Source organism: Dipodomys merriami, unplaced genomic scaffold, assembly GCF_024711535.1.
Source record: "Dipodomys merriami isolate MVZ:Mamm:240054 unplaced genomic scaffold, mDipMer1.0.p SCAF_1, whole genome shotgun sequence".
Taxonomy (NCBI): Eukaryota; Metazoa; Chordata; class Mammalia; order Rodentia; family Heteromyidae; genus Dipodomys; species Dipodomys merriami.
The window spans coordinates 39,643,594-39,787,772 of record NW_027202270.1 but is presented as its reverse complement, the minus strand read 5'-3'; the positions used below and the strand labels follow the sequence as shown (position 1 = coordinate 39,787,772).

The window sequence follows — 144,179 nt, the reverse complement described above, 5'->3', positions numbered from 1 at the left end:
AGATGTCATGCTATTTTGCATATTAACTAACATATATTCCTGAATAATTTAAATCATCTCTGGTTTATTTATAATGGTCAATACAATAATGCTATGTACAGAGTTGTAGTATTGTATTGTTTAAAGTCTGTACATGGTCAGTACACGCACAGTATTTTTAAAAATCTTAATATTTTCTATTTTCCACTGCTTGAGTGAATGCAGACCTGGAGAATACTATGGGTCAACTCTTCTTACAAGTCAGTTCCTCTATCAGACAACCATATGCAAATGGCTCCTCAAAGACCATGAGTTCTAGATCCATTCCTGGGCTGAGTTTTCTCTGAGGATATCAGTGAATCATGGTCATTCTATCTCCATACAATCTCTTGGAAATGAACTAGGGCAGAGGGGCATATAACATAAACTAACTTTCATAGCTTTTTTAATTTTACAGCTAAAATCTCCTTTATGAACCTTTTTCAATGATAATTGGGTGAGTTTGATGTAGGAAAGAACATTCAGAAAGTGAAAATGAAGTTTGAGGAAAATGTCAAAAAAATTTATAGTAAACACAGTACAGAAGCTCAATATGTCTACAGTCTAATGAAAAATCAGATTCATTCCTCTGCTGCCAGATGTCATTTTGTTGGGTCTCTTCACCAGACATAATATGGGAACTACATTAACCACAATTTGGAATGCCCTATTCTTCCAGAACTGTCATTATTTTTTGCTACTTACTCTCCTTGACCAGACTACATTAGGTGCTACTGATACCAGCCCAACCTCCCCCAAAGCCTAGTGCAGGCCTGAGTCTGATGCAGTTTAATTCATATTCCACTCAACATACTCATTTTATTTCCAGTGGAAATTGCTCATTTAATTGCACTGTAAGTTTTATGGGGTACGCCCCAGGCTGCATTCTTTATGCGAGGCGTTTCAGTATTTATGAGAGAGCTATACCCAAAACTTCAAACATAAAGTAAAACCAGCAAAATATGCTCTTCTCCGGTTCCATAAATACTTTCACCAGTTTCTCTTATTTTTACAATGAAATTAAATGAGTGTATTAAACCTATAGCATAGACTATTGCTTGGAATCTCCTGAATGGCCTTTGTCCTTTATATTCATATCTGATACAGCTCCTCTTTCCAGTTACCACAGACTGCAAAGCAGCAAGCACTGCATTCTCTATGGCCCAAGTCCCATGCAATAATGACTTTCCAAACTGTGCATAGTCTATAGAATTTTTAGCTGTGAGACTAACCTGTAAAATGTTTTCATGGGTTTTGTTTCATTTTATTTTTTTTATCAAATGATGCTTGCTTGTAGGCTCTACCTACACCTGGTAAATGAACACAGAACTAACACATGTGCTGCAGAATATGGCTGCTTAAAAAAAATAAATATGTCAGCATACTACTGAGGATATTTTCCTGTGTTTGGGGACAGGGACAGACACACAAATTTTACCTATAGCAAATCAAAATGCATTCCTGAACTTCTCAAACATCAATAGGGCTCCACTTGATCTTGTTAAAGTTATTACTAATTTTATATGTCACTACAGGTCTACTGCATAAACTACATGAAAGCCTGTTTTCAGGGAAATTCAAAAATTAGGCAAATGGCTCCCCACCTCCTAGTACTGCGGTTTGAACTCAGGAGCTCAGACTTGCTAGACAGGTGCTCTACACTTCAACCACAATCAGCCCTTTCCGCCTTAGTTGCTTTTTAGACTAGGGTCTCACATTTATGTCTAGTATCCCAGCCAGCCTGAACCAATATTCTGCTATTTATGCTTTTTGTACAGCTGGGGTAACAGGCACAAACCTCCAAGCTTAGTTTACTGGTTGATGGAGGGAGTTTTGAATTTTTGCCCAGGCTGGTCTTGAGCCACAGTCCTCTGGATCTCAGCTTCCTCAACTATGATTACAGATGTAAGTCCCACATCCAGCCTCCCAAATGATTCTTGATAAAGGCCATAAATGGCTTTTTAAGCAATTTCAGTAGAGACCTACAAACAGAAGCCTTGATGTGGGGAAGGAAGACTTCGAAAAGGTGTGTAGGGAAAGAATAAAGACAATAAATATAAAACCTGAGCACTAGTGGCTTGCATCCATTTTCCTAACTAGTCACAAGGCAGAAATCGAGGATTGTGGCTTGAGACCATCTTAGGCAGAAAAATCCTCAAGATTCCATCTTCAAAATAAACAGCAAAAAGCTAGGCTGAAAGAGGTATAGTTCAAATGGTACCCTGCCTGCTGAGTAAGCAAGCCCAGCAAGCATAAATAAGGCCTGACTTCAAACCCTAGATGGCAGGGACTGTCATTTTTTTTTTTTTTTTTTTTTTTTTGTCGGTCGTGGGGCTTGAACTCTGAGCCTGAGCGCTGTCCCTGCGCTCCTCGGCTCAGGCGAGAGCTCTACCACTTGAGCCACAGCGCCACTTTTTATTGGAGATAAGAGTCTCACAGATTTTCCTGCCCGTGCTGGCTTTGAACCTCTATCCTCAGATCTCAGCCTCCTGAGTAGCTAGGATTACAGGACTGAGCCACTGGTGCCCGGAGACTGTCATCTATTGTCATCTAGATGCCTGGCTCTTTGATTTCCTGCCAGGAGTAGACCTCTCCTGCTAACCAACATTGGATATGCCATATGACTTTAGTTGGATTAAGTCCAGATAATTAATTTCTCACTTGAAAGTGGGAGTGGGAGGGACATAAGGATAAGGCAGTCTGTGGTGGTAGAAAATTCAACTCCTTTGTCAGCTACCATGTGCTAATTAATTAGCTTTGTGCTCACCTGTTCAAGCAGCAGGAAGCAGGCAGATAAACTGGTGCTTCTTAAAGAAGGTTTCCAGATGCCAGCTCCTTCCAGTTGGTTGCCTTTGGCCAGATTTCAGGGCTGCACGTGGTGGCTACACCCAGAACTACAAAGGAGAACAAATGAAGACTAGGTGAGGCTCGACTAAATTTGTGGGCTATTACATCACCTAAGGCCAGAGACAGTGATACATGCTTGTAATCTCAGAATATAATAGACTAAAGCAGGAGGATTATGAGTTTTGTCCAGCTGAGGACATGTAGCAAAACTCCGTCCCATAATAAAACTAACTACATAAACAAAACTAGAAATACAAATACAAAGCAGTTATCTCCTTCTATAACAGAGGAAATGGGATGACTTCCCTTCCTTCTTTTTTTTTTTTTTTTTTTTTGTCAGTTGTGGGACTTGAACTCTGGGCCTGGGCACTGTCCCTCAGCTCTTCAGCTCAAGGCGAGTGCTCTACCACTTGAGCTACAGCGCCACTTCCGGTTTTCTGGTGGTTTATTGGAGCTAGGAGTCTCACGGTCTCTCCTGCCCGGGCTGGCTTTGAACCGGGATCCTCAGATCTCAGCCTCCTGAGTAGCTAGGATTACAGGCGTGAGCCACCAGCGCCCGGCTTTTCCTTCTTTTTTTTCCCCCCTGACCGTGGTGGGGCTTGAACTCTGGGCCTGGGCGTTGTCCCTCAGCTCTTCAGCTCAAGGTGAGCACTCTACAACTTGAGCTACAGAGCCACTTCCAGTTTTCTCGTGGTTTATTGGAGATAAGAGTCTCACAGACTTTCCTGCCCAGGCTGGCTTTAACCTTGATCCTCAGATCTCAGTCTCCTGAGTAACTAGGATTACAGGCATTAGCCACCAGTGCCCGGCTCTTTCTTTTTGTTTTATGATACTGGGGTTTGATCTTGGGGCCTCTGGCTTACTAGACTGGCACTCTACTACTGAGCCATGCCTCCATTCCTGTTTTTCACTGGTTATGTTTTTATTGTTATTATAAAGGTGATGTACAGAAGGGTTACCATTTCATAAATCAGGTAATGAGTACATTTCTTTTTAAACAATGTCACCTCTTCCCTTGCTCTCCCCCAGTTTTTCCCTTCCATTCCCCACCTACAAGTTGTACAGTTCATTTCCAACATAGTTTCTATTGAGTACTACTACTGCATTTGTTCATCCTTTGTCCCTCCATTTCTATGCTTCCCTTACCCGCCCCCCCCACAAGACAGATAATCAACAAGACAAAAAAAAACTCTTGTTTCCATTTCCTGGAGTTAATTTCAATAAATATTATTTTATAGTTTGTGTTCCTCCCTTAATTCACTGGTTACTCTTGATACAGGGTTTTGCATGGCCCCAGGGACATGCCTGGACATCAATTATCTTATTTTAGGCTTCCTGGCATTGCTGGGATGACACGTGCCACCGTGTCCAGCTTTCCTCCAGTGAGATAGAGAACACTTCTGTCCTGGCTAGCCTGGAACAGCTATTGCTGTTCAATCTCAACCTCCCACAGGGCTTAGAATGACAGGTCTATACCACTGCACCAGCTATGAGCTGAGAAGGGGGGCTCATGAACCTTTTTTCCCAGGCTGATCTCAAACAACATCCTTCCATTCTCAGGACCCCAAGTAACTAGGATTACAAGTGTGAGCTACAGAATACCTAGGCTATTCCCCACTTTTTAAATAAAAGCACAGATGCAGATAAAATAACACTGATCGGGGCTGGGGAGGTGGCTCAGTGGTAGAGCACTTGCCTTGCATGCATGAGGCCCTGGGTTCAATTCCCCAGCACCACATAAGCAAAAAGAAAAAAGCCGGAAGTGGTGCTGTGGCTCAAGTGGTAGAGCGCTAACCTTGAGCTAAAAGAGCTGAGGGACAGCACCCAGGCCCAGAGTTCAGGCCCCACGACCGGACCCCAAAAAAATAAAAAAAATAAAATAATACTGATCAATTTGGATGGTAAGAGACTGAAGCCACATTAATCAATTTTGTTATGGGGGAAAGGCTGTTTTTCTTACTAGGTATCTCGGGTGGTAATGTTACCAAACCAAGGACTGTTTTATCCACCATGCAGTAGGCAAATCATTGAAAAGATATTTTTTTGTCTTTTACAAAAGACAAATAGTGGTTTCAACTGATTTAAGCTACCTCCAAGTTCCTAAAATACACCTTAGACAATGATTGTTGTCATGACTCATGCACCAAGGGTGTTATCTATAACGGAGCTAATGAGACAATGTTATTTAGCTATATAATTTCTAAACTAGGTAATAATAGCAGAAGTAGCAGAAGAAATTACCTTACTCAGGATTTCCCTTGGTTTTAGTAAGAGACTGTGAGACAGCAGACCCCTGTACAATCTTAACCAAAGATTTGAAAAGGCACTCTGCATGCACTCTATGTACTTGCTTATCTGGATACTGTTAAAAAAAAAAAAGAAGTAAACCTCAAAAAATCTAATTTCAAAAAATCTAATTTATATTATCTGCTGTGACAATACAACAGGCCCAGAAATATATTTATGTAAGGTGAAAAAGATGACATCACTAGGAATTACACTCGTATGAGTTTGGCTGTGCATTCATTGTTTCTTTCTTTTCTTTCCTTTTTTATTTATTTAATTTTTTTTTTTGGTGGGTAATGAGGCTTGAATCCTGGACTTGCACACTGTCCCTGAGCTCTTCAGCTCAAGGCTAGTGCTCTACCACTTTGAGCCACAGAGCCACTTCCGGTTTTCTGGTGGGTAATTGGAGATAGGAGTCTCATGGTCATTGTTTCTTTTGAAGACCAGAATCAAAGAAAAATAGATCAGTAAATAGTCACTTATAGCATTGGGAGCTGTTCTTCCTGGGCCTAAGCTGAAGTGAGCAGCAGGAATGAATATGGCCATCTGTAAACGGCAGGCCACATTGATTATTCCAAGGACACAGTTAACAAGATGTGGAGAAATTGGTTATAAAATGGTATTTTCCTGCAGAAAGAGTCCTAGTGTTTGCAGTATAGTCAGTCAGTTCAAAGCAAAATGAAGACCCTTTTTTTGTTTGTTTCACTTTCCCCTTTAAGTTCATTCTTTTTGCTTGGTTTGGGTTTTTTGTAAGACAGTTGTCTCTGGTTACAATCCTGTCTCAGCCTCACCAGGTCTGGGATTATAGGCATGTATTAGGCTTCTAAATTCATTCTGCACTGGGCTTTTAAGTTCCTTCTTGGTCTTTATCTCTTATATAGACACTTTTAGTGGTTAAAAATGTTTTTTGGGCTGGAAATATGGCTTAATGAGTGCTTGCCTAGTATGCATGAAGCCCTGGATTCTATTCCTCAGTACCACACGAACAGAAAAGGCCGGTAGTGGCTCTGTGGCTCAAGTGGTAGAGTGCTAGCCTTGAGCAAAAGAAGCTCAGAGACAGTGCCCAGGCCCTGAGTTCAAGCCCTAGGAATGGCAAAAAAAAAAAAAAAGTTTCTTAAAAAATGGTATTGATCAAGATGCATTGTACTCATAAACTTACACTGAATTGCAGCCCCTTTGTACAACTAAAGATAATGAAAACATATTTTTTAAATATTGTAAAAGAAGGAGGTAAGGGGTGACATTATCCAATAAAAAAAATGTACTCTTTACCTGACTTATATAACTATATCCCCTCTGCACATATAATAACAATAAAAAATTGTGAATGTTTCTAAGCATCTTAGGTGAACACTCTACCTATACTAGGGAAGGAATGGTGTCTGATTGACAGGAGGAAGGTCATTTTTTGGTAGCAAATGAACAGAGGATCTGGGGTAGGCAGTGACCCAGAATTGTTCTATCCTTTCACTCTCTTCTTTGACCTCTGCTTTTCTTTCTTCCTTTCTTTATATAAACAGCAGGAAAATCTCTGTCCCTTGCAGTGGTTCAAGCCTGCCCAAACAGGTCTGTCAAACTGGTGGGGCAAGCTTTGTTTGAGGGGCTCCTGGCAATGGACTCAAACAGGGCTTGCTACTGAAATTTAGACATATAGAGACAAGCTGAGCAAATTAGTCAGGGGTGGAATTGGTTAAGACATGGAAAAGCCTCAAAAATATCTCAGAGAGGGAGCGACAGCCTTAATCCTATTAAATGGGGATTGATTTCTTTTTTCTTGCAATTATTCTACTTTTCTAGTCTTAAGAAATTGGGACATAGAATCCATGTACTTAATGGAATCATCATTGTTAGAGTTTAAATAAGATTTGGGTATCAGGTAAAAAACAACAACAAACAAAACAAACAAACAAACAAAAAAGAAGCCTGCAGCATACATTTGAACACATTAGACAAAGATGCCTCGCAGGGAAGCTGCGAGAGACTGGCAGGTATATTCAGTTCAAAACCAACAGCCCATGCTGGGAACTAGCAGCTCATGCCTGTAATCCTAGATGCTGAGGTTACTCAAATCTACAAGTTGTGTATCAAAGCTAGCAGGGCAGGAAAAGTCCACGAGACATTTATCTCCAGAAGTGGACCATTTAGCTCAAATGGTAGAGCGCCAGCCTTGAGCAAAAGAAACTAAATAAGAGATAGTACAGAATTCAAGCTACAGTGCTGGCACCAAAAATAAAAACAAAAGCAGATATCCACTTCTGGACATTGCCAGGCTGGCCTCAATATTGAACTCCTTCTACCTCAGCTTCCCAAATGCAGGAATTACTGACACATACTATTGTGTCTTCACCAAGTACAAACTCGGTGATCATACATAATTATTTGAGTATGTATGATGAAAAAACCCACAAATTTAAATATGTGTGAGCTAGAACTGGTGGCTCCAGCCTGTAATCAATCCTAGCTACTCAGGAGGCAAAGATCTGAGAATCACAACTCTAAGCCAGTCCAGGCAAGAAAGTTTGTGATACTCTTATCTCCAATAAACCACAAAAAGAGCCAAAGTGAAGCTCAAGGGGTAGAGCACTATCCTTGAGCACAAAAGCACAAAAGCCCCAGAGGCAGCTAAATAAATAAATAAATAAATGTGTGTATTTAAACTTGAGTATTCCCAATCACTATCAATTCTTGATTCACTCATATACCAAAACTTTACATTGAATGTTACTACATTAACCCCAAACATATATATATATATTTTGGGGGGGGTCCTGTCGTGGGGCCTGAACTCTGGGCCTGGGTGCTGTCCTTCAGCTCTTCAGCTCAAGGCTAGCGCTCTACCACTTGAGCCACAGCGCCACTTCCGGATTTTTCTTTTTTGCTTATGTGGTACTGAGGAATCGAACCCAGGGCCTTAATCATGCAAGGCAAGCACTCTACCACTGAGCCACCTTCCCAGCCCCCGAACATATTTTAAAATAAAGAAACTTAAGACACTACAAGTAAAATAAATTAGTTGCTGTCGCTAAGCAAATAAGTAGCAAAAATTCATTTCTAGATCCCTGTGATATATAATTCTTGTTCCCTTCATGGCTCTACATGGAAGTACAGAAGTCTTGGAGCCAGGGGCTGGGAAGGTGGCTCAGTGGTAGAGTGCTTGCCTTGCATGCATGAGGCCCTGGGTTCGATTCCTCAGTACCACATACACAGAAAAAGCTGGAAGTGGGTGCTATGGCTCAAGTGGTAAAGTGCTAGCCTTGAGCTGAAGAGCTCAGAACAGTGCCCAGGCCCAGAGTTCAAGCTCCATGACCAGCAAAAAAAAAAAAAAAAAAAAAAGGAAGTCTTGGAGCCAAACAGAAGTCAGCTCTTTAAACCATTATTACAATATTTTTATAGTTTAAATATATAAATTTTCACAGAAATGTCTACATTTATTGGGCAGAGAGTGAATTTGGGAGCAGGGGGATATTGTAGTCAAAGCCTGTTCATTCTGAAGAAGAGGCTTTAGTTTAATGACAAAAATGTTTGCCTTACCAGTGAATTACACCTATAATCCTAGCTGCTCAGAAGGCTGAGATCTGAGTATCACAGTTCAAGGTCAGCCCAGGCAAGAAATTCTATTAGACTCTTATTTCCTACTAGCAGAAAAAAGCCAAAAGTGAAGCTGTAATTCAAGCAGTAGAGCCTTGAGCAGGAAAAAGCTAAGAGATAATGTCCAGGCCCCTGGTCAAGCTCCAGGACCAACACACAAATAAATTCCTTTAAAAACTTCCTTTTTAATTTGTTTGCTTGCTTGCTTTTTCTATGAAGGATTGAATGTAGGCCTGGACATGCTCTACAACTGAACTATGCTCCTGGCCTCAAAATAGTTCCTTTTTTGAGGAGGTTTAAAGGTAAAAGCCTTCTTGGGCAGCCTTTGAGCATGACAGAGAACTTCAGCTAGTAAAACCACTGGTCCTGGATTTCCCTGCCCATGATTATAGTCTGATCTAATTGACCTGGATTGCAGCCTGGACATGAGGACATTTAAAATATCTACTTCTACTGTATAGTTAAGGCTGAAAATCATTCATGTTAGAAACGTAAGTTGTGATTGGCTCTCGGCTATTTAAAACACAATTGCTGATAATGATATATCCATCTACATAATTTATATGTCAATTAAGGAAAATGTTTTAAATAAAAATTGCTGAGATGCTTGTGGCTGCACAAGCCAGCCTTCAGAATCCCTGGCCACCCTTGGTTAAGCTACTGGACCACACTCAGCTAACCTCACTAGAGGGCACTCTGTCAGCCATCTCTTCCATACCAGCTGAAGCAACAGCTCACATTTGGAGAACTGCACCTTTCTCTTGCCTTGCAGAGACAAGTTTGAACCACTTGGGTAGAGAGTCCTTCTAGCAGGGTACCAAACATGCTCCTGCACTCTAGTATGGAAAGGAGTTATGATCTACTTGGATGACAGAGAAAATAACTTTCTTTTTTTTTTGGGGGGGGGGTCCGGTCAAGGGGCCTGAACTCTGGGTCTGGGTGCTGTCCCTCAGCTCTTCAGCTCAAGGCTAGCGCTCTACCACTTGAGCCACAGCGCCACTTCCAGCTTTTCTTTTTGCTTATGTGGTGCTGAGGAATCAAACCCAGGGCCTCAGGCATGCAAGACAAGCGCTCTACCACTGAGCCACCTTCCCAGCCCAAAAATAACTTTCTTATGACTTGAATTCCAAGGTTTGTTTCCTTCAACCATACCCTTCAACCATACCCTTACCTGTACACTTTTGGTTCCTATTCTAAAATGTTCAGCATGTTTTTGTCAGTGAAGACTAACACCTTTTGTAGTCACACAACTTGAGAAAATTTTGTATAAGTAATGTCCTCATATTTACTCATCAAAAGCACTGGCCTGGCTAGGAATGTGGCTAAGTGGTAGAGTGTTTGCCTAGCATGCATGAAGTCCTAGGTTCCATTCCTCATTACCACATAAACAGAAAAAGCCAGAAGTAGTGCTGTAACTCAAGTGGTAGAGGTAGAGTGCTAACCTTGAGCAAAAGAAGCTCAAGGACAGTGCCCAGGCCCTGAGTTCAAGCTCCAGTGCTGGCCAAAAAAACAAAAACAACAACAACAAAAAAACACTGTTCTCATGACATTTTTCTATATGCCAGTTTTATTACTGTTGCATTTATTAATATGTGGAAAAGGAAATTGGTATCTAGGATACATGAACAAAAAGAAGGGACTTGAGGCATATACATATATATATATAAAGCAAAGAAGTCAACAGATCATATAATATAATAAATATTTATAGCATTCATCAATTTCAAAGGCTTGCAGTTATCTGACCTGTGCTGCTTGGTTAATGATTCATGGTCATTGTAATTATCTCAGGGTAATAAAAGATATTTTTAAAGGACATTAGTATATTACCATGATCTGCTTCTTAGAAAAGAATTTCCAGTTATAGCTCAAAATAGAGCATCAGGGCTGGGAAGGTTGCTCAGTGGTAGAGCGCTTGCCTTGCATGCCTGAGGCCCTGGGTTCGATTCCTCAGCACCACATAAACAAAAAGAAAAAAGCCAGAAGTGGTGCTGTGGCTCAAGTGGTAGAGTGCTAGCCTTGAGCTGAAGAGCTGAGGGACAGTGCCCAGGCCCAGAGTTCAGGCCCCATGACTGGACCTCAAAAAAAAAAATCAAAATAGAGCATCAAAGAATACTATACCTCCAATACAATTTTACTGTACAATTTAGGAAACATAAATAGTGAGATCACAAAGTCCACAAAACACAGTCCAAGTCTATGCTATTCACTAGACTATGTCTAACATTTTAAAACACTAGTAACTAGCTGGGTGCTGGTGGCTCATGCCTGTAATCCTAGCTATTTAGGAGGCTGTGATCTGAAGATTTGAAGCCTGTCTGTGCAGGAAAGTCTATGAGACTCTTATCTCCACCTAATCACCCAGAAAGGGAGCTGTAGCTCAAAATGATAGACCACTAACCTGGAGCAAAAAAACTCACAGACAGTGCTCAGGCCCTGAATTCAAGCCCCAGGACTGACAATGAATGAATGAATGAATGAATGAATGAATGAATGAATGAATGAATGAACAAATAAACTACTGACTAAGACTTGGGAAATAATAGTAAATGTATGCTTAGTAATAAAAGGCAAGAAGGAGAGAGATAATATCATAGAAAGTGAAGGAAAGAGCATTACACAAATTCTACTATCAAGCCTTTTCAGGGTGTGGCAAAAGTTATTACACTTTTTATGAGTAAGATGCTTGATAGAAACTAATGTACCTTCCACCCTTTATTCCAGTGATGGGGACTAGCTCAAGGCTTTGTGCAATATAGGCAAGAGCTACTCCTCTCACTCCAAACTCAAATATTTTCAAATAATGATTATTAAGACTAGAGATGTAGGCTGGGAAGATGGCTCAGTGGTAGAGTGCTTGCCTTGAATACATGAGGCCCTGGGTTCCATTCCCCAGCACCAGAAAAAGCAGGAAGTGCTTTTTCCCTTAGAATAGATCATCCTGAGCAAGAGAGAGGCATGGCCAAGTAAAGGTCACCTGCCAGAATAGGTATCCCCATGGAAAAGCATAGAGAAAGCCCATGGTATTCTGTAGGAACCAGTCATGGGACAAGCCATTTATGCTCAGGTATTTCAATGATCCACTAAAGCTATTTTTATGGCTTTATTACAGAATGAAAAACAAACTGTTGGGGCTGGGAAGGTGGCTCAGTGGTAGCATGCTTGCCTTGCATGCATGAGGCCCTGGGTTCGATTCCTCAGCACCACATAAGCAAAAAGAAAAAGCCGGAAGTAGTGCTGTGGCTCAAGTGGTAGAGCGCTAGCCTTGAGCTGAAGAGCTGAGGGACAGCGCCCAGGCCCAGAGTTCAGGCCCCACGACCGGACCCCAAAAAAAAAAAAACTGTTACAGAAACCCCTTGAAAACTGTTTGGACTTGGTCTTTACCTCTATTCCTTAAGCCTGATTTGTCAGGCAGGATATTTATAATGTGGGTGAGGCTATTGCTAGCTGGAAGAGATTGAATGCAGTCAGGATGGAAGGTGAATCATGTCAGGAGAACAGACAAAAAAAGGGAACAAATACAACTAACAAAAATATGGGTGGAGAAAGCCAAGATAACGAGAAAGTAGATATGGCATGAGTTGCTTCACTCAGGCACCTCCAAAGGAAAGCTAGATAAACTAATGCAGTCTTGCTAGTATTGGGGAAGAAACTTAAGCCCAAACAACAGTTGGAACTTTTTCTCTCTGTTCCCTCTATAAAGAAAAAAAGAATTCCCAAACTAACATTTTGCTTGCAGATAGATTCCCTCACTCCAAAAGGAAGGATAACAAGAGGTCGCACATGGAACTCACTACATACTGGTCCTCCAAGAGTAAGATGAGCATTGCTCTAGTAGATCTGGGTTCTGAGTGTTCACTGATCCACGGCAACCCAGAATGCTTTCTAGGACCCTGGGTAGTTATTGAAGGTGGGCATAAAACTATCAAAGTAAAAACAAGAATTGGAAAGTGCCCTCCCCCTTCTTTAGTCCTAATCTGTCTGGTCCTTAAATTATAGTGGTGTGTCTTCCATTAGGAAAGCCATTACAGGCCTCTCTAGGGGAATTCAACCCAAAGCATACGTAGTAAATGTGATATTGACAGAGAAGCAGTATTGGACCCTGTCAGCCTTCCTACCTCTAGACAGGTATAAACACTAGGCAAGCTGAGGGAAGATATGCTGAGATTGGAGAGACAATAAAAGAATTAGACTACTTCAGTAGTCTAATTTCTTGTCTGTGAAAAACACTGACTAGAACTTGAAGAATGGGTACAGACTCCACAGCACCAGTTTGTCTTCCCTCAAGAAAGCATGCAGTGGACATTCGCCACTGATATTATCCAGCTTCATTAAAGCAATGATAACCCTAATTGCTGAGGATTACATATTCTTACAGGACACAGTAAAATGACTTCACACTAACCTATGCACAAGGGGGTGGGTTGTTATTATCACTGGTCTAATTGCCCTCTATCCCTTTTTCAAATAAAAGTTTTTATTCCAGCTGTGGCCACTGCTTACAAATAGCCTCACAGCATGCTACCTAAACAATGCTAAAGCTTTTCAGGCATAGTCATATGCAGAAGGGCTAACACATGAGACTGTAAGAACTGGCTAGGAGGAAGAAATTTATGGATATGACTGAAGCCATCTTGAGTCATAATCACTGTGATTGCCCCTGAGTAGCCATGCTTGGTTTTCCAGTGTAATTCCCCATTAAACTATTAATAACAGTCCATTGCAGTGGTATGATATAAATCTTTGACTGGATCCAGTGCCAAACTTTTTGATAATAGCTTGAAATAAAGCATGTACATCCTTGTGTCACTTCGTTTTCTTATAACACTTTGTGCTTATAACCACTTTGCATATTTTCGTCTTTTCTAAGGGCAATATTGGGGATAAAACCTAGGATCTTGTGTATTCTAGAGACAAGTATTCTACCACTAATCTACACCTCAGCACATGTCCTGATCACGTCATAAATTCCTGTCTTTGGGCTCAAATCATGGGGATCTATTTGTTTTTTTAATTTTGTTTTGCTTTGTTTTTACTGCTAGGGATCAAACCCAGGACTTTGCACTTGCCTGGCAAGTGTTCTACCACCGACATAAATCCCCAGCAGATCTATTTGATCTTGCTGCCACCCAGGACCACCTTTTTCCACAGTAAATCCCCAATAAGCTGAGCTGTATAATCCTAGGTCTGCCTATTCCCTCCAGTCTCCCAACCTTTAGGGATGTTCTAGAACAGGGACCTTTGAAGCTACAGAAAGGCTTGAAAATATAATACTATGCTTGTTTTTTTGTTTGTTTGTTTGTTTTTTTGTCGGTCATGGGGCTTGAACTCTGGGCCTGGGCGCTGTCCCTCAGCTCTTCAGCTCAAGGCAAGCGCTCTACCACTTGAGCTACAGCGCCACTTCCGGTTTTCTGGTGGTTTATTGGAGATAGGAGTCTCACGGTCTCTCCTGCCCGGGCTGGCTTTGAACCGCGATCCTCAGATCTCAGCCTCATGAGTAGCTAGGATTACAGGCGTGAGCCACCAACGCCCGGCTAATACTATGCTTGTTAAAGTGAAGTAAGGAAGCTGAGCCTGAATACTTTCTTACAACCATCCTGGTGGCTAGGCAGGAGATGGGGGCTGTCCACCCAGCTCCAAGTCCTAGAGGTGAGACAATACATCTTTTGAAGTGCCAATGCCTGGCTCAATGGGGTGAACTAAGAGGCCTCCGCTTTAGAGAAACGCAGATGTCACAGCCTTAGGAAAGCTTTGCATATAGGGAATGCTCTGATTCGGCATTGACTAATTCCCTAAATGTCTTGAATCAACAGCCTCTGAATAGCCTCTAAACTTATACTATAAGGAAGATTAAGGCCCATCTTCCCTAGCTGGAAAACTTCTGCTGGTACTTGGGTATGTCTATTTAAGGTCTGGCATCTTGTCTACATGGAGGGAGAGGGTGATCCCCCCCAGGTGATCGGCATATAGGCATAACTGGATCCCTGGAGACAGGGGTGGGCACTTGGCTGATAGGTTACTGAACCTGTTAGTCCAGTGCCTGAGACTGGGAGTGTCTTGTGACCCAGCCCCCTGGCCTGGCCCTATTTAGGCATGGAAGGTTTGGCACTTGGATGCCAAACCACCTGTGTCTTCCTGATTGTGTCCTGTGTCCTGTCTCTGGGCTTGTCTCCCATCATCATGGCATCCCAATGCAGAGCTGAATTGGTTTGTTGGTATTATTTTTGTTCTTTCTTTCCTCTCTGGCCTGTTTCCTAGTTATGTTAAGTGTGCTTGTGGGCTGCAGGCTTTTGTAACAACTGTTGTGTAATCAAGACTCCAAAATTCCATCTTTCAAAGTGTGGCTTCTCTGATAATGTACCTTACAACCAAAGTATGCAAAATCAAGTATTGATAATACAAAAAGCCATCTTGTCTAAAATCCCAGTATATGTAACTTTGTTAGACTAGGGCAATAATACAGGCTCCTATTAAGCCAAGAATATGCTTTCTAGGATATTAATACATTTAATACTTCACTAAAATAGCCATTCTTCCTTCTTATGAAATACAATAGGAATAAAACAAGAAAAAGAAATGTTAGGAAGTGGCACTGTGGCTCAAGCAGTAGAGCGTTTGCCTTGAGCTGAAGAGTGCAGGGATAGCACCCAAGCCCAGAGTTCAAGCCCCACGACCAACAACAACAACAACAAAAGAAATGTTACTGAAGAAGTGAGTGGTTTTCAAGGCAAAGAAAGATGAGGTCTCCTAATAACGTATCTCAGAATCTGAGGTCTGCAGAGAGAAAGCCTTGGGAAGAGATTTGCTTCAAACTATGTCTGACCCACCGTTTTGGATATACTGTCCATGGTGGGGTGGGGTGGGGGTGGGGGAGGAATGGTAAACACAGAGAAAAGTTGCAGAAAATATAATGTTACAAAATTATCTATTTGTCAGATATTAGGCCTCTGTAGATTACCACAACTGATGACCCTGGAAGAGATTAAACATTGTATTATTGCTTTAGGATACTAACTAGTCTTGCATCTATTCATAAGTTCATCTTAGCATTCCTGGTTCTGTGTGTATTTATCAATACAATACTGATGCTTACTGATAAAATATATTCTTCAAATCTTTTTTGAATTAGTCTTGTTACAGATTCACATCCTGAGTTAGGGAAACCTTTGACACATGCGAATTTTATAAAGCATTTCATATTTACATGGAAATGTCCTTTTTCTTTTTAAAAATTATAACCCCAGGGGCTGGGAAGGTGGCTCAGTGGTAGAGCACTTGCCTTGCATGCTCGAGACCCTGGGTTCGATTCCTCAGCACCACATAAGAAAAAAGCCAGAAGTGGTGCTGTAGCTCAAGTGGTAGAGTGCTAGCCTCGAGCTGAAGAGCTGAGGGACAGCGCCCCAGGCCCCACAACCGGACCCAAAAAAAAAAGGAAAAAAATTATAACCCCACAGATGTTTCTAAAAACATTTTTATTCATCTATAAAGTTCAAAAATAAATTTTGGTTTTTCACTTTCAAAATGATACCCATTTTGTAATTAATCTAATTTCCTAATTTTTTTTTTCGGTCCTGGGGCTTGAACTCTGGGCCTAGGCACTGTCCCTCAGCTCTTCAGCTGAAGGTGAGTGCTCTACCACTTGAGCCATAGTGACCCTTAGAGTTTTTTTGGTGGTTTATTGGAGATAAGAGTCTCACAGACTTTTCCTGCCCAAGCTGCCTTGAACCTGGATCCTCAGATCTCAGCCTCCTGAGTGGCTAGGATTACAGCGTGAGCCACCAACACCCGGCAATAATTTCCTAAATTTAAATAAGAAAAAGTGCCAATCAGAAACTTAACAGAGGGGTTTGAAAAGAAGAAATTACAAATTGCTTTAAGATCAGATTTTTGATTAAAAAAGACAAGGGAATATAAAGAGAATTAAAAAAGGACCATTGTTTGTGGTCTATGGTTTTAATACCAAACCTGGGTAAAGATCAACAAGGCAATTAGTTAAATAGATGATTGGTGAGTATTTAAGGGGGAAAAATGATTGTTCATTGGCCCAGAATCATGATTGCAGTGAGAATTACTGTGGAGCCAAATCAGTATACCCACTCAGAATAGAAACCAAGTAAGTGTGCAAGTATTCATGAGTATGTGTGTATTGGTCTTGAAGCTTGAAATGAGGGTCTGGGCATTGTCACTGAGCTTTTTGCTCAAGACCAGAAATATACTTCTGGAGCTACAGCTCCATTTCTGCTTTTTGGTAGTTAATTAAAGATAAAATACTCACAGACTTTCCTGTCCCAGCTCGCTTCAAACCCTGTTTCTCAGATCTCAGCCTCCTGAGTAGCTTGGATTACACACCTGAGTCACTGGTGCCTGGTTCCAATACACTTTTGTTTGATCCATACTTGTATGTAGATACTTGTGATCCACATAGATGCTTTTTTACTCTTCAGATCATTTACATTTCTTCCTAAATAGTTTATTTTTAGTAATCTCACAATTCTGGATCCTTAAAAGAAATTATTTGTCATCCAGAGCAAATGGCTCAAATCTATAACCTCTACCACATGAGTCATGTCCTTAGGCCTTCTTTGTTCTAATTATTTTTCAGATAGGGTCCATTGTTCCTTTGGCCAAGGCCAGACTCAGGCCTCAATCTTCCTACTTATGATCTCCCAAGTAGCAGAAATGACAGGCAGCAACCACTGTGTGTCCAGCCTAAATTCTTTAGTTTTCCTTCCAGACTAACAAAAATATATATATATAAATATATATATATGACATATATAACATGTATATATAAATATATGTTAAATAAGGACATGAAATATATTTTGCAATTGTTTAATTCATTCATCTCCAAGATATTCTGTAAATTGTCATATGTTTTCTTTCTGACGCAAATAATTTTATGATATAATTCAACTTAATAAATATCTATTAATTCTTAGTGAGCAATAAGTCACCTTCCCATCAGAAATGGTTATTTTTATTAATACAATTTGGAGCAGAGCTAGTTGCTGGTGGCTCATGCCTATAATCCTAGCTACCCAGGAGGCTGAGAGCTGAAGGTCCTGGTTTAAATTCAGCCCTAGCAGGAAAGTCCATGAGACTTTTATCTCCAATTAATCCCCAGAAAACCAGAAGTAGGACTGTAGCTCAAAGTGATAGAGTACTAGCCTTGAGCAAAAGAACTCAGGGACAGCACCCAGGCCCTGAGTTACCACAACTGGAAAAAAAGAATGGAAAGAAAAATTTAGAGCAGGGCCTGGTAGTACATGCCTCTAATCCCAGCAGTTCGGAAGTAGTAGAAGAAGGAGGATTCAAGCTTAATGCTAGGGTGGGCTACAAAATAAGACCTTGTCACCAAAATTAAAATAAACAAAGGAGATGGTAGGGGAAAAATAAAAGAGGGTGTAACAATGCTTGATAGGAAATGAATTCATTACCTTGCTCATGTAACTGTAACCCCTCTGTACAGTATCTTTACAGTAAAAATATATATTAAGAAAAAAAAAAAAACAAAGAAATGAAAATTTAAGCCGGGCGCCGGTGGCTCACGCCTGTAATCCTAGCTACTCAGGAGGCTGAGATCTGAGGATCGAGGTTCAAAGCCAGCCCGGGCAGGAGAGACCGTGAGACTCCTATCTCCAATAAACCACTAGAAAACCGGAAGTGGCGCTGTAGCTCAAGTGGTAGAGCGCTCGCCTTGAGCTAAAGAGCTAAGGGACAGCGCCCAGGCCCAGAGTTCAAGCCCCATGACCCACAAAAAAAAAAAAAAAAAAAAAAAGAAAAGAAATGAAAATTTAGAGGGCCCTTTGAGAAATTAAAGAGCCAGATTTGAAGTATTTATACAAACTTGGTTTATTACTATTCTTAATGCTTTAAGAAAAATTGTCAAATTATGAATCTTTTTATATCATAGTTTTTCTATCATAAATTCTATAAGTGAGATGTAGGGGATCTATAATAAGCATCTGGATGATGACAAGAAGAATTCAGGGGCATACTCCACACTTGGGATATAGAGGAAGAAGGATATCAAGAGTTCAAAGTCAACTTGGGCTACATCGTGAAACTGACTCAAAACACAACAAAAGAAGAAGGAGAAGAAAGGAAAAGTAATAAGAAAGAATGAGAAGTAATGCACAGGTATACTACATGGAAAAGCTGCCAGGAAGCCAACAGTCAATTCTGTATTGCATCATCCAGAGACTTTGGCAATCATTTGTGAAACTAGAGAGCATGCACTTTGGTGTAGTGTTCCATCCAAGTCCCAAGGTGAAAAGCCAGGAATTCCAAACACATGACTAGTACAACACTTGCCAAGTAGAGCTAACATCTTGCAACTGTAGTCAGAAAATATGCTGATGGTTAAGTCAGAACAGCCTGCCCTGGAGCAGGGAGATTTGAGGGAGTGTTCATCTTAAGCTTTCTCTACTGTGTGCTTGCCTATCAAAAGGTTCAGAGGACAGGAAGAACTTCTCTGAATTCTTCCTCAGAATACTCAAAGGTACCACAAACAAATAGGGCTCTCTTCCCCAACTTCACTTTGTCTGCACATATCAAGTTTTCAGATCACTTAAATGTAATTTTACTTTAAGATAAACAAGGATCCCTTCTAGCTAGGAAGCAGTGGGAGCCAGCCTCTCTATGTTCTGTGAAAGACATGTTATATAAATAAGCTATAACAAATAAAAATTTATTCTATGGCAATTGGATACATTTATCAGAAGATCCCCAAGGAGCATCCCCAAGGAAGTAAGCGATTGACAAATTGTTCCTTACAAAAACTGCAGGAGAGGAAAACTCACTTTGGTTTTGCTTTTCAATGACAACTTTCCATTGTAGGACCAGCCCCTTAGGGAATGGAATGATTCTACTCTAAATCCATTCAGGGTAATAAGGCGCTATTTCAGGACATGGAGTATGAATAGGAAGGGAGGCCATCTTCTCTTTCAATCTCCTGTTTCTATTCACACTGGAGGACCTCTCAGGTATTTTTGTAGATAATCTAATCCATCCATTTAAGGGGTACACACAGAGGAGTAAAGTACTGTAGGGAGGACAGAACAAAAGGATACATCAGGCTCTGATGTGTGCTCTAGAGTACTGGATCAAGAAATGCAGAGCTTCTAGAAAGCTAGAGCACCATCTGGAAGAAAATTATGAAATTGCCTATCTTGCCTTGTGGTTACTCTTTTCCAAGAATTTCTAGCGGTGTCCTTGTACTGCTTATTGTCTGCACATGACACATTGGCATTTGAGGTAAATGGCTATATACATTGCTTATTAGGGGTGAAAGGCTATTTGTTGCATAGCATTTTTGTCTTGTCATTCTACTATGTAATCTAGCCAAGGAATTTATCACTAATATTCAATAGTTTACAGAGCATTTCTTTTTTCTTTTCTTTCTTTTTTTTTTTTTTTTTTTTTTTTTTGCTTTTTTTTGTGTGTGCTTGTAATGGGACTTGAACTCAGGGCCAAGGCACTATTCATGAGCTTCTTTTGCTCAAAGCTAGCACTCTACCACTTGAGCCATAGCTCCATTTCCAGTTTTTTTTGGTAGAGATAAGAGTCCCACAAACTTTCCTGCCCAGGCTGACTTCAAACTGTGATCCTCAGACCTCAAAGATCAAATAGCTAGGATTATAGGCATGAGCCACTGGAGCCCTCTCTCAGAGAATATTTTAAACACTGAAAAACCAAAGCTTATGGGGAAAAGATGTTAGGAGTTATGTGATGAAAGATTACTAGGTAAAAATTATAGCTTCATTTTAAATTGCTTATTGAAAAATACCTGCTTTGTTTTCTTGTACAGAAGCAGGTAGAAAGGATGTGAGCATTTAGCCAATCTTCCAATCCAATTTCTCAGGGAGAGCCCTTGGAAATAATTCATTCCTCTGACATAAGTTTTATATGTTATTTTGATCACCATTTGTGCCATTTTGTCTTCAATCTGAGAGATCTATTATCTCCTTTTAAGAAAGTAGCTCATGGTTTAATTTATACTCCTCAGCTCACACATCTAGTTACTTGAGCAAAATACAGTTACCCTCTAAATTTCATATTAATTTGGAAAAGAGAAAGAAGTCTTTGCTGAAAGCCAGTTCTGAGCTGTAAGAAAAAATTACCTGGGACTGAAAGAAATGATTGGGGAAATATGTGGAGCAATAATAATTGAAAGCCTTGTTCAAAGACATCCAAGAAAAAGCAGCTCCAGTATAGATGTCCAACATTACCCTGCATCTCAAACAATAGAGTCCCATATGGAGAATTTCACTGACAACAGAAGAATTTAGTACTATACCTATTCACTCATTCATTCATTCATTTATCTTTCCGGACAAGGTTTTGTTATGTCACCCAGGCTGACTGGGAACTCATGCTCCCCATCTCTGGAATTACAGGTATGCACTGCCATGCTCAGTATCCTAATTTTCTTTTGTGGTATTTTAGTCAAAGTGACCTTTATTTGAGAAAACTGAAGTTTCTACTGAATAGCCATTGTCTTCCTCCTACACAGAGGCCAGAGATGACTAAGCCACTGCTAGTACAACTGTTCATTGAGGCAGAGTCAAGAAGAAGGGCCAAGCAAGTTGCTTATAGGGTAAGATATTTATATTATACTCTGTTTCTGGCCCGACCTCACATGCTCCTCTAGTCTTTCATTAGATAGACAATGATTATAAGCAAATTGCTTAATTTCTCTGATTCACAGTGACCTGATGTCTTGGATAGAGATGATTAACCCACCTACCATCAGTAAAAGGATTAATTAAAACAATACACATAACATTTGTTTGTTTTTTGTTGTTGTTTTTTGGCTTTTGGTGGGGTTTTTTTGGTCAGTCTGAGGTCTGAACTCTGGGCCTGGGTGCTGTCTCTCAGCTCTTCAGCTCAAGGCTAACGCTCTACCATTTGAGCCACAGCGCCACTTCCTATTTTTTCTGCTAATGTGGTGCTGAGGAATCAAACCCAGGGCCTCATGCATGCAAGGCAAGCACTCTACCACTGAGCCACCTTCCCAGCCCCACACATAACATTTTTGACAACTAGTATGTTCTTAATCTAAGTTTCCACATAACCTCCTATCTTTTAAATATAGTTGGAAATGGGAAGTTTCATTCATTGTACCTACTTTATTAGCTTTGCTGCCTAGACACTCAGGCTCACAACACAGGAAACAATCAGAATTTGAGCTGCACTGCTCTTCCAGAAGAGTTCTTAAATCCAGCAAAAAAAAGTTCTCAAAGGAATGAGCAAAAGAGTTTGTTAAGCTAAGCATGGTGACAAACATGGTGACTTATGCCTGTTATACCAGTATATGGGAAGCTAAAACACTAGGATTAAGAGTTTGAGGCCAACCTGGACTCTGTCTCACAAAACAAACAGAACACAGGATTAAAAAAAAAAAAATCAGGTCTGGGGACATGAGAACCATGCTAGGCAGATTCAGACCTAGTAAATTTGAGAACCAGTTCATATCCCAATCTCTCTCTCTCTCTCTCTCTCTCTCTCTCTCTCTCTCTCTCTCTCTCTCTCTCTCTCTCACACACCTCTCTCTCACACACACACACACACACACACACACACACACACACACACACACACACACACGAGGGAGGTAGGTAAATGGATAGATTATTTTTTAATGTTTTGCTATTTAGTACTTTTAATTTTTGCTTATTTTTTAGAAACAATCCTTGGTATTACACACATTAAGGGATACATAATGACACCCAGGTCTCAGTGTAACACATACTTAAAAGGTGCATTTGATGAAAAGCATTGATTCCTTACTTGACCCTGGAAACTGACTGACTGAAAGCAAAACATCCCAACTTCCATTTTGTTCTCTTTCTTTCTCCCCTTCTCTCCCACTCTCTATCTCATTGAACAGTTCTGTTCAATAATTCTTTCATGAGGAAAACTTTCCCCAAGAAAGGAACAGCAAAGTCTCCCAGAGCAGACTAGCTGCCAGGCAGCAGTGAATCTCTTATTATAACAAGACCTTGCCTGATCCATCCTGAGATGCTCAGCAACCAGACCACCTGAGATTACAACCTCTGACCACTGGTGCCTACGTGGGGCCAACACTGTTCAATAATTACACATCCCTTCTCTTCCTACCTCCTAATTCTCCCTCTACTTAAACCTAAAACACATGTCAGATCAGGAAAGATTGGCTAAAATGCTCCCTGGAGTTGGGATTGTGACTTTAAATTATGGTTTCATTAGCTCATACTATAATATATATATATATATATTATATATATATATACATCATATATACACACATACATACATATACATATGCACACATACATACATATATATATACCTATGAGTATATGTATATATATATACATGTATGTGTGTATATATATATATATATATATATGTATATAATCTTTACTAGAATGTGATGCTCTTGGAACCTAAAAATAAAATAGCCTGGTTTCTGTCAAAGCCATCACTAAAATACAAACAAAACTGAAGTGTTGTCACAGAACTTTAAATGCTATTAGAACATATATTCCTAGAAAATAAGATGGTACCTATTCGAGAGCACTGTAAATATTTAATAAATATTTAATCAATCTTTTGTTATAAAAGAGCATAAAGCACAAAACAAAAATTTAATATAAAAATTAAAATATTGCTGGGCACTGGTGGCTCACATCTGTAATCCTAGCTACTCAGGAGGCTAAGATCTGAGGATGGCAGTTCAAAGCCAGCCTGGGCAGAAAACTCCGTGAGAATCTTATCTCCAATTAACCGTCACTAAACCAGAAGTGGTGCTGTGGCTCAAGCAGTAGTGCGCTTGCCTTGAGCTGAAGAGCACAGGGACAGTGCCCAAGTCCAGAGTTCAAGCCCCATGACTGACCCCCCCAAAAAAAACTAAAACTAAAATATCAATATCAATAACATGTTTAATGTCTATGTATATTTGCTACTCTATTAATGATAGTTGTAGAAGAATCATCTAAAAGTTGGTTTGTTTGCTAATATGAAAACCATAAATGTAGCCATTTTCTTATTTTGTATCATGGACATTATGATTCAGGGAATACAAATTAAAATGAAAATCTACCTTGCTAACATTCAGGTAATTTTTATTGTTTGTTTTTGTTTGTTTGTTTAGGGTTTTTTGGTTGGTCGTGGGGCCTGAGCTCTGGGCCTAGGTGCTGTCCCTCAGTTCTTCAGCTCAAGGCTAGCACTCTACCACTTGAATCACAGCACCACTTCCTATTTTTTCTGCTAATGTGGTGCTCATGCATGCAAGACAAGCACTTTACCACTGAGCCACCTTCCCAGGCCCACATTCAGGTAATTTTTATGGTACAAACAAACGCAAATCATTAACAAAGATGAGGCCTCAGTGTATTTCCTTATGAAACAGTGCTTTATTTTATGTAGTCCAAGGCTTTTCTTATTACTTTTGCCACCTTAGTACCATGTGGTAATAAGAACTGGAAGAATAAGCCAGGCTTCTGGGTCTTATGCCTATTATTCTAGCCACTCAGGAGGCTGAGATCTGAGGATCAAAGTTTGAAGATAGCCTAGCGGACATATCCCAGAGATTCTTATCTCCAATTAGCTAGTACAAAGCTGGAAGTAGAGCTATGTTTCAAGTGGTAGAGCACCAGTCTAGAGCAAAAAAGTGAAGGGCAATGTGAGGCCCTAAGTGACAAGAAGCCTAGCCTGGCTGACATCAGGCCTAGAAACCTGAAATAAGCCATGACTCCTTCTCCTTCAGGGAACATTCTCCTGGTAAGCAAAACCAGACACTGTTGTAACCAATTTAGCTATTAAGGAGCCTGAACAAGCTTGGCCATTCACTAGCTTCTGTAATCACACTTGCTTCCTGAGCTATTTCCTACATTCCCCTCCCTACCTAAACTTGCTTACAAATACTCTGTCCAAACCTCTAGTTGGCACTCAGACTTTAAAATGGGACTCCTAGGGCTGGGAAAGTAGCTCAGTGGTAGGGCGCTTGCCTTGCATGCCTGAGGCCCTGGGTTCGATTCCCCAGCACCACATAAGCAAAAAGAAAAAAAAAAGGAAGTGGCGCTGTGGCTCAAGTGGTAGAGCGCTAGCCTTGAGCTGAAGAGCTGAGGGACAGCACCCAGGCCCAGAGTTCAGGCCCCACCACTGGACCCATAAATAAATAAATAAATAAATAAATAAATAAATAAATAAATAAATAAATAAATAAATAAATAAATAAATAAATTTAAAAAACAGGACTCCTCTGGCCCTTCTGGTGTAAAGTAAACCTGATTTACTACAACTGCTCCTAGTATTCCATCTGGTCTCTTGATGGTCCAGTCATCTTTCCATAACAGTACCAGCATAAAAAAACAAATGTGAAGAGTGATATATGGTATAATTTATGAGGGAAGTAGGCAATATATTTTCTATAATTTCTTCCAGATCTAATATTCCAAGTTCTTTATTAGTAAAACTTCATAAATAATATTGTTAGGAGAAGAAAACATCATCATAATGATAGTAACTGATTGAAACTCCAAACATTAGAATCTTTCTGGTAACTCAAGCAATTTTTTTTTGTTTGGAATTACATCGACATTCATTATTATGAAAAGAATTATAGTAATTCAAAGATATATATCAATTTAAATTTATTAAATATCAAGAGAGAGAGGCTGGGTGCTGGTGGCACACACCCTGTAATCCTAGCCACTCATGAGGCTGAGATTTGAGGATTCGGATTGAAGCCAGCCCAAGCTGGAAAGTCCATAAAAACTGGAAGTAATGCTGTGGCTCAAAAAGAGTGCTAGCCTTGAGCAACAAAACTAATAGCCCATGACCAACAACAACAAAAAGAAAGATAGAAAAACTTGCAGGGCTTGGTGGTATACACTTGTATTCTGTAAGGTCCGCTCCTGGATGGCCAGCAGACTCCACCCTCCTCGTAGCAAAGTCTCCACCCAGTACCTGTGTTACCTAGGCAACTGGGATACCTGGAAGAGGTCACATCTGCATCCGCTGAGGTCACATCTGAATTTGATGTGGCCACACCTTTCCCCACCCATACCCTACATAAGGGCTAGCCCAGGCCCAGACTCTCCCTTTTTTCTCTCTCTGTTCATTTCTAGCTCTTGCTGCTCTTTTCTTGCTCTCTTGCTCTCTCTCTTTCCCAGCCACATGGAGTGCCAACCTTGCCTTGTCCCAGCAGGTCTACCCCTTACCTGAATACCACGTGAGTGCTACTGTTCTTACCCCTCTCTCTGCTCTTTTCTCTCTCTTCCCAGCTCTCTCTCATTCCCAGGCCTTTCCCAGCCACGTGGAGTGCCACCCTTGCCTGGTCCAAGCAGGTCTACTGAATAAACCTACCCCTTATCTGAATACCACGTGCGTGCTGGTGCGGTTCTTACTCACCTACCTCTTTTTAAAAACCTAACATATTCCAAGCTAGGAGGCAGAAGCAGGAAGATTAAGAGTTTGAGGCCAGCCGAAGAAAAGTTAGAAAAACTGTCTGGAAAGCAAGAGTTGGGCGTTTGGCTCAAGTGGTAGAACACATGAGGCCCTTGGTTCAATATCCAGTACTGAGATCTAAAAAGAAACAGAAAAAAACCCCACAAACAAACCAACAGAAACTTTTCAATAATCTTACTGAAGTTTATTTGTCCCTTCATTTAATGTGCATTCTTTGCTAATAGAATTTTTGAAACCTACATGTATTTACAAACCCAGTGACAGGAAACAGAATCCAACTCCAGCTCCAGTGAGCTGCAGAACCTTACATCACTATTTCCCTTATCAGTGCTTCTATTGTGCTTCTGAAAAACCAGGAATGAACTACATGACCTGTAAAGACTTTTCCAGCTCTAAAATACTGTGATCACCCTTAATGAGGGTTACTCCTTTTGAAAATTCTAAATATTTTCAAAAATGTCAAAGTATCAAATGCCTCTCTAGTGTAAGAAAAAACTTACTTTTGCTGGGTCCTGTGAAATAACTAAAAGTACCTCAGCTTTGTATCTGTGGTCTTTGATCTGAGCTCTAGTCACTTTATAGCCACCTTGGGCTCCAGGAAAGAGAAGATTGGATAAGTATCTGATAAGTTTATTGTTTGGAAGGCAAATTACCTCTCAAACAATCATCTTATCATCTTAAAGGAAACAGCCAAAAACTCAGGAGATTACTACCAGGCAACTCTGTCTCAAGAATAAAGTTCACCAGAACTCCTCCAGAGCCAGACTGAGCTAATAGTCAAGGAAACAATACCTGTGAATTGAGACTCTTCTAATTATACATATTTTTCTCATCCTTTGTCTTAGTTCTCACTATTTAGCCTGAGGCCAACATCTGTAACTCAGAAGATGGATGAAAATGTTCTCTCTGCCATGTAAACTCCTTTTTCTGTCTTTCACCATGTCTCCTTGGCCATTTAAGGCCGTGGCCAGATCTGACACTTTGGGCCTTGGGCCTACAAACTCGGTTTCAAATATATTTGATTTTGTGAGGTGTTTATTTTTACATATTCCCCATACTATATTTAACTAATTGGCATAGATTTCAGTTCCTTATTTACAAAGAAATAAAGATGAAATGGCTTGGGCTATAGACCTACACAGATTTGTGAAAGGGAGTAAGGAGAAAGCAATACTTGAAATGAATCATAGTAATACCTAGAGTCTGAGCATGTACTAAGTTGCTAGATTATAAATGCCTAGCCAGGGATACTGGGAGTGGCTAGCCTGGTCTTTTTTTGTTGTTGGTGGTGATAGTGCTAGTACTAGGACTTGAACTCAGGGCCTAGGTGCTGTCCCTTACCTATTTCTGCTCAAGGTTTGTGTTATATCACTTGAGCCACAGCTCCACTTTTGGATTTTTTGGTAGTTAATTAGAGATGAATTTCAGAGAAGGCTGGGAAGGTGGCTCAGTGGTAGAGCCCTTGCCTTGCATGCCTGAGGCCTTGGGTTTGATTCCTCAGCACCACATAAGCAAAAAGGAAAAAGCCGGAAGTGGCTCTGTGGCTCAAGTGGTAGAGTGCTAGCTTTGAGCTGAAGAGCTGAGGGATAGTGCCCAGGCCCAGAGTTCAGGCCCCATGACCGGACCAAAAAAAAAAAAAAGAATTTCAGATAATTTCCTTCCCAGACTGGCTTCTTATTCTAATCCTCAGATCTTAGCCTTCTGAGTAGGTAGAATTACAGGCATTAGGCACTGACACTCAGCCTAGTCAAGTCTTAACTAACCCTAAATGCTTCCTGAGCTGCAAGACTAGAAACCTACAAAGATGGGCCTGAATCCAGGAAACACGAACACCCACCAGGGAAAGGTACACTTATCCACCCCACAGCTACATCAAGGTGGTAAACTTGGGTTAAGAAATGAAAGTAGGGCTGGGAAGGTGGCTCAGTGGTAGAGCGCTTGCCTTGAATGCCTGAGGCCCTGGGTTCGATTCCTCAGCACCACATAAGCAAAAAGAAAAAAAACCGGAAGTGGCGCTGTGGCTTAGGTGGTAGAGCGCTAGCCTTGAGCTGAAGAGCTGAGGGACAGTGCCCAGGCCCAGAGTTCAGGCTCCACGACCGGACTTCCCACCCCCCCACCACCAAAAAAAAGAAATGAAAGTATAGGGCTGGGAATGTGGCTTAGTGGTAGAGTGCTTGCCTTGCATGTATGAGGCCCTGGGTTCGATTCCTCAGCACCACATAAGCAGAAAAAGCTGGAAGTGGCACTGTGGTTTAAGTAGTAGAGTGCTAGCCTAGAGCTGAAGAGCTAAGGGACAGCACCCAGGCTCAGAGTTCAGGCCCTACAACTGACAAAAAAAAAAAAAAAATGAAATGAAAGTATAATTGGGGATGTTCAGTAATAACTATCTCCACTTGAACTATAAGAATGATAAATAGGAGGTTTCATAAAAAAAAAAATCAGAATGCAGGAGTCTTTAACTCCCATTTCCTTCACGGGGAGCAGGAAGTATTTTTTTTTCTATTTCTCCCTATTTTAGACTTAAGTTAAAATAAATCCTTACTCAAACTTATAAAAAGAAAGAAAGGGAAAGAAACAAGGAAGGGAGGGGGAGATAGACACAGATTGAAACAGATAAAGGAAGGAAGCAAGAAAGGAAGAAAAGAAAGAGGGAGGGTGAGAGAAGACAGAAAAGAAAGAAAGAAACAAAGAAAGAGAGAGAGAGAAAGAAAGAAAGAAAGAAAGAAAGAAAGAAAGAAAGAAAGAAAGAAAGAAAGAAAGAAAGAAGAGAGAAGGAGGGGAGGTAGGGAGGGGAGAGGGAAGGAGGGAGAGGAGAGAAGGAGGGAAGGAGAGGAGAGAGAAGGGAGGGAGGGAGGAAAATAGGGAGAGAGGGAGAGAATCAGAGTGCAATTAGCAGAAGGGAACTATGCTAGATAGGTCAAATCTCAGAATCTACCCCAGAAGGTGTAATTAAGGAAATTCAGGGAAGTTGTAGTAAAAGTTAATATAAATATTTATGCCTTTTTAGAGTTCCATATAAGGCCTATTTGAAAGAAAGTTAGTTCAAGATTCCTAATAGAAAAGCATCTCCTAGTCCAGTTAATTACTCATCCCTGGTGTGTGTATGTAGTGTTGGTAGGGAGAGTACTGTAACTCATTATCTGAACATATTAATCTGATTTGATTACTACTTCCGCCTCTGGAGAGGAGGCTGGACAATTCCTGGAAGATTCTTAGGAGTACACAGCACTGTACCAGGAAAACAGAGAAAATAGCCACACCTCAAAGAACAATAGATAATTTCACAAAACCTTTCAGAAAGTTCCATACTTCAGTGTTACAAAACTGTAGGTTAAACAGAGGGGAAAAAAAAGAAATGAAAAAAAGAAGGATCCAGAAAGAAGCAGAGTTATCACTGAAGGGGAAAATCATGTCTATAATAAAGATAAGGCAGAAGAACATCATGAAGAAAAGTATCATTTTGTGTGTGTGCATCAGACACTGGGACTTAATTTGAGTATCTCATGCTGTCACTCATTGGCTGGCACTCTAACGCCTGAGCCATGCCTCTAATCTCCAAGAAAATAAATGTCAACCTCTGGGTTATGAAGGGTTAACAGTAAGAATAGGAAAATAGGGCTGGGAATATGGCCTAGTGATAGAGTGCTTGCCTAGCATGCATGAAGCCCTGGGTTCTATTCCTTAGCATCACATAAATAGAAAAAGCTGGGAGTGGTGCTGTGGTTCAAGTGGTATAACACTAGCCTTGAGCAGAAAAGAAGCTCAGAGACAGTGCCCAGGCCCTGAGTTCAAGCCCCAGGACTGGCAAAAAATAAAAATAAAAAGGCAGGCAGGCAGGCAGGAAGGAGAGAGGGAGAGAGGGAAGGAGAGGGGGGGAGGGAGAGAAAGAAAGAAAGAAAGAAAGAAAGAGAGAGAGAGAGAGAGAAAGGAAGGAAGGAAGGAAGGAAGGAAGGAAGGAAGGAAGGAAGGAAGGAAGGAAGGAAGAAGGAAGGAAGGAAGGAAGAAGGAAGGAAAATATATTTTATAGTTTGGTAAACATTTGTAATCTTGCAGAAAGAATTTCTGTAGCCCAGGCCAGAAGTAGATTACTTAAGAAATGGGTGGCAGATCCTTCCCCAAAGAGCAAATGATAAATTATACCAAAGAGGAGAAAGACAGACAGAGACAGAGAGACAAAGAGAGACACAGAAACAGAGATAAAGAGAGAGACAAAGACAGAAACAGACAGAGACACAGAGAGAAAGACAGAGAGGGAAGGCAAGTGGATGGGAGGGGGAGAGACAGAGAGAAAATGAGACCTTTACAGTCTACTCTAAACTAGGAACCTGTGGCCGACTTCACAAGTATATGACTTTCACACTCCCACATGACATTGCTCATAATTTGGCTTAATATTCTGATGTCACTGTTTTATAACACTGTTTTAAAACTTAATTTTAAAATTAATTAAGGGGTCTAGGTTTTTATTTTGTACTAATCCCCACCCAAAATGTGCAAGAAGTCATCTAGGGCTTTGAAGACAATCTGATATATTTCATTCATTGTTCATTTGTTATTGAATAATAAATAGTCTACTATACAACCAGACACTGTCTCTGGAAATAAGGCAGTGTTTTTGTGTGTTTTTGTTTGTTTGTGGGGTTTTTTTTTTTTTTGTTAGTCGTGGGGCTTGAACTCTGGGTCTGGACGCTGTCCTTGAGCTCTCTACCACTTGAGCCACTTTCAGTTTTCTAGTGGCTAACTGGAGATAAGAGTCTCACAGACTTTTCTGCCCAGGTTGGCTCTGAACCTCAATGCTCAGATCTCAGCCTCCTGAGTAGCTAGGATTATAGGCGTGAGCCACTGGTGCCCGGCTGTTTGTGTAATATGTGTGTGTGCGTGTGTGTTGTTTTTATGGGGGGAGGGGGGACCGGTCATGGGGCCTGAACTCTGGGCCTGGGCGCTGTCCCTCAGCTCTTCAGCTCAAGGTGAGCACTCTACCACTTGAGCCACAGCACCACTTCCGGCCTTTTTTCTTTTTGCTTATGTGGTGCTGAGGAATCGAACCCAGGGCCTCATGCATGCAAGGAAAGCACTCTACCACTGGGACACCTTCCCAGCCCCTGTTTTGTTTTGTTTTTTGGTCAGTTGTGAGGCTTGAACAGTGGGCCTGGGTGCTGTTCCTGAGGTCTTCAGCTCAAGGCTAGCACTCTATCACTTGAGCCAATGCCACTTACCGTTTTCTGGTGGTTAAGTGGAGATAAGTCTCACTAACTTTCCTGCCTGGGCTGGCTTTAAACTGCGATCCTCAGATCTTAGCCTCCTGAGTGGCTAGGAGTACAGGAATGAGCCAACAGTGCCCAGCCATGACAGATTTTTTTTTTTTTTTGGTCAGTTATGGGGCCTCAACTCTTGGCTCTTGGCCTGGGCACTGTCCCTCAGCTCTTCAGCTCAAGGCGAGCACTCTACCACTTGAGTCCAGCACCACTTTGGGCTTTTTCTGCTTATGTGGTACTGAGGAATTGAACCCAGGCCTCATGCATGCAAGGCAAAGCACTCTACCACTGAGTCACCTTCCCAGCCCCATGACAGATATTTTAATAGGAAGTTTTTTGTTATGTTTTCCTTTTTTCTTATTTTGAGACATCTGAACAATTTAATGAGGCACAGACATGGCCTTTAACCTACTATGGGCGTTAGTCACCACAACCAGGATGATAGAAAAGTCTTTTAAGGAAAATTTGTTACTCTTAACAATATTAAAATTACATGACATTCTATTTCATGCCAACCTTGGTCAATTTACTCATGTTTCTGAAGTCCTAGTTTTCTTACCTTTAAAAAGAAGACAGGTGCCAGTGTCTCATTCCTGTCATCCTAGTTACTCAGGAGGCTGATGTTGAGATCTGGAGGATTGAGGTTTGAAGCCAACCAGGCAGAAAAATACATGAAACTATAACTCTAATTAGCCAGCAAAAAGTAGGGCCAGAGATGTGCCTCAAGTGGTAGCGTAACAGCTATGAGCAAGCACAAGGCCCTGAGTTCAAACCCCAGTAGAGGAAAAACAAAAACAAGAACAAAAAAAACACCAGAAAGAATAATAACAGGACTTAACCTTTAAAATTATTAGGGGAGGGTTGGGAATATGGCTTAGTGGTAGAATGCTTTCCTAGCAGGCATGAAGTCCTGGGTTCAATTTCTCAGTACCACATAAACAGAAAAAGCTATAGAAGTGGCTCTGTGGCTCAAATGGTAGAGTGCTAGCCTTGAGCATAGAGAGGCTCAGGGACAGAGGCCAGGCCCTGAGTTCAAGCCTCAAGACAGGCAAAAAAAAAAAAAAAAAAAAAAAAGAAAGGATTATTAGGACAATTAAATGGGATCAGGAATAAAAGTAATTAGTACACTTCAATAATGTGAGTGTCAGGATCTCCTGGTACATAGCAAGAGTTTGATAAATAAATTTGTTTTTATTAAAAGTGGGAGTGGGGGCTGGGAAGGTGGCTCAGTGGTAGAGCGCTTGCCTTGCATGCCTGAGGCCCTGGGTTCAGTTCCTCAGCACCACATAAGCAAAAAGAAAAAAGGCCGGAAGTGGTGCTGTGGCTCAAGTGGTAGAGTGCTCGCCTTGAGCTGAAGAGCTGAGGGACAGCGCCCAGGCCCAGAGTTCTGGCCCCACGACCGGACCCCAAAAAAAGAAAAAAGAAAGTAAAAGTGGGAGTGAAAAAGAAATTTTAGATAAAATGAATAGATGTTTGTAAGTGAAACACATTTGTTTATTCTACATATCGGTAAAGCACTGATTAGACCAAGAAAAGGTAAAAGAATATATGTAAAATTGTTGGTTATAGTCAAATCTAAAAATAGGATTTGGGAAAGGAGATATTTATTTTGCTTTGCATTTTACTTTATATTTTTCTTACTGAAAAACCAGTATTTTAGCTAGGCACTGGTGGCTCATGTGGTAATCCTAGCTATTCAGGAGGCTGAGATCTAAGGATTAATGTTCAAAGCCATCCTGGGCAGGAAAGTCTATGAGACTCTTACGATTCAATTAACCAACCTAAAAACTGGAAATAGAGTTGTAGCTCAAAGTGGTAGAGTGCTAGCTTTGAGCAAAAAAAGCTCAGGGACAGCACTCAGGCATTGAGTTCAATTCCCATGATCAAAAAAAATCAAACAAAACAGTATTTTAGATAACGAAAGTACTATCGTATTTTAAGTACAGGGATAGATAATGAAACTTAAAATTTATTATAACTCTCCCCTTCTAAGTATTACCTTTTTCCTATCCAAATATTTTTTGTTCAATTTCCATTTGTGTTTGACTCTGCCATAATTTGCTATTAGTCTTGGAAAAATCAACTCCTTACTTTGTTTTGTAGTTTCATTATTCATAGATGAGACACATAATCTAGTTTGGGTATTCTGGTAGCTCTGAATGATATTAAGAAATTGACCCTGCAATGGAGGAGTTGAGAGGGCCAGAGGCAACCTTGGCCAGTACTGGTTATAGTGAGCAGCCTTTTTAGGGTTCCTTAGAACATCCTGGGCAGCATGGTTTAGGACATATGCCAAGGAGGCAGTGAATATTGTAGCACTTGCAGTTTTGCTGCCTGTGGATCACTTGGACAATAATATGTAAGGTACTCCATTGTCTATCATGGACCAGAGGCATTGGAGCCAATGCATAAATCTGTGTGTGCAAGGTAATATAGCACACAGCCCTGTGGGGCAGTGATAAGAGATGAGCCTAGCAGACTAAAGCTTCTGGTGGGATTAGCTCTACCCAGAGTTGTTTTTTTTTTTTCTTCCTTCCTTCCCTCCTTCCTTCCTTCCTTCCTTCCTTAATGTTGTTCCTAACTCAGGACTTAGGAACTGTCCCTTAGCTTTGTCACTCAAGGCTGGTGTTCTAAAACTTGAACATTAGCTCTACTTCCAACTTTTTGATGGGGAGCTGGGAAGTTGACTCAGTGGCAGAGCGCTTGCCTTGCATGCCTGAGGCCCTGGGTTCGATTCCTCAGTACCACATAAGCAAAAAGAAAAAAGCTGAAGTGGCGCTGTGGCTCAAGTGGTAGAGCGCTAGCTTTGAGCTGAAGAGCTGAGGGACAGAGCTCAGGCCCAGAGTTCAGGCCCCACGATGGGACCCCCCCCCAAAAAAAACCCCAACTTTTTGATGGGCTTTTCTGTCAGGCTAACTTTGAACTGAAATCCTCAGATCTCAGCCTCCTGAGTAGCTAGACATGAGCCACTGGCTACGTGTCTTTAACATTTTTCTTAACATACAGTGGACGTTTCTATCTCTATATCTTTTTTCTCTTCTTCTTCTTTTTGGTGGTGCTGGGGATCCAAAGCAGGGCTTTGTGTAAGGTAGACAAGCACACTGCTACGAGCTTTATTCCTAATTGCCCTTTTGGTGGCATCTGGGCTAACTGTTGTCAATGCATTCATGTTTGAGAGGTAATTTTTCTGTTTTTTTGTTTTGTTTTGTTTTTGGTCCTGGGTCTTCAACTCAGGGCCTAGGTACTGTCCATGAGCTACTTTAACATTCTACCACTTCAATCAGAACTCCACTTCCTTCATTTGTGTTTGAAAGCTTGAGTTTCAATGCAGAAATTTGGATTCAAAAAATGTACTACGGGCCGGGCGCTGGTGGCTCACGCCTGTAATCCTAGCTACTCAGGAGGCTGAGATCTGAGGATCGCGGTTCAAAGCCAGCCCGGGCAGGAGAGACCTTGAGACTCCTATCTCCAATAAACCACCAGAAAACCGGAAGTGGCATTGTAGCTCAAGTGGTAGAGCGCTTGCCTTGAGCTGAAGAGCTGAGGGATAGCGCCCAGGCCCGGAGTTCAAGCCCCACGACAGACAAAAAAAAAAAAAAAAAAAAAAAATGTACTATGGGGTTTGAAGTCCATTTGCATTATCACATAAAATGACATTACCTTTGTCAATAAAAGTTTTGTTAGACTCTTTTTTTTTTTTTGGGGGTCCGGTCGTGGGGCCTGAACTCTGGGCCTGGGCGCTGTCCCTCAGCTCTTCAGCTCAAGGCTAGCGATCTACCACTTGAGCCATAGCGCCACTTCCGGCTTTTTTCATTTTGCTTATGTGGTGCTGAGGAATCGAACCCAGGGCCTCAGGCATGCAAGGCAAGCGCTCTACCACTGAGCCACCTTCCCAGCCCCTAGACTCTTTAAATATAACTGCAAATTGTGAATGGTTATAAAAAATGTTTTCATGTATTTTACTACTTATAGATCAGAATTTATCAATGAAATTGACTGTTCAGAATATGAAGAATTCATCCATAAAAAGTTTGGATCAAAAGTGCAAAAAAATCAGGAACTAAGTGACTCACATCTATAATCTTAACTACGCAGGAAGCTGAGATATGAGGGCACCAACCCAGGCAGAAAAACTCTGGAGACTTGTTTTTAATTGACCAACAAAAAGCTGGAGGTGGAAGGGTGGCTCAAGTGATAGGATGCCAGCTGTGAATAGAAAGAGCATCAAGCGAGAGGGAGGCCCTGAGTTCAGGCTTCTGTACCATGGCTTGAGGGAAAAAAAACAAAAACAAAAACAACCCTGCAAAGTTTTAAAAAACAAAAGATACTTGTAGCTGGGGACAGAAGAGAAAAACTGGGAAAGAGTGAGGGAAGGGGTGACATTGTTCAAAAAGAAATGTTCTCATTACCTGACTTATGTAATTGTAACCGCTCTGTGCAGCACCTTTATATAATAACAATTTTAAAAATAAAAATAAATAAAAGGCAAGAAACAAGATTCAATTCTAAGTGTTACAGGGTCAAGAACTGCAGGACTCTTCTGAGTTACCAAAGGGCCTCAGCTCTGGAGGAAATGCTTAAACAAAACCATGGTCTAAAAAACACATATACTCTGCATAAATAACAAATCTGGATAAATTCAAAGGTTGAAATAAACCCACATTTAATTAAAGGGCAAAAAAATCATAATAAATGGACTGACATACTGTTCTTACCAGGTTTCATTCAAATGAAATACAATTCAAAGAAAGAGAAACAGAAGTTATTGATTAGAAAACACCTAGATAAGGCTGACCTATAGTGAAGTCAGGTGATCATTCTTAATGATACAGATCACCCTTTCAGTGTCTCAGTGTAAAGACTTTCTTACTAACATCCTTAACACTGGGGTTTTTCTGTGTTCCCAGAACTGATCAGGTTATCAGATTCCCAAAATGCTGGTATTAACTAGATATCAAAGGTATTATCTTTCTAATCTCAAGCCTGATAGACTGTGTACATAAAAATTTGCTTGTCATGCTGGAATCAGAGCAGCAAGAAAATAGCATTTGGAAGGTATTTCATCCAAATTAAAAAACTAGGTGACCAGTGCCCACAATAGAGTATAGCTTTGTCCATGTTTCCCAAATATAATGTCTGTCTTTCCTGGACACATTCTTACCCTTTTCTGGTCCATTTTCCAAAGTCCAAGCCGTCCACTTCGCACTTGGTAGCACAAATTTTCTTTTCAAAGAATTTACAATGGAACTAATTATATTTCTAATCCTTTTGAGAGAAGTCAAAGATACCTTTTTCTTTTCTTTTTTTTTTAAGAAGTTGGTTATTTGGATTGCTAAAATACAAGACATTCCCTAGCAGGGAAAGGTTTGTCAGTTGTAGCATTTAAAAAGAAATTCAGTGTCTTTAACTATGGACCTACAATTTATTAACAGGCCTGTCGTGAGCACTGGGAGACCACTTAAGCTTTTTTTTCCACTTTCACTGGGGGAAAACGAAGTTCATGCAAAGTACGGTAAAAAGACGTAAACGTTCCCTGGAGAGGGAAAGTATTAGCTCTCTAGTTCTCATTCACAGTCATCTTCACAAACGTTGGCATTGGCAATAGGTGGGTCATTGACGGGAGCGCTTCTATACCTTTTTCCTCTCACTCGTTTCTCTAGATTCTGTGTCCCAGGGCAGACGTGACCGCTTGTTTGTTCTCCCCTCCACAGCTAGAAAAGCATTAGCGAGCATGTGCGACCTAACCTGGGATCAGTGTGCCTAGCGCCCTGACCTCCGTCAGCCCGGCCTCAGGTCGCCAAGGGGAAAACCAGTGTGTCAGCCTCAGGCGAGGCCCGGGCCAGGCCCGGGACACAGGCAATGTCACCGTCGCGCGGATTTCAGGACAGGCCCTCCCCGGTGGGCGTCGCAGTCACTGGAATCCGGCAACTGAAAACGTTAGAAGTTATCCATTGGACACGGAGGGCTTTCTAGCAATTTACGGTACAGGAAAATGTGTTTTTTAACTTCAGAAACGGGACCGGGAAGGATTCGGAAACAGGGACGAAGAGGCCCGCGCGGGGGAGGGGCAGGCCGCGCGAGAAGAAAGGGAAAGGCCTTTCTTTCAGGTGACGCGCGGTCAGGAGACGTTCTCCCGACGTGGGCGCTCACCATTGGCCGAGCCCTTTTTGACGTGCCGACAGCCGCCCTGGCGCGAACAGCGACCAAGGCGGCACTTCATTGGATGTTAGTGAGGCGCGCGCGCTCCCGCGACCCGCCAAACCTCCGCCCGCCAACCCGCTGGTCTAGTCCCCCTTCGCTCCTGCCTGGCCACGCCCCTTCCCGAGATCGCCCCTCCCCCGGCAGGCCGGCGGCGCGCGGAAAGAGCGTCACGTGACGACTAGCCCCGCCTCTTCCTCTCGGTCCCATATTGAACTCGAGTTGGAAGAGGCGAGTCCGGTCTCAAAATGGAGGTAAAACCGCCGCCCGGTCGCCCCCAGCCCGACTCCGGCCGTCGCCGCCGTCGCCGGGGGGAGGAGGTATTAGGGGGAGAGCGGGGGGTTGATGGGTAGCAACCGGCTTGGGGGGGCCTGGCGGGGAGCGGGGAGGCCGGGTGGACCGAGTCGGCCGTCCCGCGCTCTGCGTTGAGACGGGCGGCGGGTGGGGGAGGGGAGCAGGCCTGTGAGGCCTCCTCGGGGCTCCTCGCCCGCCTCGCCCGCACCTTCGGCCTCACTGGTGGCCCACGGAGACGCAGCGTGGTCGGGGGACCCCTTAGGAGGCCAGACGGCCCGCCGGCTGCGCGGCCTCGGATGCGTGGCCGAGAGCGGCATGGCGGGCCTTCCCGGGAGCGGTTGGGAGGAGGTGGTGGGGGAGGGGAGGGGACGAGCAGGCACATCCGGGCGATCGAGCAGGCGGGCGGCGGCCACATCGACTCCGATCCGCCGCCGCGTTACGAAATGGCGCATTGGTCCGCAATGGCCGCCGCCTCGCTGCGTCGCCGGGAAAGAGCGCGGGATTGGAGAGAGATGGCGGGAGGCGGCCCGGCGTTGCCGAAAATGGCCGAGAAGCTCCGGGGCGCGGTGCTTTCACTGAAGTTCTCCGGGCGCGATTCTAGGCCTTTACGGAGCACGGCGGCGACCAGAACTGGTGAAATTGTTTAGCCTGTTAACAGCTCCCGGTTGGGTTTTTTTTTTTTTTCTGGAGAGCCTGCCGATTTAAACTGCTTCCTACAGTATTTAGAATGGTACTACGCAGATCCCCACGTGGGTGAAGTGCTTTTTATTGTTGTAGAATTTGAAATTTACAATGTGTAGTAGTGAAATAGGAACTTAGCTATTTGAAAAAAAAAAGCCTGAATATCCCGTTGCTTGTTTTGGCTCTGGTGGTATTTTATGAGTTCTAGTTCCTTAAGTGTTTGAGATTTATGTACGTGTTCTATTTCTTCAGTCAGTTTTCGTGTTCTTAGGAAATACTTTTAGCCAACAGGGAAAGTGGATTAACAGGCTGTTAACCGTTTAACCTAGCATACGAAGATCTCCTAACCTCTCTGTTTCTAGAGGACATTAGAATATAAATGTGAGCCCCTTTAAAGGACTTCAGATGATCGAAATTCGTGCGTGATTGTGGCAATTTTGTAGCATTGGGAAACAATTTCAGGTTGCATCTTAACTTTTTAATGAGCATTTCTGTTTTGTGCTTAACTCTGGTCAGGCAGTATATACTGTACACGACGTAAGTTGTATTTGGATCACTTGGCCGTATGATGTAAATGCACATATTGTATCATGTAACATTGATAGCAGAAAGCTACACGGTTTGCTTATCTTTCAAAAATTTTTTTTTGGTGGAAGAGATGTTGGTTTAGCCTAGGAATGCCTATTGTAATGTTGATTTTTCTCTAGATTTGCCAGGTGTATTTTGCAGGCTGTCATTTCAAGTTAGATGTTGGAAGTGTAGACTAGGAATACTTCAAATGGAGTGGTTGAACATTCTGGATACCGTGCTTCTTAGAAAATGACTTATTAATTAAAATAATCTCTTCCTGGACACTTAGTTGCAGCGTTGAAGAAAGGATTTTTTTTATTCTGAAATTATTTTGACTTAAAGTAATTATTGGCGCCATTTTAGGTAAATTTAATTGGTCAAACTGTTAATGCTACAGGAGCTTACAAAGAATGCAAATTTTAAAAAATTACAAGAAATAATAAAATATAATGATTCTTTTTCCTAGGGCCATGATCCAAAGGAACCAGAGCAGCTGCGGAAGCTGTTTATTGGTGGTCTGAGCTTCGAAACTACAGATGATAGTTTAAGAGAACATTTTGAGAAATGGGGCACACTCACAGATTGTGTGGTAAGTTAAAAGGAAGAAAAAGATTCTTAGGAAGGGTAGAGGACCTGTGGAGGTATACTAAATTTTTAAAAATTTTTATTTTGTAGGTAATGAGAGATCCTCAGACAAAACGTTCCAGGGGCTTCGGTTTTGTGACTTATTCTTGTGTTGAAGAGGTGGATGCAGCCATGTGTGCTAGACCCCACAAGGTTGATGGACGTGTTGTGGAACCAAAGAGAGCGGTTTCTAGAGAGGTATTTCAATACCTTGTTGTATTATATGTGGAACAGTGAAAGTTTGGCTTTTTGACTTAATTTCTTTATCTGTAGGATTCTGTGAAGCCAGGAGCCCATCTAACAGTGAAGAAAATTTTTGTTGGTGGTATTAAAGAAGATACAGAAGAATATAATTTGAGAGACTACTTTGAAAAATATGGCAAGATTGAAACCATAGAAGTTATGGAAGACCGGCAGAGTGGAAAAAAGAGAGGATTTGCTTTTGTAACTTTTGATGATCATGATACAGTTGATAAAATTGTTGGTAAGTAAAAATACTGGAATTTGAATTTTTAGTTTCAACTAAATTTGCTAAGTTGCTTAGCAAATTTTGTTGTATTTACTAACCTAAAAAGTGGATAGGTCACTTTCTGTAAATTGCACCTGTGTGACCAGCATCTAGTTCAAGAAATCAACATTTTAACTTCCCAGAACATTCCCTTACCCTCACTCAAGACTCAGCTGTCTTATTGACAGTGTGTTAATGAGGTGCATAATGACAGAGGTTATCATTTTTATGTTCTTTTCCAAACATAAAATAACTTTCTTTTGTTTGATTAAAAAAATTTTAGTTCAGAAATACCACACTATTAATGGGCATAATTGTGAAGTGAAAAAGGCCCTTTCTAAACAAGAGATGCAGTCTGCTGGATCACAAAGAGGTAAGTAGATCTGTTACACGTATATAATAAATGAGTGATGTTAGTGAAATTCTTAAAAACCTTAACTTGGCCTGTGTTAAAGGTCGTGGAGGTGGATCTGGCAACTTTATGGGTCGTGGAGGAAACTTTGGAGGTGGTGGAGGTAATTTTGGACGTGGTGGAAACTTTGGTGGAAGAGGTAGGATATATACTTCAGTTGTAAGTACAAGTGTATCTTGAATTGAACAGTAACTTGCATATATAATTTTAATTCATATCTTCGCTTTCCTTAGGAGGCTATGGTGGTGGAGGTGGTGGCAGCAGAGGTAGCTATGGAGGAGGTGATGGTGGATACAATGGATTTGGAGGTGATGGTAAGCTTACGTTTATTTTGTCTAAATGAGGTTAGACAAATTAAATATACTTTTAAACTCTTCAGAAGAGTGAACTTTCCCCTTGGAGATTGACCATTAGTCCTTTTTGGCCAAAAAGATACATTTTACTGTGGGCTAGGGATATGACTCGTGATAGAGCATAGCCTGCAAGCTTGAGGGCCCTACTCCTTTTTTCTCCCCCACCCCCAAGAATCATCTGTGATAGCAGTTGAGTTACTGGGGCTTTTTTGGAGGGTGCAGGTACTCAGGCCTACTTCACTCAGTTTACTTGCTTACTACTTGAACCACACCTCCATCTTAGCATTTTGCTGGATAATTGGAAATGGAGTTTTGTATGAGCTGGCTTCAGACTTTGCCCTCCTGATGAGCTAGGTTTGTAGACATGAAGCACCAGGGCCAAGCTGGCCTTGTTTTTCTTAGTGAAATTTAAACATTTAACAGATGAATTTTGTTTTCAAGATTCTGTTAAGATTCTTACTGTTAATGGCTAAGCATTAGGGTTTGTTTTTTGTTTTTGTTGGTTCTTTTTGGGGAGGGGGAGGGGCGGTCCTGCGGCCTGAACTCAGGGCTTAGGCACTGTCCTGGGCTTTTGCTCGTGCCACTTGAGCCATAGCACCACTTTTGGCTTTTTCTGTGTATGTGGTACTGAGGAATCCAACCCAGGCTTCATGCATGCTAGGCAAGCACTCCACTACTGAGCCACGTTCCCAGCCCTATTACCAGGTTTTATAATGTTTATTGGCTTGCCAGTTGATGAAAAATAATATGAAACGAATTCAGTATCTTCATCCCCTTATAATTTTTTTTTGGGGGGGGGGGTCCGGTCATGGGGCCTGAACTCTGGGCCTGGGCACTGTCCCTCAGTTCTTCAGCTCAAGGCTAGCGATCTACCACTTGAGCCACAGCACCACTTCCGGCTATTTTCTTTTTGTTTATGTGGTGCTGAGGAATCGAACCCAGGGTCTTAGGCATGCAAGGCAAGTGCTCTACCACTGAGCCACCTTCCCAGCCCCTCCCTTTATAATGTTTTATGTGGCTTATTTTCATTCAGGTGGCAACTATGGCGGCGGCCCTGGTTATAGTAGTAGAGGAGGCTATGGTGGTGGTGGACCAGGTTATGGAAACCAAGGTGGAGGATATGGTGGTGGTGGAGGAGGATATGATGGTTACAATGAAGGAGGAAATTTTGGTGGTGGTAAGTTTGCTTTTACTCATTTGTTAAATATTCGATACTCTTTTTCATTACAAATGTTTAAAAGATGTTTTTAACACCTTAATAAAATATAATAGTAGAAAAATAGATACTGAAGCTAATTTTTCTTGGCCATAGAGTAAAGGAGTAAAAGTATCCCTACCTCTCAGAAGTTGTAAAGTGGGCCCTTCTAAACTAGGAAATAGAACATGCAAATTGAATGCTTGAATTTTGAAGTGAATAAGGGTACCGTCTGTGGTCTTAGCTAAAATACTTTTGGGTTTTTTTGTTTTTTTTGTTTTATTGGTTCGGGTCGTGGGGCCTGAACTCTGGGCCTGGGTGGGCACTGTCCCTCAGCTCAAGGCCTGCCCTCTACCACTTGAGCCACAGCACCACTTCTGGCTTTTTTTTTTTTTTTTGCTTATGTGGTGCTGAGGAATCAAACCCAGGGCCTCAGGCATGCAAGGCAAGCGCTCTCTACCACTGAGCCACCTTCCCAGCCCTTGGTTTCTTCTTTAACCCATGTCTTGGGTCTGTTATGAAACCTCTGGTAAAGGGAGGTTGGTAGTTTTCTATGATCTTGGTCATTGATTCATAGAGTTGCATGTAATTGTTGTAGAGTGTGCTACTATGGTCGTCAGAGGTAGAATTCCATAATTTTAAGGGGATAAAACTTGGGTCTGGGTAAACTACAAATAAAATCTTTGCAATTTTAGGTAACTACGGTGGTGGTGGCAACTATAATGATTTTGGAAATTACAGTGGACAACAGCAATCAAATTATGGACCCATGAAGGGGGGCAGTTTTGGTGGAAGAAGCTCTGGCAGTCCATATGGTGGTAAATAATTTTTAGTAAAAACTTTTAGAGTCAGTTAAGCTTAAAAGTTTGTGTATTTGAAAATTTTGCCTTTGTATTCCCAGGTGGTTATGGATCTGGTGGTGGAAGTGGTGGATATGGTAGCAGAAGGTTTTAAAAACAACAGAAAAAGGGTAGGTATCTTTAAATTTTTATTATGATGATAAATAATATGTGGAACTGTTCACTGACTGTAATAATTTTTTTATCCTGTATTATTCAACAGGCTACAGTTCTTAGCAGGAGAGAGAGCGAGGAGTTGTCAGGAAAGCTGCAGGTTACTTTGAGACAGTCGTCCCAAATGCATTAGAGGAACTGTAAAAATCTGCCACAGAAGGAACGATGATCCATAGTCAGAAAAGTTACTGCAGCTTAAACAGGAAACCCTTCTTGTTCAGGACTGTCATAGCCACAGTTTGCAAAAAGTGCAGCTATTGATTAATGCAATGTAGTGTCAATTAGATGTACATTCCTGAGGTCTTTTATCTGTTGTAGCTTTGTCTTTTTCTTTTTCTTTTCATTACATCAGGTATATTGCCCTGTAAATTGTGGTAGTGGTACCAGGAATAAAAAATTAAGGAATTTTTAACTTTTCAATATTTGTGTAGTTCAGTTTTTCTACATTTTAGTACAGAAACTTTAACAAAATGCAGTTTTGAAGGTGTTTCCTTGTGAGTTAACAAGTAAAGATCATTGTTAATTACTATTTTGTATGAATTTTGCTAAAGTTAACTGTAAAGAAACACCTACTGACTTGCAGTTTAAGGGGAATCTATTCTCCTCATTTCCAAACCATGATACGAATGGGCGCTGACATGTGGAGAGAATAGATACTTGTATGTATGCATTGTGTGTTTTAGATACATAGGATTGGGTATTTAAATTAGCATATTTGTGACTTTAATAGCATTAAGATTACCTTCCAATGAAAAAAACCCCTCAAAATCCCTATTTGGTTTTTGTGCATTTTCTTTCAATGTAATCATGGTTTTAGTGTGTTTTAAGATTTGCTGAATCGTAGCTGTGTTTAGAACATCTCCATTCTACATTTACCTTGATCACATTGAGAATGACTGCTACCATAGTTTTGGAGTGTAAAGCATGTCTGCTGCCCTCTATTTAAATTTGTAAAGGGTAGTGGATGTTTTCCCCATCCCTTTAGAAACCATTCTTAATTTTTGATTCAGGACCACTAAATGTGCAATGTCTGAGCATATTAGTGGATACCTGATTTTATTCTGTTTTTTCTTTGAGACCCCTGAGGCCTATAAGTTTTATTACTTTCCTTGGTTTAATTTCTCCATGCAAGTTTTCAGAGCAAGAGAATAAAAAGACACTTCATTGTCAAATCCTTAACTGGCTGGCATGCTTTCCTGTTTGTACCCTACACATTTTTCTGAGTGAATCCAAGGATAAGATATAATTGTCCAAAATAACAAATGCAGCAGATATGTAGCACAGTTGCTTAGTACAAGCTTCTCACTTCCCAAAGACCTGGATTGAAATTTGGGTAGTTTTTGAGTTCTTAGTTAAATTCCTACAGAACACACTGTTACTCCTGTGTATATTTCAATCTAAATCATGTTGGTATGAGTTAGTGATCTTGTTTGGAAGATTGGTTGAGAAGAGATTTCAATAATAAGGTCATACATTATATAAACCAATGTCTACTGTTTGCGCCAGCTAGTGCTTTCAATTTCACTCAAACCCTTAGTATGTGCCCTGCTGTTACTCTTTATTTGACAGTGAACGTTGAATTCAAGATTTTTACGTGGTTTTTAAAGTACTAAGCAAAACAAGCAATAAAAAGGGGAATGGGGCGTGCTAGTGTTTGAATATGCTCTCTTGTTGCTCTACTTCTGTGCATTATTAATATTTGGATGCATGCAATGCCAGCATGGAAATCGGTCTTCACAGATACTGAAGTTTTCCAGAAAACACTCAAACCAATAAATGTATCAAGACAACATTCCATTGTTAATGGGCATATGTGAATAAGCAGTGTAGAAAATAGGCTTATATTAGAAAATGGTTAAGTCTTATTAACATCAAGTGTGGTTATATAAATGGACACTGTCAATGTTCATAACTTGGGTACTTGGTCAAAATAATGCTTGGGAAACATTAAAATTGAGCTAAATTGTCTCAAGTTTTTTTTATTCGTTATAATAAAGGTTGAAGGAATGGGGAAGATTTAACATTTCCTGTTTTTATGTTTGTGAAATTGTTTGACACAACCTTGACAGTATCCTTTAATGGCATCTAAGGTTAATTGTACTGTTAACCAACTTTTATGTTCTGGAACTAGTTTAATAGTTAAAATATTTCTCAGTAAGTGGATGTTTACAACCTATAAGCAGGTGTGTTCTGTATGTGACCTGTTTATAAGTTGTATTAGGTTAGTTTTGATGAACAGTGTGGAAAAGTAAGCCATGAGGAGGGTGATTTAACCAGCTTTAAAGGACCTAAGTTATGCTTTCTAAAGCACAGTGTGGATCAAAGGAAACTCACTAAGACAGGACTTCAGCAGCCTTTTGATTATGGACAAGTCAGCATAAATAAAGAATGAGAAGGCAGCAGCAAGAGCTTCAACTACAGAGGAGTGAAAGCATAAGATACTATGATGATAGTGAGCAGCTTTCCAAAAGCTAGTTAAATCTGCTTATTACAACTGAAATATCGAAGAAAGTCTAGCAGGAAGGAGTTCTTCGCCTTTTGGAACATCAATGAGATAGTTGCCACAGACACTAGGTCTAGCATTTAGACCTGCGAGGAAGGGCAATAAGGATTAGGTAAGGCTTGAATTTGAATTTTTTCACTAATTAAAGAGTGATTTTTTGTAAAGCAAGGTAAGAGTAATCTTTTTGATTTGCAGGTTGAATGTGAACCCTACTTGCCTAAATGAGGAATGTCTTTCCTACCATCTTAAATACGAAGGTTTCTGGCTGGGTAAGGTTTGTAGCTCACAGTAAAACCTATGACATTTATTTTCCCACAAATCTATTACATATTTAGAATTTCATCCCCCACTAGTAGGGACATTGGCGAGATTCTCAAGCTGAATTTTTGGTACCACATTCAAACTTCAAAGCCTTCGCTTTTTTAATTCCCCTGCAATAACCATTAGTGTTCATAAGTTAGACATGGCATCTTTTTTTCATCTATATAGATAGAGTTCATTTTAAGTGTCTAGGGTAATATCCAGTAAAGGAAAGAAAGTATGAAAACATTATTGTTGTAATAAGCATAACTTCTGACATGATTAAGCTGCCAATTCTCATGCTTAGGAAAAACAATGAATTTAACACAGTTGATGAAACAAGATCTCTGTTCAAGTGTCCTCAAGTTATCTTGCACGCAAACTCAATTATACCAGCAGGTTAAATTTTGTTTGGTTTATCTTAACAGTAAGGTTCTTATACTATTTCTAAAAGACACCTTTTCCCCCACATTTTGGTTGCTACTTAAATCAGTTGCTGATTGTCATAAGGGCTACTTTTTCTGCCCTAAAAGGGCTTGTTAAAAATTGAGGTTTAATTTATTAATACTTTTCAGGAGACAGTCACTCCAAATGTACTAGTTTGTAAGTCGTAAGTCAGTGTCTTAACATGAACAGCAATAGCTCACCAGAGTGTATTTGCAGAGAAAGGTTGGGTCTAGATCAGAACTGGAATTTCTCAACCAGAATTAAGGTAATAACCTTTCTACATGGTTTAGTTAAAAAAGGGAAACTTTCTTTTAAAGGTATTTTCATTTCATCTGAAATAAAGTGATTTTATTTAAACAGTTCCATTGTCATTTCTGAAAAATCAGTTATAGTGCCAATAAAGGATGTTATTGGAAATGGTCAGGGGAAATTTCAATCTTTAAACCTATAGGTTATTGTTTCCAATACTGCGTTTTTAAGGTAAACTTACATATTTTTCATGTCCTAAAAATAACTGGTAAAAGTCTGTTAGAGGACTAAATAGAAATAGGCTTGAATTCAAGGTTTTCAGTTGTCTCAGTATGAAATACTTCTCAACTTTCAGGTTGGTGTCACAAAGGTAGTGCATAAGCATGCTAATGTTGCAGAAGTTGTGTATGGTTTGTTAGCCTGTCCACAATTTTAGAGCTTGTTTTCTGATTTTTAAGACATAAGAGGTGGTCTGTAATGGATTTAAATGTTTCATTTGTAGTATAATGAAATGTTTACAGAAAGATAACTTTTTCATTAAACTATTTTTTAGAAATTTGTGTCTTGTTTTGTTACTTTAGTGTTCATAATACAGGTAAAACTTCAATAGCAAAAGCTTGTTTTAAAAGGAAGTCTATTGAATGGAAAGGTTAGAATAAAGGTACTTTTGAAGATTTACTGCTATTTTTAAAAGGACAGTTATATCTTGGACAGGAGTAATTGGGCAATTGGATACATGAGAAGAAACACGCTGGGAAAGAATTGTGTGTTGGGGGTAAAGGGGTTTCTTACACCTGAATAGACAGATGGAACATAATTTTATGAATAGGGGAAAGGTTATATGAAAACGTTAACCTACAGCAAATTTAACCCAAGTGAAAGGTACAAGGATATGCTTACAGTCACTAGATTTGGTTATAGTTTGGGTTGATAATGTGGTTTTAAAACTGCAGCATTGCATATTGGCATTTCTAGCTTTAATAGCTGTTAGTATCATTTGAATATGCTTTGAGTTGAAGTATTCTAGAGTCAGATAAGGATTTTGTGGTTTGCTGTTAACAGGATCCTAAGGTTCTCATATCAAACTGGTTTTCTATAAGTATTTGTGTTATGTACAGTTAAGTGATCTTAAGTAGATGTATATCTTAAATTAATTTTAATACATGAGTTCGGAAGTCAGAACAAGAATACTTCCAGGAAGCATACTTTTTTTTCAGAATGAAAACAACTGGGAAACATTTGAGAGTTGCAGCTATTAAATTGGAAAATACAGTGTTTCTTTTCAAATATGGGACCTTATTATATATTATATTGGTTTAACTTTGGATTGAATGAATTATGTCAAGTTTTGGGCCACTTAACAAAATAGGCCAATTTTGCTTATCCTGATTTCAGACTGCCATGTAATGGCAAGGGGTGCAGTTCGTTGAGCTGCATGCATGTTAATGTAATTGGCAAAGCTCTGAAAACTAGCTAGAAAATAATTCCAATGTTGGTGTGGTAATGGGTCAAGTTAGGCAAAGGGGTTAATCATTGGCTTTGGATTATTTTAAAGGTAGAGCTGGTTAAATTGGGCTAAATGACATCCATGTATAGTCATGAATGTAATTAAATGGTTTTTAACAGGAAAGGGTTCTGTTAGATGTTAACAGGCTTTTAACAAACATAGATTTACATTCTTTAAAATACACCAGGACTAGAGGTATGGCTGAAAGCCCCCAGTTTAAACCCTCGTACCACCAAGGCATTTGTCACTTTCATTGGGTTGTTGATTTGTAGTCAAATCTCGCTGTCTTGATTTCAATAGGTATTAAAGAATGTAATTAAGATTTTGTTACTCTCTCATTCTTAAATTTTGTCAATCCGATTTAAACAACTTAGCTTTGTTTTTGACCATTGTCAAGTTATTTGGAAGTTTTGTGTTCATTTCTTTCTGGCTGTTTGATAATACCAACAGACCTTCTCAAATGGTGACCTTATGTGCATACATGTGGAGTTTAGATATTTCAGTGACTAATAAAGTATTTTGTGACTTAGTAATGTGTGCTTTATACATTAAATGAGGTCTTAGTGAATCTGACATTACATTTTGAGTTTACATGGTTGTCAACAACGATCAGATTTGTGCTGATTGCAATAAGTCATAGCACTGAATCCCATTGTGATTTGTTTCCAAGATTGTTGAAGGAAATACTATGAAAATAACCCATCAAAATTCTAAAAGAAATTTAAGTTCTAACCACATTAAGAACTTAAATTTCTGGAGCTAGGAATGTGGCTTCGTGGTATAGTGCTGCCTAGCATGCATGAAGCCCTGGGTTCCATTTCTGCACCACATAAAAAGTCAGTAGTAGTGCTGTGGCTCAAAATGGTGGAGTGCTAGTCTTGGGCAAAAAAGCCTCAGGGACAGTGCCCAGACCCTGAGTCCAAGCCCCACCCAGAACTGGCACCAAAAATTTATGTGCGAGCTGGGAAGGTGAATCAATGGTAGAGCACTTGCCTTGCATGCCTGCTGAGGCCCTGGGTTCGATTCCTCAGCACCACATGAGCAAAAAGAAAAAAGGCTGGAAGTGGCACTGTGGCTCAAATAGTATAGCGCTAGCCTTGAGCTGAAGAGCTGAGGGACAGCACCCAGGCCCAGAGTTAAGACCCCACGACCGGCCCCCTCCCCACCCACCCCCCCAAAAAATTTATGTGCAAAGTGAAGATAATGCTAACACCAAATGATTTGGGATTTTGATAGGTTGACTAGGTAGTTGAGCTAGTACCTAAAGTTTTGAGATTTCTTTTTAATGCAGCACTGGAGTTTTACAGTGATTTTCCTTCTCAGTATAGTAAAACTGGTACATTGTAAGTAGGAAGAATATTTTATTTTATTTTGGGTCTGGTCGTGGGGCCTGAACTCTGGGCCTTGAGCTCTTCAGCTCAAGGCTAGTGCTCTACTACCTGAGCACAGTGCCACTTCCGGCTTTTTTTCTTTTTGCTTTATGTGGTGCTGAGGAATCAAACCCAGGGCCTCAGGCATGCAAGGCAAGCACTCTACCACTGAGCCACCTTCCCAGCTCCAGTAGGAAGAATCTTGAATATTAAGTGTGGACACATTTGAACAGCCCTTCAAAAGAGTTACAGAAATTTCAGCAAACATGTAGGTTTTATATTAATATGAAATGAAAGTTCACTTCATGGCACAATAGATGTGACCTACAGAATTGAACTTAGAACTATGGTTTAATGGTTTGAGGTCAGGTATAAAAGTACAAATGGGCCAGGTACAGGTGACTCATGCCCGTAATTGTAGCTACTCAGGAAGCTGAGTTCTGAGGATCATAGTTTAAGCCAGCCTGGGCAGAAAAGTCCCTGTGAGACTTTAATAAACCACTTAAAAACGAGTGGTTCAGCCGGGCACTGGTGGCTCACGCCTGTAATCCTAGCTACTCAGGAGGCTGAGATCTGAGGATCGCGGTTCAAAGCCAGACCGGGCAGGAGAGACCGTGAGACTCCTATCTCCAATAAACCACCAGAAAACCGGAAGTGGCGTTGTAGCTCAAGTGGTAGAGCGCTTGCCTTGAGCTGAAATGCTGAGGGACAGCGCCCAGGCCCAGAGTTCAAGCCCCACGACCGACAAAAAAAAAACACGAGTGGTTCTGTGGCTTGAGTGGTAGCATGCTATCTTTGAGCACAAAGAGTCTTGGGGATAGTGCGAATACCCTTAGTTAAAGCCCCAAAACCAAAAGAAAAAAATGACAAACGTAGGATTTGTTCTACTTGGAAAGCTTAGCAAATCTTATGTTAGTGTTTGCTATATGGCCTTAAAATTCTATCTAACCAGCTAAATTACATGGCGGAGCAATTTTTTTTTTTTCTTGTCAGTAGTGGGGTTTGAACTTTGGGCCTGGGCACTGTCCCTCAGCTCAAGGCAAGTGCTCTACCACTTGGGCCACAGTGCCACTTTGGTTTTCTGAGTGGTTTGTTAAGAGATCAGAGTCTCATGGAATTTCCTGCCTGGGCTGGCTTTGAACTGCGATCCTCAGATCTCAGCCTCCTGAGTAGCTAGGATTACAGGTGAGAGCCTTTATGAAATACAGATGGAGATCTGCTTCCATTTGCTCGAGAACTGCTGTTCTCCCATCACCAATTCCAAGTGCTCCCGATAAGACTGCCCCCAAAGATATGCCTCCAACTCATTTGCAATTTTGTAAGACCATTGTTCTGAGATTGGAAAAGTGTCCTCTCCTTTGCCATCATCACTAAAGGAAATTCTTGATGGCACAAGAAAAATAGGACACAGCATTTTCCCATGTCCCAGATCCATTGGTCCTTCAACTCATTTAAAACCTACGCCTTTTAGTCATGAGTCCAATTCTGCTACTGAGCTCATTTTGTTTTTGTCATATAACCCAAATACCCTATTTTAAGGCCAAAGAAAATAGGTAAAAATACATTTATAAAAGTTCTTAACAGGTGGAACTTCTGCTTTACAAATGAGGAAACAAGCTTTGAGTGTTGAGTTGCTAGAAATCTTTCTAGGAATTAATGGGCAGTAAGCCCAGTTAGTCTATTTCCAGGGCTGGTAGACTTGTACACCATTTGGTCCTAATGGATTGATAAGACCAAGGGAATGATTAGCTATGAGTGCCTATTCTAAACATTTTTTGACAGCAGACAGAGCACAAATGACAACTGTCTAGGTGGAGTGAATTGGTGCTGTGAATGGTGTGTGTTAGTCCTGGTTTTGTGGGCTGTTTTTGCTGTTGTTTTGGTGCCACCAGGGCTTGACCTCTGCTTCCCACTCAGGTTTTCTTGGTCACAGCTAATGCTATCACTTGAGCCACAACTCCAGTCCAGCATTTTGCTTGTCAACTGGAGGTGGAATATTAGGGACTTTTATGTCCAGTCCAGCTTTGAACTTCAATCTCACAGGTATTGGCTTGAACAGTTAGGATCACAATAGATGCAACACCTGAAGCCATCTGAAGACGTTCAGTTTAGCTATGTCAGATCCACATCTACAATTACAGCATTCCTGGAGGTAGAAGCTGGCTTGAGCTATGTGGCAAAACCCTTTCTCAAGAAAAAATGGGACTTGAGGATGTAGGTCCATGAGATTGCTTGCCTAGCATGCACAAAGGCCCTGGGTTTGATAGCATGTTTGGTGGCACCCATTTTCAAAATATTTTGAGGGGTCTTATTTTTGTATCCTCTATAATAGGTGTCCAAATACATTTAAATGTGAACCTTTTTTTCCAACCTGCTCTATTGAGTTCCCTATTCCTGGGCAACTCAATTCAATCTCTTAAAAGGTATTCTGAAATGCAAATCCAGTACCTTCTACCCTTTGCTATTATGGTCCTGAACCAAAACCAAGCCACTGTGATAATTTATTAACTAACTTCCCAAATGGTCTCTGTCCCACTCTAAACCTCATTTCCTGCTTACCATGGTGATAGCTTCTCACTTGACTCTAGGCTAATGCCCTTCTGAAGGCTTACAAGGCGCTGTGTTGTGCCTGCCCTCCATACTTCCCCTGGCTTCACACTTCTTCTGGTCCATTAATGCTGTCCATTTTTTCAATTTGGCCTTGGCCTTTGAACTTGCTCTGTTTGCAATTTCAGTATGGCTTCCTATTTACAACCCAATTAACTTTTTATCTGTCTTCCCACTTTTCTAATAATGCTTAACTCCCCTTCATTAAGATTTTTTTTCCCCCTTCATTAAGATTTAAGTTCTGGGAGCTCAGAGATACTAGTTTTGTTGTTGGTACTACAAATAATGGAGGCATTTATTGATCTAAAAAAAAATCAAGGTTTTCATGTCAACAGGTGCCAACACATTTACTTGGTTGAAATGTACTTGGCTATTGAAACTATCAATACACTTTCTTTGTAACCTTAGTACCATGCTTGCACCATAACATTAGTACCATACTGTTCTTTTTGTGGATGTGTGTTCTGGTTCTGGGACTTGAACTCAGTGCCTGGGTGCTGTCCCTGAGCTTGCTTTGCTCAGGAGCAGACCTCAATCACTTGAACCACAGCTCTACTTCAGCTTTTTTTGGTGGTTAAAAGGAGGTAAGAGTCTCATGGGCTTTCCTGTCCCAGTGGGCTTTGAACTAAGATCCTCAGATCTTAGCTTTATGAGTAGCTAGTATTATAAGTGACAGCTACCAGCACCTGGCTCAAAACCATTCAAAAATAAAATTTCCATTGTGTTAATTAGGCGATTATCCTATAGAAAATACTGTTGTGAATAAAAAAATGAATCCAAACAAATAACAATCATAATACTCCTTTATTAGTGCCAGCGCTTTAAGTTGTTTTTTTGCCTGCATTAAACAATTTAATATAAAAATGCCATTTTTCATATTTATTTTAAAAAACTATGGTTAGTTTTGCAATGATTTGCTTTTAGCTGGAGGTCCTGTCCTATCATATAAATCTATGAATGTAACAAATGAGATTAAGAACAGTATAAATAAGTCCTGTAGTATTTACACTTACACAAAAACTAGCTCAAACTGTGTCTTAAGAAATTAACTTCACTGTTAAAATGAAACTACTGATTCAACATACTGATACTTTAATGTTTTTTAAAGTTTCATATTTTCTACACTAGTTTCGGCTATTTTGCATAGAATTACTTTGTAAAGTATGTTTCTGTATTTCACATCACAGGAGGTTTTAGTGTAAACAGTACAAAAAACCCCACAAAATTCATGAGCTCAGAAAAGGTCAAATCCAAACCTAATTTTTCTTAACATCTGGCTTCTTACTTTTGGGAACAAGGAATACATTGCCATCCCTTGTTTGCTGCAGGGAATATTCACTTGGAGAGTAAGGTTTTCCATCTTCATCACGTAACATGCTGAAGACCTCAAGATACAAGGTGCTGAGTTGTTTTTTCAGTAGGTGGAGGCTTTTGTCATTTTCTCCTTTTTCTTTGAGTAATTTTTCTTTTTCATCTTTTAAATGACCTAAGTCTTGCTCCAGTTCTACTATATTTTCCAGTTTTCTTTTTCTGCAATTCTGAGCAGCCACTTTATTCTTACCCCTCCTACGAATATCTCGAATTAAGGCAAGTTGAGCTTCATTGAATTGCTCTTTGGACATCATTTCATTAAAGTCATCAACAGGCAGATTAATGATTTTTTCTACAGGGAATGGGATATGAAGAGCCTTTGCTCTAAGCTCATCTCTTGTGAGATGAGCCTCTAAACGGCTTGAATGTTTGTCTTTTGTGAATGGGGCTTTTCGATGACCAGGACTTACAGGCAATTCTTTCTTTAGTGTGTTTTCACACTGGACATCATGCATAGGAGCACTGTGCCCTTGAGTTGGTGACAAAGGTTCCACTGTATTCTCAGAATGCACTACTGGCTGTGTTTTAGTACTATTTTGTTTGACACTTCCAGGAGCACTATCTGGCTCTTCCATTTCAGAATCACTGAAGCCTGGTGGTGGGTCTCCATAGATGGAAGATTCTACTGAGTGTTCCGGGGATGCTATGCTGAAACTTGTGTTAAGTGAAATGCCCGAGTCAGAATCATTGAATTCTGTTGTGCTTTCAGAATGCTTTTGGTTGAAAGCTTTACAGAATGATAGATCAGTCTCATCAATGAACCCACTGAGGAATTCAGAGAATGATTGGCTTGTAGTAACAGAAGAGGGCAAGCTGTTGTGGACAGTGGGTTCTCCTATAAAAACAGAATAGCAGTCATCACCCAAATCTGTGTTTAATGTGGCATTTGGGTTTATCGAGTTCACTGTCAGCTGGCTGGGATCTTCTGTAGAGAGGATGCTGCTGAATGAATCCTCAAAATCATTAATAAAATGTGGACTGCAATTCCCTACTTCCTTTTCCAGTGAGGGAATTGAAGAGTACAAATGGTAATTGTTGTCAATTTCTGTTGGTTTGCCTTCTGGGCTTGGAACCTCGCTAGTAGTCACAACCAGCTTTTCATTTTCAATATTAAGACACTGTAGGAAAGAAATTTATATTTATGATTCAAGATTAAATGTTCTTTAATAGCTAATCCAATCTGGTAAATTCCCCACTCTCTTCAAGGTGTTCTAAAATTCAGAGATAATTTCCATTTTGAGTTGATGAATACACCTAATCTTTAGGTACCATTTTCAGTGTTCCTAGGGCACACTTCAGGTTTAGAACTGTTCTTAAATATTCAGCCCATTTAACAAAAGTGCTGTTAAAAGTGAGTATTTGTTTGGGGAGAGGACAAAACGGTGGGTCACACAAATGGAAGAAGAGTGAGCACGTGTAGTTATATTCATTGTATATTCATTGTGCATTATTATATAAATTGAGGGTAGGGATGGGAGGTGGGTAATGGGGAAGAATGATGGCGGGGGGACACTGACCAAGAAGCATTGTACTTAACTTACGTAATTGTAACCTTTGTATGACTTAATTTTTTTGAAAAAGTGAGCCTGGACAGCTCTCATGACTAATTTAAAAGCACCTTCAAATACTTCTTGTTAAGTAGGTAGCATATAACTAATAAACATATATAATATACAAAATATGCTTCTTCAGCACTGCATTAGTTCTTGGTTACCTGCAGTTCTGGAATGGAAAGTAGCTCTTCCCAAACTTGCTCAAAGTCCTGCTGTATGGTGTTTAAATCAGTCATGGCTACTTCAAAAGGTGTTTCAAGTGACTGAGCCTGATTAGAAGCTGCAAAGCCTGGGCTCTCCATGTGACTGGGAATATCCAAAACGAGTGACTGATGAAAAGTAGCTGAAGAAACCTAAAATTGACAGGACATTTACTATAAGCTCCCAAACACTATCCTAACACTTTAAGACAGAACCAGCTAGTTATATACTTTACTGACTTACAATTCCTATACAGTATTTTCCCACTACCCAAATGACTTCAAATTTATAATTTAATGGCTTATTTTTATCCCAGGCATAAAAAAACCTTCAAAATGGGTAAGAACAAGTTTTAAAACCCAGTTTGTATCTGTAGTATCTAGTATAATTCATCAAACAATAGACTGAATCTGGGTGCTGGTGGCTCACACTTGTAATCCTAAGATCTGAGGTCAGATTCAAAGCCAGCCTGGGCAAGAAAGTCTGTGAGACTCTTTATCTCCAAGTAACCACCAAAAAAGGAGGCAGAGCTGTAGCTTGAAATGATACTTATCCTTGAGCACAAAAGCTTAGGGACAGTACCTAGACTCAGTTCAAGCTGCAGGACCAGCGCGCGCGCGCGCACACACACACGCACGCACGCACGCGCACACGCACGCGCGTGCACACGCACACGCACTAACTCAAGTCTTCACTTGTTACTTAGCTTTAATGGTTCTTAGCAAAAAATCTGTATATACCTATAATAAATGAGTTATTTCCATGGTTATGCCTATTCATGTTTGTGGTTATGCAGTAACAAAGGTTTGTGGTTTTGTATTGTTTAAGGTTGTTTTTAGAGGCAGATATACTACTGCTACCTTGACAAAATATTTCCTTGGTAGAAGTTTTCCTCCTATTGGAGTCACATTAAAGGGATTAAACTAGGATATGTTCGGTGTAGTTACAGAATATTACTATTAATCACATTTTATACCTCGTCATCATCTACAAATGGGAATGTCTCTGCCATAAGCTGCATGCAGTCATCGAAGTACAAAGCATCTGGTTTGGGAATGTGGGCAACCTAGATTAAAAGGGAAAGACAAAAAGGAACAAAAAAGTTAAAATTTTAATTGTCATGCTAAAGATTTGTGATTTGTGTAAGGTTCATGATTAAGGTCCATAAATGTTTACAATCTAGTAATTATTTTAGCAATCAGTTTGGTGCACAAACTTAAACCAGACTACATAAATCTTAGCTTCTCCTTTTTAAAACCTAATTAATACATTGCTGGTAATCAAACCTAGGGCCTCATGCACATTAGGCAAGTGCTTTCATTCTTTTGAATAAAACAATCTGGGAAATTAATTTGAGCTTTTTTTTGGTCAGTTGTGGGGCTTGGTGACTCTGGGCCTGAGTGCTGTGGCTTGAACTCAGTCTAGGCACTGTCCCTAAGCTTTTGTGCTCAAGGATAAGTATTCTATCATCATCACTCTCTTAGAACAGAGAGTATGCTTAAACATAGGAGTGAAACTATATCCAAGGTTGCAGAATAATGAAAAGGGGCAGTTGGGCTTTGGGCCAGGGCTCTGACAAAACCATCATGCTATTCAGTCTTCCATTTTTTGTTGTTGTTGTTGGTGGTGGTGGGGCTTGGGAGCTGTCCCTGCACTCTTCAGCTCAAGGTGAGCACTCTACCACTTGAGCTACAGCACCACTTCCAGTTTTCTGGTGGTTAATTGGAGATGAGTTTCCTGGACTTTCTGCCCCGGTTGGCTTTGAGCCACGACCCTCAGATCTCAGCCTCCTGAGTTTAATTTGAGCTTTATTTGCTCAGTTACATTAAGACAATTCCTGCCATAATACCACATACTACCACAAGCCTACATACTAGTTTCATTACTGTCTGCATTTTTGTTGCCGATAACGTAATTTACAAGTTTCTTTCATGTGATGTGTGGCTCCCTAATCCATAAAGTAATTAAGTAGCTCAGTTATTGAACTAATCAGGAGGCTGAGAATGGGAACTTAATAAATTGATAGGGTCACAAAGACATAGTAAAAGGCAGAGTTGAAACTCAAATCCAGATACTCTATTCTGTTTACATTTCCTTAAACTCTGCTATATACTTTCCCAAGAATTGAGCATGTCATACCTGGGAATAGTTGGCAGATCCACTGGTTTCTGACTGGATGTGCTGCGTAGACTGAACTGGGAGGAATTCACCTGTTTCTTCATCTAGTTGTAACTGAGCAAAAAAGGCTTTCTCTTGTTCCTTTTGGAGTTGTTCTTGTCTTTCCTTTTCAAGTTTTTTCTGTTTTTCCAGCTCATACTCCTTCTGTCGCTGACTGAAGTCAAACACTTCTCTACTTACCCCAAGATCTATATCTTGCCTCCAAAGTATGTCAATCAAATCCATATCCTATGTTTAAAACAAAAACAGGAGAGATCATGGTTAAGATGGTCCACATAGGTCAATTCACATAGGTCAATTCACAGTATTCCACTGTTCACAGTGGGCAATTACAAGCAAAATGAGAATGAGAATACAAATTCAGTGTTCTGAAATAGCCAGTTAATTCCTTCAATCTTTTTACCACCACATACCCATCCATTCTAATGTATCTATCACTAATGAAATGATTGTGAGAAAAGTTAGAAAGAAATGTTCCACGTGTCCTTGAATTAAATCTCAAGCCAGGCATTGGTGGCTCATACCTGTAATCCTAGCTACTAAGGAGGCTGAGATCTGAGGATTGCAGTTCGAAGTCAGCTCAGGTAGGAAAGATTGTGAAACTCTATCTCAACTACCAAAAAGCTAGAAGTAGAGGTGTGGCTCAAGTGGCAGAGTACTAGCCTTGAGCAAAAAAGCTCACTGACAGTACCGAGGCCCTGAAATTGAGCCTCATAAATGGCAGGTATGCACACACACAAAACAACTCACACTTGAGTCTTAAGAGCATACAAATTGCAGCATGACATATTATGAGAAAGAGGATTTCAAGAACACTGAAAACTCATGGAGTTTCCTTTTCTTTTTTTGCAGGGGGGGGGAGGTCCGGTCATGGGGCCTGAACTCTGGGCCTTAGCACTGTCCCTCAGCTCTTCAGCTCAAAGCTAGCACTCTATCACTTGAGCCACAGCGCCACTTCCAGCTTTTTTTTTTGCTTATGTGGTGCTGATGAATCGAACTCAGGGCCTCATGCATGCAAGGCAAGCACTCTACCACTGAGCCACCTTCCCAGCCCATCATGGAGTTTTCTTTACCTTCCTCAGCATGTGTAGTTGATAGAGGGACATCTCCAAGTTAAACTGACAGTTATAAAATAATTTTTATTTTTCCCCTTATACTGGGTTATCTTCATTTCCTGTTACTCTTGTCTCTGTGATTTACCTATTAAATAATTTCCTGATGACTTGAGCTTTACTTCCCAGGTCATGAACAAGTTGGTAAAGAGAAAAGCTGCCTGAGTTGAATTTATAAATACCTTTTTTGGGGTAAGGATGGTCTGGGGACCCATCCTAGGGTCCTTGGCATGCTATAAGTAAATAGTATATCACTAGGGGTGACACCTCTAGCCAAAAACTAAACATTTCTCTAAGGAAAGACTGATGGTACAAAAATTTTAAATATACAAAGATTCTTACAAATAGGAAATGGTCATTTTGTTTTAGTAAGATACCATATAAGAAAGAATGTATCTGGTACATTCTCAACCAAAAACATGCCAAAGCAGCTTTTGATTTGTTGCCAATTTTCTGAAAATTATAAACAAGTAGAAAATTTACATCAGTTTATATGTAATCATTCATATTGAAAATAAAGTGAAATTGAGGTTGGAAAAATCAAGACATGGGAAAATAGGGGTTGGGATCTGATGGCTGGTGGTTATGGTATGTAAAAATCCTAGTGCTAGCCAGGTGCCAGTGGCTCACACCGCAATCCTAGCTACTCAGAAGGCTGAGATCTGATGATCATGGTTTGAAGCCAGCCTGGGCATGAAAGTCTTTTGTGACTCATCTCCAAATAACCACCCAAATACTGGAAGTGGAGCTGTGGTTCAAAGTGTTAGAGTGCTAGCCTTGAGCAAAAAGCTCAGGGACAGTGCCCAGGCACTGAGCTCTAGACCTATGACTGACCAAAAAACAAACAAACAAGAAACAGCCAATGCTTCAGTTCTTACTAGGGTTGGCACAGCACAAGACTGACTGCATGGTAGAGATCTAGAGCTCCTGCTCCTCTAGCTTTCCACGGACAAAAATAACCACTGTTCCTTCAGTCTGACTATTTTTACCCAACAAACAAAGCATAAGCTGCTTCTGGAAGCAGCACTAGCTGGCCTCCAGCTAGTTGTTTGAATCCTAAGTGGTATGGAACTGAATTCATAGGAGTCACCCTAACTTTGGACAATAAACTTGTTAAGGGCTTCCTTATATGCAAGGCACTGTTCAAAATACAAACAAACTATTACATAAACTATTACATTTTACAGATAAAGAATACTGAAGTTTAGTCTGAAAAGTTACTTACCAAAAGTGGTTAAGTAAAAGTGTAAATCCTGGCAGTCTTACTCAGGAGTGTGATGGGTTTTTTTTTTTTTGTTTTTTTTGGGGGGGTCTGATTGTGGGGCCTGAACTCTGGGCCTGCGTACTGTCCCTCAGCTCTTCAGCTCAAGGCTAGCGATCTACCACTTGAGCCACAGCGCCACTTCCGGCTTTTTTCTTTTTGCTTATGTGGTGCTGAGGAATCGAACCCAGGGCCTCAGGTATGCAAGGCAATTGCTCTACCACTGAGCCACATTCCCAGCCCAGGAGTGTGATTTTTTTTTTTTAAACTAATTGACCAGTGGCTCCTAAACTGAGCAGATAAAAAAATCCACTGAAGGGCTGGGAAGGTGGCTCAGTGGTAGAGTGCTTGCCTTGCATGCATGAGGCCCTGGGTTCAATTCCTCAGCACCACATAAGCAGAAAAAAAAAAAGCCGGAAGTGGCGCTGTGGCTCAAGTGGTAGAGTGCTAGCCTTGAGCTGAAGAGCTGAGGGACAATGCCCAGGCCCAGAGTTCAGGCCCAATGACCGGACTCCCCCCCCATAAAAAAGAAACACACTGTAATGGTTGTATGTGTACATATATATGTATGTGTGTATATATGTATATAGATCTAAACACACATACACTTTGCCTTGCAATCTTGATGTGGTCAGTGTACTGAAGGTGTTTTAAGCACTTGTCAGCTTCCCAGACAGGAGCAACAAAACATGCAACATAGGACAGTCTGTCATTTACAAATAGCTAAATTGGCAGTGAGTCCAACTTAAGCATAACTCCATTTTAAAACTGATTTGTGCCGGCCACTGGTGGCTCACGCCTGTAATCCTAGCTACTCAGGAGGCTGAGAGCTGAGGATCACAGTTCAAAGCCAGCCCGGGTACAAAAGTCCGTGTGACTATTACCTCCAATAAACCACTAGAAAACCGGAAGTGCCTCTGTGGCTCAAGTGGTAGAGCACTTGCCTTGAGCTGAAGAGCTGAGGGACAGAGCCCAAGCCCAGAGTTCAAACCCCACGACCGGCCAAAAAAAAAAAAAGATTTGTTTCCATTTAATAGACATGTTTACTCATGTAAAGAGGATCCAGAGTATCCAGAAAGCCACTTTAAAATTCCAATTTCATCATTTCGCAATGACTCTAGATACAGCATAGTATCCTATCTAGACTTTTCCCCCTCTAAACTGAAGCTATCTGACTGAAAGATATTCAATATATTCACATCTAAATGCTAAATTAAGGAATCTAAGGAAGTCATGATCCTGTGATCTTAATTAAACTCTAGTTTCTCTCTACAAAACAGGTAGAACCTGTTCCTACACCTCTTGTTGGACTCTTCATGGATCAATATATAACAAACCCAAATACTACATCTGTACTTGAGGACTACTTCACACAACCTAGGCAGGAAAGTTTGTGAAACTTATCTCCAAATAACCACCAAAATGTCAGAAGTGGAGCTGTGTCTCAAGTAGCAGAGCACAAGCCTTGAGCACAAAAGCTCAGGAACAATGCCCAGGCCCTGAGTTCAAGACTCATGACCAGCACAAAACAACCAACCAGAAATGAAGTGGTAGCTCAGTTGGTAGAGTGCTTGCTGCTAGCCTTGAGCAAAAAAAGGGAAAGCACCTAGACCCCAAGTTTAAGCCTCAGTACTGACACACAAAAGAAAAGAGCCTATAAATGTAAAATATGCAAATGTTGTTCAGCACGTTGACAATGAGGGGTACTTGCTTTAGGTGAGAACAAACTCTAGGCCAGTGGATAATAACCTATGGTTTTTACAAGTAGGGCCTAAAATAACATTGTGATTAGTTAGAAAAAAATCACTTTTCCCAAAGTTATAAATAATATCACTGAAGCAATGAAGCTGTTTGGTCTTTCAAAGAACAAATCTGAAAATGACAACTAGACATGCACATGTGTTGTAAGTTTAAACATTAAAATAATAAAAGGATTGAAGCACCTTCAGAAGCAAAGCAGAGGACATAATTTTTGTGAATGACAGTAGTGGTTCTGCTGTTTGTTACTATTATGACCAGATGTTAAGAGCAGTATACCTCAACATACTATTCTGCATCCCATTCGATCTCCACTCGGTTCTTACCATGACTGTCCTTCAAAGTACACTCCAAACAAATTCAGTATTCTTTTGTTTTTAATTTTCTATAACATGATGAGAAAAGAACCTCTTGATGGATCTTTATCAACAGAAAAGAAACATGAAGCAAGAAACATTTAGATCAGCTCTAGACCATCCTGTTTCTCAACACGTGATCTGAAACAATGCTAGATTCAGTTACACAGTGTCTAGAGCCTAGGTCTTGTCTCTACCAGGATAGGGGCACCAAGAGTATCTTTCAAGTAACATCTAATTGTTCTTACATCAGGCATCAGAGCATCTAGTGAGATCATAATGGCCCCTACATGGGTACATAGTATTTTGAGATGCTTTATCCTCTGTATTTGCAGGTTTATGTTGAGAGGTCTCTAAAACTGCTTTTTTTTTTTTTAAAGCTGAATTTTAAGCAACTACTTTGGGTTTTTAAAATCAGGCAATCTCACCAAATTTGGAATGCAGAAACAATGGGGTTTTATTATGGCTAACAATGTATCACTCAGCTTATCATACAGTTTTCAGATTGGAAATGCCTGCAGAGATTTAATATATGAAACATTTTCAAGTGTTGCACTGAAAAAGAACAGCAGATGTTTGTTAACCTAAAGGCCTTGCTGGGTGGGCCAACAGGCTTAGTGCTGCGCTGTGCTGACCACACAGACATACATTTCCTGTTAGAAACCATGTGACTGGGCGCATGACTTACACCACAAACAACCCATCTCTGACCCATCTCTGCTAAGCCTGAACATTATCTAAGAGGAAATAATAGTTGGGGTGTAGCCCATAACAAACAAGAACATGACATCAGACATCAGGGAAGGGAAGTGCCAAAGGAAGAACTAAAACTGCTCTTCTACATAGAAATCCAAGGCTTTGAAGAAGTGCAGCTGTCTGACCCTCAGTGAGTCCCTATCAGACAAAATGTCAGATAAGCAAAGTGTGAAGAGGGAGAGGAAAACAGGTTTGTTTGCACAGCATTTCAACAGGTATTTCCTTATAGCTGGTGAAAGTTTCCCAAGGGAAACCGGACTGCTGGTGTGGTCCTTCTAGTGGCATAATGCTGGCTACCACTTAATGTCTGAGTTTTTTTTTTATCTGTCCTTTAGTGAATTTTAAGTGTGTTCTAGATTATGTTTCAAACTTGGCTTATACAAAATAAGGCACTAATAAGGAATATAAATGTTGGACAATGTGAAATCACCATTTGGTCTAACAGAAAAATGTTGGGAGCCAGTGGTTTGCACCTCTAAAACCAGCTACTCAGGAGGATAAGATGTGAGGACAGCAGGGCAAAACCAGCTGGAGCAGGAAAGTCCATGAGACTCTTAGCTCCAATTCACCACCAAAAAGCCAAAAGTGGAACTGTGGCTTAAGTAGTAGAATACTAACCTGAGCAACAACAATCAGGGATAATGTCCAGGCCCTGAGATTAAGCCTCAGGACTGGCATACAAAGAAAGTATACATTTGCCACCTTGCTTATTTTATGGGAAAAATGAAATTAACTCATATTACTTTGAAACAAAGTATTATAATAAGCAAAGATGAGATCTTGAACAGAGAATCCATATTGATTTTGTATGTGTATGTGCGCTCACGTGTGCATGTGCTCTGCTAGTTCTGGGGCTTAAATTTAGGGCCTCATGCTCTCCCTTATGTTTTTTTTAAAAATATATTATTATCAAGGCTGGTGATCTACCACTTGAACCACACTTCTACTTCCAGATTTTGTGCTGGTTAGCTGGACATTTAAGAATCTCTTGGATTTGTCTCCCCAAGCTGGCTTAAAACTGCAATCCTCAGATCTCAGCCTCCTGGAGAGCTAAATTACAGATAAGAGCCACAGGTACCCAGAAATATGTTAAATATTTTTGCAAGCCAATTTTAGTACTTTGAACAACACTGTCCATACTCTAAATAAAGCTATTCAGTAAACTAAGACTTTGGAATAGTATGTGAAATAAAAAAGTTACCTTTTACACATATACACATATATAAGTAAGACTTGTACTCCTCAACCCTTTCCTTTTAAGAATTGAATGGTAGCATGTTTCTTTCTGGAAATAAATTTTATGAAATTGCTAAAAATTAGTAAACTGTATTAGTTAACAGAAAATAAAAATTGATCCTTGCTTCTAACTTGACATTATTAAGTTAATTAAGTCAGTTAAGTTACTCCTTAAAATAATACATTCCTGGCTGGGCACCAGTGGTTCATGCCTGTAATCCCAGCTACTCAGGTGGCTGAGATCTGAGGATCACGGTTCAAAGCCAGCCCGGGCAGGAAAGTCCGTGAAACTCTTATCTCCAATAAACCACCAGAAAACCCAAAGTGGCGCTGTAGCTCAAGTGGTAGAGCACTAGCCTTGAGCTGTAGAGCTGAGGGACAGTGCTCAGGCCCAGAGTTCAAGCCCCACAACCAACCAAAATAAATAAATAAATAAATACATTCCTGTTTTAAAAAATCCTACTTTAAAGCATGTTCCATCTGCAAAACAACACTTACTCTCCTAAAATCTCTCTATGATCCATGTATTAGTTACTACAATTTATAATCTAAATTATACCTATATTTCTCCTTCATCCTTTTTTATTGTGCCCAGGTGACTATATTTACCTAATTAAAATCTAATCTGCTTTAGTGTAGTTTTCCATAGGCAATATCAAATATTTTAAACAAAACCAGACAGAGAAAAGGAATTATGTTTTTACTGTCAGTATGACTATAAACCAAATTAAGCTATAGGAAGCTACAGAAGCAACAGAAGGCATCAGTGAATTTTGAAGAATTTATTAAACAGCAAAATAATCTCCTTGACACTTTCATATATTTACTAACCTCTGAACAATGCCTAAAACTGTTGATTTTATGGAATCACAGCAAAAAGACTATTTTATTGTTTGATTCAGTTAGTATATGAGTTATCTCTCTTGCCAGTAACCCTTAATTCCAGATAAAGCAAACTCCTGGTAGCTTCAGAGTTATGAGATGTGAAGTTTAGTATACTTTCCAGTCATAATTTGGGAGGATATATTCCCTCCTTGTGGCTTGTTTTTGTACTATCTGAAGGCTAAATGCATATTCCATGGCAGGTAAATACATCAACTTACCATTTCATATAGTAGATATTTTATTACTAGACTATCACTATGAAAACCATGCCAAGGGGCTGGGAAGGTGGCTCAGTGGTAGAGCACTTGCCTTGCAGGCATGAGGCCCTGGGTTCAATTCCTTAGCACCACATAAGCAAAAAGAAAAAAGCCAGAAGTGGCGCTGTGGCTGAAGTGGTAGAGCGCTAGCCTTGAGCTGAAGACCTGAGGGACAGCGCCCAGGCCCAGAGTTCAGGCCCAACGACCGGACCCTCCCCCCAAAAAAAAGAAATTATAAAAAAGAAAACCATGTCAAGTCATAATCACATGGTCATATATGCTCAGAAATCATGCTGTTTAAAAATTATTTATTTTTAGAGTTAAATATACCTTGATATCAAAGACTTTACTTGCAGTCACAATGCTCAATGACACCAGTGTTATTCAAGGCTGAGATCTGAGGCTCATACTTCCAAGCCACCCCGGGCAGAAAAGCTCCTGTGAGACTGGTATCTCCAATTAACCACTCAAAAAAACAGAAATGGAGCTGTGGCTTAAAGTGTTAGAGTGCTAGCCTTGAGCAACAGAGCTTAGGGATAGCACCCAGTCCCTGTATTAAAGCCCCATGACAAAAAAAAATTTTTATTTTATTTTATTTGTGAACATACTACAGAGGGGTTACAATTACATGGGCAGGATAATGCATACATTTCTTACCAAGCATTGCAGCCTCCTCCTTTGTTTACCCTTCACATCCCTTCCCATACTCCCCCTCCCCCCCACCCAATCCATGACAAAAAATTTAAATGACACCAAAAAAATTAATAAAATAAGATAAAATGACACCAAGTAGATGTGTATTTTAAAAATACATCTTGTTGATGACTAGCCTGGGTGCCACTTGCTCATCCCTATAATCTTAGCTACTCAGGAGGATAAAATCTCAGGATTGCAGTTCAAAGGCAGCCCAGGAAGGAAAGCCCATGAGACTCATTTCTAATTAAACACACACACACACAAACACACACACACACACACACACACACACACACACACACACACATACACACACACACACACACACACACACACACACACACACACACACACACACACACACACACACACAGCCAGAAGTGAAGCTGTGGCTCAAGTGCTAGCTAGCCTAGAGCAAAAATTCACAGGCCCTGAGTTTAAGCCCCAGTACTGTGTACACACACCAAAAAACTCTGCTGATAACCAACACAATGCAATTCTAATATTTATCTACAATTTTACTTTTGTGTTTCATATTGTATTACAAGAAAATCTACAATAGTAATGTCAACTGTTTTCTCAGAATTCTAGAGAAGGCAGATAGATGACAGATCATTCTTTACAGCCTGTTCCTATTCATATATTTTGGGTATATGAATATATTCAAATGTTATATTCATTTGCTAACTCTTGATTATGTTGCTACAGTAATTATGAAGTAGATGATTAAAACTTTTATAGAATGAGGCTGGGAATGTGTTTTAGTGGTAGAGTGCTTGCCTGGCATGCATGAAGTCCTGAGTTCAATGCCTCAGTACCACATAAACAGAAAAAGCTGGAAGTGGTACTGTGGCTCAAGTGGTAGAGTACTAGCCTTCAGCAACAGAAGCTCAAAGACAGTGCCCAGGCTCTGAGTTCAAGCCCCCAGGACTGGCAAAAAAAAAAATTATAGAGCCAGGTGCTAGTAGCTCATGCCTGTAATCCTAGCTACTCAGGAGGCTGAGATCTGAGGATCATGGTTCAAAGCCAGCCCAGGCACAAAAGTCCATGAGACTCTTATCTCCAATAAATGACTAGAAAACCAGAAGTGAAGCTGTGGCTCAAGTGATAGAGTGCTTGCCTTGAGCTGAAGAGAGCAGGAACAGTGCCCAAGCCCAGAGTTCAAGCCCCACGACCGACAAAGAAAAAAAAATTATAGAATGATTAAAAATGCAGTATAATAAAATGGAGAATGGTGGGAGAAAAAGAAGGCCTTACAGCATTTAAGCTAAGTGTACATGGTTTCTAGCTTCATTTTTTATTAACTATAGCACCATTAAAAAACAAACAACTGATCTAGCAACCTGTTGTTATATACCAACAGATCTATATACATTCTCTCCCCATCCCTTTCTGGACTGGGGAGTTAACTCAAAGTTTCACACTTGTGAGGGAAGTGCTTTCCCATTTAAGCCCTAAAGAGATACTAACATTTATCACTAATCCAAGTTTTCCTTCTAGAGAAGTCTTACTATTATTTTCTTCAATCTTTAAAGAGATTTTATTTGCATAAAATTTCCCAAATACATACCAAGAGAGGACTGACTCAGTAAGTTAAATCACTAAAGTACCTTTCCCTAGCTGCAGAACCATCCATATCCTTCTCTTTTGTCTTTCAAATAAAAAGTGGTCATTTCCTCACAGTCTTGCAGGTTACTATGTACAGACATTTTCATAGGCTGCTTCCTGTTCACAAACAAGTTTCTCAGCAATGACTCAATCTAAGAAATATGATCCAGCCAGCTTACTGGAACCCTCAGCCATTACGCTTGTCTGTAAACTGCAAAGTATGATGCAAAGATAAAGCAAAACCAGAAAGTGAAGGCAGTAGGCACCTGAACTTTCTCAAGAGACACATATGAAGTTTGGGCAAAAATGGAATCAGAACAGTTAACTGCCAAAATAGTAGGTGATTCCCTGCTTTAAAATTTTCAAAGCTCTGACTTTTCCATGAGATATTTCATACGTTGTTCCAGCAGTTATTTTGTGGTTGTTTGTATTGGAACAGAATGCTACTGCTAGGCTTCAGAGGGGTTATAACTACTTTGCCAAGAGAATCCATTATTTTGACAAGCAACCTTCCCCATTTTGAATGTACTCAGTTTGAATTGTACTCAGTTCTGAATGTTTTCCTCAACACAAGGAAGACATTCTTGGTTTCCATTACTGTCAGAATGATTCTACGGGAAAATAGGTACATGCACATCCGTGTTACCAAAAGAAGCTTCTGGAACATTGGGTCTATTTCCCTAATCAACTTCACCTAACCTACAGGATATTGGGCATGGACTAAGCAGGTGGCTCAGATATCCACTTTGAAGTCTTGTTGCATGCTCCCTGGATCTTCTACAGGCTGCAAAGGCTCTTTATAGGAATTTCTAACACTTCTAAACTCATCCAGGATAGTCTTTACCCTCTTTCTAAGTTCCATTTCAAAAAGAAACAGTGTAGAGTTCACTCTTTAGGGTCCCCTTCAGACTTAACAATTAGCTAAAAATAGAGTCTATAGTAGCTATCCAATTTAGGGGTTCAGTAAGACTAAAATTTGTTGCTATGAGCCATGGGACCTTGGGTGATGTGGTAGGAACATAAATGGTGACAATGACTTGTAGATACATATATAATGATTACATTATATAGTATAGACCATCCAAAACATTCAGCTTTTTTTGTTGTTGGTGGTGGTTGTGGGACTTGAACTCAGGGCCTGGGCACTTCCCTGAGCTTTTTCACTCAAGGCTAATGCTCTAACACTTTCAGTTTCTAGTGCTTAATTTAAGAACCTCATGGACTTTCTTGCCCAGGGTGGCTTAGAACTGGCGTCTCAGATCTCAGCCTTGAGTAGCTAGGATTACAGACGTGAGCTACTGGCACCTGGTACATTCAGCTTAAAAAAAAACTAACAAACTGTCAGGCACCGGTGGCTCATGCCTATAATCCTAGCTACTCAGGAAGCTGAGATCTGAGGATCACGGTTCAAGCCAGCCCGGGCACAAAAGTCTATGAGACTCTTATCTCCATTAACCACCAAATACAGAAGTGGTGCTGTGGCTCACTGGTAGAGCGCTCACCTAGAGCTCAAGAGCTGAGGGGCAGCGCCCAGGTCCAGAGTTCAAGTCATATGACTGACCAAAAAAACCCATTGAAAAAAAAACTATATATACCTTTAAAATAGTTTCAAAGGGGTATGTTTGCTTATTTTCCTTTCTTTAGGACTTTTCAGAGTGTGAAATACTCTTTTAAGGTAATAAACTACTAATGACCAAAACTTCATTTTGCCGAAGTAGTTTAACAACTACTTTGTTAGTTATAGAAGTGATCAAGAGCCACAAGATTATAGTATAGTTTACCCTGCATGTATTATACTAGCCACTCTTTGACAGGAGACAACAATAAATAAGATAGTCTTTGACCTTAGTTATGAGGAAACATGATGAGAAACATGAAGAGCACAGGCAGCACAGAAGAAGTGACATTACACTTACACAGAAACATACATAACACAGAGGTGACAGCTGCCATAAAGTACAGTAGTCATGACTAAACATCCTGCCCATAAAAAAAGGTTAAGCCTGGTCCAAGTGAACCTTCAAATGAAAAGGAGCTAGGTATGGTGGCACACACCTGTAATCAATCACAGGGCTTGGGAGGCTGAGGACTGTGAATTTGTGACCAGCCTAGGATACATAACAAAACCTGTCAAAGAAGAAGAGAGAGAATAGAGAAGAAGAAAAAAAGAAGAAAGATAAAGAAGGCTATGAAAATGGCAAGAACACACAAAAATAAATACCTCTCTACTCTTTACTCATTCTTGGTTGCCACCCCCACCTGGCATATGGTTCAATTCTCCAGTTCAAGGAAAATTCTCACATGCAAAGAAAGAGACTTCCTTTTTGCATTTGGACTTTTAGGCAATAGTGACTCATCTCAGTTGACATGGGAATGGCTGTTTATGCCACACAGTCACGGCAGGCTACTACTGCAAGGGGCCACCAAAATCACCCAGACAGTACCTCTCATTTTGCATAGAAAGAAACTGGACTAGAGGATGAAGTAATTTGCACAAGGAGAGTAGGTAACATTATCTCCATCTACACTAATTTTACAACTCATACAAGTTACTTGGCAGTGAGAAAAAAGATACACATACACCTTTGCTTTACTCAATTTTTTTTTTCTTTTGATGCTGGTTCTGGGGAACTCAGGGTATGGGTGCTGTCCCTGAGCTTTTTTGCTCCAGGCTAGCAATTTACCACTTGAGCCACAGTGCCCTTTATGGCTGTTTGGTAGATAATTGGAGGTAAAAGAGTTTCATAGACTTTCAACTGCTGGTTTCCAACTGTGATCCTCGGATCTCAGCCTCTTGAGTAACTAAGATCACAGGTATAACTGGCTTTCCTTTTTTTAAGCTAGCAATGTTTCTCATCAAAACCTCACTACCATAGCACAAGAGGTCATCTTCATTTCTGGACGAGCACATTAAAAGCTTCTAATCTTGAAATTCTGATTTTGAGCCTGGGAGACATTAGCTCACTTGCTCAACCTCCTTGGCTCCTTAGTATTCACATCCCAACATGCCAAACTCTGGAAGGAAACTAAGACCTGGAAGTCTGCCCCCTGGACACTCAGGTAGGTTTTCTAAGACTTCCTTTGCCTAATACAACAGTGGTAAGAGACTCCCAGTTCTCAGCCCCTGTATGCAGATCATCACCACTCTAGGCCTCCAGAGTTACCAGATGAAGAGCATACATGGCCCAAAATTAGTTTAGACTCATGAACCATCAGATCATGTGGGTCAAGGCCATGTACCCACAAATGCACACTGTAAATCCCACTGACTCATCCAAGTGCTTCCCAACATGGAATCAAGCATTAGCTCTCTGCATCCTTGGAGACACAAGGGCTGACATCTTTAGCACTTGAAGGTCACAAAATACTTTCAACTTACGTCTTTATGTTATTTAATTTCCATATTACTGTGTGAAAATAAGATGAAGATGCTGATACAGGGTAAATATAAAAGGATATATAGCTCATCAGTTGCATTTGCCACAAATGCAATCTCTTCAAATCTGAGAAATATAGCCACATGTATCAAACTGTCACTAGTAAATCCTAACTCTCCTATCTCATCCCTTGTACTCAAACAGGAAATTTTGAGGGGAAAACTGGGAGAGAGTTAAGGAAGGGGTGACATTGTCCAAAAAGAGATGTACTCATTACCTGACTTATGAAATGGTAAGCCCTCTGTGCATCATCCTTAGCCTAACAATAAAAAAATTTAGTGGAAAAAAATGAAGTTTCACTTCTAAGATATGTTCAATATAGTTGTGGTTGGTTCTTTATTTAAGTAAGTTTTGTAAATAACAACCATAAAAACAGGTCTGAACTTTTAAATGTTCTGTGACCCCTTTAACTAAATGATTATTATATAAAGTTAAGTTCTCAATCTTTTTACTCAAGGACAAAAGCCACAGGTCTGGTTAAAGTCTTCTCATTTTGGGAAAAAATAATGTTAAAGTATCAAAACCAATTGTGTATAGTTTTCCAAAGAAAATGTTTACATAAAATATGGAATTTTTATCTTATTACTCTTCTTCATCATAATACATGACAAATACCCAACTGATCACACTGTCCATCTACTGCTAGGCATAGTACCTGGTAATTTCTGCCACCTACAATAATTCTCTTTCTCTCTGGCTAGATTTCTGGTTTTTTATTTACTTTGATTGTGTTCACATCTGATTTGTTTTCTACTTTGTTAAGATTAATTCCATGCACCTTGTGTGAGTTTTGGCCATATAAGCCATATGTTAATGGTGCTTGGTGGGGTAAGACTTTGAGACTGAAGTCCCCTGCTGCCCACCAGCACCCAAAAAAGACCCCAAAATTCAGCCCTTTAAGTGGTGGCTTCTCTGTTTTTATGACTGAATCTACCATACATTGTGTATGTATGTGTGTGTACAGGGCCTGAGCTCTGTGCTGTCCCTTAGTTTTTTCCATCAAGGTTGTACTCAACCACTTCTTGCATTTTGGTGGTTAACTGGAGATAAAATACTCAAGTCTTTCCTGTCTGGGCTGGCTTCAAACCCCAATCCTCAGATCTCAGCCTCCTGAATAGCTAGGACTACAGGTGTGAGCCACTAGTTCTCAACTTTGCCCCAGGGTTTTTAGAAGGTTTTTTTTTTTTTTTCTCTCTTCACTAACTGCTCTACTCCCCCCTTCCCCGCCCCCAGTACTTAGGTTTTAACTCAGGGCCTTAAACTTCATTGGCAGCACTCTTAACACATGAACCATACTACAAACCCTTTTTTACTTCAGTTATTTTTCAAGTAGGAAGTAGGATATCTCAGTCTCACTTGTAGTTCAAGACTACAGATACATACCACATCCAGAGGGTGTGTGTGTGTGTGTGTGTGTGTGTGTGTGTGTGTGTGTGTGTGTGTGTGTGTGTGTGTGTGTGTGTGTGTGTGTGTGTGTGTGTGTGTGTGTGTGTGTGTGTGTGTGTGTGTGTGTGTGTGTGTGTGTGTGTGTGTGTGTGTGTGTGTGTGTGTGTGTGTGTGTGTGTGTGTGTGTTTCCAGGTCCTAAGGCTTGAACTCAGCTCATGGGGTCTGAACCTGAGCCTCTCTGTCCTCAACACTAGTGCTCTACTTGAATCACAGTGCCATTTCTGGGTTTTTCTGTTTATGTGGTACTGCAGAATCAAACCCAGGACTTCATGCATGCTAGACAAGCACTCTACCACTAAGTCATATTCCCAGCCCACATCCAGTTTTATTAGTTGAGAAACAGACTTTCATTAACTTTTTGCACGAGATGGCCTCAAACCTTAGTTTTACAGGACCTCCACCTCCCAAGTATCTGGCTGCTTTGCCTTTAAGCCCAAAGACATTCAGGGATAGCTACTAGAAAAGGATATTTTAAAGCCTTTAAATAAAGGAGTGGGGCCCAAGAGAGGAGAAGGAGACATGTTCAGTTCATGTTTGAACCTCTTCGACTACTCTATTGCTACTCTTCAAACTCTTGTCCAGACATCTGGAGAGAACATTAAGTTTTAGGTCCTCAACTTTATAGAAGATGGCTTGTCACAAGTGAAGAGGGTTTTGTAAGATGGCTATGAAGGACAAGAGATCCAGAAGACACGCTAGAAGATCACCAGAGGAGTCTGAGCAGGGTGTAGGACCCTTGCTGAGCTGAGCAACATGAAAGGTCTGGCCAGGAGTTGTTTCCTGCCTCAGAGGACTGTCTCTGCAACAATTAGAAGGACAGACATGTGTAAGGAAAACTGTAGGAGAATGAGATGTTTATAGCAAAGTGCAAAATGGAGCATGAATGTTTGAAATTCTGCAACTAGAGTTCAAGGAGGATTTCTTTTGAGTGAACCAAGGTCTCTATAAAATGATAAAATGGCTGCCATTTGTTCAATATGTTCCATGTGCTAGATTCTATGTCTACGCCTTTATCTTACGGAATTGTCTTACAGACAACATAACCATGATGACACCCAAGCACATCCTACTGTGATGCTAACTTCTTTAAAGAAAACAGGGAGAATGCTCATTATATCTCAAGGTGGCACAAGATAAAAATAGTCTGTTAAAGCACTTAGCATTGTGACTAGCACTAGGGAGAACCAGAACACTGCAGCTGCCGTTAACAATGTTAGACAGACACATCTGTTTGCTTGGGGCTCATAGACTTGAGGGAGTATACTGTTGGGTTTTGCTTTGCTTGGGTGAATACTGATAATCATTATGACTGAAAGCCAAGGAAAAGGCTGTTACAATTGGCTGCAAACTTATCTTAGAGGAAGACAAAAAGAGAATCTTTTTAAGAATTTATTTTGAAAGCCAACTGACAACTTCTGCCTGGCTTTCTAGTCTATTAATGGAATGAATGAAGGTCAGATGAGTTTTTTTTTCCCTGAGTCAATATCAGAACGTGCAAGGTTAAGTACAAGTGGTTTCATGGTGAAGCCAACTGGAAAAAATCCATTCCTCTCATTTTCAAAAAGGGTTTTGAAAAATGTTTAGTAAGAGCCAGGTACAGGTGGTTCATGCCTGTAATCCTAGCTACTCAGGAGGCTTAACTCTGAGGATAGTGTCTGAAGCCAGCCTAAGCAGGAAAGTCTGTGAGACACTTAACTCCAATTAACCACCAAAAAGTGGTAGTCCAAGTAGTAGCCTTAAGCAAAAGGGCTCAGGGACAGTGCCCAGCCGCAGAGCTCAAGCCCCAGCACTGGAATAAAAAAATGGCTAGCTAAAATGTCATTTTGTTACAATGACAGACCTGACGAAGCCATCCTAAGAATGCTCACAGCACAGCACACATAGCACAGCAACAGCCCCTCACCTTCTCTCTGCCTCCAACCTGTCCATCTTTCTATTCATCACAAAAAATTCTTGACCACATCCAACTCCAGTGCTTTGCCTTTTCCAAAGGGTCTAGTTTCCAGGTGCCTTGTATAAACCTGAAATGCTGAACAGGAGTGCCCATGGTTCTCTACACACCACGTGCTAAATTACCCTTTCAGGCCTATGCACATAAGAATGCCATAGTCTAGCTTATGCAGCAGGCATTACTGGGGCTTCAATGGAGCCTCCATGCGAGAATCAAACGACACATACTAATCAAAATGCCACCTCTGCTAATGTCCTCTCTAAGTATCTCAGGTGGAAATGACATTTTCTCATATGACACTATCATCGCCCTGCCATCTATCACAGATTAGCTTGTATTAAATATTAAGCTCCCAGAAGGTAGTCGACACTCTCACACTGAGCAACTATTAAATAGACAACAGGCACAGTGCTAGACATTAGTTACCAAAAAGAACATAGTCTTTACCCTAGGCAGAGACAACAAAGCCATTAACTATTATATTAATTGTGATATAAAATACACTTTACACTTCAGATGTGAAAAGTCAAGGGATAGATGAATTAGGAGGGACGATTTGAAACACAGATGATCTTGAAGGAGAACACTTGCTGCATTATCTTGGAATATTAAAACAATTTCATGTGCTCCAAGTTTCCCAGGGTGTGTACAAACCTAACAAATATTTGCAGAATGAGTAAGTATATATTATTTAGGTTCAGAATCTATTATTTTCATTTTCATTGTATACCTACGGTGTCTGAGGTTAGAGTTCAAATTACTTAAGTAACAAAGGCATTAAGTTTTTATATCATTTATGACCCAACTACTTGTCACACAAACAAAAACTTGTCTAACTTATTTCCCAGTAACAATACTTCAATAACTTCAAAATTAATTGAAGTACAGGAGTACTCTACTATAAAGTATAATATCTTAAGAATCATTAGTACAGGGCTGGGAAGGTGGCTCCATGGTAGAGAGCTTGCCTTGCATGCCTGAGGCCCTGGGTTCGATTCCTCAGCACCACATAAGCAAAAAGAAAAAAGCCGGAAGTGGTGCTGTGGCTCAAGTGGTAGATCGCTAGCCTTGAGCTGAAGAGCTGAGGGACAGTTCCCAGGCCCAGAGTTCAGGCCCCACAACCGGACCAAAAAAAAACAAAAAGAATCATTAGTACATACTCCTTCACATATGTCTCTTCAATATAAAAATAAAACTGATTTAACAGAATAAATGTGACAGTATCTTAAAATGTCCACTGAAAGATCTTTAAGATTTGGAAAATATAGGAATATAATTACTGATATTAAATGTATTTTTCAGAGGATACTATTTCACTTAGGCTGGTGGTCAAAGAAAAGACAAATGGTACAACAACTTTGCCTTCATAATCTACACTTTTTCCTTTATTCTTTCCCATCCTGAGACTTGAACTCAGTACCTGGGTGCTGTTCCTGAGTTTTTGTGCTCAAAGCAAGCACACTTGCGCCACAGCTCCACTATTGGCTTTTTGGTGGTTAATTGGAGGTAAAAGTCTCATGGACTTTCATGCATGGGCTGGCTTCAAATGAGGATCCTCAGGTCTCTGCTAGGATTGCAGGTGGTTAAATTGTTTTCTTAAAACATTAAAATTAAAAGGGTAATGTTTATCTTTTTAGGCCCAACTCCTTGCAGCTGTGGACTTGGGTATCAGTCTAACAATTGCCATATCAAATAACATTGCTCTCTGTGTTAAGGAATCTGGACAAGTCACTCTACCTGACTAAATAGAATGAACCTATTCTATGTGGTCTCTAGAGTTTTCTATTTCTATATACTTTCTATGATCTCATTGCTTTTACCACCTTTCCTTGAGAATAAAAGTTATTAACAGGCAGCCATCTGGGGAGATTTGGTACTGATGGAGTACCTATATAAAACAAAGAAGTAAGATTCTGAGCTTTCTTGGCAACAAGCAGAGACATCCAGGGTTAGCACTTTCTCTGGAAATTATATCCTCCAGGACTGCATTGAGGATGACACCACCAAGCTGGGAACATTTGGAATTGTGTGAGGCAGGAGTGGGGTGCTTCTTGGTAGCCATAATGATGCTAAGAATCAGGAAATGGGGACAGCCCTCTACTCAAAGAGAAGTTGGGTCCATGTGCCAACAGAGCTCCATTTTGAATGAGATACTAAGGGAGGAATTTTAAATTCCGTAAAGGAGTTCTTATTTTAATTTTTTTAGCATCAAGCAAAATGCCCATCATCCATAGAAAAGGACAGGGAGGAGGAGGGAAAGAGTAAAACTAACAAAAGAAGGGTAGGAATTATAGACATTAAAAATCCTTATTCTGCCACAGTAAGCAGTGTACCCTGAATAAGTGCCTTAAACTATAAAAATGGAGAGGCCACCATATACTTAATGTCAAGATTAAGTTAGAAAAAAAATATAGGGCTATACATTTATTCTATATAGTTCATTCTATATAGTACTAGCAGAGTTTCTATACACATTCATTTCTTTTTCCTTTTCTTTCTCATTAAATTTCTACAGTCAGCCCTCCCTATCTCTGGGTTCCCCATTTATAGATTCAAGCAACCTCAAATTGAAAATACTTAAAAAAAACTCTGAATGCTGAATGATACAATTTTTTATTATTCCTTAAACAATACAGTAAGAACTATTTACATTGAACTAGTTTATTATAAGTAATCTAGAGATGATTTAAAACACAAGGGAACATTTGCATAGATTATGTGCCAGTACTGCACTATTTTAAACAGGGAACTTGAGCATCTATGAATTCTGGGATCTACACGGTATTAAGAATCACAGGCCCTCAGATATTGAGGGGTGGTGTAATTAGATCTCTTACAACCCCAAAGATTGGCTCCCTTTAAAACATAGGAAGTGAGGGCAGGAGTTGGCTCAGTGGTAGAGGGCTTGCCTTGCATGCATGAGGCCCTGGGTTTGATTCCTTGGCACCACATAAGCAGAAAAAAACGGAAGTGGCACTTATGGCGCAAGTGGTAGAGCTGAAGAGCTGAGGGACAGCGCCCAGGCCCAGAGTTCAGGCCCCACGACCGACAAATAAATAAATAAATAAATAAAATAAAACCTAGGAAGTGAGTTGACAACATGAAGTAGTTTCCTCGATCTCCTCTAGCACACAATCACTGACGCTTGATTGCGCAATTGTTATCAAGTGAACTTTGAAAACCTGAAGCATACACAGGCTCTAGGAGCCCCATACTTTTAAGAGTCTTGCCAGGACAGAACAGAGAAGATAAGAAATTTTTACCTCGGGGAGTTATTTCTACTCATATCCCTCAGGGAGGAAAGACTTTACCTGTCAAAGTCAATAGAAGTGATAGGTGGTTACCTAGTTCTTAGGAGACTTCCCTAACTGCTACATACTAGAGGTGGCCCTTGGATTAGTTGGGAAGCCACTGCCCCAACAATTCTCCCAAACATGCACTTCTAGTGAAGAGTGAGGTTCTGTCTCTGGAAGAAAAGAAAGACCCACAAGCCTGATTTCTGCCCTGAGAACTAATGAGAGAACAACTTGTGTCATTGTTTTTTGTTTTGTTTTTTTAAAATCAGTCCTGGGGCTTGAAGTCAGGGCTTGGCCACTGTCCTGAGCTTTTTGCTCAAGGCTAGCACTCTACCACATGAGCCATAACATCACTTCTGGCTTTTTCAGTTTATGTGGTACTGCAGAATTGATGCCAGGGCTTCATGCATGCTAGGCTAGCACTCTACTACTAAGCCATATTCCCAGCCCTGGGCTTGCTCATTTTCACCACCCCACTCCCAGTGACATAAACTAAAATTGTCCAGTTTCAGTCCCTTGAGATTAGTTTTTCAATATGATAAAAATCATTTCATTATGTTTTACTGAGAATTACCAAGAACAAAAACAGCTTCTTCAAATGCTGACAGGTTTTCCTATTAAAAGTAAATAAAACAAAACTGTAATTAATTTGGGAGTGGTAGTTTTCATCACCAGGATTTGTTTGTGTGTCCAAATCTGGAACTTGAACTCGGTATCTGACACTTTCACTCAATGCCTGGATCAACTTAGCCACACCTTCAATCTTCATCGCCAGGATTTTAAAAGATCAGTGAAAAAAAAAAAAACTTGTAGGAGAGGGGGTTAAAAGAAAACATGTCATTCTTTAACACTCTAGCCATATAAGTAAGGCTTTGTGCATCTGGTATAACAAAAGGAAGCAAGAAAGAATACAGGTCCTGCATAGGCCCTCAAACAATCTGTAGTAGCAGTATAATCCATCCTTATACTATCACTCTACCTCTGTGCCTATTCCCCTGACAGAAGGCAACTATGACCAAAATCATTCCCACTTTAGTTCTCCCACTCCCCCAGTCCTGGGGCTTGAACTCAGAACCTGGGCACTTTCCCTGAGCTTCTTTTTGCTCAAGGCTAGCACTCTACCACTTGAGCCACGGCTCTGCTTCCAGCCTTTTCTGTTTATGTGGTACTGCAGAATTGAACCCTGAGTGGTAGAGTGCATGCTAGGCAAGCACTCTACCACTCAGCCACATTCCCAGACTCCTACTTTAGTTCTAATGCCTTCCTTTGATACAACATGTTTATACTGAAGCAGAGCAAAAAGGAGAATATCAGCCTGAAATATAGGAAAACTCCTTACTCCCTTTTTAGTGGGATGGTCACTGACATACACAATCAAAATAACTCCAAACTCAGGTCATTTATCTCATATATCCCACGCTGAATGTCAAACTACATGCCTAACAAGGAAGGAAAGGACATGTGATAGAAGAATCCACTCCAGAAAATACAAGTATACATTACATTCTATACAGCCTAAATATAACACTGAAATTCTCTATTTGAAAGATTTTTAAACACATATCATGTGCATCACTAGTACAAAATTTTAAAGAGAAAATAAGATTTTAGATACCATTTTCAAAATCTTAAAGTAATAGAACATGAATTTCATCACAACTCCTGAGAAGTGACTCCATACAGGATATATTCCACCAGAGAGGCACTGAACATGACTTTTGTTAGACCCAACATGATCTGCCCGGTAACTGTGGGGAAATGAGGAGGATGGCTGTGAGTACAGAGGGCTAGTAACTAGGCTGGCCTCAGATCTACACACCAAGGCCTTTCAAGTAGGACTACTGTGTTGTAACCCTCCCTTGTTTCCCCAACTTGCAGACCGTTTGGAATATAGACCTCAGTTCCAAGTGTGTGAACCAAAACCCATTCTGAGATATACAAGTGGTAGTCACTGTAGTCAGGATACTTGGAGTTTATCAGAAGGATGCTGAACAAAAAATAGAGCTGCTAAACATTACTGTTGAAACTTAGAGGTTCTTTGTAATGGAGAAATATAATGAAGTCCAGGAACATAGAACACTCTAGAGTGCAGCAGAGTTCTGTCCTGGCCTTAAGAGTCCAACCAACACATTATCCTTGCCTCTAAGCCCTATATTCTCATTGACTTTTCATATTCTATCCTCCAATAATCTAGCCTGCAGGTTACCCATAGGCCACATTATTGAAACATGGAAAAATCCTGATTCACTTGGGGACAACCTTAGCAAGGTTATTACCCAAATCCTCCCAAGGTATTTATAGTGTTCAAAGTGTGGTTACTGAATTTCAAATATTCACCAGAAACCTTAAAAAATAGTCCATAGATTTAGGCATTAATCACAGTGGTCAAATATAAAAACAATTATTTAAGCAAAACATCTAAATGAGCTTTTTTTCTAAATTGACAACACAGAGGGATCCATAACAATAGCAGCTAAGCCCATTCCCAAACATTTTGATTGAAGTGTGTGGCATGGACATTAGTATTGTAAATACAAATGGTGAGATTAATATACAACAAAGTTTGAGAACCACTGTTGTAGGAAACAAACAGAAATATAAAGCATGGAAGTAACAGAAATGTCCATCAACTGATGCTGAGTGGACAAATTAAATATGGTTTATTTACACAGTGGAATATTCAGTAATGAAAAGTAATGAAGACATAGGATACATGTTGTAATAAGACTGAATTTTGAAAACATCTTGCAAAGAAGCTGGTCACAAAAAAGGCAACTATTACCTGGGTGTACATTTATGTGAAATGTCTAGAATAAGCAACTCCATAGTAGAAGAAAACAACTGTGAACTTGAAGAAAATGGGCAGTGGCTGCAGTGGATTTAGAACTTCTTTGGTGGGACTAATAAACAATGGGGTTATACAACTACTAATACACTAAACTGCCAAATTAAGTGGGTGAATTGTATGTAATGCGAATTATATCTCACATAAACTGTACACCTAGTTCTCAAGAAGCTTACAGTCTAGCTCTAGAGAGAATCAACTGTACATATAAGACAAATACTTGAAGGCCATTGAAGACAACTGCCTAAATAATACAAAATATAAAAGCAATACACTCAGGATAGCATATGACATCAAAGCTGAACAACCTGTTGTTTTTCTTTTCCTACTCACTTTTCTTCTCTGACTTGAACATCACTAGTCAGATCTTGTTAGTTGTTATTGATTCTACAAACTCCAAAGTCTCAATCTCTAATTTCATATAAAAGGAGTGACTACTCAGCATTGCCAATGGATTTTAAAACAGTTTCTTCAGAATGCAAATTGTTGACATGCTGTGATATACTAAAGAGTAGTTTTGATGGACATGGTGCTTCAAATCCTACTTATGTCCTGGATTTGTCTTCTTTACAACCATCGTCTGGGTCAAGTAAGGTGGCATGCTAACACACACACACAGAAACAGTTTTAGGTCTAGAGCTGTAGTTTAGTGGTCAAACCCTTGCCTAGTGTGCACAAAGCCCTGGGTTAAATTATTAGTGTTCAACATGTATGTGCACACATACACAAAGACTTTCAGATATGAGGCTCTGCAACACACAGGTAATTATAGCATATTTGCTGTAATGATGGATTAGAAATGGTTCTTATCCTTCAAGAGTTCTTAAAATTATTAATGCAATCTGCTAAGTTGCTGTGGTAGGAGCTGAGACATAAAAATTCAATTTTAAGACAGGATACTACCACTTAAACTGGAGCTCCACTTCTGGCTTTTTGCTGGTTAGTTGGAGATAAGAATCTCATAGATATTCCTGCCCACAGTTGACTTTGAATCATAATCCTCAGATTCAGTCTCCTGAGTAACTAGGATTTAGGCATGAACTGATACTTGGCAATTTTTAACTTTTCATTTCCAGGAAACATACCAGTAATTACTGCAGAAGTGCTGGCCTATAAGTTTAAAGTCTTTTCAATGTTTCTTGGCATTTATTTAAAAGCAAGTAGCAATAAAATTGCAGTAATATTTGTTGATCAAAGTCCTATAGCACATTTAATTCAGAAAAATCAGACAATAATTTCTAAAACAATTAAAAAATAAACACTATAAAATGATTTTGAAATGTACTACTCTCAAAGCACTAAGTAAACTTCAACCAGATAGACTTGAGTCCTTATGCTTGCTCCAATTCAGAAGTGCCAAAACAGAATTAGTATTTAATTTGAGCCAACTGGTTTCTGCTAGCTGTTTTCAAGTCAAATCCCCTCTGTTCTACCTACTTTCCTTCAAAGTAGTTTAACCCTAGCAGTCAATACCACTGTTCAACATATCCTCACTATAAAACTTTTTTTGGTAGTGAGCCTCATATTTACTAGGCAGGCATTCTACCACTTGAGCCAAAACTTATTTTGGATAACTACTTCAACATAAAAATACTTAAACATAAAAAAGGCAGTGGAGGCTGGGCAGTGGCTCACGCCTGCAATCCTAGCTACTCAGGAGGCTGAGCTCTGAGGATGACAGTTCAAAGCCAGCTGGGGCAGGAAAGTCCGTGAAACTCTTATGTCCAATAAACTACCAGAAAACCGGAAGTGGCACTGTAGCTCATGAGGGACAGCACCCAGGCCCAAAGTTCAAGCCCCACGACCAACAACAACAACAACAACAACAACAACAAAAAAGTCAGTGGACGTGGAGAATGTACCAACTAACAAGGCAAATAAATGCAGCCGGGCGCTGGTGGCTCATGCCTGTAATCTTTGCTACTCAGGAGGCTGAGATATGAGGATCGAGGTTCAAAGCCAGCCCGGGCAGGAGAGACCGTGAGACTCCTACCTCCAATAAACCACCAGAAAACCGGAAGTGGCGCTGTAGCTCAAGTGGTAGAGCGCTCGCTTTGAGCTGAAGAGCTGAGGGACAGCACCCAGGCCCAGAGTTCAAGCCCCATGGCCGACAAAAAAAAAAAAAAAAATGCAAAGGCTGTAGTAGCTAAGAGATTCACTGGCAAATGTAAGTTAGAAAACCACCACTGAAATCCTGGAATTTTAAAAATGACTGTTGTATTAAGAAATAGTCCTGCCTACCTAGGTAAAATTCACCTATGTCTATTTCTTTTTGAGAAATACAGGAAGCAAGTACACGGTGGTTTTATTCCCTCTCACTATAATTTTTTTTTTTTTTTGGTCTGGTCATGGGGCCTGAACTCTGGGCCTGGGTGCTGTCCCTCAGCTCTTCAGCTCAAAGCTAGCGCTCTACCACTTAAGCAACAGCGCCACTTCCAGCTTTTTTTCTTTTTGCTTATGTGGTGTTGAGGAATTGAACCCAGGGCCTCATGCAAGCGCTCTACCACTGAGCCACCTTCCCAGCCTTCCTCCTCTCATAGTTATTATTAACAGTTCTGCTAAGTGGAAAAGGTAGAGACATGCATTTTTTTCATTCCTGCCTTTCAATTTTTCCTCAGTCTATTCACTTATAAAGGGAGAGCTTTTACACCTGCTTAAACTCTAACTACTCTGAGTCCAGTTTAGGGAGTGGTCATTTTGAGTCCCTGGAGTCAAGCTATCTGGGTTTGAATCCTGTCAGCCACTCAACAACTGGGTCAAGAAGCTTGAAGATTCTTGGCCTTCTCTTTTTGTGCCTCCTTCCTAACCTGGAAACCTGAGACAATAGTATTTCCTGTATGGTTACTGTGAAATTATGCATGAGAAAATTATATTGCCTGGCATGTAGAGAAATACCCAATAACTTATCTATTATCTTGGTGCCAAATTCTTCTTGTCTGCTGAAAAGTTAACCTGGGTTCAGGAAAAATTAAAGATGAAGTATTTATGCAAAATCCCCTATAAATGTCTTCAGTCAAGTCAGAGGACAAATCTAGAGGAAAAAAAAGTGCCTGTAGTCCATAAGGGCTTCTTTTCTCATGCAGCTTTGTTAAGTATAATTAATCTCAAATAAAAATAAATATTACCGAGGCTGGGAAGGTGGCTCAGTGGTAGAGCGCTTGCCTTGCATGCATGAGGCCCTGGGTTCAATTCCTCAGCACCACATAAGCAGAAAAAAAAAAGCCGAAAGTGGCACTGTGGCTCAAGTGGTAGAGTGCTAGCCTTGAGCTGAAGAGCTGAGAGCCAGCGCCCAGGCCCAGAGTTCAGGCCCCACGACCAGACCCAAAAGAAACAAACAAACTAACAAACTAAATAAATAAATATTACCAAAAAACAATGTATTTGGCTTTCAACTCTTCCTAGTAATCCTAAAGAAAGAAAGGTTGTTTGATAACTTTGTTTTTAAGGACCCAGGTTAACAAGAAAGATGCTTCAAAATGGTCCTAGTTATTTTTAAGGCAGAAAGACTGGTAAGAATAGTGCATTTAACCCCCACAATGCCTCAAGAGATTTTCCACATCTAAAACAAGTTGTTCTTTGCTTAATATTCATTCTGAAGATGAGCCTTTCTCTTTGTGTCTAACTTTTAAAAATAATCTCATTAGTCCAAAATCAGCTTCATCCTTTATCTTCCAAAGTACTTGAATCTCTCCAAGACATCTCTCAGAAAGTAACAGACAGTTCTATCTAATGGAGACACAAAATCTTTGGGTTTCCTTATTGTGCTGCTTAACAACATTCTCTTTTCTTAACAAAATTTAAATTAGCATATATTAATAATTCTATAGGTGAGTACAGTGTACTTGACCCAAGTTCATCCCCCTCTATTATATTCCCACACTATACCTCCCCCCTCCTCTTACCATCTTCAGAGTGAAAAGTTATATATTAGAACCACACCACTTTGGAGTTTCTCTGACTTTTGGTTAAAACTTTCAGCTCTATTCAATTCCTTCTGGACTACAAACTTGATTTTTAATAGACATGAAGCTGATTCTACATTTAACTTTTCCTACTCTTCAGATATGTACACTGATGTCATTTTTTTTTTTGCTAGTCCTGGGGGGTTGAACTCGGGACCTGTGCACTGTCTCTGAGCTTCTTTTGCTCAAGGCTAGCCCTCTACCTCTTGAGCCACAGTGCCACTTCTAGCTTTTGTTGTTGTTATGTGGTACTGAGGAATCAAACCCAGGGCTTCATGCATGCTAGGCAAGCACTCTACCACTAAGCCACATTCCCAGCCTTCCTTCTGATTTCAAAGGTGGAAATGCCTTATGAATGGAAAAATTCACATGTAAGAGAAATCAGTACATATTTTATGCATTTCTGTATATGATATGCTGTTCTATGAACAGAAAAACTTAAAAACCAAAGTTCATTTACACTATATATCCTTCAGCCAAATAAGCATTCCTATAGATTGCTAATGAACAGTAGACAATCAAAAAGTACTAATTTTCTTCTTTATACTAATGAGAATCAAGAGAATAAAATCTTAATTGTTTCTGGGACCATGTTTAATATAAATAACTTCGAGGAGGAAAAAAGGTATACTTAAAGCACTGTCAGTAACTTAAAACCTTACCATGGCTTTAGGCTTCAATGGCTCACATCTGCAATCCTAGCTACTTAGGAGGCTGAGATCTGAAGATCACGGCTCAAAGCCCATCTGAGGAGGAAAGTCAGTGAGTCTCTTATTACCAATTAACCATGAAGCTGGAAGTGACACAGAGGCTCACAGTGGTCAAGCGCTAGCCTTAAGCAGAAAAGCTGAGCGACAGCGCCACAATCGACCCAAAAAGAAAAGAAAAAAAATAAATAAAACAAGGACAAAACTTTTTACCACATATCTGAGATCTTCCTAAAACCTGACATTTAAGAGCATAAACAAATGTACTGTCCTATGAAGTTGCATTTTTCCTCGAATTGAACTTTATTTTACCTTAAAAATCCAATTAGTACGCCTAAAAATGCAAAAAGTACTCCTTTAAAAGTTCCTGCGAAGTGTGAACCAAGTTTTTCTTTTTCACTTTTACAAGAATGTATAAAACTCACTATCAAGTGTTCTAAACCACAAGTGTCTTACCCTCAGGCTCTTACAAAAGGAGAGGAACAAGGGAAGGAACTGAGGGGGCAAATCCTGAAACAAACCAACAAAAAAACTATACAGGACCCTTGGGGGAAATAACAGTTGAAATCACAAAAACCTAGCAATAGCCAAAGAACAATAGACATTCTACTCTCCTCTTACCCTGGACAGACAGTATAGAACAGAAAATCCTGCCTTACACATTTTGGAACTGCACATCTGTCATGCCAAATCCAAAGACGAGGCCGCGGGGGGTGGGGGGTGGGAATAACAATTGCGCAACAGATCCGCAGCTCCAACTTGTCCCTCGGCCCCCGCACGAACAGGCTCGCACGCTACCAGGCAGGAAAGGGCCAACTGAGGGCCGCTGTGACAGCCAACCGGCCGCGGTCACCCGCGGCCGAGGCTCTGCACAAGCGTGGGCCACGGAGCTGCGCCGCTCTCCAAACAAACCCGAGTCCTCACATCTGGGTTCCCGGACCGCGTCCGCACTTTCTAACGCGGTGACAAGGGGACAACTTTGGGTCACCCACACCAACCCATCGCCTGGCCCTTAGGAGCGGTGGAGCCCGGCCGGCCGGCCGCACGTCGAGGCTTCTGAACCCGCCGAGGGTCTCTGTGACTTTCTCCCCTACCCCCCCCCTCCCCCCGTGAGCTGGGTTTTCTAGAACATCGCTTTCCGCGCCGGACCGCACGCACGGGTTACGGGGAGGAGAGGCGCCCGCAGACGGCGGGGCTGGGTGAGCGCGCCGCCCCGCGGGGAGCCCCGGCCGCGGGGGGCGCAGGTCTCGGCCGGCCGCAGAAGACCTCAGCTCCCCCGAGAGCGGCCCCGTGACTAGGCACATTCCGGCCGGCTCCGGGACTGGGGAGCTACAAGGCCCCGGAAAGGGCCGGGCCGCGCCGGCTCAGACCGCTAGCGTCCGCCCCCTCCTGCCCCATCGCCCGGGGGGACGCGCGGACTCTGGGGCTGGGCATCCCGGCTTCGGGGTTCAGGCTGGCGACTGGATGCGCTACCGCAGCCCCCCACGCCCGCGGCCTCCGCAGCCCCCACCCAGCCGCCCTCGGGGGTCGCAGGCAAGTGACAGCGGGACCGGCCGGCCGCCCCCCTACACCTCTTCCCGTTTCACCGGCCTCGCTGCGCCCCCCGCCCGGCTCCCGCACACACTCAGCGGCCGCAGGGCCTGGCCAATGCGCTCCCGGCTCGGGCCGTCCGTCCGGGCAGCGCGGCCCACTCGCGCCCCGGCCCCCGCCCTATCAGCGTCGCGAGCGCCCGGGGGCCAGGGCAGCACCTGCTGGGACTGCAGTCCCGGCGGCGGCAGCTCCAGGTCCATCATGCTGAGCCGAGGCCCCTGTGCTGGCGGCTCCCCCGACGGCGACCCTGCGCTGGCGGCTGAGGCGCGGCGCGGACGGCGGCGGCTCCTCCTCCGGGATCCCTGGCACTCAGCGTCCCGCAACTCGGCCAAAGGTGCTGGGCGCCCCCCGCCCCGCGCTCCCTCCCGCCCCGCCCCTGGGGGCGGGGCCTGAGTTGGGCGGCGGGCGCGGCCGAAAACCCCCACCCCGTCACGGCTGACGCACGGGCTGAGGTCCGGGGTTGCGGCCGGGCGGCGGGCGTGGCTCCCCGCGGGCGGGGCGAGGGAGGCGGCGTCCTTCCCCGGCTCTCCGCGCTCGCCGTGTCCTCTCCGCGCCGAAGGACAGCGTTCTCGCCGCCGAGAGGAACAGTTCTTTGCCGAAGGTCGCTCGGCCCCTGGCGCTTTGAACAGTTTAAACAGTTAAACAAACGCACCGGGAGCCCCGGACTTGAGCCCCATGAGCTTTGATTTGGAGTTGCGGAGCCTCGCCCCAAGCTTTATCTCCCTGCCGCGGCCGCGAGTGGCGCCAGCTCCGGCGGAGGGGGGAGCCCAGGGCCTCGGCCCGGCGCGAGCTGCCCGCTGGCCTCTGGCCTCGGGCCCCGGCTGGAGGTGCGGGTCGCGCTGGGAGCCCCTGCGCGCCGCACCCCGGCCGCCCTCGCTCACTCCCACGCGCCCGCCACGGACGCACAGAGGAGGCCGTGGGCCCTGCCAGTGCCGCCCGGCGAGGGCCCCGGGAGGACGGACACGCGAGGGGGCTCTGCACCCACCAAAGCAGGGCGCAGTACGAGGTGCTGTCGCCTTTTCCAGTTCCTTCTCGGGACTCGCACCACGGTGGCTACTGCCGGCAGTTCTAGAGTTTAAACCGAGGGACGCGTGGCCATGTGAGCCCCACCCGGCCCCAGTCCTTCCAGACAGGGTCTGCTGTGTCCACCTGCAGTCCTCCTGCCTCTGCCACGGGCTTAGGATCTAAGACTCCAGCACATACCCGAGGTGACCTTCCCGCAAGAGAAGAACCTAACACGCGTGGGCTGATTGTGTGGGAACTCGCAGGGTCGTTGAAGGATGCTTGCTGAAATGTTGATAGTTTGTAAAACCATGGTTTTTGTTGTTTTAAGAATGTGTGTTAGGCCGGGCGCTGGTGGCTCACGCCTGTAATCCTACCTACCCCCAAGGCTGAGATGGGAGGATGGAGGTTCAAAGCCAGCCCGGGTAGGAAAGTCCGTGAGACTACCTTCAATTAACCACCAGAAAACCGGAAGTGGCGCTGTGGCTCAAGTGGTAGAGTGCTAGCTTTGAGCTGAAGAGCTGAGGGACAGCACCTAGGCCCAGAGTTCAAGCCCCACGACCGGCAAAAAAAAAAAAAAAAGAAAGAAAAGAAAAAAGGATGTGTATTTAGGTGTATTTTATTTTTCCCACATTTTTAATAGCATCAACAGTTATAAAGGGGGTTTCATTTTGACATGTCCATATCTGCATACGATGCACTCAATCAAACTCACTCCCCTTAAGGGAGTCTGTTTTAAATCCACAATGAATATTTTATATGACTTACTACATTTAAAACATTTTTAAAACTATTGCCCACCACAAATTTTAGGAAATGAAAACAAATTTTGCAAATTTTTGTTTTTAAAGAGGAAAGGAAATGATTTGGAGAGTTATCATTACTAACCTAAACTCACAAACCTGACTTGCAGTTTCTAGTTCCTTGATATTATTTAAAAGTAATGGAAGACAGAGTGGAGGTGGTGGGAGGGAGAGGGAGGAGAGCCTTATTTTCACTTAGTTGCATAATTTGACACTCCCAGGATTTACTTGTAAATTTTTATGTACATATATTCCCGAGATAGGTGGAGCCTAAATTAATTACTTGCGATGGAAGCAAGCTTCTTCAACTGGAATTAAATCTTTAAATCCTACAAAATGATCTATACCCTAAAAACAAGTTTGGGAGAACTTATTTATGAAGAACTTGACACAAAAGAGACAGAAATATTATAATGAAATGTTTTTTCTGCATTAAAGAAGTACTCAAAAGTATGGGTTAACAATTTAGGTCACTTATTAAAACTGCAACATTAGCCAGGCCTTGGTGGCTCATGCCTGTGTAATCCTAGCTATTCAGGAGGCTGAAATCTGAGGATAAAAGTTCAAAGTCTACCTTTGCTGACCCTTTCCTCCCACCCCCCCACCCCCAAATCCAAGTCTGTGAGACTATTGTTTTAAAAGCCAGAAGTGGAGACAGGGCCTAGCCTTGAACTTAAGCCCCAGGATGGGCACAAACAACAACAACAATAAAATACAACATCAGAGAAGATTCACAATGAACCCTAGGGGGTAAAAGATACCTAAATCACTTTGACACTGCTCTGAAGGTTTTTGTTTTTGTTTTTGTTTTTTTGTACCTTTTTTAGTACTTGATATATTTTTTTTCTACTGTGGCTTGATATTATCTTGTTAGAAGACAAAAATTTCTATTGGGTGAAATAACCATTATCTTTATAAATCTGCAATTTGCTGGGAGTGTATTATTTCATGCACCTAAAGAGTACAAAGGGAAAAGAGCAATATAAGAATCTGAACATGTTAAAGAAAAAATTACCACGGGCTGGGAAGGTGGCTCAGTGGTAGAGCGCTTGCCTTGCATGCTTGAGGCCCTGGGTTCGATTCCTCAGCACCACATAAGCAAAAAGAAAAAAGCCGGAAGTGGCACTGTGCTCAAGTGGTAGAGTGCTAGCCTTGAGCTGAAGAGCTGAGGGACAGTGCCCAGGCCCAGAGTTCAGGCCCCACTACTGGACCCCCCCCCCAAAAAAAAAAAAAAGAAAGAAAAAAGAAAATCTCTTTGAATGGTGATTCAGCATAAGAAAAGGGAATCTCAGTCTCAGACCACCCATGTCAAGGTTTTCAGTCCGTAGACTCTGAAAAACAGTTGTCCTTCCTGTGAGAGCCCAGACTCATACATTGCCATCTAAACTTGCGACTGGTGCTGTGGAGTCAAGTTGTGCTCCTGTATGTTGAGAAGCATCAGGAAAACAGAGGAGGAAGTGGCTTTTTTTTTTCTTTCCCATTTACTGCTAGGCTTTGACACATACAAAAAAATGGGGGGGGGGTTGGTTTGGTCATGCTAGTATCAAACCTAGGATTTTACATGTGTTAGACAAGTGCTGTACTGCTGAGATACTTACCTCCCCCCTTACAATTTTATTTTCTCCTCAATTTGTTGGCTAATTTTTTTTTTTTACTATCTTTGAAAAGACAGCCCTCCATGCATGCTTGAGATCAGTCTAAACCGTGATTCCTTGATCCAAAATCTCAAAGAATATCATCAAAAGAAGGCTTCTGAGGGCCTTTGGATGATAATAGTTAACATTAACCCATTGTTTCCCTTTCTATTGCTGTAATGTGCCAACTACTTCCAAATTTGCCATTAGTTCAGAGCTTCTCCTTCTTACTACCCCTCAATTATATTCCATATGGGAGTCAGAAGATAGTCTTTTGGAAATATACTGGAAATTGTACTTTGTTAGGACTATTCAGTAACAAGTTTCCAAAGACGGTACCCACCCAATCCAGAGCTGTTTGTGTAGTTCAAGGCTGGCACTGGGACTTGCTTCGATTTACAGAAGTAGCCGTTTAGTGCCACTGTTCCAATCTCAGTCTAAGCCTTTTATAAAAGGCCTGATTGCTTTCAATTTTATAACTTTGGGAGTTAGCCATTATGGTAGAAGTCTGACTACCTTGGTAGAAAAGGAAGCCATGCAGGATGAATCTGAGTGGAGAGCATATATGAACATAGGCACTAGACATGTAAATGAAGAAACCATCTTGGAAACCTGCCAGCCTGCCTGGACTGCAGTTACAACTGCAAGCAAGACAACAGAAGTCTGCCCAGAAGTCAAACCAGAGAACTGTGAGAGATCATAGTAAATTGTTTTCAGCCACTAATTTGGGGATGGTTTGTTTCACAGCAGCAGATATCCAAAATGGCATATATTGACTACCAGATGGGACACATCTCTTGGGTGCTTTTGTTTGCTTAGCATCACTGGGAGCACATAGAAGGACAGTGTTTAGTGATGAAATAGAGTCTCAGACCCTCAGAAGATTTCTCTGAGAATGAGGAAGTTATCTTTCTCATAATGTGTACTTTTTGTACATACAAAGTAAAATGACCTCATCATACCATTCATCTGTTTTATACCATTACATAGACAACGGTCAGAGAGTCTCCTTATTAAGTTACACTAGAGAATACAGATATCTAAGTAGACAGTGATATAAATTAAAATAGAGGTTCTGACCCTGATATGACCTGATTTATACTGGTTATATAAGGTGCTTGTTGAATATCTATCTGCTGAGGAAATTTGAACTTGAGGAACAACCTGCCCAGTGGCTAAACACCAGCATAGCGGTGTCCAAATAATTGATGTGTTCATTTCAAAACACACCCATAACCTTGGTTGCCTAGTTTGCACACTTCACTATGCAAACTTAAAGTACAAAGAGCTGCATGTCTACACAAAGGGAGTTTTAAGTCATGCAGTTTTACCTGTTCCTAATAAAAAGAGTGCTCTGTAAGAATAGCAATGGAAAGGAAAGGAAACAAATAAAAAATCACCACCAAAAAAAACCCTGAGGCTTTAAAATAATTTTTAAATGATAATCTTTGATATCCACATAAATATATGTATATATGGGAAAAAAAGGCTGAGTGGCTACATCTCAAAATATTGACCAGTATTAATCTAATTAGTTGGAGATTTATGCTTTTATTTTTCTCATTTTTTTCCTATTTGTATTTCCTAATAAACATACATTACTTTTCAATAAGGAGGAAAAAAAGGTGTGTGTTTAGCAGTGAGGTGTAACATTTCCTTTTATTTGAAGCCAGAAGATCTATTTTATTTTGAAATTGGAATTTTAACCACAAGCTTTCCGTTCTGTACTGACTTGAGTAGAGCTTAAAGAATTTAAGTATGGTTGTGGCAAGAGTCTGAGGAGCTGTGGTAAAGTGGATCATGGACTTAGGCTCTGGCTTAGTGCCCTAGTGGGAAGAAAAACCCTAATAATTCTTTTTTCTTTCCGTTTACTGCTTTCCTGGAAAAATGTCATTCAGTAGAATAGGAGTTCCCAGACAAAGATGGAATTTTGAATAGAGATTAAACATTGCGGCTTTAGAGTGATATACAAAGCTGCCCACCTGTAATATTTCCATGTGGGGAAAAGAAAATACAGGAAAACATTTAGGCCTACAATTCTATGCCTGCAATGCTGAATTGCAGATATTGATAATGAGGCTATTCTGGGAGCCAGTGGCTCATACCTGTAATGCTAGCTATGCAGAGGCTGAGATCTGAGAAAGCCAGGTTTGAAACCAGCAAGGCAGATAAATCCCAGAGTCTTATCTCCAACTAATTAGCAACAGCCCTGTGTGGTTCAAGCATTAGAGAGCCAGCTGTGATTAGAAATAACCTAAGCAAGAACTTGAGGCTCCCGAATTTAAGCCCAGTACTAGTACACATATGCACATGCATATATGCACACACACACATTAATAATAATATAATAATAATAATGGGAGTAAAGTATAAAATAATTTTAATTTCCATCTTTGTACTTATCTGTATTCAAATCTTTACAGAAATTATTTTTAAAATTAGGGGAAAAAACACTTTTCATTCTTGACAAAAAGCCAAACATAATGAATAAAAGAGTACAGTATCCTCAAAAACAGTCTTTGCAAGTAAAATATATAGCATTCTTAAAGGCTGGAAAGTAACAAAGGCAAGTGACACTAAGATATTTTCTTTTTCTTTTTCTTCCCATTTTGTCCTTTGATATTAGAATTAAGAGCAATATTAGGCAGGAGTGCCAGTGGCTTATTATAATAATCTTAACTACTTCAAAGACTGAGAACAGAAAGACCAAGGTTCAAATCCAACTCCAGGCAGAAAGATTCTCTAGACTTTCTCAACCCATTGCTGGGCACAGTGGCACGTGTCTGTCATAGTAGGCTAAGTTTGTGATGATCACAGTGCCTGGCCAGACAAGTAGAAAAGTTTGAGAGACTCCATTTCCATGGAGGAAAGTTGGCCATGTCTGTGATTCCAGTGACAACAGAAGGTCTAACACAGGTAGACCATGCGCTCAGGCTCAGGAACCTATCCTAAAAATAACCAACAAAAGATGGAGCTGGAAGTATAGCTCAGAAGTATCCACTTAGCCTAACAAGCTCAAGTTTAAAATTCCAGATGACCTGAGTTCAAACCCTCCATACACTAAAACAAACAACAACAACAACAACAAAAACCCACAAAAATTTGACTGGTGCCAATGTTCACACCTATAATCCTAGCTACTTAGGAGGTTAAACTCTAAGGATCACAATTCAAAGCCAGCCTGGCAAAAAAAATTCCTTAAGACTTATCTCCAATTAACTACCAAAGGCTGGAAGTAGATCTGTAGCTCAAGTGGTAGAACCACCATCTTTGAGTGAAAAAGCTAAGGGACAGCATCTAAGTTCAAGCCCAAGTACAGCACAAAAACAAGAAAACAAACAAGAAAAAAACCGTAGCCATCTTCTATCTCAGAGATGACAAACAAGTTTCACTTTGGTTGTCAGCTCTGATCTATACACAATGGGCTGCCTGTCTGCCTACTATCTTATAAGACTTAGAAATATTCACAAACAGCTCCTCAACTTTCTTTTTTCCTATACTGAGGATCAAACCCAGGGTCTCATACATGTTAGGTAAGTACTGTAACCCTAAGTTGAGTATTTTAAATCCCAACTTCTCATTTTATTAGATTAATAACATCTGCTGTGGGCACAGAATTACAAAAGCACTGGCACTTATTAGGTAATTTTCCTCCATGATCCAGTTCAACCTCTGCCTTTACATCCTAAGTAGTCTCCTAATCACAGAGCCAGCTAATGACAGAACCCAAACCAATAAACATTTCCTTACTCTTGGCATTATGTTCTTCCCAGATAACAAATTGAGGTGGACTTTTGAAAGCATATCTTATACTGAACCACACTTAAACAAAGGCTAAGTAAAAATTTTATTTACATACTAGCATGCTATTTTTTTATTGTGAAAATACTGTACAGAGGTGTTACAATTACATGGGCAAGATAATGAGTACATTTCTTATCAAGCTTTGTTGCCTCCTCCTTTGTTTCCCCTTTCCATCCCTTCCCATCTCCCTCCCCCCCCACCAAAGTTGTAAAGTTCATTTTTCTTTTCTTTTTTTTTTTTGGGGGGGGTCCAGTCGTGGGCCTGAACTCTGGGCCTGGGCGCTGTCCCTCAGCTCTTCAGCTCAAGGCTAGCACTCTACCATTTGAGCCACAGCACCACTTCCGGCTTTTTTCTTTTTGCTTATGTGGTGCTGAGGAATCGAACCCAGGGCCTCATGCATGCAAGGCAAGCACTCTACCACTGAGCCCCCTTCCCAGCCCTAAAGTTCATTTTTCAACATAACGACTTGTACATCTCATTGTTGCAATGGGTCCACCTGTATCCCAATTTAAACAGTTTGTTTTTGCCCTTCCCATCCACAAATTATACCAACATCAAATACAGTGAAAGCAGGGGTTATACCATGGGGGAGAGACATATAAAGCAACAAAGAAATCATCTTAAAAATATCTTAGAAACAATCGCATAAAAGAAAAAACATTTGAGTACTTATCTTGGGGTTCATTTCACCTAACATCAACTTACCTGACTTTTTCTGCTTGTCTCAGACATATACTAGTTATTGCAAATAAGGGAAACCATGGGACCTATATTTCTTTGGGCCTGGCTTACTTCACTTATTATAATTTTTTCCAAGTCTTTCCATTTCCTAACAAATGGGGCAATGTCATTGTTTCTGATGGAGGCATAGAATTCCATTGTGTATATATACCACATTTTCTAGATCCATTCATCTACTGAGGGACAGCTGAGTTGGTTCCATATCTTAGCTATGGTAAATAATGCTACAATAAACATAGTTGTACTAGTAGCTTTAGTATGGTCTTGTTTGTGATCATTTGGGTAAATGCCCAAAAGTGGGATTGCTGGGTCATAGTGCAGCTCTATGTGGAGTCTTTTGAGGAACTTCCATACTACTTTCCAAAGTGGCTGAACAAGTTTACACTCCCACCAACAATGCAGTAAGGTTCCCTTCTGTCCACATCCCCTCCAGCATCTGTTGTTATTAGAGTTCTTGATTATAGCCATTCTAACTGGGATGAGGTGGTATCTCAATGTTGTTTTGATTTGCATTTCTTTTATGGCTAGAGAGGTTGAGCATTTCTTCATGTGTCTATTGGCCATCCTTCTTTCCTCTTCAGAGAAGTTTCTCTGTAAGTCTTTAGCCTACTTATTTATTGGGTAGTTGTTTCTTTGAGGATTTGTTGTTGGGGGATTTAATTTTTTGAGTTCCAAGTATATTTTAGAGATGAGACCCTTGTCTGTTGTATGGCTAGTGAAGATCTCCCAATCTGTGGGCTTTCTATTGATCTTGCTAGCTATGTCCTTTGCCAAATCATGCTATTTTTGGATGGATTAATAATTAATTTATTAATGATAGTAATTGTTATTGCATATATTTTGCAAATATTTCCTACACGTCAAGGAGATGTGACTGAAACCAATATTATAAATGAGATAACAAAATAATTTTAAGTGATTTGCTGAAAACTCAAGAAAAATATCTGAAAATGGTTGGTTCCAAAGTGCAGGGCAATTCTCTGTAGTCTCTTTACTTGTGGTCTATTTACTGAGAGTATTCACAGCAAAGCTCCCTGAAGATTACATTTTTCCACATTCTGTTTAATTAATTCCCTGTGGACAGACTGATAAACTATTTTTTCACTAGAGAGAAAACTTGCAAACAAATATGAAAACAGGGTTTCTACACTGAAAAATTTTGAAATGAAGGGAAAAGAGAAAGTAAATGAATTATTTGCAGCTGTAGTCTTTCAATAATGGCAGCGTTCTTACTTTTCACTTTTAATGAAAAGGCCCAAAAACAACATATAAAATATTCTAACAATACGATAAGCTATTGCAACTTTTGCAGTTATTCCAATTAAATTCATTTTTTCTAATTGAATGCTTTTAATAAGTCTAACTTGCAGATGAAGTTTAGTGTCCGTTCAGAGGTACCCCTTCCTTCTTTTAAGATTCACATTAGTGTCATTACATTTTTCTCTCTTCTGATTAAAGATGGAACATTTCAATTTCTGGAGTACATAAACATAAAGCAAATGTGCTAATTCTCTTGCGATTTATTTTTGTTAACATTTATTATGTATTTACTTTGTACCAGAACAGTAATTTTCATATTATTTTTCTATACCATATTAGGCTTCTGAATAGCAATAATAACCCCAAACAAAAACAACATATGTTTATTGATTACTGGGAATCATGAGCATTACATGATTAAGTTCATTTATTTTTTTCAAGAAACAAGACATAGATATACTATTATTCCACTTTAAAATTGAGGTAACAGAGGCTTTCAGGGGTTAGACTGTTTTGTATGTGGTAAAACATTAAGTACCTAAGCAAGTCACTGACTTCAAAGTTTTTTGTTTTTTTAAATGTCAGTACTGTGGCTTGACTTATGCTCATTTGGCTTTTTCACTCAAGGCTGGCACTCTACCATTTAAACTGTACTGCTTGTTCAGCCCTTTTGTTGGTTAATTGAAGAAAAGAATCTCTCAGCTTTGTCTTCCTGAGCTGGCTTCAAACTATTATAATCAGTTCTCAGCCTCTTAAGTAGCTAAAATATAGGCCTAAAAACCAGTGCCTGGCTTTTTTTTGAACAACAAAAGAAAACTAGGTAACTTATTATTCACTTAAACATCAGCAATTGAGTATTTAGTGAGAGACATCATGCTGGGAGTTTGAGGGAAAACAGAGTGGAGTTGAATATGGATTCTATCTTCAAGGTCCTGACAGTCCAGTAATAAAGCATCACAATGACCTACAGCTAGGAAGTAGAAAAGAAGCAGGCAGTTGATCTATCCAACCTGATGGCAGAGGAGTCTAGTTTTTTTCACTTTATGCAAGATAAACACAATTTTCTATTTTCTCCCCTTTATCTCAGTCTTCCTCCCTTTCTCAAGGGTGTGCTGAAGACTTAACAAAGGGTTGTACATATACTAGGAAATATTTTTTAAGAAAAAAAGCTGCTTTATTGAAGTGAAACTGACATACAATAATTGACATATATATATTTATATTTAAGGTATATAGTTTGGTAAGTACACAAACATAGCTTCATGAAGCCATTACTACAATTAAGATAATGGACACATTTTATCCATTATCCGAGAAACTTGCTGCTCCTTTTTGTGTTGCTGGGGATTAAACCCAGGTTTCACACATGCTAAACAAGTGCTCTACCACTGAACTACATCCTCAGTGAGCTTTCTTTTATCTCAATTTGGTTGCGGGAGGGAATCGAAGGGTTTGAACCTGGAGTCTCATGCTTGCTAAGCAGGCCCTCTACCACTTAACCCATTCCACCATTCCCTTTTAGTGTTGGTTATTTTCAAGGTAAGGTAAAGTCTCACTTTATGCCAGCCTGGCATGAACTTCGACCATCCTGTTTATGCTTCCTTTTGTCTCTGGGATAACAGGCAGAGATATCACTGTGCCCAACCACTGGTTGAGATGTAGTCTCAATTTAGTTTTTTGTTTTTTTTTTTTTGGTTGGTCATGGAGTTTGAACTCTGGGCCTGGGTGCTGTCCCTCAGCTCTTTAGCTCAAGGCTAGCACTGTACCACTTGAGCCACTTCTGGTTTTTCTGAGAGGTTTATTGGAGACAAGAGTTTCACAGCCTTTCCTGCCCTGGCTGGCTTTGAATTAGGCTCCTCAGATCTCAGGCTCCTGAGTAGCTGGGATTACAGGCATGAGACACTGGCGCCCAGCTCAATGTAGTTTTATAAATACATTAATCCCTTTTATAACCAGACTGGCCTCCAACCAAGCTCTCCTATCTCTATCTTCCAGGTAGCTAGAATTACAGGCTTTAGCCCATGTGCCCTGACATTTTCTCTAAATTTCTATTCTTCATCTTTCTGCCTTAATTTTCTCCCTCAGAAACCATGATCTATTTTCTGTAATTATGGAGTCGTTTGATGTTATAGAATACTGCAAATGGAATCATATAATATAGATTCCTCAATCTGGCTTCTTTTAGTCCACATAATTGAAATTGATCTGTGCTGCTGCATGTAGCAGTTCTTTTTCATGTATTCTGTTGTGTGAATATATTGAAATTGGTTTATTCATTCACATGTTGATAGAAACTTGGGTTGTCTTCGTTTTCTTACTATTGAAAAAAGCTTTTGATTACTCATATACAAGTCTTCATATAAACAAACATTCCATTTCTCTTCAGTAAATACCTAGAAGTAAAATGGCTAGGTCACATTGTAGGAGACATTGACTTTATAAGAATATGTCAGGGGGCTGGGAAGGTGGCTCAGTGGTAGAGTGCTTGCCTTGCATGCCTGAGGCCCTGGGTTCTATTGCTCAGCACCACATAAGCAAAAAGAAAAAAGCCGGAAGTGGCGCTGTGGCTCAAGTGGTAGAGCGCTAGCCTTGAGCTGAAGAGCTGAGGGACAGCGCCCAGGCCCAGAGTTCAGGCCCCACAACCCGACCCCCCCCCCAAAAAAGAATATGTCAGAGTGGGGTCCATGGCTAAGTGGTATAGCACCTGCCTAGCAATGAGTGAGGCCCTGAGTTCAAATGCTTTTTTTTTTTTTTTTAAAGTTTTTATACCATTTTACATTCCTAGGAACAGAGTTAATTTCCTCTCAACTTTAACAAGGCTAACTAGTATAGTGATTTTAATTAAATACATATTCTTTTTTTTTTTTTTGTCGGTCGTGGGGCTTGAACTCTGGGCCTGGGCGCTGTCCTTCAGCTCTTCAGCTCAAGGCGAGCGCTCTACCACTTGAGCTACAGCGCCACTTCCGGTTTTCTGGTGGTTTATTGGAGATAGGAGTCTCACAGCCTCTCTGCCCGGGCTGGCTTTGAACCGCGATCCTCAGATCTCAGCCTCCTGAGTAGCTAGGATTACAGGCGTGAGCCACAAGCACCCGGCATTAAATACATATTCTAATGCTATACATTTTCTAGTTTTTTTTTGTTTTTTGTTTTTTGGGTCTGGTCGTGGGGGCCTGAACTCTGGGCCTGGGCGCTGTCCCTCAGCTCTTCAGCTCAAGGCTAGCGCTCTACCACTTGAGCCACAGCACCACTTCCGCCTTTTTTCTTTTTGCTTATGTGGTGCTGAGGAATTGAACCCAGGGCCTCAGGCAAGCACTCTACCACTGAGCCACCTTTCTAGCCCACATTTTCTAGTTTTTATAAATGCATACATACACATAATTGTGATTTTTAATTTGCATTTCCAAAATGCTGACTGCCTTTCCAAGGCACAGTGTTTTTAAAGTATAATGTACGGTTTTTATTTATTAACTGAGAGAAGAGATTGTATCCCTACAATGAACTTGAGTATTAGGAACTTTACTGTTAGATAATCAAATAAGAGTTATGGTAGGAAAATAATTAACTATGGATAAGATAATATAAAAATTCCAGGAAATACAAAGATGTACCTTAATGCAAAGTTGAGTTCTTAACAATAGAAACTACAAAAAAGAAAAAGGTAAACTTTCTGTAGGTATGGGCAACTAAGCAGCCAGGTACTGGTCAGCATTCACGAGGCCTTAACTTTAAACCTTAACACCTTAAAGAAAATAAATGTTCTCTGCTACTGTTCATTGATGAACTCACTAATATTTCCTGAGCTGCCGTGAAAACTAGTAACTATCTCTTATTTCTATTTCCTCCTGACTATTCTCCCTGTAAAATCCCAATTGTTACTGCAAACAGCTGTAATCAAGGTGGCTAAAATTACCTACTCTGACAGGATCACTGCAGTCTTAGCTTTTTGAAAAGCTCTAAACACTGAATAGAAATTTTTGTAACACTATTGATTTACAAGGTAGAAGTTCTTTTGTTTTGTCTTGATTTTTGTACAGTATAGACTTTTCCATAAAAGCACATTATAAGGCTACTTCTTGCTAAAGTTTACACAATCCAGCCTTGGAGAGAAGTGTTATAGTAACAGCAGTAGTAAACACACTTTTCTTATTCAATTATCCACTGTAGCTAGTTGAAAGGTCAGTGATTACCAACACTTGATCTTACATAATTAATCAAATTTTATTTTTAAAAAAGTTGTGTGTGCTGTGTTAACTGTCCCATGTGAAAATTGAAAAATTTGAGCATAATGTGTAAACTCTACTTCTTGATACCTTATATTTGCCATTACTAATCTTTGCAATAACTTTTTTTTCCTGGGAATAAAGCCTAGTTCAATCTGAATCAGGAACTTGGCCAAGGTCACATAACTTTGTGATTCAGCAACTTAGCTAAGGGTCAACAGCAGAGTTCATGCGATATCCTACATGTAGCTCATTCAAAAAACCTTTGCCCATATCACTGGGTCAAAGTAAGTTACAAAACACTTCCCAATGTTTTGTGAATAATTAAACATTGTAGAGACTATACTTTTCCTACCTACCCCTTTGTCATGGTTTAAAGTGGGAATCATAATTTTTTGCCATTGAAATATAACAAAGCCATATATGCTATGTTTTTGTTTATTGTGAAAATACCGTATAGAGGGGTTACAATTACATGGGCAAGATAATGAGTACATTTCTTATCAATCATTGGTGCCTCCTCCTTTGTTTCCCCTTCCCATCCCTTTGCTATTTTTAAAAATGTTTTTAAGCCGGGCGCTGGTGGCTCACGCCTGTAATCCTAGCTACTCAGGAGGCTGAGATCTGAGGATCGCGGTTCAAAGCCAGCCCGGGCAGGAGAGACCATGAGACTCCTATCTCCAATAAAACCACCAGAAAACCGGAAGTGGCGCTGTAGCTCAAGTGGTAGAGCGCTCGCCTTGAGCTGAAGAGCTGAATGACAGCGCCCAGGCCCAGAGTTCAAGCCCCACGACCGACAAAAAAAAAAAAAAAAAGTTTTTAAGACAGAATCTTCCTGTGTAACCCGAGCTGGCCTGGAATTTGCTGTCCTCCTTCTTCAGTGTTGAGATTACACACTTGTACTACAACATCCAACCATGCTATATACATTTTATGTTGAAATTCAATTTAATTTTATAATAATTTTTCAATAATTTTTCTTTTTCTGTGTATGGAATATTTTTATTTTTATGGGGGCAATTGGTCCTGAGCATAGTAAGGGAAGTTCTACCTGGTGACCAGAAGAAAATATATTGAGAGCGTTTAGAGAATGTGCCCCACCTTTGATTGCTGCCCAGCAACCATCTACAATTGACCAAATCTATCTATAACTACATGAATTATAAGGGCTCCTAGAAACATGTAACTGATTGCAAATGGTTTGCAAATGGTTCTTGGGTGAATTTGGAGAGTATCTATCCTCCTAAGGAACATAATTCAGATTTATGGTCTGATTCCATGTTCTAAGGTCTTCAGAGCCAACTGCCAACCTGTGCCAGAGTCAATCATGGGACTTTACTCCAATTACTTCTTTTACTATAGATCACTTTCATAATCTGAAATATTTGTACCCTGTCCAGAGAAAGCTGTGCATTGATAACTGACTACAGACTGAATGTCTTCAAACAAATGTGGTGACACATTACTGTAATCCCAGCACTTGGAAAGCAGAGGCAGGAAATTGGACATTTAGGCCACAGAGTACAACTGTCTTGCTTCTAAGAGAGCTCAGCTTCTCCGAATTTTTAAGTAGAAGAGAGAATGTGTTGCCAGGAGAATCCTGCCAATGTCAAGAATGAAAGGAAGGAAAGAAGGAAGAAAGAAAGATACCTTTCAAAAATCAGGAATGTAGGGGCTGGGAAGGTGGCTCAATGGTAGAGTGCTCGCTTTGCATGCATGAGGCTCTGGGTTTGATTCCTCAGAACCACATAAGCAGAAAAAGCTGGAAGTGGCGCTGTGGCTCAAGTGGTAGAGCGGTAGCCTTGAGCCGAAGCTGAGGGACAGCACCCAGACCCAGAGTTCAGGCCCCACAACTGACCAAAAAAAAATTGGTAATGTAATATAAAATACTATAGTATCTTTGAAGACATAACAGACTTGAAATGGGTAGAGATTCCTACTGTCATTACTCTCCAGAGAAACCACAGCCAAGGGTTGGCAGAGGGGATCAGTGGGCAAAGGAGAAAAGTCTTTCAAACAAAAGATGATGATAGGACAGTTTGAGGAGAAAGAAATATAACAGGAAAGAAATAGTAATTGTACTTATCCATTGATCATTTTAATGCAAGGTATTGTAAGACCAAAACTAAGTTACCCAGCCTCAATTTATGGACCTCATAAACAGATTGTATTTACACTTATAGTAGTCTCAATAAAATTCTGCATAAAGCAATTGAGGTGTTACCAGTCAAATGGCAATCATGTACTCTTACTGTAGTAACACAATTATAATTTCTGTGGCCCATGTTTTGACAAATCCTGCTGGATACTATGGTATTAAGAGTGTAGATACTAGAGTCAGGCATATCTGGATTTAGTTACTTACTAGCTGGGTGGTCCTGGGAAAGTTGTTTAATCTCAAAGTCAGCAGTCTCCCAGGCTGTGAAATAGGGGCTGTTATGAAGCTGACTGGCAAAAAGCATTTAAACTCATAAAGATGAAGCATAGTTAGATCATCTGAAAAGATCATTTGAAAACAGATACTATGTGAAAAAACACTAATTTATTAGACCATTTCCAAACCATAAATGCAAAACATTTAGTCAGTATAGAAATTTATATTTGACATAATGAAAAGAAATACTAGTCTGAACTTGAGATATGTAGAAGTTCTTAAATGAAAAAATAAAGAAGTTAACTAAGGCTTCATTGTCTCAAGAGCTAGAGACTGCTATTCATCTTCTTAGCCCTATCACTTTTTACTTTACTCAATATGGGGACACACTGGATAAATAATAAATGCTAGTTAATTGAATGGCTGGTTATATGAGTCAATGTGCTGATTTCTAAAGTTTATTCTAACATCAACACATAGCTTTTATAAGATGGGGGAAAGTATGTTATATAAACACTGTTCTGTTGTGTTTTAAAATACCAACTGCTGGTTTGGCAAGAGATCTTGGTATTTATATGGAAATGGGGTGGCCATATATTTTATCATGTAGATCTTTTTGTTAACAAATATTTATTATACTAAATTTCTACCCACTGAAGAATTTTTTGAGGCAAAGAAACACAAGTAGGACCTCCAGAATTCAAAGTTTGCTTTAGTGTACCAGTGAAATATCAGGTTTCACTTAGGAAATACTTTTAGTAATTTTTAATAGTGGCAGTAGAAAATAAAGGCAGTGGAAAATAATCGTTGCAACTTAGTTTTCACAAACTTTGTATGTTTGTAATTTAGGAGCCTTTGCTGGCTGACTTCTGTGGTATTACTGCCAAGAATTTGCAGATAGCATAAACATTTTCATTTGTTGAAATCTTAATGTTTTAATTTCAAATCTACACAATCTTAACCCATTAGACCAAATGGCTTCTACTGTTTTTTTTTTAAAGGCAAACTAGAGTTTTCAAACTAGAGTTTGAACTCAGGGCTTCATGCCTGCCAGGCAGATATTTAATACTTGAACAGCACCAACAGCCCTTTTTTCTTCCCCCTCTGGTTATTCTTTGCCAGTCTGGAGATCCAGACTGATCCTATTTGTGATTCCTACCATAGCTTGGAGGACAAGTAAAATGACCATTCCCCAGCCTTTTCTGTAGAAAGGGGGTCTTGGGAACTTTTTTTCCCCAGGCTGTTTTGAATTGTTATACTCTCAATATACTCTCAATCTGATTTGTGTGTGTGTGTGTGTGTGTGTGTGTGTGTGTGTGTGTGTGTGTGTTTGCGTGCACACGCACACGCTATTCCTGGGATTGAACTCAGGATTTCAAGCTCTTGCTTGGCTTTTTCCCTCAAGGCTGGCACTTTACCACTTGGGTCACAGTTTCACTTCTGGCTTTTGGTGGTTAATGAGGAGAAGAAGGAGGAGGGAGAATGCAGTCAAGAATTCAATGCGTATCCTACAAAATTAAGAAAAATGAGAGAAGGGATGTATGAGACTGTTGAGAGGATTGGCATTGATTAAGATGCGCTGTATTCATAAACTGCGTTATTTAGTGGCAACTCCTTTATTCAACTACTTAAAGATAATTTTTTCGAAAGTAAAGATTGAAAAAAAAAAAAAAAAAGAATCACACAGAGTTTTCTGCCTGGGCTGGCTTTGAACTGGGATCCTCAGATCTCAGCCCCCCTGAGTAGTAGAATTACAGATGTGAGCCACTGACCACCAGCTATAATTTGTTTTTAAATTGCTCCCTAATTAAGATTCATTTTCTACTCCCAAATTTAATATAAATGAGCTCATGTAGACGGGGTATGCTATGTACGCTCTGGGGTTCACTATAAGCTTACAGAAAAGCGTTTATCTCAGCTTTTTATTTTTAAGCTAAGTGAATGTGACATCAGAAAATGTGGTTTTCTTGCTTAAGATTTTTAAGTCTTTTATCTGTTTGTCACTGACTAAATCCCTTCAGGTATTACGGGCTGTTGGTATTCATATTATTGAATGGTAAATTTAGGGTTATGGTAAATTTAGGGTTATAGGAATTTTACATCCTACCTCATGTGCTTCTGAGTTACGTGTTTGATGATTTATATATTGAACATTTGAGTAAGTAATATTCATGACCCAAGCATTTAAAAAAAATGCAAGACAGCTGGGAGGCTGATATCTGAAGATCGTGATTCAGTCAGCCCATATAGGAAAGTCCTTGGGACTGTTCAATAATACAAAAAAGCCAGAAGTCCAGCTGTGGCTTTAGAGCACTAGCCACAGTACAAAATCAGAGACAGCACTCAGGCTCTGAGTTCAGGACCTGCACAAAACAAAACAAAGAAAAACCTTGCTCATGGGTCTCATTGGTCCCAACCAGAATCCAGAGAGGAAGAAAGTCTGCAATAGCTTCTTCTAGGAGCTTCGAGTTGGATAGGGAGGTAAAGAGTGGGTCTAGAAGTGCACAGGGTGTGTCTAATATAGATGCCAATAACAGAGAACAAAATAGCCTCTCTCTTTTTAGTTAAAAACAAAAAAAAATATTAAGTGGGGCAAAGCAAATTTGAAACTTTACCTTTGTTTACCAGGGAAAAATAGGGAAGGAGTAGTAAGGGGTCTCAGGCATTCTTGCACAGGAGCCTGCTGGTACCAACCTTTGCCAAATCTGATGTTAGTAGGTCCATGAATTGCATTTCCTAATCTTGAACTCACTTTGAAGATCAAGCTTCTCGAATGTAATTTCTCCTATATCTATTAGCTTTTTTTTTTTTTTTAACTTTGCCAGTCCTTCCTTAGATCTAAAAATAATGTTGTAGAGTGGTGGCTGTCAGACAGCTCAATTGTTAGCACAGGACCCAGACACTGTATCTTCTGGGAAGGATCCAGCAGAACACGCCCGCTTCCCTAACACTTTGGCCAGTCTCCAAGAGTGTCCTGCTTCAGAGGTCCTCTGGCATCAGCATGCTTGGCCATGGGAGCAATAGTTTCATCTGATTGTATCATGTGATTCCTGCCCTGATGAGCTGCTTCTTTTTCTGCCAGATATTTGGAAAGTATTCCAGACTGCATAGCCTTCTTGGCCCCCTACCACAAGCTGCATATTTGGAAAACATCATCAGTCACAAATAGGGTTGTCTGATAAAATGTAGGCTTCCCAGTTCAATTTGATTTTCAAATAAACATGGGTATGCTTATACCAAAAATTATTTATTGTTTGGGTAAAATTCAAATTCAACTCATCATCCTGTATTTTCTGTGCTAAATTTGGCAACTCCAGTCACAGAGCTCTTCCCGAAATAATCCCCAGTTGTGCTTTCTGCCACCACCTCCTCCTTTCCTCCCAACTCCAAAATCCTTACCCACAAAATAGGTTCATTAAAATATTAAGATAGCCTAGGAGGGGTATTAGATCTATAGGTCACAGTGGAGATTCTCTTTGAGGGCCTCAAATTTAGCACAGAAAATACTGTGCTTTAATCCTTATCATCTGACTTTAATCCTTATCATCAGGAATTTTTTTTATCAGCTCTGTAAATTTGTTACATAAGCACTAATGACATTTCAGAGATGGTTGAGAACAGGTGAATTTTTGAAATGTTGGATTTTAGCAGGCATGTATAGGAGTAGAGATGGAGATGGGGGTGTTCAGGGTAGCTTCAAGGAACACATTCAGGAAAAAAAACTACTGAGGGGAAAATAAAACTTAACCTTATATTGCCTGGCTAGGATCCTGGCCGTATTTCTCTCTTGTTTTCTTCTTTCCTTTTCTTTAATCTTTAGATGGAGGGTATGAGCTGGGTAGGTTCTGAAATACAGAAATCAGTAGACATTGTGAAAATAGGAAACAACTTTCATCTGGGGACAAAATAGCCTTGGAGAAACAAAACCAAGAAAAACTTTTAAATGAGGTGCTTGACATTTGAGAGACAAAAAGCCCAAAGTTGGCCAAGGATGCTTGCCTATTGCAGGATTCAAAACCTCTGAGTGACAAAACTTCTGAAAAAGGAAGTGAGGGTAGCACGAGGCACCCAGCTGATCTGTTTGTACCCCCATCCCCACAAGCCAATACTTCTCTATTTTCAGCCTTCATGCAGTCACACACCCTAGAGACAACGGTGTACTCTCCTTGAATGCTTTCCTTGTGAATACACCAGACCACAGCCTCACTTCTTTGGGTCAGCTTTCCCAAAGGCTGTGGCCCAATATACTAGAGTTTGGTCAATCTTGTGTCAGGATAATGTGGCTGCTCCCATGTGACATCTAAGACCATGCCCAGGAAACAATCATTCAGAGAAGCTGGCCTGGTAAAACTATGTTTGTGGTCCCCAACTACTACTTTTGAGTTATACATACAGATTGGGGGCCCCACTAAAAAAGCCTGTTTAAACCCCACCTATCTAGAAAGGCAGAAGAGTTTTGGACTCCCAACAAGCTGGATGGGCCACTTGTTGCCATTTATGTCAGACTTTCCTGGTTTGAACACTAACAGTCCTTCTACCCTAAAACTCTCTCTTCTTCCCAGTTCCAGCAAGCTAGGATAGTTGGTTACTCTAAAATTAAGATATTTAGATTTGGTAATTGCATATCAGTTTCCTAATCTATAAAATGCTAGGATTAGCTAATATAGCTTCTAAAGTTACCACCACATCTGAGAATTGGTAATTCAGCCTCATGTTCCTGTAGCCCAACTCCCAAAGAAATTCTACTTGAGCTAAGGCCTGATCCTTCACCCAGTTGTGTAAGTTATCCATCACTGTGTTAACAGGAGAGTCTATAAGGTTTACAGCCAAATTTTATCGATGGCTCAATGAGGAAGGCGTGTGGCTACAGCCAGAGGGCTCTTAAAGTGAGGATTTCTGCTGGACTGGGGCTGAGGCTCTGTGTAATCCTGAGAGGAAGCTAATTTTAATATGGTAGGTTATAGGGCAGCTGGCCCAAAACATCTGGTTTGATGAGCTGCCACAGGGTAGAACGGGGCCATGGGCAGGGCAATGTTGTCAGACTTGAGCCAACTTTCACTTTAGGAATTGAATAAAAGTTAGCAATTAAAACCAGAGACTGCAGAGAAAGGAAGTAGCCTGCTAACAGCACTACTCATTTTTTAATGCATTTGCTGCAAATCTAGGTGTGCCATCTAAAATACAGACATGCAGCTATCATTCTGGGTAAGGTGAGAGTTCAAAATCTGTAATTAATGCCTACTAAATCTGTGCTACTGGATAAATAGTAGGTCAATCATACGAATATGCTGTTTGACTTTCTTTTTCTTTCCTAGCAAAAGTAGCAGCTCGACATGATTCAGTATAATAGCCTGTTGCTTTTTTTTTCATTTCCTTCTGTGTGAAATATACCAACTTTTTGAGGGCATGTGAGAACTCAATGAAAAAAGACATATGTAAGGTAGTGAGAGCAGCTCCTGATTCAGAGTCCATGCTCAGCCTGGCAGCTTTATGGTCACTACCTTCCCTACTAATGATTCCATCTGAGAAACATGGAAAGCCCAAGATCTTTCTAGAAGGGTCATGGACAAACCAAGACACTCTAGCTCAACTATGGAACTTTATTCCAATTTCAGGGTGAGAAAAGCACAGGTAATTTGGAGAAGTACAGGCTTGCTCTTCCTAGTATAATCAGTCACCAAGCAAAAGCACAAGTTGGGCTTTTGCTCCAACAGTGAACCACATCTGCAGCCTATTTATTTACTTATTTTTGTGCCAGTACCGGCACTTGAATTCAGGGCCTCATGCTCTCACTTGCTCATAGCTGGTCATCTACCATTGAGTCATGCCTCCAATCTCTCATCGGCAGCCTTTGTCTGTTTCTAGCAGCCATGGTTCATGACGATCTTATTCAGTTTTATTAACACATACCAGAGTCCACAATGTTTCACTCCATTTCTTCTCTCACCCAACAGGAAGCAATAAAAGAAAGAAACACAAAAGATTTGTTATATATTGTCATCATAATTAAAATTTATTAACAAGCAAATTTGCTTGGGCTTTTTACAGCTCAAGGATTCTAGGAAATAGTTTTCTTACATTTAATGAGGAAGTACATATTTAGGTGTCTTTATATTTCTCTTTAAGTTCTCGTTTGGTAATAAAGCAATCCATTCATGAAAAACCAGGAAGCCCTATAACCCAGAGTCAAATAATGACTGGGCAACTGTTTGACCTCCTACTCCTCCCTCCCCGCACCCCTACCCCTCCAACCCCTCAAACCACTGTGAAGATCCCACAGATATGTCAGAAATCTCAAACAGAAAAAAACTTTGAGGGCTGGGAAGGTAGCTCAGTGGTAGAGCACTTGCCTTGCATGTCTGAGGCCCTGGGTTTGATTCCTCAGCACCACATAAGCAAAAAGAAAAAAGCCGGAAGTGGTGCTGTGGCTCAAGTGGTAGAGCGCTAGCCTTGAGCTGAAGAGCTGAGGGACAGCGCCCAGGCCCAGAGTTCAGGCCCCTCAACCGGACCCCCCCCAAAAAAAAAGAAAAGAAAAAAACTTTGAATCTAGCTTGGTTTGAACTTGGTCTCAAATAAGACTCATTCAAATGAGAGAAAGTTCAATTCTGAACATACATTAACAAAAGGTGTTTACAAAAGAATCCTTGGTTGTCCTTAATAATGGCTTTTATTTTTGAATTAATTCCTTCCTGAGGAAAAAGGCAAGGCTTTTGAACTGCTGAGTATGGCGAGGTACAGTATTTTTAAAAATATATTTTTATTGTGAAAATACTGTACAGAGGGGTTACAATTACATGGGTAAGATAATGAGCACATTTCTTATCAAGCATTGTAACCTCCTGCTTTGTTTCCCCTTCCCATCCCTTCATATCCTCCCCCTCCCCCCGTCCCCCCCACCAAAGTTGTAAAGTTCGTTTTTGACATAATGACGTGTACATTTCATTGTTGCAATGGGTCCTCCTGTATCCCTGTTTTAACAATTTGTTTTTTCCCTTCCCCTCCACATATGCCAACATCATATATAGTGAAAGCAGGGGTTGTGAGGTACAGTATTTTTGCTTGGTTTGGCTCTCTTACATAGATAAAAAGCTTGGTTGGGCACTTGGTATTTTGTGGCCAATAATTATATAATTGTTATTGTATATTACTGAAATTTCATTTTTCGGTTAAAAGCCAATTGTACTTTTTTAAAACAAGTATCTTTTGCTTTAATGGGATTTAGAATGATCTTAAAGTCCATTTTACAAATAGCTTATAGTACATATTTAAGCTTTTGAAGTCAGATTGTTTTTGACCTTGTTTTGTCTTTGGCTATCAGTTAAAACAACTTTCCTCAGCTTTTACAAGCCGTGTGCTCTCTCCTCTGATGCCTTTGTAATGCTTCCTCTTCCCTACACCAGTGTGGATGTACTGGACATGGGGACATGCTCCCATCTAGAATCTATGATGATCATAATTGAATCAGGGGGAGTAATAAACAAAAGAGCCAAAGAAATATGTCATCTTTTCATGTTTAGAAGACTAGTCACAGGGCTGGGATATAGCTCAATGGCAAAGCACTTGCCTAGCAAGTGCAACGTCCTGTGTTTTATCCCCAGTAACAAAGAAGAAAAGACACCCCTACCCCCATCAAATAAAAGGAAGATCAGTAACCTATGGATAGTCTTTCATTGCTGTAGTTCTTTTCAAAAGATCAGGTCCCCAATCCTTGACTAAAAACCTTGTCACCAGGAATGTAGGATCAAGCCATAGATGGTAGAGCCATAGAGGATCAGGTGGACTGGGATGGTACATTTAAAGATCCATTGGGTAGGAGAGTCCTAACTTGCTAGTCTCCAAATGAAGAACTCTCATTAATGCCTCTTTTCCTCATTGTTAGCTTCAGAACAATGACACAATCACCTTACAAGGAATCGATGAAGTTAAATATGATATACTTGTGACTGAGAAATGCTTTTTCTTTTCATGGTATTCCCCTATCTCTTCTTCCCTGCCTTCATGCCCTGGAAAATAGGCCTCTTATTGCATTGTTTCAATGTAGGGAAATAATGTGATAAAATAAAACAAAATAAATTCCTTCAAAACAAGAACAACTTGGCTCTGCATGGTGGTGAACACCTAAATCCTACATAGTCAGGGATTAGAGATCATAATGATCATGGTTTGAGGCAAAAAGTACTCAAGATCCTATCTTAACAAACAAGCTTGAAATCACTGCCTCTCTGAAGTCATAAATAAGATTTTGATATGATGCTGGCCTGGGCAAGAAGTACAAGAGATCCTATCTGAAAAATAATTAAAACATAAAAGGGCTAGTGGCATGGCTCAAGTGACACATCACTTGTCTATCAAGAGTAAGGCCCTGAATTCAAACCTCAGTAGCACCAAAACAACAATAACGATGATGCAGCTATTCTGAGTTGTTTTATGTCATAAAACATACAACAAGGATTTGTAGTAAATCTAAAGTGTTTGGAAAAAAAGGGTATGAGGAAATGATATTTCCATAGAAACCTAGAAAGATTTCCTTAAGTTGATGGGAGAAAAGAAGAATGAAAAGGAAGAGGAATAGATAGAATTAGACCTCACTTTTACTATCTCAGTCCACCCCAGAAGGCAAAAAGCCTAGGGAGAAGAATGGCTGTGTATGAGGTCTGTAGAATTTCCCAGGATCTGCAATGTCTCAATGTAGCAGGAAGCTGGTGAATGTGACTGGACCATATAGTATAGGAAGAAGGCATAGAGTTATTAGTAAAGGTAGGCTCAGCTCTTGATATCTTGGTTAGTGACTCCTAAGAGAGAGGACTCCATCAAGAAACAAATAGATATATTAGTACCTGCCCACCCACTCTACCTCATCCTATTCCAAACTTAGACACATACTTAAAGGCAGAGAAATAGTAAAATGATAGATGTCATTGACAACATCTTCCAACAAAGAATAGGAGCTTGAAACATAACTCGGTGATTTACAGAGACGCAAAGATATCTCACTTACACATTTAAATTTGTACACAGGGAGCTGTGTGTCTATTCTGAGCTTCTGAGGAGGACAGTATGATGGAATGGAGAGACCACTAAATAAATGCTGTCACTTACAAGGTGACTTTAGATAAGGGATGCAACTACACTGTTCTGAGTCTCAAGATGCTCAACTATAAAATGTTTGACAAAACTCGCCCTGACAAGTTATAGTCCTGTGGTGAGGCATGGAATGCTGCTAGTGTATGTCACAGAAGATATCTGGAGGCAATAAGGTAACTTGCAGAGTACCAAGTGGGAAGCAAAATCCGAAGGTAAGTAATAGATAATAATTTCAACCTCTGAATTTGTAGCAAAGACTGATTAAGCACTTGCCAATTGAATGTTGTCTTCCTGGCATTTCTCAGCTTCCTTGTGGTTAGGATGGGGATATGGGATTGGGTTCTGAATAATGAGAAGTAGTGATGATACTTTCTGACATAGCCACAAATCCCTCGGTGTGGACATTATATACACACAAATATATAAATACACATACATATCAATTTATATTCCTACCTAACAATATGTATTAGAGGTATTTGCATATATATACCTATACATATACATATATCTATATATATTATATATAGTACACATATATCTATATACATGCCTATATATACCTACAGGTATATACCTATTTTATACATATATACATATACCTATATATATATAGATAGATAGCTCTATATCCCTCTATATAAATATATATACAAAATATAGATATAGATACATAGGTACTTAGATATATCTATATATATGTACGTATATATATTTAGATATATATACGTACATATATATATACGTACAATACTATGACCTTTATATTTAAAATTATAATGTTAATTTTATTATATTAATCATATCATATCAATTATACTACATTTACTATTAATTATTATAATTATACATATAATGTATTTGTGTATATACCTAATATACATATATATCATATATGTATATTATATATATATCATATATACACACTTAGAAATGTGTGTATATATGTGTTTGTGTAGATGCTCTATCACTTCAGCCAGTCCTTTATTGATTTTACTTGTTTTTTATTTTTTTTCAGATAAGGGCTCCTATTATTCCGTAGGTTCCACCTTGGCGCACAGTCTTCCTACCTATGTTCTCCTGTATAGCTAAGATAACAGTCTGTGCTTTCATGCCCAACTTAATGATTAAGATAGGGACTTGCTAATGTTTTGTTTTGATTGATCTCAAAGCATAATCCTCCTGCTCTCTGCCTCTCTAGTAGCTGAAGTGGCAATAGTGGCAACTGTGACAACAGCTGAGGATAAATGTTGAAGATAATAGCATTTTACATACTGAATCCCTCAGTTATAGCATTTTACATCCTGAATCCCTCAGTTATAACGTGGAGAAGTCACCTAGGAAAGTTACTCTAAGTTACCATACATGAGATAAATTTTCATTACATTGTTAGTAATATTTTAGGACACATATGTTGATTCATCCTATGCTGAATAACACTATACTGTAAGAGTCTAGTAAATGATGAAAATAGAATTTATTATTATAATAGAATATATGTACTTTTTATGTATGTCCACATGTACATATAAAGTCCCAAAGTTTGAAAAAGTGGATTAATTGACACAAAAGTTTACTTTATGCTGTTCTTGGGAAAAGATGTCATAGGCATCACGATAACATTCAGGTCCATGTCTGGCTTGCTCAGTGGCACCACATTCATTCAGAAAGCTGTGGGAAAATTCTCACCTGGAGCTGGAAAACACACCAGTCTCTTAACTATCTCACTTCAGCTGCTGAGGTTTTGTTCTTGATGCATCAGAATCTGATGCATCAGAGTCTCTTATGTCCCAAAGTCTCAAACTCTCCAGACACTCAGCTTACTTGTAAGGAGAACCCAGGGGATGCTATGGATCCAGATAATGAAGATCTGTACTGCAGGGAGTATAGCTGTTACAAAACATCTCAAAGCAGTAAGTTTTGCCTGTTTGCTTATTGCTATGTGCATTCCCCACATGGGTCCAACATGCATAATTGCTGCTTAATATCTGCTCACACCTGCAGAGCAGTTTGGTACAACTGATCACTTAGTCCTGCAGGCTTCCCAACTGCAGGCAGCAGGGCAGTAGTGCTTTCCCTAAACATTGTCTTAGTCCAGGCAAAGAAGCTCAGTTATCTTCAGGGCTTTAGGCTTCAAATTATCTCTACTATAAGACTAGTCACCACTGGACAGGCTTTATTTGAATGCTTTCAGGTCCGGGAGAAGAATCCCTAAGGATTGCTGAGCACTTCATTCCTCCATTAGTAAATGGAGAAATGGAACTACTCTCCTTTGGACCAGTTAGCTCAGGTTGATCTATCAGAGAATCCTGCCCAGGGGATATGCAGACTTGGGCCATTGGTCAATAAGTTGAATAAAGATCCATAAACACAGTAGGAAATCTGACAATACAGCTAAACAAAATCTCAAAGCTCCCATCCTACCAAAAGTTGGTAAGGATGTTAAATCATCTTCAGAGAAAGAGAACTGGCCTTTAGAAATGGAAGGCATTAGTATAATTTCTATTGGTATTATCATCATTCTAATGAGAATTGGTAACCTGAAGAATCAAGATACTTCAACTGGCTTTTTTTGTTGTTGTTGTTTTGTTTTGTTTTTGTGTTTTAACGGTTGTGGGGCCTGAACTCTGGGCCTGGGTGCTGTCCCTCAGCTCAGCTAGCTCAAGGCTAGCCTACTACCACTTGAGCCACATCGCCACTTCTGGCTTTTTCTGCTTATGTGATGCTGAGGAATTGAACCCAGGGCCTTATTCAAGCAAGGCAAGCCCACTTCAACTATTTTTAATCATTGGTTGTATTTATTTATTTATTTAGTCAGTTGTGGGGCTTGAACTCAGGGCCTGGGCGCTGTCCCTGAATCTCTTTGTGTTCCTGGCTAGCACTCTTACACTTCAGCCACAGTGCTACTTCCAGTTTTTGAGTGGTTAATTGGAGATAAGAATCTCACAGGGGGCTGGGAAGGTGGCTCAGTGGCAGAGTGCTTGCCTTGCATGCATGAGGCCCTGGGTTCAATTCCTCAGCACCACATAAGCAGAAAAAGCCGGAAGTGGTGCTGTAGCTCAAGTGGTAGAGTGCTAACCTTGAGCTGAAGAGCTGAGGGACAGCGCCCAGGCCCAGAGTTCAGGCCCCACAACTGGCAAAAAAAAGAATCTCACAGGGAGTTTTCTGCCTGGGCTGGGTTCAAACCTCAATCCTCACATCTCAGCCTCCTGAGTAGCTATGGTTACAGGCATGAGCCACCAGCACCCAGCTAATCATTGCTTTTTAATAGAAGCTTTTTTTTTTTTTTTTGTCAGTTGTGGGGCCTGAACTCTGGGCCTGGGCACTGTCCCTCAGCTCTTCAGCTCAAGGCTAGTGCTCTACCACTTGTGTTACAGCGCCCCTTCTGGCTTTTTCTGCTAATGTGGTCCTGAGGAATTGAACCTAGGACCTCATGCATGCAAGGCAAGCACTCTACCAGTGAGCTACCTTCCCATTCCCTCTAATAGAAGCATTTTTAAAATCATGAAACTGTTATGTGCTTATTGTAGTACACTTACAAAGTACAGAAAAGTATATAAATGTCTTGATAACGCTTAGCTTTCTGTCTTGTAATACAGTTAGTAATGTACATGTCCATCTTCCTTTATATGTTCTTCACAGAGTGTCAGCAGTGTTGCTCAAGTGGTAGACTGCCTGCCTAGCAAGCACAAGCCTCCAACTTTAAATCTAAGTAGCTAAAGAATATATGATCTGTCCCCTTAAAAAAATATATATATATATATACACACACACACAAATGCTCTTGCTGGGCATTGGTGGCTCATAGCTGTAACCCCAGCTACTCAAGAGGCTGAAATCTGAGGATTGTGTTTTGAAACCAGCTTAGACAGGAAAGTCTGTGAGACCTTATTGCCAATTTATCACCAAAAAGCCAGAAATGGAGTAGGTTCAACTAGTAGAGTACTAGCTCAGAGACAAAGCCCAGGCCCTAAGGACCTACACCACACAAACACACACACACACATATACACACACACACACTATCTACCTATCTATACATGTATATATGTGTGTGTGTGTGTGTGTGTGTGTGTGTGTGTGTGTGTGTGTGTGTGTGTGTGTGTGTGTATATATGTTCTTGAGGGAAGAAATTGCATTTCTTTGTTTTCATATAACTCATAACAATCATCACAAATATTAAATGAGAATAAAAGTCATTCAATGGGTTTAGGATAGTTGCATTCAGTCTTTTTGTGGGCCAGCGCTTCCAAGGTTGAAAAAACAAAAGGAGAATTATATCATATACCACAGTGTGGGTATATATCTTATATACAGTGTGGATAAAAAAAACACTAGGCCCCTGCTTTCACTATATTTGATGTCGGTATAATTTGTGGAGGAGATGGGGAAAAACAAGTCGTTTAAGGATACAGGTGGACCCGTTGCAACAATGAGAAGTACAAGTTGTCATGTCGAAAACGAACTTTACAACTTTGGTGGGGAGGGAAGCGGGGAGGATTGGGTGGGGGGGGGCGGGGAGAGGCTGGGAAGGGATGTGAAGGGTAAAGGAGGCTGCAATGTTTGATAAGAAAGGTATTCATTATCTTGCCCATGTAATTGTAACCCCTCTGTACAGTATGTTCACAATAAAAAAAAATTAAAAAAAACACTAGGAAAAAACCTGCAATGAAGATGACCTATAAGCAAGTGCAAGAAATATAAAAATACGGGCTCTTGAACACCTCTGAGGTTTGATACTGAAGGTTAATAGTTGTTCTGGGTCACCCAACATCTAGTCTGTTTGGAACTGTCATAGTTTCAGCATTCAAAATCTCATACCTTGCTTTCAGGTAAACCTGGATAGTTGCTCATCCTGCAGAAAAGTTGGACACACCACATTTGGTTGATATAGTGCCTCTATAGAAGTAAAATATAATACTTTTGCTCATTTTGATGACCCCAAACAAGTTATGTGGTCACAGAGAATTCCAACAGGCGAGGAAGGGGCATATTTTGAGGATATATTTGGTCATTGTTGCTAATGACTAGCACACATGCTTTTGCCTTCCTTCCTCCATCTAGGTTTATAGTTTCCCTCAGGTAGCAGTCCACTCCAACACACATTCCTATGACAGTTATTGTCAAGGGACTGTTGATCATCCTCCTCTACTGTCTACTCCAACACACATTTCTAAGACAGTTATTGTCAAGGGACTGTTGATCATCCTCCTCTACTCCAAGAACAACTTATGTAGTAAACTGGGCAGTGGGTTTCAAAGACAAAATCAGATTCTCCCTTAATGATATATATATTCATTTGATTAGTGGATTCATTTATTAGACAAATGTAGAAAAACCCTCTATTAATGATGGATATGTGCTATGTATTATGACATGATCTTCAGTACAAAACTGAGGTAATATTACATTTTTCCTATGCCATTTGTAAATCTCATTTCCCCTATTAAGTTATTCTGTGAGCAATTTGTTATTTTCTCTCTTGAATCTTCTCAAAACTCACTGAAGACCAAATTTATGGGCTTAAAGTATGTAACATTACTGAGATAGTTAATTGTGATTATCAACTTGATTGGACTTGAAAAGTATCTAGGACATAAGTAAAGCATATCTCTGGGAGCATCTGGGAGGGTGTTATGAAGACTGATGTAATAAATGTTTTAATTCACTGATGGATTCAAAATTTGAATAAAGTCAGGCACTGGTGGCTCAAACCTGTAATCCCAGCTATTCAGGAGGCTGAAATTGGAAGATCACAGTTCCAGGTTAGGCAAGAAAGTCCACAAGACTGTTATCTCTAATTAACCACCAGAAGACTGGTAGTAGAGCTGTGGCTCAAAGCTGCAGCACTAGCCTTAAGCAAAAGAGGTCAGGGATAACACCCAGGTCTTGAGTTTAAACCCCACAACTGACAAAAATAATTTTTTTGAATAGACTATTAGGAGGAAGGTGGAGTTTGACTGGAGAAAGTAGATCAACATAGGTATGTCTTCAGGAGCTATAGCTTTTGGTGGAGTTTTTTGAACCTAGGTCTTCAGATCTCAGACTCCTGAATAGTTAGGATTACAGGCATGAGCCAGTGGTGGCCTAGTGATAGTTAATTTTGATTGTCAACATGATTGGATTTGAAAAATGTCTAGGATGTCAGTAAAGCACATTGGAACATAAATGTGGGTGTTTTTATGAGAGCATTTCCAGAGATCATTGAACACTGTGGTCTAACGAGTTGTTTGTTTAATCCTTTGATGACTGCAAAATTTGAATAGACTATTGGGAAACAGTGGGACTGTGGAAAGTGGAGCCTGGTTGGAGAAAGGGTTGCTGGGAGCACTTCTTTGGGGGGAATATATCCTGTCCTTTTCCCTTCCCATGATTGTTCTACTGTTTATGTCTATTAGGATGTAAGCTGTTCTACCATCTCTCCCCCATCATAATGAATTAAAACCTCTGAAACCATGATAAATATTTTCTCTTTTAAGTTACTTATATCAGGCATTCTATTACAACAAATGCAAAACTAACTAATTACTAAAATGCTCAAACTAATAAGCCTATACCTGCTATGCCCAAAAGCACTGCCTATAAATGCCAAATCAGGTGCTGGATTTTGGGAAGGGGTAAGACTTAAAATTCAGAAGTTTTGACCTCCCATGAGTCTTCTTAAAAGGTACAAAATAATAGGTATGTAGGATAAAAAAGTCTAGACATCAAATGTAAAGTCTGAGAACTATGGTTAATAAAATTATATTAGGGATTTATGCTAAATAAGTAGATTTTATCTGTTCTTATCATATGGGAAAAAACTGTGTGAGAGGACAGATATGATCATTTGCTTCATTGGCATACCATTTTATGATCTGCACATATCCAAGAACTTGTTATAACTCCCAAGTATACACAATAAAATGTATTTTAAGCTGGGTGTGGTGGTTCATAACTATAATCACAGCATTCAGGAAGTAAATGCAGGAGGATGATAAGTACTAGGTCAGCCTGAACTCCAATAGTGAGAACCTGTCTCCAAAATCCAAGGGCTAGGGCTCCATGGAACAGTGCTTGCCTAGCAGGCATAAAGCCTTTGGTTTGATTCACAGAACTAAACACAGAAATGTACTTAGGAAAAAAATAATATATGAAAAATGTCTGTTAATTTAAAATGTATATGTATGAAATGGATTGATGCCAGTTTGCTTCCCCAATGATTCCCACTGCTACAGTTCTTTTCATCAGAGACAATCACTCAAGGTTCTTATATACAGCTACAGGGGTGTTAGCTGTACATAACAACTGTACATAACAACTGCTGTACATCCCAACTCTTTTTAGAAAGTTTTCATCATGATAGCATGCTATATATAGTATTTTTCAATCTTTTGTTTTTGTGGTGACTGAGAAAGAAACCCAGGATCTAGGCAAGTGGTCTAGCTCTGAGCCACACCCTCAGCCTTAAAAAAATGTCAAGAAAAGGAGAATTAGTCACATTCATCAGTCCATACTAGCATATCCTCACTAGTCTCTTCAATCTCTCTTCAAAGATAAGACCATGTGTGAGAAGGGAAAATCACATCCCCAGAAAAGAAGCCAGAGAGCAGGGACAGTGCAGTAATGACCTTCCACCAAGATCTACCATATCAATACTCCCACACTGAGGACCTCACTTCCAACACATAAATCCTTGGGGAAGAAAACACATACAAATCATAGCAGAGACAGCAAATAAGATTTTGACCACTGTCGGGCGCTGGTGGCTCACACCTGTAATCCTAGCTACTCAGGAGGCTGAGATCTGACTCAGATCGAGGTTCAAAGCCAGCCCGGGCAGGACAGACTGTGAGACTCCTATCTCCAATAAACCACCAGAAAACCGGAAGTGGCGCTGTAGCTCAAGTGGTAGAGCACTTGCCTTGAGCTGAAGAGCTGAGGGACAGTGCCCAGGCCCAAAGTTCAAGCCCCACGGCTGACAAAAAAAAAAAAAAGATGTCGACCACTGTTCTTACTTTCATCATTCCTGATTCACAGAGGCAGTCTAGCTAGATCCTACATGGATACAACATACTAATTTTTCCGCACTTGTCCTCAGGCTGTCTAGGTGATTATGAAATTAAATGAACTGGTTATGTTGCAATATTATTGCCTCTAATCATAATATGTGCCTCTCAGAGCCTGAGCAATCTGACATCAAATTGAATTAAATTTTGGTTCAATTTGGTAGCAAGAGATTTAGTTCAATATGGAAGGAATATAGTTTAATGTAGGGGGAAACTAGGCTCATGGTTTGAAATTTAAACAAATCTCAGCTGGGCATAGTGATACATGTCTGTGATCCCAGTTACTGGGAAAAATGTCAAGTTTGAGGCTATTCTGAAGAATTTAGCCAGACCCTGTCATACAAAAAATTAAAAATTAAAAATTAAATAAGGCTAGTGATACAGCTCAGTGGTAGAGTGATTGCCTAGCATGTGTGAGGCCCTGGGTGCAATCCCTAGTAACACACATACCTTTGCCTGATGGCTTTACTTCTTTAAGCATTTATTTTGAATTTCTGAAAGCATCAGAGGAGGCTAACACATTTTCCTGTTTTCTTTTCTTTTTTTCAGAAGAGTATAAAAGTAGATCACACTTCCTTTGATCAGTTTCATTTGCCAGAGGTAAGATGTAGAAAAAAAAAAAGGTTTGAATCTAGGTCTGCCTGATTCTTCATGTTCTTGCTTGCTCCATCCCTGCTCCTTTCTCTTCATTCCACTAAAATTGCTCTTTGAATGCTCATCAATGGCTATTTAGTTGCCAGTCTAATGCCAATCTATCTCATTCTTTGTTCTGGTGGCTCTGCAGTGTTTGAAGCTGATGACTTCTTTCTCTTTGAAGTTATCTCTCATATTTGGTGCTCTGAGCTTCTCATGGGAAATTTCTCCCCTGAGTTCACTTCCTTTTCTCTGTCCCCGGAGTGATCTTTTCTTGGCTCTGTTCTCTCTTGGTCATCTCATTCATTCTCTACTTTGCCATCTATTGGAATAATCTTGCAGGACATCTGAAAGTCTTTCCAGCTCTGAGATTTTTCTCTCAATAGTCACAACTGTCTCCTGGTTATCACTGCCAATTGTTTCACTACTTAAATATGTCAATAAGTGAGTTAAGGTTTCCCCCAACGCACCTGCTAGGTCTTGTATCTTCTTACTGACCCAAGCCAAAGATTTTTCACTTTATGTCATCTTCTACCGCCACCTATGTCAGTTCAGCTGATTCGAACCACCCAATGTTTCAAACATTTTCTCTATCTCATTCTCAAAACACATCGGATGTTGTTACTCTCACTGCGCAAAGGGGTTTGGTTAGAAGTCAGTAACTGGCAGCTATGGCAATCCTATCTATCTTGCTTCCTTCTGATGAGTGTAAGACATGTTGCCACCACATTCTGAAAGGATGTTTGTGATCAAAACCCTTTAGCGGCGTCTTCCTGCTTAAGGTATAAAATATACAAGGTCTATTGCCTGACATATGCCTCACACATAACCCTAACCTAGCTTTACAACTAAAATTTTCACCTTTATCTCCTTTAATGTAACTGTTACAGCAGTTAAACCGAATTATTTCTGTAGCAAACACTGCCCACTTTCACACCACCTTTCCTAGCACCAATGTTCTCCTTTCCTCTAACTCTGCATTCCCAAATTCCACTTATTCTTCAAAGCTCAGCATCAGGGTCACTTTTCTAAAGCCATGAATGACAGCTCTGTCCTGCCCCACTAACTAAAAGTCACCTCTCAAGTCTCTGAGTTCTCATAGCTCTTTATCTAAACCTCTCTTTGAGACCAAATACATCATTGATCTATTAAAGTTACTTGCATAAGCACAACTGACATCCTTTGCTAAATTCTCCTCTCTCTTTCTCTCTGTCTGTCTCTCTCTGTCTCTGTCTGTCTGTGTCTCTATCTGTTTCTCTGTCTGTCTCTCCGTCTGTCTGTCTCTCTCCCTCTGTGGTTTGCTGGGGAATGAACCCAGGTCCTAATCTATGTTGAGCAAGAGTGAGCTTCACCCCACTCTCCTTTGTTAAAATTGTAATGTATTTTCTTGTTTAAGCCTCCAAATGATTTTATGAAATATATCTTTATTCCCATTTTCCAAGTCAGGGAACTGAGCATGGGGAGGTCAAGTGACTTACCCAAATGGACTCAGATGAATAGAACTCTGCCTCCAGAGTACATACTTCTGGCCTCTATGTCAAGAATACTATGCTGCCTTAGTATACTAGAAGTTCTTGGATGTCAAAACTGTGTGCTACATCTTGGCCCCTCTCCAAATCACTAATGTCATTCTTTACACTTCACAAAAAGATTTGGAAAGAGGCCAAAAGGTTTCTTGGCTAAATGTTCTTTACTTTGGAAAAAAAAAAAAAGAGTAAATGGCATTTGGTGCAAATACTACTGTTGTTCCATTTTTCCTTCACTTTTCCTTTATCTTTCCCCTTTCCTGCCCTCAGCCTGTGAGGAATTCTTAGGATTTCTGGGGTAGCAGAAGCTTCCTGAGCAGCACTCAAGCAGCAGTCCTCTGTAGCTGGCAAATGTTCTACAGTTTGCAATCTTAGCTCATGCCAGAGAATGGCCCTTTAAACAAACACAGGGGAAAAGGACCTTGTACTCCAGATAGGACTGAGCAGACTTGTAGTTGTGGAAATGTTCTGCTATGCATTGATCATACTTCTGTTATCTTTCAAAAGGAAAGGATATTCTGTTTATTGAGTGGTAAATTGAGTTAAATACAAAGCCAATTTGTATTAAATCCTACCGACAGACCCTGAAAAATACTTTCTAATTTGTTTTTGACTTTTTGTCTTTCTTCTCCTTTTAATTTTAGGTTGGGTTGGTATAATTATGTTCACAAATACATAGTTGTAAAACTGGTTTTAAGATACAGTCAAAAAAAATATATATGGCAGGGGGAGGATGGGAAGGGATGGGAAGAGGAAACAAAAGAGGAGGCTACAATGTTTGATAAGAAATGTACTCATTATCTTGCCCATGTAATTGTAACCCCTCTGCACAGTATTTTCACAATAAAAAAATAGAGAGAGAGAAAGAGAGAGAGAGAGCCAGAGAGAGAGAGACAGAGAGACACAGAGAGATGATGTTATATATTTAAAAACAAAGAATAATTTGAGAGTCAAAATATATATTCTTTATGGTATTACTGGAAAAGGAATTATGATAAGACATAGCTGTAGAACATTTAATTTTACTTTTAGTGTTGGCTACTAGATCAGCTTTCCTGTATTGAATAACATAAATAGGCAGAATTTCTGGCTACACCAATATTAAATATTATTTACAAATTGATAGTGCTATCATTGTCAATGATATAAAATATAAAATAATAACATGATTTATTTCATGTTTCATAATCATTTGTTAATTATTTCCACTGAGACTTAAGGAATAATTGAGAAGCTAGAAGGAAAGCTTGGGCCACAGAGACACTGAGTTGTTTCTACTCGGTGCCTATGTGTGCTCAGCACTTTGGAGGATGCAAGGGAAGTGAAGTTAGGACATTGAGGAGCAATTTTACCTAGTTGGAAGAGAGCTCACTACTAAGAACTGCCAACTAATACAACAAAATAAGAAACAGACTGTCAGCAAAGTATATGGTGCTCATTTCGCATATGCTTTGTGCTTTTTATATTGAATTACAAAAAAGTCATATACCTAAGCTGCCCAGATTTGGGACTCATGCTTGTTAACCTAGCTATTCAGCAGACTAAGATCTGAGGAGCAGAGTTCAAAGCCAGCCCAGGCAGAAAAGTCCACAAGGCATTCATTTATCTCCAACTGAACACAAAAACAACTGGAAATAGAGTGGTGGTCAATTGGTAAAGTGCTATCCTTGATCAAAAAGCTGAGGGACAGCACGGAGGCCCTGAGTTCAAGCCCCATGACCAGCACACACACACACACACACACACACACACACACACACACACACACACTGTCAGGAATAAGACTGTTATGGCCACCACTTACTCAAGACTAATTAACCAGCAGTGTCTGGCACTTATTAGGCAATTGATAAATACTTCTAAATAACTGAGTAAGTCAGGTATCATGATGAGATATTCCTTCCATATAGAATATTTTAAAATAAAGACAGGGAAAACAAGGTCTGAATGTAGTGAAACATGCCTGTAATACCAGCTATGTGGGAAGCAGAGATTGGAAGAATCATTGCTTGAGTCTAGACAATACAAAAAGTTAGAGAGATTCGCATCTTAGCAAACAAGCCAGACATGGTGGTGTGTGTCTGTAATTCCAGTTGTACAGAAGGCACAGGTAGGAAGATCATAGTCTGAAGCTGGCCCTAGGCAGAAGGCAGCACCATTCAAAAATAACTAAAGCAAAAATGGCTAGAGTATGATTCAAGTGGTACAGTGCCTATCTAACCAGTGCAAGGCCCCTCAGTACCACCACCCAAAACCCAGCAAAATAAAATAAAACAAAGTAAACAACCAAAAAACAGATCCAAAAATACATGTAAACACAGGAAATCTTATGGAACAAGTGGTCTTTAGTCTGGTCCTGGAAAATTCCTTAGAGGATTTATAAGCTAATAACACATTGGATAGCAGATTAACAACAGATTGAAGCCATCCGTATTGGAGTTCTCTTGTAGTTTGACATTTTTGTGGTGTGCTGTGCCAACTCTTACTTTTTCCTCAGGCAAGGACTGGGTTTTTGTTCAAAGTCCAAAAGCAGAGAAAGACAGGAAAGCAGATGGTTGGTAAATGCAAAAGTGTAAACAGTAGTAGCTCTACTGCTAGTCTTTATGAGCAGGACTAAATTCCTCAAGTACACAGGTAACTTAGAAAGACTTTCAAGTATCCCTGTAGTATTTGGCAATGTATACCAAAGTCTTAAAATCTTTTTTTATCTATTACTTTCCCTGTTCATATCCCAGTGCTAATCAGAGCTTCTGAAATATTGTGAACTTGCAAGTGTTCAAGATGGTATGGATGTAGATACCTTCTCTTCTATGAAAATATGCTAATGAAATAATCAGAAATGTGAGCAGATACTTTTTGGAGTGAATAAAAAAATCTATACTCAATATGAAATCGGACTTAAGATTATTATATTGAATTATAAAAAATCATACACCTAAGCTACCCAGCTTTGGGACTCATGCTTGTTAACCTAGTTATTCAGGAGGCTAAGATCTGGGGAACAGAGTTCAAAGCCAGCCCAGGCAGAAAAGTCCACAAGGCACTTATCTCCCACTAAACACAAAAAGATCTGGAAGTAGAGTGGTGGTCAAGTGGTAGTGTGCTATCCTTGATCAAAAAGCTCAGGAACAGCACAGAGGCCCTGAGTTCACGCCCCATGACCAGCACACACACACACACACACACACACACACACACACACACACACACACACACACACACACACACACACACACACACACACACACACACACACACACACACACACACACACACACACTGTCAGGAATAAGACTGTTATGGCCACCACTTACTCAAGACTAATTAACCAGCAGTGTCTGGCACTTACTAGGCAATTGATAAATACTTCTAAATAACTGAGTAAGTCAGGTATCATGTTACAGATAGAAGCCCATTTGTACATGATATTAAAAACATGGTACAAAATTGTATGTATATATTTATGATAGGTAGATGGATAAATTATCCTTGAATAAAATATTATAGGTTGTTTTGCTTGATTACATAAAATTTATAAATACAACAACTCTGGGTGGTGATTTGAAGGTTCTTCCAAAAACAAAACACAGGACTTCCCTATGACACAGCCATACAACTCTTTTTTTGTCGGCCGTGGGGCTTGAACTCTGGGCCTGGGCGCTGTCCCTTAGCTCTTCAGCTCAAGGCGAGCGCTTTACCACTTGAGCTACAGCGCCACTTCCAGTTTTTCTGGTGGATATTGGAGATAGGAGCCACACGGTCTCTCCTGCCCAGGCTGGCTTTGAACCGTGATCCTCAGATCTCAGCCTCCTGAGTAGCTAGGATTACAGGCGTGAGCCACCAGCTCCTGGCAGCCATACAACTCTTTTTTTTTTTTAATTTTATTTTATTTTATTTGAGAGCATACTGTACAGAGGGGTTACAATTACATTGGCAGGATAATGCATACATTTCTTACCAAGCATTGCAGCCTCCTCCTTTGTTTACCCTTCACCTCCCTTCCCAGCTTCCCCCCTCCCCCCCCCCAATCATACCCCCCTCCCCCCCCCCCACACCGACATTGTAAAGTTGGTTTTGACATGACATTTTGTAATTCTCCTTGTTGCAACAGGTCCACCTGAATCCTTAAACGACTTGTTTGTCCCCATCTCCTCCACATGTTATACTGACATCAAATATAGTGAAAGCGGGGGTTACACTGTGGGGGAGGGACATACAAAGCAACGAAGAAATAATCTTATAAATGCGTTAGAAACACATGCATGAAAGAAACGAAAACATTAAAATACATATTTAAGGGTTCGTTTTCCTAACATCACATTATCTGACCTTTTCCGCTTGACTCATACCTATAATAGATATTGCAAATAAGGGAAACCATGGGACCTATGTTTCTTTGGGCCTGGCTTACTTCACTTAATATAATTTTTTCCAAGCCTTTCCATTTCCTAACAAATGGGGAAATGTCATTCTTTCTGATGGAGGCATAGAATTCCATTGTGTATATATACCACATTTTCTTGATCCATTCATCTACTGAGGGGCTTCTGGGTTGGTTCCATATCTTAGCTATGGTAAATAATGCTGCAATAAACATAGTTGTGCTGGTAGCTTTAGTGTGGTCTTGTTTGTAAACATTTGGGTAAATGCCCAAAAGTGCGATTGCTGGATCATAGGGGAGATCTATGTGAAGTCTTTTGAGGAACCTCCATACTGCTTTCCAAAGTGGTTGAACAAGTTTACATTCCCACCAACAATGAAGTAAGGTTCCTTTCCGTCCACATCCCCTCCAGCATCTGTTGTTGTTAGAGTTCTTGATTTTTGCTGTTCTAACTGGAGTGAGGTGATATCTCAATGTTGTTTTGATTTGCATTTCTTTTATGGCTAGGGATGTTGAACATTTCTTCATGTGTCTATTGGCCATCCTTCTTTCTTCTTCAGAGAAGCTTCTCTTTAAGTCTTTCGCCCACTTATTTATTGGGCAGTTGTTTCTTTGAGGATTTGTTGTTGGGTGGTTTAATTTTTTTTTAATTTTTTTTTATTTTATTTGAGAACATACTGTACAGAGGGGCTACAATTACATGGGCAGGATAATGCATACATTTCTTACCAAGCATTGCAGCCTCCTCCTTTGTTTACCCTTCACCTCCCTTCCCAGCCTCCCCCCTCCCCCCACCCAATTATACCCCCCTCCCCCCCCCCCACACCGACATTGTAAAGTTGGTTTTGACATGACATTTTGTACTTCTCATTGTTGCAACAGGTCCACCTGAATCCTTAAACGACTTGTTTGTCCCCATCTCCTCCACATGTTATACTGACATCAAATATAGTGAAAGCGGGGGTTACACTGTGGGGGTGGGACATACAAAGCAACAAAGAAATAATCTTATAAATGCGTTAGAAACACATGCATGAAAGAAACGAAAACATTAAAATACATATTTAAGGGTTCATTTTCCTAACATCACATTATCTGACCTTTTCCGCTTGGGCAGTTGTTTCTTTGAGGATTTGTTGTTGGGTGGTTTAATTTTTTGAGTTCCAAGTATATTTTAGATATGAGACCCTTGTCCGTTAGCCATACAACTCTTCAGCGTCTACCAGAACATTACAAGTCCAGATATGGGAAAGACACTTGTATATCCATGTTCATTGCCACACTATTCACAATGGCCAAGTTCTGGAAACAGCACAGATACCCTACAATAGATTAAAAATAATATGGTATACATATACAATGAAATTTTGCTCATCTACTAAAAAGTAAGATTATGTCATTTGCAGAGAAATGGCTGGACTTAGAACAAATCATGTTAAGTGAGGTAAGCCAAGTTTAGAGAGACAAATGGTGCATGTTTTCTCTCAGATATGGAAGTGAGATCTAAAATACACTGGGGCATCATATATTGTACAGGACTCTAGGTATTGACACACGAGACTAAAAGAGGATATTCTTAACGGAGGAACCCAAAACCTTAACACCTCTGAACATTTAAAATACTATTTATTGTGGGCTGGGATGTATTTTAGTGGCGAAGTGCTTGCTAGTAAGTGCATTGCCCTGAGTTTGATCCTCAGTACCAAAATGATAAGACAAAAAAATACAATCAGAATACTATTTATAGGAAATGGAAACACGTTTTTTGTTGTTGTTGATAGTGTTGTTGTTGTTTTATTTTTTTCTTGCTGCTTTCTTTTGTTTGTTCTTTTTTTCTGTCTTTGAGGGGGACAAGGAGGGAAAAGAAATGGAAGGAGGAAGGATGAAAAATGCAGGCATGGTACTCAGTAGACACTATATAGAAAATAAACTATGCAACTTGTGGGCAGGGACAGGAGAGGAAACTGGGAGAAAGGGAAGAAAGGTATGAGATTATCCAAAAAGAAATGTACTCATTATTTGACTTATAGAACAGTAATCCTTCTGTATAACATCTTAATAATAATAAAACTATATTTTAAAAAGTTATAAAAGCCTTTGAGGGGATGGAGGTATAGCTTAGTGGTAGAGTGCTTGCCTAGCATATTCCAGACACTAGGTGCTGGGTTCAGCACCTAGCATTGCAAAAAATATAAGTAGTCTTTAAAATTTATTAGAGGGCTAGGAATGTGGCTTAGTGGTAGAATGTTTGTCTAGCATGCATTAAGCCCTGGGTTTGATTCCTCAGTATCACATAAACAGAAAAAATTGGAAGTGGCACTATGGTTCAAGTGGTAGAGTGTTAGCCTTGAGCAAAAGAAGCTCACAGTGCCCAAGACTTAAGTTTAAGCCCCAGGACTGGTAATAAGTAAATACATAAATTAAAAATTAGTAGATGTCTTGATTAACATCCATCCAAGTTACTTCCTGGTTTCATTATCTTTGACTGGTCTTTGATCAGAGTATTTCACAACTATAGAGAAAGAGATTAATATAGATAAAGCAAATACTTCCTGGCTGTAGCTATGTAGATAATTCCTGTTCATGTCTAGGCAAATGAATTTTGTCTGGTAGATAATGTAAATCAAATCCTTATTTCAATCACTTTTAACATGGCATTTCCTTCATTAATTAGTGTGCTCAATAATTTTTTATTATGGTCAGTTAATACTCATATATTTAAAGCACAATGTATTATCATATATTCAACACACTCATGTAATTAGTAGATAGCCCATGAAACAGAACATTATTACAATCCCAAGGTTAACTTTATGCCTAATTTCTTGTAGGCAAACACTATCCTGACTTTCAACATTGAAGATTCATTTTGTCAGATTTTGAATTTTATATAAATGTGATCATAATGTGTTTTCACTTGTATTTAGTTACCTTTGTTTATCATCATCTTTGCAAAATATATACACTTTGTCATGTAATTTCGTTCTTTAATTCCCCTTCCTCTGTAGTATTCTATTATGTAAATAGATGACAGATTTTTTTAATCCATTCTACTGTAGATGGGCAGTAGATTGTTTCTGTCTTGGTGCTGTTATGAATTAATACACCTTTTGTACATGGTTTCATGAAAGTATAAATACATTTCTGCTGTCTATAGCAGGTATTCACTTAAATCATTAAAGATTAACCAAAAAAATAAGCTTTCATTTTCTCTCTACATATCATTCTATCAATATAAAATTCTCTTATTTATTTTCTTATTGTTTCTTATATGAAGTTTTTTGTTGTTGTTGTTGGTCGTGGGCCTTGAACTCTGGGCCTGAGCACTGTCCCTCAGCTCTTCAGCTCAAGGAAAACGCTCTACCACTTGAGCTACAGCGCCACTTCCAGTTTTTCTGGTGGTTTATTGGAGATAAGAGTTTCATGGACTTTCCTGCCCAGGTTGGCTTTGAACTGTGATCCTCAGATCTTAGCCTCCTGAGTAACTAGGATTACAGGCGTGAGCCACCGGCCCCAGCTTTACTGAAGTCTTTTAATTGTAAATTCATTCCAGAAGAATTAATCCTTATTCACTGTTGTGAATTTCTATGATCTTATGAGATCAACAGCTAGTTGAGAAGTTTCTACTGGTGTCTAAGGGTAGTAGAAAACCTGGGGTAAGAAAGGGAAAGTGGGATGGGCTGGGAAGGTGGCTCAGAGTACCTTGAATGAATGAGGACTTGGGTTTGATTCCTCAGCACCACATAAGCAGAAAAGCCATAAATGGTGCTGTGGCTCAAGTGATAAGAGTGCTAGCCTTGAGCTGAAAAGCTGAGGGACAGGGGTCAGGCCCAGAGTTCAGGTCCTATGATGACCACCACCAACAACAACAAAAAGAAAAAAATAGGAAGGGAAAGTGGGAGATTTGGTTTTGGTAGAAGGTTTTGCGGGGAGCAGGGAAGGGGTGACTTTTCCATTTACTCAAGGTCTTAACTGATGCCCCTTGAAAAGAATCATTTCAATAATTGTTAACAGTGATTGGTTTTAAGTAGGTTACAGTTGGCAAAGTGCTTTCATACTAGTTACCTCATTTTTGTTGTGTTCTTGACAAGATTGGTATTTACCTTACTGTCCTTGTTTCTAATGTTTAACACTTAAATTGGCTATCACAGTTGGACTATTGGATTAGCATTCCAATTCCTCTCTATTGAGGCCGGGCTACATGATCTAAATGAGTCTAGTTCATTTTCTCCATCAATTTGGTAACTCCCTAGTCAGTTTCCCTAGTTCTTTCTCTCAGAAGCAGGAATTAAAAGGCAAAAGTTGCAGAATGTATGTCCTCATTACCTCTTCTATTATCAACTAGTGCAGACTCTTAAGGGATAGACTCTAGTTGATTAAGGGTCAAAAAACATGGTACAGATCAGTAAAATCTGAATTTTGTAAGTTATCCAAGGAGGAAGACAGTGTATTGGATGGGTGGGTGAGGGTGGGTGGACATTTAGGATGGACCTCATCCAGAAGATCTGGTGGGGTAGGGGTTGGGAACAGCAGGGAGGGTGGCACTGGAATTGTTCATCACAATACAAATTAGAAGGAAATCTTAGTGTACTCAGGAGAGTTGGGAAAAATAGTGCAATGGACAGAATGTCCTAGGGAAGTGGTATTGAATTTGGGAATGGAAGTGTGATTTCTGGGGAGGAGGCTGTTGTGGGAATGTAGCTACAAGTTTGAAATCTTGGAGGTGATGTACAAAGAGAGCCAGCTTGGGATGTTGGCAGGCACCCCAGGTCATATGAGGGAAAAGACTATTGTCCGCAGGATTTCTAGAACTCCTATTGGGACTTGTGCTATTTGAGATCCTGAACTGGTTTCAGCAGAGCTTGCCAGAAAGCACCCTTGGCAGTCCTAACATAATAGGGAAGATGGCGGTGGATTTCTATGGATGGCTGGGCAAGATGGAGACAACCCCTGACAGGTATTCTCTTGCATACTTTGCTTCAATGCCCTGAGAAAGGATTAAGTCTGATCCACGCCAACCCCTGCCAATGGATTTATTCTAAATAGGCAAGCTTATTGTTCTTGCCAGCTTCCAAGTGTGTGTTTTCTTAGAGATGGAGTCCATGCAAGAAAAATGCTATTCTTGTTGCCAAGACTAAGTAAACAAATTGCAAAATGTTAAAGGAGAACATGAAGATGGCTTTGGACTTATCCCCTTGGAACTATGGTCTAACCCTTCCACAGTAAAACAAAACAGAAAGACCAACAAATATGCTATCGACATGATGCGCTATATTCTTTTGTCTTTAATAAATATTTTAAAGCCTGTTCTTACACATTAGGGCCCTAGCACGGTATGCTCATAGACAGCTTCTTACTCAACTTGAAGAGTACACAGTATTGTTTCCATTTCAAATCTAAGACATCACAATAATTTCTCAGATTAAAGCTATTAAAATTAGATCCCTTGCTTGTAACTATTCATCATCCATTCAAGCATTTGTCTTCCATAGGGAACATACAGTAATGTCCCTTCAGTGTCTCCTGATTGGGACCATTAATACCACAATCTGGCTAGGCTACCAAGTTGGACAGATTTCTACTGGGCTTTGCCTAAGCCTTTTCTTCACAAAGATCAATAGGATTTGGCTCACCTATACATCCCTGAGCTAAATGCCTGATTGTCCTTCAGGATTTCAGTGTTGTTCTTTGGGGGAAGCCCAACCCTAATTGCTCAATTTTGCAGGCAGAAATGCAGATTAATCATAAGTATGTGAATTTCTCTCTACATTAGCTGAAGTTTCTTGGATAACTTTTAAATGCAATATAGTGGTAGCTTGTTTAACATTTTGGCTACAAATGGTATTTTCTTAATATATGTTGAAAATCTAAAACAAATTTCTTACATTATATATATATGTATATATATAAAGTTTGAGTTGCATACAATTTCTTAAAACACTATATAAGGGGAAAAACAATTGAGAAGCTAACTACCAATTCTAAATGTTTTATATTTGAGAGAACAGTTAATGCAAAATTGTGATGCTAGTGAGTACCAAACAAATAAATAAAATTATTTCCTAGCATTAAAAAGTGCCCCACTTGAGGCGGCAGCGGTAGGAGATGAGATGGTTATAAAAAGAGAGTTGACTACTCAAGAGGTTGAGAACTAAGAATCACAGATTGAAGCCAGCCTAGGCAGAAAAGTCCTTGTGAGGCTCTTGTTCAATTAGCCATTTAAAAATCAGAAGTGGAGCTGTTCTAGCCTTAAGCAAAATTGCTCATGGACAGCGCCTAGGCCCTGAGTTCAAGTACTATGACTGAAAAAGAAAACAAGAGCCGGGCGCTGGTGGCTCACGCCTGTAATCCTAGCTACTCAGGAGGCTGAGATCTGAGAATCGCACTTCAAAGTCAGCCTGGGCAGGAGAGACCGTGAGACACCTATCTCCAATAACCACCAGAAAAACTGGAAGTGGTGCTGTAGCTCAAGTGGTAGAGCGCTTGCCTTGAGCTGAAGAGCTGAGGGACAGCGCCCAGGCCCAGAGTTTAAGCCCCACGGCCGACCAAAAAAAAGAAAAAAAGAAAAAAGAAAAAAGAAAAAAAAAAGAGAATTTAGTCATAAAATCTTGTTGAGTTTAGAAAAGAGCCCATCAACCAAGTGAAAGTGGAAAGGGAATTGTACTTACTGTTCCAACATGTTGTCTCTTTTCTTTTTTCTTTTGTTTTTAAAATATACTTTGACAACAGGGGTTATACCGTGGGGGAGGGACATACAAAGCAACAAAGAAATCACCTTATAAATATGTTAGAAACAATCGCAAGAAAGAAAAAAAACATTTGAATCCTTATCTTGGGGTTCATTTCACCTAACATTAACTTATCTGACCTTTTCTGCTTGTCTCAGACATATACTAGTTATTGCAAATAAGGGAAACCATGGGACCTGTGTTTCTTTGGGCCTGGCTTACTTCACTTAATATAATTTTTCCAAGTTTTTCCATTTCCTAACAAATGGGGCAATGTCATTCTTTCTGATGGAGGCATAGAATTCCATTGTGTATATATACCACTTTTTCTTGAACAATTCAGATGTTGGTATACTTTGTGGTGGGGTAGGGAAAAAACAAATTGTTTAAATAGGGATACAGGTGGACCCATTTGCAACAATGAGATGTACAAGATGTTATGTTGAAAAATGAACTTTACAACTTTGGCAGGAGTGGGGGAGTGTGTTGGGGGAGATGGGAAAGGATATGAAGGGGAAACAAAGAAGGAGGCAACAATACTTGATAAGAAATGTACTAATGGACTGGGAAGGTGGCTCAGTGGTAGAGTGCTTGCCTTGCATGCCTGAGGCCCTGGGTTCGATTCCTCAGCACCATATAAGCAAAAAGAAAAAAGCCGGAAGTGGCGCTGTGGCTCAAGTGGTAGAGCGCTAGCCTTGAGCTGAAGAGCTGAGGGACAGTGCCCAGGCCCAGAGTTCAGGCCCCATGACCAGACCCAAAAAAAAAGAAAAAGAAAAAGAAATGTACTCATTACCTTGCCCATGTAATTTTAACCCCTCTGTATGATATTTTCACAATAAAAAAAGAAAAAGAAAAAAATACTTTGAGCATACATCATCTAAAAATCTGAAATCTGAAATCTGAAATGCTCCAAAATCCCAATTCTGATTTCTGATTTTTAGTTTAGGGATGCTTCCCAAAGTACATGCAAATATTTCAATGTTTGAAAAACTGAAACCTTATATGTTTTTGGTTCTAAACATCCAAGATAAGAGCTACTGACCTTGTATATAATTTTCTTATTACAAAAAGAATTGTTCTCAAACTGGTCATTGGTAAATCTCATCTGTAATCCTAGTTACTTTAAAGGCTGAGATCTGAGGATTACAGTTAGAAGTCAGCCCAGGCAGGAAAGTCCCTGAGACTCTTTCTCAAATTAACCACCAAAAAAGCTAGAAGTGGAGCTGGTAGACCACTAGCCTTCAGTGAAACACCTCAGAGATAGTGTCTAGGCTCTGAGTTCAAGCCATAGCACTGACATAAAAACAAAACAAAAACACAACACAAAACAAAATTATCTAAACAGAAAATCTGATCTCTCTTTGCCTCTGTCTGCTTCTCTCTCACACACACATACTCACACAGAGACCAATGGATAGACATAGAATGTTAACATCATCATCAAGGATTACCAGTGTCTGTGCTTTCTGGGTCTTTTGTTTTAAAGTTAACTTCTAAATTAAGAGGAGAGTAAGAATTACCCATGAAAATTCCTGAAATCACTCATTCAGTGTTGGTACATAATGTTGTTTGACATTTGGCAACTAATGAAGTGTTATGATGATAAGCTATGTTACTTCAATGTTGGCAAACAAAAATAAATACTGTTAACACTAAATGGGACCAGAAATGGATCCAGTTTGAATTGTTCTCTTTCATATTTACTTTAAGCTAAGTTCATGGTAATTGAAAAGTCAGATAAAAATCACCATGTCATTTTAAATACCCTCTCCTGTTCTATTTCTCCCATTTCATTTTTTATTGTAAAGATACTATACAGAGGGGTTACAATTACAGAAGGAGATGAGTACATTTCCTATGGAGCATTGTTACCCCTTCTTTTTTTCCCCCCTACTATTTCTTCCTTCCCCACCTCCTCAACTCCTCTCCTGTTCTATTTCTCCCATTTCATTTTTTCCCCTTTTTTCTTTCTCAGTTGCCCCCCAACCTACCCCAGTTTAGGTGAATACTAGTTTATCTAAATGCAAAATGATACAATACTATTGGATTATTCTCATTCCTTCTCTCTCTCTCTCTCTCTCTCTCTCTCTCTCTCTCTCTCTCTCACTCTCTCTCTCTCTCTCTCTCTCCCTCTGAGTGTGTGTGTGTGTGTGTGTGTGTGTGTGTGTGTGTGTTCTAGGGCTTGAACGCAGGACCAGGGCACTGTCCTTGTATTTTTGTGCTCAAGGTTAGCACTCCTACTTAAGCCACAGCTCCACTTCTGGCTTTTTAGCAGTTAACTGGAGATAAGAGTCTCAGGGACTTTTCTGCCCAGGCTGCTTTGAACTGTGATGCTCCCATCTCAGCCTTCTGAATAGCTAGGATTACAGGTATGAGCCACCTGCAACTCTGCATTCCTACTTTTGTATGTATCCTTCATAAAATACTGTTTTCTTTTCCTTTTCTTTTCTCTCTCTCTTTTTCTTTTTTACAGTATTGAGATTAGAATTCAGGGTCTCAAGATTACTTCTGGGCTGGACTCTACAGTTGAGTCATGCTTTCAAACATCCCCCCCCCTCTGTTTATTGAGATTACAGGTGAGAACTGCCGTGTTGGGTTATTATTTAGTGGTAATGAGATTTGAACTCAGGGCCTTGAGCTTGCCAGCAAGTATTAGACCACTTGAGTAGCTAATCCCTCTTGTTCTTCAATAACTTCGAAGAACTTGGTTCTTTGGTACCGGTCCTGGGATTTGAACCCAGGGCCTGGACACTAAACTTTTTTTGCTCAAGTCTAGTGCTCTACCACTTGAGCCATAGCCCCACTTCTGGCTTTTTATTGATTAACTGGAGATAAGAGTCTCATGGACTTTCCTGCCTGGGCTGGTTTTAACCAGCAAGATCTCAACCTCCTCAGTAGCTAGGATTATGAGGGTGAGCCTCAGGCACCAGCTTTCAATAACGTGTGTGTATGCGTGAGTGTGTGTGTGTGCGCGTGCGTGCACGCCATTCCTGGGGCTCTGAATTCAGGGCCTGGGCAATGTCTTTGAGCTTCTTTTGCCCAAAGATAGTGAGTCACTACTTAAACCACAGCTACACTTATGGCTTTTTTTTGACAGTTTATTGGAAATAAAAGTCTCATGAACTTCTCTGCCTAGGATGGCAGCAAACTTTGATCCTTAGATCACAGCCTTCTAAGTAGGTAGGATTACAGTCTGAGCCACCAACACCGGGCAACATGTAGTAACTTTTAAAGTCACAAGATTTCATAATACTAATGAAAAGCATCCAAGTACAATATTCCCCCACGTATGTGGTTTAGCTTTCTGAGATTACAGTTCCATAGGCAACCAAGGCCCAAAAATAATTCACAAGTTTTAAATAACTTTCAGAGTTACTGTTATGGTACCATCATTTATGTCTTACATGTTTAATTTACAAATCAAATTATTGTAAGTCGTTAGAAAAGGCATTAAATTTGCTATGTATAGGAATAAACACAATAAATATAGTATTTGGTACTAGCTGAGGTTTGACACATCCACTGGGTATCTTAGAACATGTCTTTTCTTGATAAGGAGGGATTCACAGCTCAAAAATCATAAAAAGAAAGGTTCATCTCCTTTTTTAATTCTCTTTTTTTACTTCTCAGAATTCTTCCCACTTCGGAGATGGAGACAAGACCCAGGCATGGGCAGAGGGAATGAGCAAGGACTTCTTTTTGTATTTTACTTAACCTGTGTGCTTTGCGACTGTGTGTGTGTGTGGGTTTTAAATCATTTGGGAGGGATCGAGGTTAAAAACATGAAGTCAATCTGTCATTTTGAACCACAGGCCCTTTAAGGAGCTTTTTTGGGGAGGGGGGTAGGAGGAGCTTCTCCTTAGCCCAAACTGGCCTTGAACCCAAGGTCTTCCTGCTCTACCTCTTCTGAATGCTGGGATTACAGGTATGTGTCATCACATCCTGCTCTTTAAGAGGTTTTAGAAGCACACATACACAGGCACACATTTATCTATGTTGCTAAAATAAAATCAATTGAATACATATTTGTTATTTAAACATGTGTTTTTCCTTAATACATTTTAGACATCTTATCACATTAATAAATATTTATCTATAATAGTACTGGAACAAGGTGTAGACCCTAGACTCAAAGTTCAGAAGTCCCAAATTAGGTCTGGCCACTCACCTCCATATGTCAAATAAAGAGACATGGTGAAGGGCAGTGGAAAGAAATTTATTACATGGCAGTCATGGGAAGACTGCAACCGAAGTGCAGACATCTACTTCAGGTTAAATAGGGAGAATTTGGGGGCAGTAAGTGAGAAAGTTATGCATAGTTAAAATAGTCTCCTGTAACAGATATGCCTAAATTGATCATTAGCTCAATCTTTGTCCTGGATTCCTGAGAAGAAGTTATCTTATTAATGGAACAGAAAAAGAGCCAGATGGTCTCCTGATTTTTTGGCTGATTTCTTTAAGACGGTAAGATGAAGACATTGCTTATTTGAGTGGCAATTTGCCTTCCACACAAGATTGCTTATCTGTGAATCTGGTCTTTCTTGGAGCCCATGGTGATCACCAAGTTGACTGCTCAGATATAGCTCAAATCAAAGGACACAGGTTCAAAGTTGGGGGGGAGGGCTTTTAATTAATTCACAGGACCCAGGAAAAATCTCTTTTCAGTTGCCTCTTACACTATTTTAAGTGCAAAAAGCATAATATTATAGGGATTTGTTTAATTAATCTCCTATGTTGGAAACTTAAGTTGTCTTTAATGTTTCTGTATGTTAAGTATACCTTGAATGATTTGCCTAGTAGCTCAGTCTTTTTGAATATTCTTAATTACTTCCAATAGTAGAGTTATATAAACAAATGTGTATTTCCCCTCTTCCATACAGATACTAGGGATCCGTCCATGCAAGCCTTATTCAAGTGCTCTACTATATCTCCCTCAATATATTCCTTTCTAAGGCCTTTGAATACATCAAGTACTTGTTGTTTTTTATATTTTATTGTATTCATTGCTTTTAACATTTAATTTTTTGTTAATATGTATAAATTGTATATACTCATGGGGTGTTTAGTGTGATATTTCAACACATGTACGCCTTAATCAAATCCAGCTTCTTTATTTACCCTACCTCCATTTTTCTTTTTTTTACAGTCTGGGCCTGGGCACTGTCCCTCAGCTTTTCAGCTCAAGGCTAGTGCTCTACCACTTGAGTCACAGCACCCCTCCAGGCTTTTTCTGCTTATGTGGTGCTGAGGAATTAAACCCAGGGCCTCATGCATGCAAGGCAAGCACTCTACCTCTGAGCCACCTTCCCATCCCACCTACTTCCATTTTTCTTAACCTCTAGTAATCAATATTCTACATTCTGGCCAACTTTCTAAGCTTTCACATATGACATAGAACATGTGGTACTTATCTTTCTGTGACTAACTAGTTCACTTAATGCCCTCCAGTTCCATCTATTTTGTTGCAAACAACAGGATTTCATCACTCTTTGTGACTCAATAATATTTCATCATGTATATATGCCATATTTTCCTTACTCATTTATCCATTAATGGGCACCTAGGCTGATTCCATATCTTAACTATTGTGAATAGTACCTCAATAAACATAGTCATGTATGCTCTTACATTTTAACTGCGTAATCTAGAAGCTAATAATGAGTGTAGGTTTTTTCTAGGTTTTCTGCTTTCATGTCAAGATCTGCTTCATCTTCTGAAGTGAGAGTTAACACCATCAGGCTTGTGGGAGTGGAAGCTTAATCCCTTCCAGAATCAGCAGTGAGTCACTACCAGCTTCCTATCTCCACCCTTCCTGAGTCCACACATATCCATGTTTCTTTTTTTCATGAAGTAGAATTCAGCCTATAGGGTCACCAATTCTAGATCATTATTATTTCCAGACTGGAATTCTCTTGTCTCTTAAAGCAAAGCTACCTAAAATTCTTAAGAGGAAACTCAGGAAATCTTGATCAGTTTCACATATGTAAGCAAAATCTTCAAAAGTTTGTGAAAAGTCTTACTCATGAAAATTGTATTTTTGATGATGCTAAGGAGAGCTGGAAATATAGCTCAATGGATGAACTATTCCTAGTACTATAATTGTCTTGATTAGATCCCAGTACTGCCAAAAACAAACAAGTAAATGGGGTGCTGAGGACCAAACCCAGGTCTTCACATATGCTGAACACATGCTTTATCACTGAAAAGTAATGAAATGAACTTAGGATGGACAGCTGTTTGGGTGGTAAGATGAGCATATGGATAGATTCTTTATCTGTTTGGTGTTCCTTCCTGTTTGAACAATGTAAAATGAAGAGAACTCAGCATACAAACATGTACGCTTTGCCTATCCTACATTGTACTTTTTGTTTTTCTTCCTATTGCTTTTATCAAATGACTACCACTGAGATCTAGCAATGATTTTAGAATATAATGTTGTCTGGCTGAGCAGGATACTTTCTAGAGTTAAAAAGCAAAGAAAACATAACATTTTCTTTTCTTCTTTTCTTCTTTTCTTTTTGGTTGTGGGGTTTGAACTCTTGGCCTAGGTGCTGTCCCTCAGCTCTTCAGCTCAAGCCACAGCACCACTTCCGGTTTTCTGGTGGTTTATTGGATATTAGAGTCTCCTGGGCTTTCCTGCCTGGGCTGGCTTTGAATTGTGATCCTCAGATCTCAGCCTCCTAAGTAGCTAAGATTACAGGCATGAGTCACTAGTTCCTGGCTAATATTTTCAAAAATCTATAGTGTTTTATAGCTTCTGAGCTATAAAACACACTTACCTATACTATCTCATTTGCTTTTATAATAGCCCTGTTAAGTAGGTAGGTACTATGACCCCTTTTATTTTTATTTATTTTATTTATTTATTTATTTTTGGCTGGTCATGGGACCTGAACTCTGGGCCTGGGTGCTGTCCCTCAGCTCTTCAGCTCAAGGCTAACACTCTACTACTTGAGCCACAGCACCACATTCGGCTTTTTCTGCTTATGTGGTGCTGAGGAATTGAACCCAAGGCCTCATGCATGCAAGGCAAGCGCTCTACCACTATGCCACCTTCCCAGCCCACTCTGACCCCTTTTTACAGACAACAAAACTGGTGGACGGAGGTTTAAAACTTTCTCAAGTTGAGTGTGGTGGTACATGAGGTGGATATAAGAGGATCAGAAGTTCAAGGACAGCCTGGGATTCATTAATGAGGCCTTGTCTCAAGAAAACAAGAGCTGAGGATGTAGACCAGTAATATAGCATTTGCCTATCATATGCAAGGCCGTTATTTGAACATATTCCCCTCTAGCACAAATAAATCTCTCATGATAGTATCTCTTTCAATTTAGCAGTCTTCCTTCCCTGCATGTGTGGTGCTCATGAGTCTCATCCTCCTGAAATTTCTCTTAATTTGAAGGGAAAGCAACAAAATGAATTGATCACTCAGGAAGAGCTATGGATTTTTTGTTATGTTGTTTCTTCTTCTGTTGTCCATAAGATTATGAACTGTTTGGCTATACCTACTTGACAATGGAGAAAAATAGTTCAGATTCTCCCTTTCATGATAATAAAATCTCAGATGAATGCTTTCAGCAAAAAAATAGGTCCTAGAGTAAATGATCTTACCTGGGCCAATTAGGGATTAAATTTCAGGAGATTTCAGATTTTTTTAGTAAAGGAAAATTAGAAATTGATAGGTCATTGCTATAAAATCTTAAATAACTTTTGCCAGAGAGCTCTTCTGACTCTCGATGGCTACAAGTACAATTTTGTTTGAAAACTGGTGTCAGGACTGAGATACCTGCTTCAATCTGGAAAAGTAAAGAATAAAGAAAATACCTGCAGTTCCACTTTAAAGTGGCTAGGTTTGCAATGATTAAGGTACCCAAGAAATGTATGGTTCTTAATAAAGAATACACTCCTTTATTAAGGAGTGCATCCAACTGTGTTCCAAAATTGGTATTTCAGAGATGAGGAGAGAGTTTTCCACAAAAACCATTAGTAGTTAGATACCAGTTTCCTTACTACAATTACATTTACTCCTAAATGGCATTTCAAATTCCCAAAGATTTTACTCTCAATGAAGACTTGAATATATTGAACAATAGGGAATTGAGTCTTAAGACCTACTGAGTAGAAATAGATGGGGACCCTTCTGGGTTTGGTAGCCTTTGAAATAAGTTAAGACCTAATAGTGACTTCCTGTTTTACTATACCTGTTCTGGGAGATGATCTTGTAGACATGGCTATCAAAAACAAAAATGGCTTTTCAAGGCCTGGCTCATGATTTGAGGCCAACCCTGGACAAAAAATTAGTGAGATACCATCTCAAAGAATAAACTGGGTGTGAAGGTTCAGGCCTGGAATCCCAACTATTCCCGAGACATATCGAGGAGGATCAGAGTCCAAGGCTGGCCCAGGCAGAAAGTAAAGCTTCATCTGAAAAGTAACTAAAGCAAAAGTTGCTGGAGGTATAGCTCAAGTGATAGAGGACCTAGCAAATACAAGGCCCTGAGTTCAAAACTCAGTACTACCATAAAAAGCTTTACATAGATGTTAAATCTTAAATGTCAATCAATGGGTTAGTAAGTAAAATTTCTCTTTAGATTCTTTCTATTTATTCTACTATTCTATTTATTCTATTATTTGAATAATATTGATAACATCACAAAATTTATTTTGTGTTTCCTGTGAAAGAGACTCTTGTACTTTTGTGCCTTCTCCCATTCAGACATCAGAACTCATGTTGCACACATAGCCAGTCCTTAGAAATACTTGCTTTGTGAGATTAACTGGGATGACTGGCAAATTTTGATGTGATGGGTCTTGGCAAAGATGAATTCTTTGAGATGGTAATAAGAGGTTTGTCTAAGACCTGAAAGGCCGAGCAAGGGTGGATTACTAATGAAATAGATTACTAATGAAAATTCACATAAAAGAATATAGAGTCAATCTATAGCAAAAGCTTCGTCACTAATCAGACCTATTGTCTTCAACTCTAAGATGTGGATAATAAGAGCAATTACAATATAGGCTCATTATATGGATTAAGACAGTGCACATTGAGTAATTAGTAGAGTGTTAGTCAAATAAAATTGGCAAAAGGTCAAAAGCTATTTACATATGATCATATAAGATGATGCTAAGCGAAATGAATCCCAAGATAGGAACATAAGAGGTTTTATCTTTGTCACTGTTGTCTTTAATGTACTATGTGATTTTTTTTTTGTTTCTTTTGTATAACACCTTGTGTAAGACTGAGAAAACATCAATTGTTCCATTTTTAAAAACCCTGCAGGGGGTGATTGTTTGAGCTTACTTAATAAATTTTAGGAAAACATTCCCTCATGCTTTTTAAAACAATTTCTTGCAGTTACTTTCTTAGAAAAGCATTCTTCCTCATCCCCTCCCTTCCTCCCTCCCTCCCTCCCTCCCTCCCTCCCTCCCTCCCTCCCTTCCTTCCTTCCTTCCTTCCAATAGGCAAGCCCACTATCATATCACATTCACATTTTCCCACCATGTCTAACCATGGTTTTCTTTTATTTGTGAGCAGATGGATTCTTGCTGAAACTTCTGAATGAGAATAGGGCAACAAGATGACATTCAAGAGGCAGGGCAAGAAAGAAGAGGCAGAGCAGCTGTTGGAGGTGGATGTTGCCATCAAGGAAGCACGGTAATTGCTATGAATTGCTTTTATAGATCACATTTGAAAAGGAGCTCACAAGGTGGAAGTGTACCCAGTGGTAAAGCATTCACCTGGCATGTACTGAGACTCTGGATAAGAAACTTTAATTTCCAAATTTAGAATCAACTGTCGTTTGTTTATTTGGGGGCTCTTTTGTTGATATTGTTATTATGATTCTTGGGTTATTTGTTTTGGCAGTGCTGGAAATGGAATCCATGACCTTATATGCTTTACAACTGAGCTATATTTGTAGCCCATAGCAACTGGTTTACTAGTGTAAAACATGGTATGCAGGAACTGGAAAGTTAAAAACTTTATTTCTTACTTTTCACCATACATAAAAGCCAGTATCAGATAAATTGTAAATCTAAATGTGAACAGTTAAGCAATACATTTTCAAAAGGAAACCCAGGCAAATACTCTTCTGACCTTTGAGTTAGCAAAGATTTCTTAACCTGAGACATAACAAAAAATAAATGAACCATAAAGGAAAACATGTGACAAACTGAGCTATATAAAAGAATAAAAAAACAAGTTACAAAGTGGCAAAAGAAACTCTCAATACATATCAAAGGACAACAACAAAAAATGTCAGGCAATCCAATAGAAAAATCAAATGAAAGGATTAAACAGGCATGTCATGGAACAGGATAGCCCAATAGCTAATAAGTATATGTAAAAGTGCTTAACTTATTATACATCAGAAAAATGAAAACTACGACCATAATGTGATTTCAATACATTGTAATTACCCTTTCAGAAGAATGGCTAAATTGCTAGGTGCGGCTATATACAATTGTAATTCTAGTACTCAGGAGGCTGAGGAAAGAGGACTAAGAGTTTAAGGCCAGCATGGGCTACATAAAAAGACAAAAAAAAAAAAAAAAAAAAAGAGCCAGGTACCAGTGGCTCAAGCCTGTAATCCTAACTACTCAGGAGGCTGAGATCTGAGGATTACAGTTCAAAGTTAGCCCTGGCAATAAAAGCCATGAGACTCTTATCTCCAATAAACTACTAGGAAACCAGAAGTGGCGCCGTGGCTCAAGTGGTAAAGCACTAGCCTTGAGCTGAAGAGCTGAGGGACAGTGCCCAGACCTAGAGTTCAAGCCCCAGGACCAAAAAAAAAAAAAAGGAATGAAAGAAAAAAGAGAATGAGAGAGAAAAAGGAAGAAAGAAAAAAACAATAATTGTATGTTAAAAATTATAAGTCAAACCATTGCAAGTCAGAGTCCATCTGTACTTGGGAAGATTTTAAAAAATAATTATTATTACTATTATTTATGTGCCTGTACTAGAGCTTGAATTCAGGATCTGGGCATTGTCTCTTAATTTTTTCCCTTAAGGATACCACTCTAGCACTTGAGTCAAAGAAACATTTCTGGCTTTTTGTAGTTAATTGGAGATAAAGCTTCATGGACTTCTCTGCCTGGACTGCTTTGAAGTGTGAGCCACCAATGCCAATGCCTGGCAAGAAAACTATTTAATGGTATTTATTCAAGCTGTTCATATGGGTAGCTGAAATTCCA

The 144,179-nt window shown here is 40.1% G+C and overlaps 2 protein-coding genes across 6 annotated transcripts; one reads left to right on the top strand and one right to left on the bottom strand.

Moving 5' to 3' along the window:
• The first annotated feature begins 37,815 nt into the window (after window positions 1-37,815).
• Hnrnpa3 (heterogeneous nuclear ribonucleoprotein A3) lies at window positions 37,816-48,834 on the top strand. 3 transcript variants are annotated; one of them, XM_070020368.1, is made up of 11 exons: window positions 37,816-37,903; window positions 39,661-39,783; window positions 39,870-40,016; window positions 40,092-40,302; window positions 40,610-40,699; window positions 40,782-40,877; window positions 40,972-41,052; window positions 42,125-42,268; window positions 42,982-43,104; window positions 43,188-43,256; window positions 43,349-43,719. In XM_070020368.1, the coding sequence occupies exons 1-10, from the start codon at window positions 37,898-37,900 to the stop codon at window positions 43,238-43,240; spliced, it is 1,074 nt and encodes a 357-aa protein (XP_069876469.1). In that variant the 5' UTR covers window positions 37,816-37,897; the 3' UTR covers window positions 43,241-43,256; window positions 43,349-43,719. The 3 variants fall into 3 exon arrangements, with proteins under 3 accessions (XP_069876469.1, XP_069876463.1, XP_069876458.1); XM_070020362.1 differs by lacking the exon at window positions 43,349-43,719 and adding an exon at window positions 45,998-48,834 and having other exon boundaries at window positions 37,835-37,969; XM_070020357.1 differs by having other exon boundaries at window positions 37,835-37,969.
• A 4,233-nt stretch (window positions 48,835-53,067) lies between these two features.
• Nfe2l2 (NFE2 like bZIP transcription factor 2) lies at window positions 53,068-87,082 on the bottom strand. Of its 3 annotated transcripts, none has more exons than XM_070020337.1 (5): window positions 86,904-87,082; window positions 57,547-57,813; window positions 56,384-56,473; window positions 55,368-55,559; window positions 53,068-54,771 (listed from the first exon to the last, which is right to left on the bottom strand). In XM_070020337.1, the coding sequence occupies exons 1-5, from the start codon at window positions 86,946-86,948 to the stop codon at window positions 53,539-53,541; spliced, it is 1,827 nt and encodes a 608-aa protein (XP_069876438.1). In that variant the 5' UTR covers window positions 86,949-87,082; the 3' UTR covers window positions 53,068-53,538. The 3 variants fall into 3 exon arrangements, with proteins under 3 accessions (XP_069876438.1, XP_069876454.1, XP_069876449.1); XM_070020353.1 differs by lacking the exon at window positions 86,904-87,082 and adding an exon at window positions 85,815-85,870; XM_070020348.1 differs by lacking the exon at window positions 86,904-87,082 and adding an exon at window positions 85,111-85,181.
• Between the last annotated feature and the right edge of the window lie 57,097 nt (window positions 87,083-144,179).

Bases quoted from the DNA above. Each gene is read 5' to 3' on its own strand.
- Hnrnpa3 (XM_070020362.1), top strand. From the start codon at position 37,898: ATGGAGGTAAAACCGCCGCCCGGTCGCCCCCAGCCCGACTCCGGCCGT. The intron at 42,269-42,981 runs GTAAGTTTGCTT...TTGCAATTTTAG, and splicing joins AGGAGGAAATTTTGGTGGTG to GTAACTACGGTGGTGGTGGC. The intron at 43,105-43,187 runs GTAAATAATTTT...TTGTATTCCCAG, and splicing joins CTCTGGCAGTCCATATGGTG to GTGGTTATGGATCTGGTGGT.
- Nfe2l2 (XM_070020337.1), bottom strand. From the start codon at position 86,948: ATGATGGACCTGGAGCTGCCGCCGCCGGGACTGCAGTCCCAGCAG. The intron at 57,814-86,903 runs GTGCTGCCCTGG...TTTTAAACATAG, and splicing joins CGGGACTGCAGTCCCAGCAG to GATATGGATTTGATTGACAT. The intron at 54,772-55,367 runs GTAACCAAGAAC...TCTTTCCTACAG, and splicing joins TTTCCATTCCAGAACTGCAG to TGTCTTAATATTGAAAATGA.